General features: G+C 37.5%; 2 protein-coding genes across 7 annotated transcripts; both read right to left on the minus strand.

Moving 5' to 3' along the window:
• Positions 1 to 415: 415 nt before the first annotated feature.
• On the minus strand, positions 416 to 56,089 carry SCFD1 (sec1 family domain containing 1). Of its 2 annotated transcripts, none has more exons than XM_082316740.1 (25): positions 56,031 to 56,089; positions 51,515 to 51,585; positions 50,555 to 50,643; positions 49,459 to 49,549; positions 48,546 to 48,668; positions 47,292 to 47,379; positions 43,120 to 43,209; positions 41,900 to 41,955; positions 40,811 to 40,896; positions 38,906 to 39,005; positions 35,359 to 35,498; positions 34,858 to 34,948; positions 34,433 to 34,506; positions 32,263 to 32,344; positions 25,057 to 25,153; positions 21,124 to 21,194; positions 20,154 to 20,233; positions 19,516 to 19,578; positions 18,399 to 18,474; positions 16,151 to 16,204; positions 11,403 to 11,455; positions 8,640 to 8,673; positions 7,322 to 7,387; positions 3,111 to 3,179; positions 416 to 2,143 (listed from the first exon to the last, which is right to left on the minus strand). In XM_082316740.1, exons 1-25 carry the CDS (start codon positions 56,059 to 56,061, stop codon positions 2,120 to 2,122), a joined length of 1,899 nt encoding a protein of 632 aa, XP_082172866.1. In that variant the 5' UTR covers positions 56,062 to 56,089; the 3' UTR covers positions 416 to 2,119. The 2 variants fall into 2 exon arrangements, with proteins under 2 accessions (XP_082172866.1, XP_082172867.1); XM_082316741.1 differs by lacking the exon at positions 56,031 to 56,089 and adding an exon at positions 51,099 to 51,201 and having other exon boundaries at positions 51,515 to 51,570.
• Positions 56,090 to 56,956: 867 nt separating this feature from the next.
• G2E3 (G2/M-phase specific E3 ubiquitin protein ligase) lies at positions 56,957 to 80,888 on the minus strand. Of its 5 annotated transcripts, XM_082318510.1 has the most exons (17): positions 80,739 to 80,888; positions 79,178 to 79,307; positions 77,739 to 77,794; positions 76,600 to 76,697; positions 74,449 to 74,550; positions 73,740 to 73,864; positions 71,826 to 71,991; positions 71,005 to 71,111; positions 69,827 to 69,943; positions 68,329 to 68,459; positions 68,099 to 68,231; positions 67,279 to 67,404; positions 65,838 to 66,148; positions 64,955 to 65,136; positions 64,616 to 64,788; positions 62,148 to 62,347; positions 56,957 to 61,496 (listed from the first exon to the last, which is right to left on the minus strand). In XM_082318510.1, the coding sequence occupies exons 3-17, from the start codon at positions 77,773 to 77,775 to the stop codon at positions 61,264 to 61,266; spliced, it is 2,241 nt and encodes a 746-aa protein (XP_082174636.1). In that variant the 5' UTR covers positions 77,776 to 77,794; positions 79,178 to 79,307; positions 80,739 to 80,888; the 3' UTR covers positions 56,957 to 61,263. The 5 variants fall into 5 exon arrangements, with proteins under 5 accessions (XP_082174636.1, XP_082174638.1, XP_082174635.1 ...); XM_082318512.1 differs by lacking the exon at positions 79,178 to 79,307 and having other exon boundaries at positions 68,335 to 68,459; XM_082318509.1 differs by lacking the exon at positions 79,178 to 79,307.
• Positions 80,889 to 144,179: the final 63,291 nt, after the last annotated feature.

A 144,179-nucleotide genomic window follows, 5' to 3' on the forward strand; every position in this document is an offset into this window, starting at 1 on the left:
AACAAAAAACATAACTCAGGTTGCGTCAGAAGGGAAGAAGCATGATGAGCACACTGTTACAGAGATAGAGCGGTAAATCTGAGATTTTCATGGTAACAGAGAGCTTTAGGACTACTAATACAACAAAACCAGAAAACTAGTTTAGAGAGGATAGAGAAGAATGTTTGAAGTACTAAAATTACATTTATTCATTTTTTTAAAAACGGAAAACTCGAATTGACCAGCGCGCGCTCACGCAACGGACCTATACAGCCAGCTCTAAAGCTGGGCACAAAGGAACCTGTCTCCAGAGGCAGTGTAAAGCCTGCCAATTCAGTTTTTGAACACAGCCACCAAAGTAATTTCTGCTATCTTTACACAGTTTACTGAAGCAGCAAATTCTGTAAGCTGTGATTGAGGAATGCTGCTGGTTTAAGTGAGCAGGGTCCGTTGTATCATGGGCTGTGACAAGATCTGGACAAAAAGCAGTCGTCAGGTTTTTCAGAGGCTGGTTGTCAGACGCAAGGTTAAAACTCATGGCATAGGAAGCACAGCTTTCTTGGGGATGGAGTATTTCAGGCTCCTGGAAGGAACTCCCACAGGAAGCAATAAACACCTTAAATGTCATTTTCTTTTCCAAATGCACTTTGACCTTGTTTTTAGTAACAAATATAGTATATATAGGGAATTAGAAGAACAAACTGCATTTCACACGGTGAGTCCTTGCTGACTGAAGTATGGGAGAGTGCTCACATACAACAACTGTAATTAACACCACAATAAATATAGTTATTGACTTGGCAAAGTTAGTTAGAAGTTTATAGTAGTAGTGTGGAGTAGCTTACAACACTCAGCTGAGATAATTAAATAACATTATTAGTTTTTCATAACATGGTCTAGATTATGCATATTTTTACTGTGGTACTTTTAAGGAATAGATCAATTCCATTTCTTGTATGTTCTGAAAAAAAATCTAGCTGGGGGACAAGTGTTGCCTTTAGAGCAAAATTAACGTTCAACATTGAAGAACAGTACAAAAACACTGCTGAAAAATTTACAGTAAGCCAGTAATTCTTACAATCTCAGTTTGTTAATAAACCCACAACAAGCGTTTTCACTTTCTGAGGATGTTAGGCCTCATTCTGAAGACATATTATTGCTTCATCAGTAGCAGTGCTGTCTCCAGAGGGGACATTTCTAGAGGCAGAGACCTACATCTATAAAGAACTTTTTTGTTACCTTCTCTAATTCCCATACGCACTCTCCAGAGCTATCATTACTGGCAAAACTTAATTATGTCTTGAGATTCTTTAAACTACTAAACTGCCCCTACCTAATGCAATTGTTAAAAACTGTATTTTAAATATGTGCTTATAGAACAGTTAAGAGCTGTTCCGTGAGTATGACTTGGTTTCTTCCCAAACATAACAGTCAAAGCAGTTCCAATAAAAAGTGCAGAAGAAAATTATTAAAGATTTCACAGTTTTACAGTTTGAAACTGTGACTGTGTAGGCAAGCAATTTTCTCTTAACCTGAAGAGAAAAGCTCAATTACTGTATCAGAAGCTTGTACGGAAGGTGTCTTCAAGTACACCTTTGGACCATTAAGCAAAGACTGCACAAATCTAAGTACAAGTATAATGACTTTGGTAAAATAAAAGGGTAAGAACTAGAGGCAGTAGTTCTCTTACACTAAGGCTGTTTGTTTGTGGTCCTAAAAGGCAGTTTTGTCCTTTTCAGTTTTGTTAAAAAAAGATAGTCTGGCTTTCAAGAAGAACACATCTCCTAAAGACAGACTTGACCTTTTCTTCAAGCTGTTGCTTTGTTTACTGTAACAGAAGCTATAAAAGAACTTGAAACCGCTATGCTGTTCAGCCAGCTCTGTCATCTACCATAGCTAATACTGCATTTAGAAGGTAATAATGGGAAACTGACCCCCACCAAAAATATAGCAGGTTTTAAGGTTTATTTCCGAAATGTTGATATACACCGTATTAATTACAGATTTTTTTTAAAAGTTATCATGTTAATGAAATGGGTTTAAGTTTTAATATAATGACAAAATTATAGATATGAAGATATCTGAATGTTGTAACAATTCTCTGTTGTCGTGTTGCCATCCAGGTAATGGTGTTTCAGTCTTATTTCTGGCCAAGTTGGGACAGCTAAACATGAAGAGACAGAAAACCATTAGGTTGCTAATCTTATGCTTTCAGTCAAACTAACATCCAGTTCATACAGTAAATATTTCTGTCCTATAAGCTTTGTTTGTCTCTTACAACCCAAAGTCTGCTGGTAACAGAATATTGAATGCATACCCTCACAGGAGAGGACCTGAGCTTGAGATCTTGAGATCTGAATAACCCTCAGAGGCAGAAGGTGCAGCGTACCCATCAACTCAACAAAGAAGTTAATTAAGCTGACTGAAGAGTTATAAGCTGATAAGCACCATTTGTCTCCTTCAAGTGCAACAAGAATTAATTTAGTTTTTTAAAATGTAGTTTTGAATAACAATTTATACTCATTTTAGTAGGAAGTAAAACCAGAGGTGGTGACAGCTACTGAAGGGCTGCTATTTGCTAACCACCATGAATAATATTTTATGCGCATTTGTACTGGAATAAGGCATAGAGAAGTAATGATGACAACGTTTTTAACAGCACTAAAAGCTTGATTTTAGTATAGGTATGGAAAACATCTAGCTCCCACTAGGCCAGTATTTATAAATAGCAAAACTTAGTACAAAGTTTAAAGATCACAGTTGAATAGCAGTTTTTAAGTTGTAAAAGTTGCTAAAATAGCCTGGAAAGACACTCTATTTGTGAAAGTATCAAGAACTGAGTCATTTTTTTTCATTAGGATTTATGTTAAGGCAATTATTATGAACTTGTTCACCTGCACTACCTGTGAACTCACATTGACAATATGGGCCTTCAAAAGTTAATTAAAAATAATGACTCCAAACCCCCATTTCAATCAAGTGAAAATAGATAACAAGAACGTGTATTAATCTTTCACAAATTAGTTTGTTTTTTTTTTTTGTAAAAAATCCATGGAGAAATATAAAGGTAAATAAGTCAACACACAGTTACAGAAGTAATAAATATTACAGAGGTTATCAAAGGTACCCACCTGTTTTATAAACTGTGTAGCATTAAAAAGTTCACTGCAGCCATAGAGGACATGTTTGCCTTGTTTACCCTAAAAAAAGAAAAGACAGGAAGAAATCGAGTGTTTAACAGAGCAGCAGAAGTGGCTGAAACTAATTGTACACCAAAAAAAAAAAAAATCTTGATGATGTTGGAGTCTTATATTTTCGCTGGAAAAAGGAGAGTTGTTCTACCAGAGGAAAAACACCTGTAATTAAATTGAATTAGAAAATGAGAGACCAGAGGCAGAAAGAAAGTGGATAAAACAGGGCATTTTACGCATTTAACCTCACTAGAAGGCTACGTTCTCTGACGTATCTATGAATGGCTTGGGGAAGCTAACAACCTTACTTGAGTAAACCCTACCCCCTAAAATAACTGGGCACTGTGCTAAGACTAGTGACAACAGATTTACTGTTTCTGTTGTGTTAGAGCCTGAAAACTTCAATCTGTAATTCATTTCCATATAACGATGATGTTAAAAACAGCACTTTTTTTGTAAAGGGAGTCTGAAACAAGACGTTGATTTCCATCGGATGCATAATAAACCTAGTTTGCAGTTTGACAGTATGCGCTGGATAGTAAGGCTACCAAAGTGCTATGTTAGCGTTCTGGAAGTGAAAATCAGTTTAAATAATACATAGTTTCAGACTGAGTTTATTTATTTCCAGTGTTGGGCTAATAATCCCATGATTCCTCAAAGTTCAAGCACAGGCTTGAGAAATCTGGTTCACTGTTAAATTATTTTGCATTTTCCCATATAAGTTAGGTAAAACAAACTTACTAAAAACCAAAATAGGAACATAAGCCTTGACAAAATGATTTTGTTGCATATATATTACCAATTGTGCTGTTTAAGCAGAAAGTAGCAGAAGCAGATTCTAACAGTCCTTAGCTGGTGGTCACACGCTAGCTGGGGAGATGGTAATCCTGGTTCAAGTCCTCATCTTTATTAATTTTGAGTGGTTTGTGGTAATAAGCTATTCTTGTCACTGAGCAGGATCTTGAGCTTGCATCTTCCCACGTTTCAGGCCAGTTTTTTTTTAATCTTGATGCCAGAACAGGTCTGGTTTTGATCTAAACTGGTATTTTGACAGATTCTACTTTCAGTAGTATGACTGAATAGCATTTGTTTCTGCCTAGTACCAAAAAAAATTTAAACTATACAAATAATTGTGAAATGGGAGCGTTGCTCTAAAATACATTAATGTACACTTCCAGTCTGTCATATATATTCTTCTAAAAGTGTAATTTTTAAAATGTGTATGCTTTTATTTAAAGTTAATTACTTAGTCCATTCAAACAAAGAGCTATGTCTCCAAATAATCATTGGAGCCAAGTCAAAACTGCTTAACATCTAAAAAAAAAAAATAACCTCAGTACTCTTCAAGTCCAGTATTTTTTAATGACTGAGAAACTATGCTGGATTTAAATGTCTTGTGATAAATGGTAACTTCTATCACAGGTAGATTGGAACAGATTATCAAGCAGGACCTTTCTAACCATCTACAAAAGGAAAATAAAGGACATGCTAAATTCTTTTGTACAAAACAGTATGCTAGTCTCCTTTTGGAGGCTCCCTACGGCTTGCAATTTTGAAGACACGTTTTCAGCATGTTGAACTGAACTTGGCCCATATATTTAAGGCACAATCTGCCTTACTGACATTATAAATATTTGCTTTTTGATGATGTGAGATAGTCCGTTCTAGCACAGAACTGCAAATAATTGGATTTGAGGGTTCCTCTTAATTCTACAAAAACCCCAGAATGTCAAAGCTGAATGAACATTGCTTCCTGTTTTAGAAAGTTTTAAAATACTTTCTTTGTGCTTTCAGAGGCAAACTGGCAAAATAGATAGTGCTTAGAAAAATAAAGCAGTGAATAAAATCTTTGTGGTATCTGCTTGCAAGAACAGAGCTGTTGATTCCTCTCTTTTTTTATTCTGGAGGAAGACTGATTGAATATTAGAATAATTAATAAGCTACATCTGTTGAAACAACAGATGCTGGAAGCGTACCACATGGAAAAGCAAATTTTATTGGTTAAGTCTGTAAGAGTCACCTGGGAGAGGCTGACAAGTCTCTGGGGGGTGGGAGGTGGAATGAAGGCTTTCATTAACCTTTCTTGTTTTTTTCAAGGGCAAATGGCTAAGTGGAATAGAGGTGAGTCTTCCCCCTTGGGAGGTCATCTCCCACTGATCAAGTACGCAGTCTGATCGGAGAAACATCCAGCACCCTTCAGCTGTGACAAGTGATGATGAAGAAACCTCTGTCCGTGGGTTCCAGAAAGACTATGTCCAACTTCTGACTCTCCGTAAGATCTAACATTACCACTCCTGTAGTCTTCAGTTTCTTCTGTCCTCTCCATCTCTCTACAAAATGACCTCCTGTTTGCCCTCTTATTCCTCAGAAACTTCAGCTTCCTGCCACTTTGTATGAAGTGCTGTGTGTTTAACTTGTCGTCACACAAATGCGCTCTATATACACATCTACATATATGCATACACAGTAAACCTCAGATCTGTCAGTATGCAGCTACGTATCAGGGAAGTGTATTAGCCTCTAGGGAATTCAGAGTTTTCTTTTAGTAGGCATAACATTACACATCACAAATACACATGTTGCTGGGCATCTTTTGAATTGATATGGCGCCTGAAGTGCCTTTGGGTAAACTAAGGAGCAAGCCAAAAGTCTGACAATGCACTCTGCTACAGGCAGATGCCCCACTGAATGCTACAATTAGTTATTAAGAATAGTGGTAAATGCTAAGCTGAGCCTAAATAATTTCTTTAACTTACATTCCTCTTCCTCTCCTTTCCCCTATCCAGACCAGCTCTGTTCCAAAATGGCTGCCTGTTAGGGGGGGACAACTCAGCACACACTTTATGTTCTTTATGACTTTTTTTTTATGACTTTTTGTTTTTATGACTTTTTTATGTTCTTTTATGACTTTATGTTCTTCAAGATTTACCTAGACATAAAACTCGCACGTGCTTGTTTTGTGGAAGAAGTGTTTTTCAGTGACTAATGCTCCATATTTATTCTTTTGTGTGAAAAGCCTCAATCCAGTCCACCACAGGACAGGACAATCATACCATGAACAAGGTTAAGATCAGGAAGGAAGAATGATACGCTGCTGCTCTTAAATAATTTACTACCTACTTCAAAATTTTATCAAAGTTCCTTTTGTATTTTTTTTATTCCTGGAAAGTGCTTGAATCCCACCCCTGCCCCCCAAGAACTGTAATGACGTAGTTACTTTTCTCCATCCACTGATTTTTGGTATGCGTGTGTTCTGCTAGGGGGCCAGCTGGAACCAGAGAAATTAAATCTGTTACACCAGCATTACATAGTTGGTTCCATATTTTCTTCTTTGTGCATATGACACCTCTTATGATTTCTACACAGAATCAAATGACGAAGCATATCAAGAATGAGCTTCCATTAACTCATTAGCAAAAACTTCTAAATGTGGGTAAATAATAAATGCTTAGATAGTGATGCCAATCTGATCTTTGCTTTGACAGATAGCGCAGTATTTGCATTATGTTGGCTTCTGAAACAACAGACATTATGCTCAAGTAAGATAGTTGTAAAATAAGATACTGTTATCTGTAGGCCTTGTTTTGAACAGACTTCATATTGCTAAGTTGCATATGAAAAAGCACTGTAGTATCTCTTTTGCGAGACGGATGAAGACTAGAGAATTCTGAGCAGTTCCTTACTTTCAAGGCTATGATATGCTACAGCTGCTTTATTTAATGAAATATATATTTATATAATGAAAACTAGTAACAGGACTTCAAAACAGTATGAACAGCCAAACTGACAGTATTTGATATATCAAATATATATCAGCAGAGAAACAGGTTAATTCAGTTAGCTACATCTGCTGACAGGTTTCAACCACATTAGGGTGTATGATGACAAAACAAAGCGGAATGCAGCTTATTTACTCAATTCAAAAGTGCAACATGAGCAGAACATAACAGTAACTCTTTGTTGGTCTGAATTAATAATCCACATTTTCTACTGATTTCTTACATACTTTTTTCCCCAGACTCTGTATATAATAAGAATATTAAGGCTAATTTCATAGACTTAATCTTTCAAATACTAAATGTTACAGAAAACCTGCTAAAACTGGTTTCTATCAGTAAGTTATAGACTACAACCGACAGAAGTGCACATACCTTTATGTAGTCAATAAGATTTTGATATTCAATATAGTTGCCTCCTCCAACTACAAACACTATCGCCTAAAAGGCAACACACACATAATCAGAGTATGCATTCAAATTCTTAACATTTCAGTAGTAAAACATATACCAAATTATTAAACCTACAGCAAAAATCATCCTAATCACACTGCAGTCTAAAAAGAACTGGATACAGAACCACCAGCTTCCTACCTGAAAGAACAGAAGTTTTAGTAGGATGCAGAATAGCAAGCTGAGAGCTTTTAACACGTCACTATCTTCTTCACTATCTTAGTAGAACTACTTGAAACATGCAGTTTCAACATGCTACTTTTTTGTGTGGAGATGTCGCCAGTGTCCATAGGAACAGTTAAAATATCGCCATGGATGGTTAAGAATTAATAAAATACTTCTGGTATAAAGGAATACGCTTTTTCATTATTCTTCCTCCTCCCACTTACTACCGGTAATAATCTATAATATTACTGGTAAAGGCCGTCAGTATTTTCTGGGCTATGTTTAAAAGAGAACAAATAATGAATCGAAAAAGGAGACTGTGTAGTTGCATCATCTTTGTTAACATTCACTATCCAAAATTGTTTGACCACACTATGTGAATTTTATAGAGACTTTATGTTACTACTGATGTTTTTGCTATGACCATCTGCTGGCCATATATATGACACCACATGGTATTTCCTTTGTTCAGGAGGATAATTAGGACATTTCAAGAGAAACCCGAGACATCTGTATATTGCCAAGGCAAAGATTTTGCTTATGAAACTTTGTAGTAAGACCAGATCAGTAAAACTTTTACTATTTGCAAATATTTATGTTGAAAAATACTGAAAGTTACTGGCATTTGTATAAAATGACAACATTTGTTGTTTTGCTTTTTTCCTTTAATTGCAGAGGCTGTTTAAAATACTGTCACTTAAATCAGTGGTCAACACTGCTGTTTAAGGCTGGACAAAGGATTAAATCTAGAGAGCAACCTAAAGATCTGGTATAAAAATGGGGGTTTTGAATTGCTGAGTACCCAGTTATGATATTAGTAAATCCCTGTAATTGCCTCCAGAAGAATTTTCTATTTTTTTTTTCTCCAGTATTAGTTAATGCTTACTTAGTCCTTTGAAGATGAAAAGACTTCTTCAAGAAACAGCTAATTATAATTAATACTAGATATAATTAGTCTAAGTGGTTTCTGCAAACAAGACCTCTCATTTTCTTAATCATGATCAGCAAAAATGACTGGTACTTCAGGATTTTTTTTAACACATGAGCACTGAAAAATAATTTCTACGTGACTTACCTCCTGGAATGGATTTTTGTTTCTTGGAACCGAGCTATAAAAAGAAATACAAACAAACTACAAATTAAATTTTATTAGACATTAATATAAATATGCAAAATAAATATCATGTACACATCATGTTATGGAATACTGTATAATACTAGACAAAGATATAAAATGGAATAATAATTGCCTTTCTGCATTCATTCTCTGAGTATTTTATTTAAATCATTTGTTATGGAAAATCATTCATTCTACAGGACTGAATACATGAGTAAACAGGAGTTTTAAGTCATCAGTTTTAAGGCTGCTGTTTGAATCATAGGCTTTATGACAACACTTCTTTTAGAGCTTAAAAGCTCTAACTATAGTGCTGCTAGCTAGGAGCAAATACAATGAGTAAACAATGTCATCAGCATTAGCACAGTTCATGACACTTACAGATCCTGCCTACTGGAATCTTACCTAGGTAAGCCAGTCAGTTTGCAGTGCCTGCGTATGTACTTATTGATGCTTCAAAATCTCAAAAACTGCTATAGGCAGCAGGTATGTGTCACAGCAACAACGTTAGGATTAAAATGATCTAAGGAGGAAGAGGTAAGCTACAGTTTAGGTGGTACAGACTCTTCCTCTCCATTTGAATACACAGCCCTGGCCCCAGGGAGGGAGGTAGCAGGGAGAAACCTCTCTGCACCTTCAGGAGGAAGGGAGAAAGCAAAGAGAAAGCCCTGAAGGCTCAGCCTACTCTCCTGCCCTTTGCTCACGCACAACCGCTACCTTCCTGCCCTGTACTGGCCTGCAGCCCCAGGCTGTCAAATGCACCGTATGTTCTAACACAGATTAAAAACATTGCATTTTTCCCTTCAACTTATCTTTTCCCTTATTTCAAGAAGTTTTCTCTGAGTGACCAACAACAATTGACTCAACGCAGGTTCCAGTGTATCAGAAAAACAGGTTTTAAGAGGGAATGGCTTGCTCTAATATGTTGTTTTGAGAATGGCTTGCTCTAATATGTTGTTTTGATCTGTCACGAATACTACAGACTCCCCGTAAGTAGAACTGTTAGCCCAATTCTCTTGTCGTTTGAATATGATATGCCAAATCCACATATATTTTGTGTCATCCTTTCAGAGGGCAAGGCCTGTTTATACTTGACGTATGCTTTACACAGGATATAAAGATACTGTTTTGCTAAGACTGAATTACAGTAATGCAGTTCCTACTCTAGTTAAAAAATAATAGGTAGAAATGCCAGTATTTCTTAAAGCAGGAATCGGTTAGAAAAAAAAAATAGTCACTTCTTAATATCCTTCCATTAATTATACTATTTGATATTGTTACTTTAAACTAGCGATATTTTGTCAAGCCAGCTAACCTTTAGTTGTTTACCGTCTACATAAATATTTGAAGGGAGAATTAGACAACCCCCTGTATGGCTATACTAGAGTTTTGTTGTCATGCTCAAGTATGACTTAAGGAATATAACTTGAGTTTATGTAAGAAACCCAAACAAATCCCAGACCAGAAATTAAAAGTTCTTCCCTATGATGACTATTATAGCTACACAGAATGGCACATTTATGAACTGCTGTAAATGCGTATCTTTACATTGTTTAAAGCAACGTAAGAACTACATGGGGAGGGTAAAAATGCACATTTACATGAGAAAAACCCTTTGGCTTTAATAAAACAAATCTTTGCACTTTTGCACAAAATCCTTCAAAAATGATATAAAGGCATATCAAAACAATGAAAGCTGCAATTAAAATGAAACATAAAATACTGGCAGTTTTCTTCTTTGAGGCTTTCAAAATCTGCTTATCTTTGAAATTATATAGTCTGTAATTATATACTTTCCAGTAAAACATATATATATATTCTCTGAAATTTGTTTCCTATTACTACTTATGCTGTCAGAAATATACTTTCCATGTTTCAAGAATAGAGGAAGCAGGGACAGATTTTAATGCAAATAACTAAAACGAAGTCTGGACCTACTTTATCCATATTTGTCCTGTAATAAACCCCTGCAATTAAATGAGTGGATTGTTTTCCCACGGGTTCTATGAAAATTATTTTTAGAAGGTATGTTAAAATTAAGTATCGTCTCTGTTTCTAGGATATTAGAGGTGAGATTATCAGCCACAGTTATTGGTCAAAAACATAAAGCAAAAGATATAAATTTATAAGCTTCTAGTATAATTCCTCTTCCTCTATTATTGGCAAAATAAACTATATCCAACTCACCCTTCATATGCACATGAATAAAAAATGTGCACCTGCCTATACAAGAGCAAATGCAGTCAATTTTTAATGATTTTTTGTTTTCAAAGTTATTAACAAATCACTAAAGAAGGGTTGTACTTAAGTTAAAATTTTAACCGTTTAAAAAGTGATAAAGAAATTTTGGTGCACTATCTGGTGACTTTTTAATTTAACAGTGAAAAACTACGAAGTTTCAAAGAAACCAAGCAGTACAACTATAAAGAATTCTAACATTTATTATTGCTAAATATTAGTACACATTCCTGTGACTGAACAGATTACATGTTAGCAGCATGTTCAGTCACTGGAACGAAAGATTTTTTTTTTTGCAGTCTTACAAGAATTTATCTGGTTGACCGACGTTCCCGTTGTGAACTCCTTCAACACCAACTGTCTTGACTTAGAATTAATGATTAAAATCAATTACTTGTAGTCAGCAAGTAAAACAAAACAGATTTCTTAAGTTAGCCTTTTCACAGGGTACAAGGAAAGAAGCAAAACTTAGAGTAAACTCACCTGTCACTGCCTCGTAGCATCTTGGGGTCAAAATACCGGTAGTCATCTGTTTCCTATTAAAAAGTATGTTTTCATCTCAAAAGATTGGAATTTTGGCTTATGAATTTCTGCTTGTATCTATTACATTAAACATCATTCAAACCAACATCATTTCCCATTTAGCAGTCACATCATGCAAAATTAATTGTGGTGTCCACTAATATTTATAGTATTTGTACATAACTGAACCAGTATAGAATAAACAACAGCGAGAGCTATGAAGGGTGCTATTGAGCTTTTTGTTTCTGGTTCATCTAAAATTGACTATTACACACTTTCCAAAAAATACACTGGTTGCATAATAAATCCCAACAGAAAGGCAGTATGCAGAAAGAAAAATCAAGGTGTTACCAGCTTTAGATGGTTTTACACGGTTAGTTATAAATGCTAAAATTTTCCAGGTTACAGAGATCTGCTATTGATTTAATATTGTTAAACAAAACACTTCTGTGGCAATGAATGCTAAATACAAGATAGATCAAAATCTGCTACCGTTATGTAACTCACCCTTTTCATTTCATGATTTATGACTACTATTAAACCAAAATTAAGCTCTTGAAGAAGAAATGAGTTCCACAAGAACTTGAAAAGTCTGTCTAACTATACAAAAAAAATTTTTCTTCACAGAAAACACTGAGGCACTTCCAATATTTTTATTGGCAACGAGCAGGATTTTTGCCAATTATTAGGGATGAAAAACAAAACTTCTTAGTAACTCCTTCTGACAACTATTTGGCTTGCTTCTGTTTCTACACTACATTTTCATCCAGGTACTGTGAAGTTTAGTTTGTGGATAAACTGCATGCAGTTGATTTCATCTGGGTGCTTACATGCAAGATCTCTGTGTTTTGATGATTCTGTAGAGCAGAAATAATTCTTCTTGAGTAGTAGACAGATTATCTGGGGAACTTATTAGAGCTCACAAAGCATAACTATCTCTAATACTACAAAATACTTAGTATACATGTGGTGGTTACACGCACAGGAAATAAATCTATTTTATATTAAGGACCTTCATGTAATTACATAAAATAAGTCTCTTATCCTCAAGTTTGGCTTTAAAAAAAAATTAATTTAGATCTAATTTCACACTTAACCTCTGTAAAATGCTTTTATATGCTCCACTGGGAATTTCAACTGCATTTGTAAAGTCTGTCAGCATTCATGATTTTGGCAGCCTCATACATAAAGGTGGTATAGTGACTTTGAAGTAAGGAGAGAGCTGGGAATGGATAGATAGTGCTAGACTAAAACTGAGAGGTATTTGAGAAACCTTTAACTCAGATAAAGAGCTGCAGCTTCCCTGCTTGTTAGAATGAATCATAGATTAGTGCCAGAACTAAAATCAGAGTTAAAAAAAAAACATTACAAACATTTCCTCTGGAATGTATTACTGCTGTGGTTTTTTGCTGTGGGCTTGTGTAAATAGACACACAAAAAGTGGTAAAGTAATAGAAATGTGATAAGCTAGGGTATTTTTTTTTGTTGTTTAAATACACCATTCCTGCTGAAATCAGTTTTGAGGGTGCAGGGAAAGAAACCCTACTAGATTTTACTTGCTTAAAGAAATAGCTAGTCTTGCTAGGAAAAATAACTGAATAGCAGTTTCCTTACACACAACTGAATTTGTGACTTCCCCAAGCAATTAATGAATAAAATTCATACTTTTGAAATTATAAACTTAATTTTCAAGATTTCAAATTAAAATGGAAAAAGACCCGTGCAAATATCCTTGACTTTCAGTCTGTATTTGCTTTTCTGCAGAAGCTAACATGACTAGTCTGGACTAAGGAAATCCCCCATTTTTAGAATTTTTCGTTGTAATGCATGAAAGGTAATCATACAGTATATCCTAAGCCTGAAAGATACCATATTTAATGAAAGGGATGATATTAACCAAAATACAGTTCCATTCATATATATCACAAATAAGATTTATCTACCTCTTAAGTCAATACAAATGTACATACTGTATTGACAGAGGCTAAACCCCTTTGGGACTTTGTCATAAAAATATTAAAGGTTTATTTGTCAAAGATTGTCCTCACTCAAGAATCAAACCATTCTGTGGAAGATACTTAAAAGAACCTCCACAATTCTATAGTAAGTGGTGGTCAATTTCATATCTATGGGTTAAAATTTGTGTATACTTGACAATATGATTTTTTTTTTTGTGTTAGGAAGAGAAGATTTAAGGTTTTAATCAATCTCTATTCAGGGATACCAAAACAAAGCAACTATGTTATTAGATTTATGAACAGAATATTCCTTTATGAAAACATAATCTCAAAAGCAATTGCTTAAAAATCTTCTTCAACCAATGGATGTCACTATTAAAAAAAAAACAAGTAATGGATTACTTTAAGGTCCTCAATGAATGTTTCTGAATAAATGTTTCACGAAAAAGTGCAAGTATAGTTAAAGAATCTAGACAAATTTAAAAAATTACAGGATGGTATTATTGCCCATAAGAACTATTCTATCTGTTCCTGCTTCTGAAAAACTTGGAAAACAGAGGTGTAGGACTCCTTTGTCCTTCCTGGTAGCTCTCCTTGTGAGACAAAAGCAGCAGCAGGGACAAGTAACACACAAAGTGATTTACAGACAATCCCACAGGGTTTTGCACAGTATAGCACTCTGAACAGGTTTAAAATTTCAACTGACGATAATATTTGCGAATGTTGGTGGTACAAGTTGTACATTTAATATATTTACTTTATGGTTGCATTTTATATTTAGAAAATAATTTATTTACAATCATTGTAATAATTGTTTGACTTCTCAAGAATCTGTTTTAATTTTGCATTACAACTTTTATCTGTATGTATGTTTCATACACTGATCACTGTGGTTAGTAAGATTCAATGAACTATAAAGGATATTTGTTTCTGTGTTGTAAAAAAAATAAACTTTTTACTTTTTTTCCCTCCCTTTGTATTTTGCCTGCAGTGTAATAACTTCCTATTCTGGGGAACCAAAAAGGACCTCAAACATCACAAGATGAAGAGAGGCCACAGTGGTGTATTTCTACACATTGTCCTCTTCCAGATACAATTTCACTTCTGTTGATGGTATAGCAAGTCTGAACATATTCCACAATGACTCTCTGGCTTGCTTCTGTCAGCTGAAACTCACTCAAAAAGTTGCCGTCCATTTTCCTGCAGGTTAGGAGAGTCATTCTTTAGGGCTTGCCTGGTCTCCTGTGACTTGAAAAGCAGGACTCCCTGTTTTGGGCCATGAATTCCAGTCTCTGACATGGCAGCGAAACATGAAGCTGCTGTCTGACAGAACTGGCTCAATCTCTGCTTTTTCAAGTCAGAAGATCAATGTTTTCTCCAAATTATCAAAGCGATCGTGGCTGTTTTCTACTAAGTGAAATGTGACACTATCAAGTCAGCAAAAAAACCCCATATGACTTGTGAACTTTTTCGAATCAATTCCTAAACTTGTAGGCTGAGGAAGCTAGTGTTTATTTTAAAAAAATTGTTTCATTTTTCACCTACTTGTAAGTTATCTGTAGTTTTTAATTTCCACTTGCTGTATTAAGTGTTCTGAGTGACCTCTACTGGTTGACTAGATAAAATTAGCCCCGTACATCTTTTCCAAGTCTTGCAAAGAGGGACAACAATCCACTGCCACTGAAAATAGTGTCAATTTCTTTTGTTTGTTAAGAAAAAGCAAACTTTTTGCTAAAAATCGTGACATATATTATCTATGAAGTACAGTTTAAGAAAAGACAGGATTACTTGCATGTTGATCGTTTTTTGTATTTTACCATTTTTTATCTCCCTTTACATATAGTTAATACCTGGAGGTGAAAGTGGACTAAGAAGAATGTTTTAAATGTACTAACCAGTGTGAGATATTACAATTGTATCTCTCTGACGCTGATGTCATTGAAACAGAAGACTGATACAATGTGGTAAACTTATTGAAGCTTTCTAAATGACTTTTCACAGGTGATTTTTCCAGAACAAGTTTGTGCACAGGATGGTCCTATGTAAGAGTTCTGAAGAAATGAGATACACAGCAAGAAAAAAAGACTGACTATACATTACGTATAAAAAGATTTAGGGCCATTTTTAGCTGTGAATTTTAGCAAATGTCTTGACTATCTAGCTAACATTTAAGTGTTTCAAAAGTTTGTAACTTATGTAAGCCCGAATAAATTTTCACAGAAACAAGGGGAAAAGAGGACTTTTCTGACACAAAACCAACTCTGCTTGCGAAGCGGAAGACTGCATGAGCACTGAAATATTTTCCTCTAAACAGCAAAGCTCTAAAGAAGCGGGAAACAAAATTTTCTCTAACATACCTCTCTGTAACTACTTCTGAAATTGCGCTCTTAAAACAAACAAACAAACAAACAAAAAATGGCCTTGATGCAAAGAGAATTTCAGCCTACAGTTTAACTTTTAGAAATTTAGGATCAACAGAAACTCAGTATGGCACAAGAGTAATAGAAGCTCAGAATAGAAAAAAACCTCAAAAACACTAGTTCCAATGAGACACAATAAATTGTCATTGTTTAGAAACCATTTTTATGCAAAAAAATCTTAGTAGTTATGAAAATGGTTCTATTCTTGAGATACTTCATGATTAGATTTAACTGCATTATCATGAAGAAAAACAGCGATGGCATATTACATATCACAGCCTCAAGATTTCATTTGTTCCACCTCTTTCCATATGAAGGCAGTTATACTCACAGGGTTTGACTTCATCTCCATAAGGTTGTCCAATATACGTGTGACTGGTAGATTCTGTAAAACATAATGTGAAATTAATGGAATGCTGAAATACTTACTAAGAATTATTCACAGGCACACTATTATTTATGGAATAGTTTACAAAGCATTTGAAATACTACTTTAAACAGTTTTCCTCCTATATTTTGTAAAGGTTGAGCATTTTTATCATCACCTAAATTACCTTTCTGTACAGAAAATGCAAACATCTGAGGAGCATCTAGCTAGAGGATGAATAGAAAGTGCAAAAAAAGCGTTGAACAAAGGAACAGAGTTGTATTTAGGTATTACCAAATAGATGCAGACATGTGATGATGTATGAATTCTTATTAAAAAAAAAAAAAACTTTGCATTTTAAGGAAAGAATTTTAAAATTGAAGATGAGAATTAAGGGTGTGATTCTAAAAAAGAACTAATGTTGTCAAAGAAATGGGTAAAAAAAGCAATCCTGGCAACAAACGTTTGCATGAACTGGAAAGGAATAAACTGAGGTAAGATTCAAGATGACTTTTCCTTATTTAGGATGGGAAATGTTAGCTTGGATAAAAGATGTGAACTATTAAACAGCCAAACCACTTTAGTTGTAATAAACTGAGGGGGAGTTTACATAGCAACAGAACTGGAAATGTGTCTTGTTGACAGAACATATCAAAAAAGGACATTCCAAAGGATAATCTACAAATAACACTGAAAAATGCCTAGTAAAAAACCAATGTAAATCCTCAAATGAGAAAAAAAAAAGTTAACTTTAATAGAAAAACCACAGACCTACATCAGGCTTAAAAATATGAGGAAGAACAGCATTTTATTTGGCTACCCCAAAACACCTGGTGAACGAATTAAAAGCCAGAAAAAAAAAAATCCTGAAAATATTGGCATTGTGGCTTCTTACTCACTCAGAACCCAAACCAAAGCAAGCCATTTTGTCACGAATACTACTACCTTTTTAAAGCAACACATGTTAAAAGAAATGACAATATGTTTAATACAAGAAGAATAGGAAGTCTCATTTAGAATACAATTATTATCTATTGTTACAAGTAACAGTTTAGATCTCTCTATAAAATACACATACGGGCAAGCTGCATATTTAAAAATAGTTTCCTCAACTGTATTTCATGACATACCACTGATTTGTAACTGTGCAATGCAACTTATCACATCTAGTCATAGTGAAATTCCTGCAGAATTTCATTGACTACCCTACAAAAGCCACAGAAACAATTTTTTAAAACTTTTATGTGATAACTGATACTTTTCATGCATAAATTATGTGTATAACAGAATGAATAAACAATGGCTATGATTAGAATAACTATGTCAAAAAGATACACATTTAATTAGAGATGAGATTTCATTTTATTTAGTTCTGATATGCTGTATTTCTAAATTAAATTCTGGTTCTTCCACTAAGAATGATAATATGATGAATGATCTTTTTCTTAGAAATTTTGATGTAAAAATATTACAGAATTAAGATTTTTAACTGTAAATATTTACTTATTGCCATCTGATGAAAGTGCATATTGGAAAAAACAATGTGTCCTCTACAGGGAAGCAGGTTTGTGGGAACCACAATTCAAAATTTCAGCTACAACAAGTTACACAACCAGTGTCTTTTTTTTGTTTTGTTTTGTTTTGCAGAGTGTACATTGAAATTTTCATGCTAGTTATGCTCAGAAATATTTTCTAAAGTTAAGTGAATATTAGGTGGTAGCCATGTCATTATAAACACACTTTGATTTTCAAGCACATTTGAAGACTATGGTTGCTGTACATACTTATGTGGGAAAACTGGGAATACTTGAATTGTAACTGAACAGAGAAAGAACACTTTCAGCCATTCAGTCACTCTGGAATACATGCATTTAATACACGCTGTTCTAAGTAAAGACACGGAGGGGGTTTTTTGTTTATGAAGGTCTAGCCTATTTTGAGTATTCCATATAATACCGAAATCAGTCTTAATCACATGTACTGGAATCTAGTTCCTCACAAATGGAGGTATTCAAAGAAAATTTGAACATTATTCATTACTTGTCTAAAAACTGGAAGCTACAATATCATAGATCTATCCACCAGCAGAGGCTGATGCTTTTTTTTTACTGTCCAACTAATTTTACTAAGACAGAGGTACTGAAAGTTGTTTTTCTAAATGTTCACAATGTTCACGTGATAGACTTTTTTTTTAATTTGTTTTTAAACTTACTTGTTGCTTCAGTACCAAGTTCTTCACTCCTTCCATCACAAACTGTGATCCTGTATTCATAACACGTGAAAACAGACTGAAAAACAAAATAAAGATGATACGTAAGACCTTCTTTTTTTAATTTGCATTCTTAAGCTTTATGCTGACATCCAATTCCTATTAAAGTTGATGGGACTTAAGTACCAAGTCATTCAATCTGTCATGAAATATATTCTTCAAACCACACGGCAACCAAGTGTATGGGAATAGACCTATAATCTAGTGGTTAGATCCTCACCTATCATTAGGAGTCTTGAGTTCTAGTCTTTAATCCATTGAATAGTTTATTTTATAACTTCAGCAGCGCAAGGATTTGAGTGCTCCTTTCAAGTGGGTGTCCTAATCACCAGAGTTAACAGAGATGGTCAGTGTCTCCAACCAAACAGTAATTATTCCAAGTGAGACAGCACTGGAATTCTCTCTAACCATACTGCGCCACAGTTTCCTTATGACAGTGACAGTGCATTCCTGAAAGTAAAGTTGGTAATGGGGATTCAAATCCTCTCAAGCATGGAAAGACCCAAGTCCCATATCCTGTATCGTGTATGGGATATATGTACCCTTAGCACAGTCATGATCTCTTTGTTTCATGTCTTGAAATAAGTAACTACACCTTTCAACAAGCAGACACCGAGTCCAGGACATCCTAATGAAAAAGCGGTGTGTTCTTGCACCCCTGACAGTCTCCAAGCCCTGGAGAGAACCAGTTTTGAATACACAGGGCTGTTCTTACCTTCTGCCACTGATTAAATAAGGCTCAAAATGATGGCTGTCATAGATCCATTTCCTGGTGCCAAATTCTTCTCCTATGAGAGCCTGTACATTTAACGTGCAGGTGCAGATATCACTATATTAAGTTACTTTGTTGATTTAGTCACAGATCGCTTTATTTTCCTGTGTGTAAGTCCTATGCATTGTTAAGGGGAGATGAGTGCTTGTAATTGTCTGTAACTTAAAACTTTTTACAAATACAGAAATGTTTTATTCTGGGCCTTGTACAGCACTAATCACGCTTTCAGTACCACTAAAATAAACTGAAAGAACTCAAAGGCTTACAGAAAATTCATCAAAAGCATACCCCAAAGGTTTAGGCGTAGTGTTTCCATAGCTGGTTGGAGCTGAAGCCATCTTAGTGAAAGCCCTGTGAAAGCAGGGATAGAAATGAAATGCTTATCTCATGGCACATACTGCTGTAGAATGTTCCCCTCTGGTCATTTGAAAGTGAAACAACTTCTGCTTCTCAAACTCTTTTAGGAAGTAACTATTTACTACATGCCTCTCTCTGGTCTATAGTTACAATAGTTAAGGAACGGAAAGGAATTAGATTTTATACTTAAAAGACAAAGACTTTATTTTGATACCATGTAAAACTAGAATAACTGATAGGCAGCATGGCCCTTTGGTATGAACCAAAAAAACTTGGAGTCTGAACTGGCACAACTTTTCATTTAATTCAGTAAGTTGTTTCTGTCTTGGATCATTAAGTACACTACTATGTGTCATGCTCAATAGTGTTCTGGCATTACTGGACTTTAGTTTTAAAATAAGATTTGCATGTATTACCAAAATAATGACAGCAAAAAATTACGCCAGAATGAACATTTAAGGATAATTTATGATGTATGAGAAGCAACACATAATTCTTTGATAACAATGGTGAATTCTGTAAAATTACCTAGTTATAGCCTCACGTAGGAGAAAAAAGAAATTACTTACTTCCATTGTTTTATGTAGCTCAAAGGAGCAAGATTACAGCCTGCATCCATCAACGCTTTTTTATACTGCTCCAAATCAATCTGAAATTATGGAGAATTGCAAAAGGTTGAAACTACTCTTAAGTCTCTTTATGTGGAAAGCAGCGTAAGGTCATAGCATTAGCCAAAGTTAAAAACTAATAATAAGTCTTAATCCCATCTCCTACCAAGTATGAAAATATAACTTAAAATGCAATTTGCTGCGAGCAGCTCTCATTAAACTTAACAGTATTTGTGGAATTAAATCCTGTGCACTTTCATATATGGGAACAGTCTTTTGTATCAGCATCTTTAAAAAAACTGACAGAATATTGGTTTCTGTAAAACATCAGAACAGCAAGTAATAAAAAATGAAGAGTTAATATACATTTATAAGAATACTTTCTCTTTGCCTAACCCAACATATTTTTTCTAACACATAATATTTCTACAGTACAATAAAAATCTTCCTTGAAATTAATCACCGGAAGTTCAAAAGAAATATTAAGAAATTGTTTCCTGAATTATTCAGATATTGGCACAAGAAGCATTTCTCCATTATTCACCTACTGGTCAACTGACCCCATTATTTTTGAATATACAAGGACAGAGGGAAGAGAGTCATATTAACACTTTGTTTTATCTACTTCTATTGAGCAGTGGAGCAGAATAATAGAAAGCAGGCCAAGATGTGTCTTGCGGTAACACTGAACTAAGTATTTCAAAAGATAATCTTCCTTCTTAGTAGTCATTCATATCCTTCAAAATCGTAGCTAAAGCTTTGCGAGCAGATTCCCTGATAATACTACAAAGTTCATTTAAAGCTTTAATATTTCCTGGGCATTTCATACTTCACTTCAAAGGAAAGCAGAAATACCTATTTAGTGCTGAAGTGTTACAGAAAAATCTGTGTGGTACAATTTGGTGTTGGAAGCTGTAAAGAACACACATACCTCTGAAGGTGCCTGAGCTGAGCTTATGTAATAGATAAGAAATAATCGCATTTTGTCTTCTGGAGTTCCCGCTGCAGTGAAAAAAAATTAAAATTAAATTTGTAACTATGCTGCTATGTTAGTTGCTCTTCAGTAATAATATATATGTACATTCAGACCTTTAGTTATGACAATAATTGTTATCTATAACCATTGCCTTGTTCAGTGTCTAAAATGGTAGAAAGACATTTAGCAATTTTATTAAAAGTTGGGTTAGACAGGCTCACTGTTTCTGAAAGTTCACTTCCCCCTTTTGCTCGTAGTGAATATTATTCTTCAGATAACATACTAAGTTATGTAGTGGCATTATGTCTCATTTTATGTGGGGATTGCAAGGATTAGCAGGGAGTAGATCCATGAAAGAGGAGACTAAAGAAAAATCATAAAAGTAAAAGCTACAGCACATCATTTTTTTTAGCTCTACAATTTGTTTATGCAGCTCTATGGTTGACTGTACTGAAACATGTGACAGCTGCAAAAGCATTTACGTGAACTTTTGGTCAGGAAAAAGCCCCTGAACTTCCAGCTTGTCTTCAGGAAGGATTTCACCTCCTGAATCATCTTTTGTCACACCACTCATTGGAGAAAAACACCACTACAAATTCTTGGGTAGCACTGTCAACAGCAATCAAAATTCATCTCTGCCAGATCAAAACGATGATATTGGCCATCCTTGTGTTACTTAGACTATAACCTACTACAATCAGAGTTTGAACACCATCTACTTTTTTCTAGAAGAGAATCAATATTAGTAAAGACCACAGTTTCAAAAGAAGACTTCAGAAGTACAACTTCTCAAAACAAATATTTCAAATTCATAATCCAACATTTCATTAAAAAAGCTTGATAGCTTTAGATAGCATATATTTTATAAAAATGCACTTTCTTGTATGTGTGGGTAAGAAAAATTTTTTTTTCCTGGTCCCCGCCCCCCCCAATGTGGATCATATCAGCAGGGGATCATCCAACCTAATTTGCAACTTTTGTTTATAAGTGAGCATATATTTAGTTTGGCAGAAGTTAAGAGTAGGCACTATTATAACGAACATTTATGACTTGGTACAATTTTCTTCTGGGAAATAAGTTTTATTAACCTTTACCAAATACCAGTAAGCCAGAAGATCAAGAACTGAAGAAACTTTGTATTATCTGAACCAAAACCAGCTTTCAAGGTAGACATCCATTTGGGGTCCACTTGGGTAAAAAAGGCACTTAAACATTCTAAATATACAGTGTAACTGACTTTAGTTTGTGTAACTGACTTGGAAACTTGGTTTCCAGCTTCCCAGTTTATAGCTTTGTTTCAGTACTTTGCTGATCACTAAGTTTCAGTTTCAACTGGAATCCTCTGGCACTTGATAGCATTTCCCTCGCTAGGCCTACTTACCACGTCTACAAAACTCCTAGGTTTGTGCTCACAGGAGTGTAAGTGGTCTCATTTACACATGAGAGTAAGTAATATTTCATCGTACCGAAAGATAATAAATTAAAAAAAAAAAAATCTGTGATTGTATTGTGTACACTTTACTAAATCTTAGGAAAACCACTTTGTTCGGCAAAAGTGCTTTACTCTTGACATACTACTGATGTAAATCATAGCTGTGATGAACAGCTATAAGGCTCAGGTCAGTTGCCTGTAAAATGTTCAGTATTTTTTTCTAGGCTGCAGTCTGTGACATCATGGAGAGGGGGGGAGTGCTAAATGTTCTGAAGAAAACTTAACTTGCTAAACCCTAGAACAGAACAATTTTATTTTCCACTCAAAACCCAGCAGGCAGTTGCTGGTAGGGTTTAGGGCTACTGATTAACTACTAGAGCAAAGCAAAACCAGTGACTCCAGTTTTATCGCTACTCCAGGATATAATAATAGCCACTGAACTGGGAGGCAGCTAATACCCTTCAGTGGTATAATAGTAGAAGATAGGAAGAAACACGAGGCTCAAGTTGTTAAGTGGTCAAGTCTAAGTCCTTGTGTGAAGAGTTCTGCAGATATCATTGTCCACAAGACAACTATCCCACAGAGAAAGCAAACAAGTAGTTCACCACTGAACGTGTTGGAAGACTTGATGCATTATTCCTTCAAAATACATGTTTTCTGTTGGTATCTCACAGTGAATCACACAACAGGAACCTGGCCAGTTTTACAAGATAGCACGTCTGGAAATAATCCCTGTGATATAACTTAAATCCTTTTGTTATATAAACTTATCTTAAACCTAGACAACACACATGAAATGCTAACGTGGTACTGTGAACACCTGGACACTTAACTTACGAAGGAAAACTCTAGCTTGGAAATCTAATCTTTCTCTTATGTAAAACCCAGGAACTTTGTTAATAGGAATGTTGATATGATACATTGAACTTGAAAAACAATTTTATATATATACTGCAATCTAAAAACACATAGAAAATGTGGATTCAGGTAAAAAGTAATTGATCCAGTAGGAAATACTAACAAGCATAATAGTTTCTGTTTTCATATCTAAGTATCAGCTGTTCATGCAAACATAAAAGCTGAAATCAAAATAGTACCTGAACAGTTAATTCTGAACATGGAAAAGGACTACTTTGTATTGATGCTTAATAAAAGTACGGATTATACATATTCTTATTAGCCTCATATTAACAATGAATGTCTGTACTGAATTACAGACTGACGCCTGACATTAGATTTTCTGAATGTCTGTTAGTTTCTAAACTTGATCCAATATGACATCTAAAATTTTAGCTCAGACTTCTACCAACCATGTACATTTTTTCTACTGCCTTTTGATTCTATAGCACAGACACTAATAAAAGATTTTTTTAAAAAGTCAGCAGGATTTATATATACTCTTTCCATAAATATGAATCATTATACAAATTCCAAGCATATGTATGTCCAGTATGTAGCTACAAGACTACACACATAAGCATGCAGTAACAAAATATTTTCTTAAAGAGCACACTGGGAAAAGAGCAGGAACCCATGGTCTTTAAATGCTTGAGATTTGCCAATACACTTGCCAATATGCAGACAGGCCCGTGGTCATAACTTAAGTTTTACAGTCTTGCTCTGCAGGTTATTTTGTTCCAGCCAACTGGTATCAGATCATACTGAAATCTGTCAGAGGGTTGTGACATACCTCAGGTTGTGAGAGGGTGAAACCAGAGTTGATGCTATGATACTATGGAAAGCTGAGAACCCATTCTAGTCTCGACCTTTTACAGAAAGACCCCTAGTGACTCCTGCTAATAGAAAATTGGAGTATCACCCGGTGTGTAAAGCTTTGTTATGCATGAACCATATATGAAACAGAAGCTGGGGGGCACTGCTCTTAGATGATGAAAACAGACACGCCACAGCTGGGTCAAGGCATGCAAAACTTTAGGTGAGTCTCTCCGTGAACTGGCCAACGTACATCTCGCTTCCCATCCATCATCACCTTCTCCCATCCATCTTTTTCCTCACACAAGCAAGAGCTACCACCATTACAAGCCCTTAACGTAACCAAATTCTATGAAATGCCCTTTTTCATTCTGTTTGTAAGGTATGCGTGTGTTATAAAACATGCAGTAGGAAGAATCCTTATTGTTCAGACCACACAATTCCATGCCATACTAATAAATACTACACTAATAAAAACAAAAGTTAAAATATTTTGACCTTCAGAAACAAGGAGTTAGGAAAGGATTTTAGTGGAGCTGCAAAAGTTGCCAATATTTCGGACATTACTCAACCAAAATACTAAACTCTCTAGACCACTACTAAAAATCCAAAAAAGCTGCTTTCCTTACAAGTCTTGCACTGCTTGCACATAAGCTCTTTACCAAACCTGAAGTCGCAGCAGGTACAGATTTTGTTGTATATCTTAACAAATTTTATACCAAGTTCAGATTTAAAGTACTCACCATCTGGGTCAGAAATCATGTCCAGAAGAGATTTATCCAGAGCGGATTTGCTCATTATTTTTTCCTCATATTCAAAATACACATCCAGCTTTCGACTCTGTTTAAGAGTAAGTGTTAGGGTTAACATCTTAACACTGTGAAAGAATATTTATTTCCTTTTTAAAAAGGTATATAGTTTTAGCTATCAAGAATGTTTTTAAAAAATATTTTTAAATAAATTATCAGTAAAAATAACTGGTGCTTGCATTATAATATGCTTTTATTAACTCTCAGAAAATTGATGCTTATGTAATTCTCATACGAAAAGTAAAAATGCAAGTTAAGCAAGGGACGTTTGACATGCAAATATTAAACTGGAAGAAGAGCTTTGTTTTTAACTATGGTTTTGCCATAGCTGAAAGCTACATGACATCATACGTAGTGTTATGCTGCAATAGGAAAAAACAATGCTCAAGTGAGTATTATGCCATATAATTGCATTGCAATACATCTGCACGAACAGCCAAGCTTTGTACTTTGCGACCATCATATCGTGAACTACAACCTAAAGATAGAAAAATGCATTCAAAACCTTATTTAAAAAACTTCTGTTACATCACAGATCATTAGGAGCGTTTGAACATTAAAATGTAGCATCACAACAAACATTACAACTACTCCGCTTACAAAACCTTAATACCTGGTAACTAACTAAATCCTGGTGTTTGGACACATTCAGTGGCTCAAAGAGGAGACCGGCAGAGCGGATCTCCACCTCGTTGCCTTGAAAGTGTTTCAGCTCCACATCATACCCATTGGGAGAATGACATGGTATTGCCAGAGTGAGGCAGGAGTCACCAGGGGTCTTCTTGGGTTAAGAAATTCAGGAAATTGTGCCTGATGGTGCTGACGCATGCAAGGCTGCTATGGCACCTTCTAACCCAGCGCAGCGGCTGTTGTAATGACAGCAACATAAAAACTTTACAAGTCTGGTTTTCACGTTTTTGAATTCTGCTAAAATTATTCCTGATATAACAAATAAGGAAATGGAATTTTAAAGAAACAGTTATTTCACCCCCCCACCCCAAAAAAAGGAAAAAAAAAACCAAGAAAAAAAGGTACTTCTCTAGCCTAAGGATGTTAGGATGTTTCACCTTCTGAATATTGTAAGTTCATCAAAGAAGAGTTGGAGATTACAATACAAAATAAGACATAAGTCACAAGAATATTTTAATATTGAAAGCCTTTAGCAATCAGCTTATGATGCTGGTAGCTATATAATGCTTCTACTTCTCATTCACCATCTACTGAATTCATTGAGAAGAGCAGTTACTTGCAGAACAGCAACTTAATTTAAAGCCTTTGTGGAAGCTTGTAATTACAGCTTATAAAGTAAATTACCAGGAAGAGTGCTCAAAAAATGACCCCTAGCTACTTTTACGGGCAGAAGGATGTCTTCTGTTGTTTGTCATAGTGACTATGAGTACATATAAAGTGTATGAAGTGACAGAAAAACCAAAAAGAGGTAGGGCTTCTTTCAAGCTGTATTTACCTTGAACTCATGTTAGAAGAGCAGTCACAGCCAAATTTTGGTAGTTACGCTACTGTAAAACCCTGGATTAATCCTGCATTTAGCCAAAGTTAAAGTGATTATCAGTGGTTATGTTGCACTAGTTTCAAGTCTGAATAGAACTGAACTACCAGCCTTTTTCCAAGTCCTTACTTCAGATGCAATTTGGTATCCGGCACAGCAGACACGTTCTGTGACTTCAATTCTACAGCATCTTGGAGACTATCTGCGTTATAGTTTCCTTAACTCTCTCTAGAGAGATAAAACAATTGCAAAGAAACTACTACAATTTTTCTAGTCTTTCCATTATATTCACTTGCTTTTTGTGTTTTAACTACATTTGTATCTCCTTACATGGAGCTAAATTCAATGTGTTTAAGTTTAAAATATTTTTCCCAGACAAAAGGCATCCAACAAACAAAGGATTGTCTTGAAATGTGGAAACTTAATCTTATTAAGGTAAATATATTATTGTTGAATTTGGCAATGTCCATATTATCTTAGCTGGTGATCTGTTTAAGACAAATATATTTGGGATGGCATGTAAAAATGTACAACATAAAAAAAAAAGATTCACTAATTCACTGTATTTGTTTACAGATCAACTTCTAAATAAAATTATGTAATGCAAACATGAGATACTTTCAATTGTAAGAACAGATTTACAGTTGTTAACTTACTTGGAGCACAAACTAGGTAAAATTCTTCTCAACCATGTGCAATTTTATGACTGTTTGACTAAGACTGCTGAACAAAACAGACTAACCACAGCAAAGAAAACCCACTTGTTGCATATATTTGCTGTACTTTGAGCCTAAACTGAACATTAATGGTACATGTACACTCACTCTTGTACAAAATTTTGGACAATTACTTTTGAAGTGTGAACTTAGCACTCTCTGGGGAAAAAAAACCCAAACTGAAAATCCTAAAATTTCAGGTCCTTTATTTCTATCCACAATCAGAGGGAAGCAGCAACATAAAATTTACGAGACTTTTTTGATGCGACAAAAGCACGAACTAAAGCGATGGATCAATATGGTGAGTCTATTCAGCTGCTTCTTCACTAGATAACTAGAAGGTTATTAGCAAAGATGCTAATTAGGGCAATATTTTTCTCGTACTGGTTCGCTAGGAATTAGATGGACCCCTAATCAAATTTCATATGGATTACTGAATAGCCTTAAACACTACTAGTTACCTTTTGACAGATTTCGCAGATATGCCACAGCAATGAGACAGTTACTTCCCGAACAGCCAACTTGTCTAAGAAGTGCTGATAAGAAGCAGATGTCCCATTTAATTTAAGTAACTGCAATTTTGCTCACTCAATGGCAAACTCACAGACATGTCAAGAGGAAAAGCTGGGGAATAGGAGCTAAACAATCCTGTAGATTCAATAAAAACGACAGCAGAGAAGAGGTTCTTACGGGTGCCAAACTGGCAGTCGAGGTGAAGAAAAATAATAATAAAAAACAACAATAAAATCAAGACGCATTTACATTTACAGTTATTCCCTTTCTGCCTCCTGCTCTTGATTTCCTACTATGATGCCTTGTTCCACACCAATCTCATTCAGGAGACCTTTCTGACTGCCACTTCAGGGACAGGATCTGTACTGCAGTTAAAGCACTACACTTCAGCTTGCTGTCTTTTTTTTTTTTTCTTTTAATATATTTGTGAAAGCTTTCCATTTACCATCTTTAGAAACAGGCTGTTTGTAAGCCAAAACTTATTTTAGGGAAAATTACTGAAGCGCATGGGAATCTCTACCTGAGCACTGTACTCCAGAATGAACACAAAATTTCTTCTTTTTTAAGCAGAGAAGTGGAAGCAGGACCCATTGAAATCTCTTAGAGGGTCATTTTTGTAATGACTTGTAGAAGGCTCTCCTATCCTCTTTACGGTACAAAGGTTCTTCCTTTTAGCAAGAGAGAGAACATGCAGAAGAAAAGAAATTTTCTACGAAATTCCTGGGAGGCATTTCTCAAAGAAAACAACCAGAAATAACAGCCCCTAGAATGAGTGAGGTTGGTCAGGTAATTACAGTGTTGCTCCTATCAAGGGGAAGAGAAACTCTGGGAGAAGGCTGAAAGTGGCAGCTACAGCCAGTTCCCTTTGACTGAACTGCACAGAATGATGCTGGAAAGGTCACTGTAACTGAACTCAGAAAAAAAGCTGTTGTTTACTGGAGAGTTACTCAATTATCAGTTCTGAACTACAGAAAAACACCCTGGACCACTGTGACTTATGTATTTCACAAACACATATTGTTTCTGTTCACATGGTAAGCCAAAAATGTAACCTCATTTAAAACAGAGTAGTTAGAACAGTAGAATTCCTTTACAAAATATGAATTTGATAATTTGAAAGGCTATTGACAATCCCAATAATGGAGTCATTCAAAGTATCAGGCCTTGAGATCAAGCAAAATCAGAGATACATGATAAGAAAATTACGTAGGAATTAAAAAAAAACCCTAAACCGAACAAGTGTAAGTCATCTAAGACAGATAATAATTCACATAAAAATCTGCCACTTAAATTCATATGTATAGAATTCTAGCAAGATGTTATCTAATCTACCCCCTCTCCAATTAATCATTGTAGAAAAGTGTACATGTATACCTTTTTACATGCCACAATTTAACATACCTCAGTAATCCTAGTACTTGTATTAGAATGACATGCAAAGATAAGCATTACTTGAAGCTCTAAAGCAGCTAGAAAGATAGCCGTAATTCTAGTCCTAAATCTGTTATCTGTTGGGTACAGTCTTTCAGTCATCAACTTCTTCAGAGAAAAAACAACCAATGCAAAACAAGGATGCATTTATTGTAAGCACAGACAATAACTACTTGACGGTTCCCTTTGTGCAAAAAGTGATGCATTCTTTCCATTATTTTACTAAACACTTAGATATGCCAGAAAACTGCCAGGACCCCTGAGTATGTGATTAATTTCTGGTTTCCTCTTGCTGTGTCTTAGAAAATGATCCAAGACAACGTGGAAAGCAGCTGTAAACTGAACACTAAAATATGACCATGAGAAAAATTAAATTCACTTAGTGTATCTAAAGCAGGTCTTCTAGCATTCTTTGCACTGATTCTCATATATGTAACAAAGAAAAATGCTCAAATACTTAATGTAGTAAAAAAACATAACTGACAATGCAAACAGTCTATTTTAAAGCATGAATGTGCTTCCAGATTTCTTTAAAAGTGAAAATATAGTAGCCTGAAGAAGAGCATGGTGCCTCACTAGCTCCTCATGGCTGACCACTTGCCAAAAAAAATTCTCTCTTATCCTAATATGGTTTAATTATTTAACTGTATATAAAACCTATTAACCACAGCCTCAAGATGCCATCAAAATTTCTTTTAAAAGTACCGGCTGAGATATTGCCCTTTTTTAGAGTATTTTTGAGGAATCCATTAGCTAGCATATCATCCTTCATGTTAAAATTCCACACCTCAAGATAGAAAGACACTTTTTTTTATAACACTGGAGAGTGAAAAGAGGGGAGAAAATGGACAGGACAAAGCAGTTGGAAGAAACTTTACATTCATTCAGTGAAAAGGCTTTAGCGTAGGTAAATTCCAACAGAAAAAAAACATGTGCTTCTGCGTTAGTTTGAGCTTAAGATAGTTTCCTAAATATCGGGAGATGAAGGAAGTTATTCTTTCCAAATCAAAAGAAAAGAAGATACAGATGCCCATATCATCAATATATTGAAGAAACTGCATGCCCATTTATCTCACAATCTTCTTTGACAGCTATACAGTAAGACGGTAAGGAGCCTGAGCACTTCGCAATACCAGAATTAAGACTCATTTATGGAGAAATGGATGACCACTCCCTGGGAACTCTCTAATAGCAGGGTCCCTGTCAGAGGAGAGAGCCAAAGTGCTAGTAGAGTGCTACAGCAGAGAGACCCTAAGGTAATTCCTTCCACCTCTAGGTAACAGAAAAGTGTGTCACTATCACCTAACGGCAAACGAACAAGCGCATCTGACTCCGGTCCATTCCCAAGAGGACACTGACGATCAAAACTGATGTTACTGCCATTTCACGTTCTGCTCTGAAACCTGGCCTCCATCCAACAAATAATATACAAAATACTACTGGTGTAGGCCTGCCATTACCATCTCGGTATCTTTCTTAGAAAAGTGAATTTACAGACAAGGCATCAAATAAAATATTGACATTGTCAGCTTCTATTTTTTTTTTCAATGGTATTAATGTACTGCTTTTAAATTGCCAGATATGAAAATTGACATGCCTAATACTGCAAAAGCACATAAACTAGCCCCTACAGTAATGAGCCAAACATAGAGACACACTTACATCTCTTCCCCAATTTTATAAATATGTAAAATTAATTTATTCATTAAAATTCAGAAGTAAGCCTTTGTTCATTTATAGGACTTAGTTTAAAAAAATTCAGTAGCAGTAATAACTGAGGACAGATCTTATGCACTTTATAAATGTTAGTTAGCTTCAAAACGCATCGCCTTCCATGAATTATTAACAGCACGGGGTAAAATTTTCTAACTATTGATTTTCAGTGAGACTTGGTGCTTGAATCACTTTCAAAAACAGAATTTCAGTGTTTCTGAGAGCCTCATCTATAATTTCTGTTCTTGTACTGTGAAAACAGATCCATCTTCCAAGTTATCCTAGTAGTAACCATGGTCTTTACTTGATACTGAAACCATCTCCAAGTTCTCTGATACAAGAGCAGCAGACTTAAACAGAGAAGAGGACAAGCATCCTTCTGAAGTGCTTAAATTATGCACAAGACGTCTAACACAGACTCTGCTTGAAAGACCAGTTTAGTAACTTCCATCATTATTGCCACACCTCTGGGTATCATTTTCATTGGTGAACAGTAAACAGTACCCTTCTGATAAACACATACAGAACAGCTAATTGCTTATGACTGAAGTCATGACTTGCCATGACACATCCCTAAAGTAAACTAAACACTTCCACCACAAACTTATTTTAGAAAGACTTCAACCTACAATTGGCCCTCCAAGTCATGGGGGTTGGGCAGGAGGCCAACTACCTCCTCCCGGAAAAAAAATAAAAAGTAGCAGAAACGACAAGCATCAATTTTCTGAGATGGAGAAAATCAGTAATGAAGTGAGGAGGAGGAGATGGAACTGGATCGGTCATGTCCTGAGGAAAAAACCCAACAGAAGACTGCGCTGTGGCCCTTGGACTCCAGAGCACGCAGCCGCAGACCGATCGAAGTGGAAGAACGATGTTCGCGCCCTGTGTGCCTCCTGGCACTGAGAGAATTCAGATTCAGATTCAACCTACAATAAAGGTTGCGGCCATCAGAAAAAAAACCCAAGAGAGTATACTAGTAAATCCTGATACGAAAAAAATGGATATGTTTACTTCGCTTTCCATGCAGTGGAAAAATTCAAACAGTCAATTTCAAACAATTCAACAATTTCAAACAATTCAACAATTTCAAAATTCATTCCCTCTCACCCTTCAACACTAAGTAATGTTCTACAGTGATTTCTGTAAAAGGTAGTGCAATTGAGAAGGCTCACTTTCTTATCTTACTTCACTGGCTCAAATATATTTCTCCAGGTAAGGAGCACTACTGATAGAAAACTGAAGTTGGAGAGGAAATCATACCTTTATATGCTCCAAAACGGCTGTTGCAACATTTGTATGAAGATCAATGAGCCTCTTCTTTTCCAGAAGTTCTGGAAGAGAGCTGAAGAGATTAAATACAAACTAACCTGCTGAATTGCACAGTTAGTTGAATTGTGTATTGTATACAGTCGGTACAAAAAAAAATGATAGAATCATAGACATTCTGGGTTTTAAAGATGATTAAAATCTAAAATGATAGAATACAGTAGGATTGGAAATAAAAAATTAAAAAGTATAGATGCAATGATTCTTGTAACAGAAGGACGTTACCCATATGTAATGTAGTAAAACAGGTTTTTACCTTGACTAGGAAAAAATATACATAATGTGGGTAATTTAGTATTCCTATTGAAAGCCTGTGGTCAACAACAGATATATGCCCTGCTTACGTAAACAAATAATCTACTAGAATTATGGCTTATATAATCAACATTTAGTTCATGTCTGATACATATAAATGTGTCAATATCTGCCAAATAATATCATCTGCCAAATAATATCAAATAATGTCAAAAAATTATTAAATACTATTAAATAATAATAATAATATCTGTCAAATAAACACAGAACCTCTGGATGTCCTGGAATTTGCCACAGGTGCTTCTGCATAGAACACAATTCTCTATGCAGGATTCATGACTGAAATCTTTTATCGTGTGAAATGGGAAACTGAATGGTTAAGTTTACTTCGTAGAAAGTATGTTACTTAAGATGTTGTGATCTGCATGATTTTCACTGCTGGCACTTAGGCATCACATGTATAGAAGCCTGCTCAGGGTCTATACACTTTCACATCCAAAAGCACCCTGGACAGACAGTGTCTTGCTCAGTTTAATAATAAGTGGATGAGAAGGCACTTAATGACATTGACTGCATGTCCCGAAGAACCATGAAGTTAAGTAACCATACTTTCTTTCCTCCTTTAATAGATTATAAAATCTATGTCACCTATAATGATTAGCCATTAATGTCCTTATAGCTGGAAGATGATTAGTATTGCCTTTGTAAAGGACTGCATTTAAAAAAAGAAAGAAAAAAAAAAGAAGACAGGACATCCTCTATGTTAGAACCTCTAGTTTTTAATTACTAATAGATATTCCAAAGTTTTCTAGAAATTGTAAAGCCTAAGACAACTCTGAAGAGTATCTTCTTCCTGCTAGCAGATGATGGACAACAAAACAGCAAAGCCTAGTCTAATTCTTCCAGCAGAAACATGCCTAAATGGAAGATCTTAATGGTATTTGGACTTCTTAGCATAATCCTCAAGATTAGAGTCGAAACATTGCGATAGGAGAGTTTACTGTGTTTACACTTTTCTGAAGGGGGACAAGATTTTCCTAAATAATGCCAGATTACAGAAAACAGTCTTATAGATTACAGTCATATAGAGGCTAACCGAACAGTAAAACTTCCTGATGAAGCTCTAGTGATATGATTTTTTTTTTTTTTTTTTGCTATCAGGACACTGGGCATACCACCCCATCTATCCGCAGAATAATTATCATTCCTTCTTCCTTCTGATTGGGGTCTTAGCGAAAGGCAGCAAACTGAACATCTCCCTTCTTCAAGGCATCAGTGGAATGAAAAACAGATTTACAATGAGGAACAAGTCTAAATCTCAGACTTGCAGTGTCATCCATGGTGGCTAGGTCTCCAAAAGCAGGAGAGTAAATTTCCCATGCAGAGGTCTTAATGACTACAATCTTGCCTACAGATGTTACAGGAAGTACGTTAATCAAAATATAATCAATTACACACTGTGCAAAGCAAGCAGATGCTTCAGGAAGCAAATTTCACTAACAATTTTTCAGGGAAGGAATGCAGAGGTAGGTAGTTGGGTTTTTCTGGTGGAAGAGTGTAAGCAAATCTGTGATGCACTTAGATTATTCTGCCTTGCTGAGGAAACACTCCAAAGCCAGGTGTAGAGGGCTCACACACACACACATGCTGTGGAAGTTACATGTGCAAGTACTTGTCTAGGACATTGGATTCAACTTTACCAGAATTATAAAGCATTTAAACTCTACTATTGAGCCGAATAGCCTACTTTTACAGCTGTTTATTTCAAAGGATATTAAAAGTGAAATGACAGAAAGAATTAGAAATGGTTCCCAATTAATTAAACAATAATGTGTTATTGATTACTTACCTGACAGCTGAAGTTAGCTTAGCTGTATTATCAGAAAGCATACTTATTGCCCCTTCATCCTCCCCTTCTATACCCTGGGTTTTGGGGAAGGGTTTGGAAAGAGGAACAAAAATAGTCATAATAAATACAAAGATCACACATGCAAATACAGTCAGTACATTCAGAACCTATTTTCTCATAATGGTATTAGTGTCTGGATGCATTTTACAGTTATTATGGAAATTATATCCATGTAACGCCAATAAACGCAAGAAATTGAACCTTCTCATGAAATATGGTACTTCCAGTCCGACTTTTAAGATTGTATTATGCCTGAAATTCAGCATGCGCTGATAATTTTTGTGGGGTGCATGACAGAGTGGGCTAAGTACCTCTACAAGTCCTATTGTGCTTTACATAAAGCACATATAGGTGATAAAACTTACCATGATACTTTTAAGTCGTTTGACTTCATCTTCTTGAGCTCTGTAGGATTCCAGTTCTTGCTGAACAGACTCAGCTACCTCTGGAAAAGGACTAATGCAATACTCTGCATTAGGCTCAGTTAAATGAACAAACTGAAACACTAGAACCAGACAGGTTGCAAACGTTGAAAACGTTTTCAGAAATATCAATACACAAATCATGCAGCAGTATCAAATCAGGTAAAATAATGACATCTTACTGCAGGTTTACTTAAACTTTCTCAGATATATTCACTGCTTTCAATATTTTACATAATTTTGATTTTTGTGGTGTGTAACAAAAAGCTAATATATAATTAATATTGACAATGAATATTGACAATGATTATTCCTTAAAAAAAAAAAAACAAACTGCAAAAATATTTTTAAAGAAGCTTAAAAATAGAACTACCATAATATGAAGAATATTTAGAATTTATATCTTGACTAAATTAATATAAACTCTGTACATATGCAGCTTACCTGCCCTTATGCTTTTGCCAGAATTTATCAGATGCAGTTAAATCATAGGACTTCTTATTCTTTTTCTTAGGTCTAGCACCTGCTGGAGAACTTTCCATTCCTGTTGATTCTTCCAAGTTAACTCTATTCAAATGGAAATCCTAAAAAAAGAGGAATCTTATGTAAATATTTGACAGTTATTAATTATTTAATCGGTCTTTTATACTCAACCAATTACCTTCTAAAATAGTTTCTGAAAAAAAATATTAACACAGCTATTTATTAGAATTTCATAAGAGGGCAGGAAACAGTTTACTAACTAACTAGATAACAAAAACAGCAATGCAGGAACTCCAAAATTACTCACACTTATTAAAAAACCACCAAACAAAGCAACAAATGTTAAGCAAAAACATCTGATTGTCTCACATGCAAGCAATCTTCTGCCACTGAATTCTGAACACTGTTTTCTGTACGGAAAATAAATTATTTAGCAATAACTGAGCTCTAACAACTGACCAAAACTTTAAAGTAACAGAAGTTTCTGTGTTGCAGACAAAAAATGTTTCTAAGGCTTAATTCCACTTACACAACTACAGCAAATGTATCGAAGCTGTAAAGAAGCTCATGTTATCAGCAACAGGAATATCCACTGCGAGGACTACTTAGCTACACCTTCACAGCTCTTTCCCTATTTTTTTAAACACTACTGAAATAGCGAGTGCATGATAAAGCAACAGTTTGAAACAAAGCTGCTATTTCTCCATATAGCTTTTCTTCTTCCACAGATGCATGAACCTAGAAACTACATCTTTTTGCTAGATGACACAATATAATGTGTCAGCACACTGCTCCCTATATGTCTTATGGTTCTTTCCCCCATGACTTTTGCCAAGGACAGCTCTGTATTTTCTGCAGCATACATATTCCCTCTGGTTTTCAACAAAGATTAACAAGTACTGCACTTGCTGACTTTATTCTAACCCTTTCCAAGAACATATAGAATTTCAAAGGTGGTCTTTGCTTGGCAAATAATGATAAAGAGAATCAAATTTTCAATGATACAGAATCTGCCACGAATCTTTTAGAATAGATATTTTTTCCAGAAATAAAACTCCACTTTATTATGTTCATTACAGTATACAGAACTAGATCACTATAAGTGAAATTGTCAAATAAAAATTTAAAATGTTTCTTGTTATCCCTTGGCAGAGTTCGCACTTAAAATGAAATACTACAAATGATCCAGGCCAGAATAGAAACAAAATGAAGTAGCTACTCAAAGGAAGCACATGCAGTCAATGAACACAAACATCATCTTACAAGATGTGTTTAATGTTTCAGCAAAAAAAAGAGTATTTTTCAAGTATGTATGTTCTTATACATATAAAAACTTAAAGGGGAAAAAAGAAATCATTTGACTACAAACTCAGCTGTAAATTTTATGTTTTGGCTCAATTTAACTCACCAGTGACCTGGGTTTCCAAGTTAGTTTTGGCATTCACAAGGAGTTTTACCAAAATTATTCTTATTGATTAGTGTTCTAAGTGTCCTTTCACCTCCCCATTTTGCCTTTATGAGGCTTTCTATCCATGCCTCCCATTTTTCTGTATCCATTCCTGAAAGGTTTTTTATTCAAAAATGGGAATCTCTTCATACAAGCCTGCTTATGTGTAGAAACACCACCATTATAATCTAAATGAATGCAGCACACAATTTTGTGGCTGGGTTACCGTTTAATTCAACACCCCACAGAATTTCATGGACTACTGTAACTGAGAGCTTAAATGAAAAACAAATTACTTGAAAGCACAATTTACATAATCATCACCTTGGTAACACTTTCATAGTTACAATTTATGGCCTTTTAAAAGGCTACTGCATTTATTTCATGAAATATTATGCTCAGTATGTGAAGAACCTGACATGTTTGCCTTCAAGGTTAATAACTTGACTGGTTCTGAAATTGAACTTTTGCCCTTGACATGGAATCACAGGCCACTTGGTTACAAGTTCACTAGACAAATTCATAATCCTATCAACTCAGTCAAAAATTAGATGCAACATGCAATGTTTAACAAGTTGTTCCAGAGAAACTACTGAAGCCTGATGCAGTACAGATAAATATCCAACGATCCTCAAATCACTCATCTAGTGTTACCCTAATACCCCTCCGTATTTGTAGCAGTAGTTGTCCTCAGCTTCCGCTACATCTTTGATCCCTCTGCATCTTGATGCACCAAAGTCCTACCCCAACACATGCCTGAGGCCACCCAACCTCACCTTCCCTACCTAGCAGCTGAGTAGGAGGCAAGTACATGGAGCTTTGCATGGATTTACTATCTAGTAAGTGAGCATTTGCTGATTAAATGGTTGGCAGGTAGCAAGCCAAAATAGGTGCAGACCTTGTGCAATAGCATTTACAACTATAAAAATTATAATTTGGGTTTCCACCCTCTACTCTTTCATTTATTTTCAAAAGAAACCTGTAGAAATTCAGTACTTCTATTTGCAAGTCTCTGGCCCGTTCAACAGTTACTGGAGAAAACACAGTGCAAACCGTGGTTTTTTTTCATATATGCCTTTCCTAAAGAAACCAGGCCAAAAATGGTTTATTTGTAAAAAGCACCCTTAAGTTTACAAGGAAGGGACTTTTCATAAGGAATGAATTACATAGAACAGAATTTTAAAGTGTCCTAAAACATCCCATTAGTGCTAAAATATTTTCATCGTAGCAATGCAAGTTTCTGGACAACACTGTATGTATGACTATACAGTTCACAACTTTGTATACAAACACGTATGGGCATGCGCATATTTTACATATTCCTCTAACAGTCTCAGTAATAAAACCAAAATATTTCTCAAAGCTAGATATTGATATTATTTGCATGACTAACTCTACAGTATAAAAAAGCCTCCAGATAGTAATTATCCTTACTCATATTATCTTTTATTATTTACTCAGTAACTATATGCGAAATGCGTAAATGTTAGCTAAATAGTATTTGCTTTCATTCAAGTACATTTGTACTACCGGTTCTATAAAATAAACTTGAGGAAATAAAAGTGGTTTACGGCTATCTGAATTTCCAAGAAATTATTAAAAAATCTATTTTAGATTCTTCACTGTATCCTCCACTTGGTATCTCTATATTGAACACCTACGACACCTTGTGGAGAAAACCAGAAATAGGTATTTTTAGAAATTCAAACTAATACTAAAATCAGCTTAAAAACTCATTAAAAGCATTTATTTTTCAAAATTGAATTGCACTTAATAGAGTTTGGAGTTTACATAACATAAAAGATCATGAACTACTAAAGAAAAGCTAGGATTGCTGAATTACCTACCTTTTGATAATATCAAGATTTCAACTTTTTAACCATTTTCTAAGTTATTGCTAAATGAACCTTCTAGAGAAAATCTTCCAAGTTGTTTTTTACTAAACAACTTCCAAATAAAACAGACAAAACATAATTTGGATTAAGAGAGAATCTGGTATTAAGTTTAATAACAAACTGAGTGAAAAAATAGTTTGGGTAACAAAATCAGATTTATTCTTACCAGAACATCATGCACTAAAGCTTGGTATGTCCAAGTATGATGTAGAGGAGTTGCTAAGTCTATGTTTCTGTCAACAAGGACTAATAGGGGCCTTTGGAAGCTGAAAAGACGACACTGCATTAGTACTTCTTTAAACATGTTTAGAACACCCCAGTAACATCCTGAGTGATATCAGCCACCTTCTATATCATATTTCAAGTTAAAAGCCAGATTGCCTACTGCAGAGTTCCTCCAGCCTTCCCCAAAGCATCTGGGGCTGGTCACTGCCAGAAATACCATGAATCACTGTCTTAGTAATGATAAAAATATTATTTTATTTTGTACTAAGTGAAATTACCAATGCATAAATATTGAGCAGAAGTAAAAACACCGAACAGCAACTATCCTTTTAGGTATTAACTAATATCTTTTTGTGGGGACACACATTTGAGTTCCAAACAACTGTCTAAGTGGGTAATATTTGACCTTAATCCCCATTATGAATCTCAAATATAAAATCTCTCTCTCAAGGGTTTTTAATTTCATTTTTCTCTTTGCTTGCATATGAAGTCCATAAGGAAACAATTACGAACTTCTGAGATGCACTGTGGTAATTCCATCAATACTCAATTTTGTGGAAGAAGAATACAGACATGCCTAAATGTCTTGGGTTATGGCTACATGAAAAATTTAGAGCGAAGACAGGAAGGCTGTGAACTGACAGAACATTACTGCAACCACTTCCCTTATTAACCCTATAGTACACATGATGGCTAAATTACAGTGTGTTTGAACAGAGTAAAAGCATGTTAACTCCATGCTCTGGATTTCCTTGCAGTAAGTATTTTCATGTAGATATATAATCTCAAGAGCTTTAGTCACCTGATTCTGAAAACCACACTAAAGATCTGAAGCCGTTTAACTGGTTAAAGGTTCCCATGTTTCCCTTTCCTTGCATTTTGATTTTCTGAGGGTTATGATGCTATACTATCAGGAAAATAATCCACCCCTCTGAAGGAAATAACAGTGGTTACAATTCAGTTCCCATGAAAATCAAGGAAGTGGTATTTCACACCTATTCTCTCTCTTAATACCTTTCAATCTCATTCCATTTTGCCACCCTTGATATTTTTTGTGACTTTTATCCAAGTCCTGCTCTTAATTTGAGATAAAAATATGATGACTATTTTATATCCAGTTAGGAGATCATCTTCAGCTACAGTCTTCCCAAAACATCTCCTCACCTTTTCCTGTACAGTGTAAACTCCTGTAATACGCTTTCCTAAGGCAGCCTGTGGTGTATTCAACTACCTGGAGGCAATACCTGGAGGTATACATGGGAGGCAAGCATCCACAATGTCTTTTCTCACCCCTCCTTCCTCTCAAAGGATTCCAATGGTCATGACTTAACAGTCCTTAACTATCTAATTATCCAAGTGGCAGTCCTTAAGCAGTCCTCCTCTGGTAGATATGGGAATCAGCTGAGAAACACCTGCTTTTGACATAACTACAACTGATAACAGTACTCACAACTGAGAAAATGGGTATTTCTTTCTTTTTAACGGACTAAAGGATGCTAACAGATATGTTCAGATATCCAGCTGCATATTGTGGTCCTGTAAACCCAGTGTATTTGCAGGACCTTCGTTCTTAGTGAGTTTAGAGGTTGAACAAAATTATGTGGTTCGTTAAATAATTTTTGTCTCACTGTCCTAGGACTGCACACTTATTAGCTATGGAAGTTTTCAAACCAGTTATGCTAGGAGACTGGAAAACACCCTTAAGAGTATATAAATTCTTTTAATACAGAATTTGAACCAAATTCTTGTAAATACAGTTTTCAGTACAGTGGTGACCTAGCCTAATGAGGTATTTCAGACAACTGAAATATGAAAAATAAAAACATAGTTATTACTAACACCATACCTGAACTGGCCAGCTCCAAGTGTGTCACCCGTAAAAAGACTGTTTCTGGCATCTCTTAGATTCTCTCTGAGCTTCTTATCTAATTTCTGAAGGGGGGGGAAAACAAAACAGCTTTTAACAAACCAATGGCTTCCTAACCTCTTTATATGATCAACATTTAAAGATTTATTGTGCTGTTTTTATAGTTCATAAATGTCTTAGCTGCAGGAAGTCCACTACATCCACTGCACACAGGAGGGAAAGAAATCTCTTCCTTCTATTCTCTCCCTCCAGCATTTATATCTATATCCGGGACTACACAGAAGATGTTTCCTTTATGTCCACTAATCTCCTCCCAGGCAATTAGCACCCTCTCCCTTAAACATGTGGATAGCAAATACCAGTAGGAAGCACCAAGAGGGAATGACAGCAGAAGCAGCAAATCGGGCTGTCAGACACTGCCACACTAAGTGTTTCATAAAAATGAGATTACCCTCGATGAATGCATGCACACTGAACGCTTAGGTTTAAAAAGTATTAAGGCTACACTGACAAAGAAAGATGTGAGGAAGGTGGAAGAAATGAAGCACAGTGACTCCTAATTAAGATGAAGACAGTGCTGTAGAGATTTTTAATTGTGATTTAGTTTGGTGATTTCATCCCTACTTGATGCTCAAGTCCAATGTCAGTTTAGTTTGATATAGTAAAAATGTCTTGTACTTAGGGGTTTTCCCAGTAAGATTGATAAAAATTTCTTACTAAGACACACAGAAAAACCCAGGCCAGCCAGCCACTTTTTAAACTGTGTACATATAGCTTAATGGTTGTAATTATAATGCCTGTCAGAAAATCTTGATAAACTCTAGATTAGGAATGATTATTCATGTTTAAGTTTCTCATCAGCTGATTCCATAATACTACAATTTCTACAGATGAGTTCCATGGAACTGAAATCAGAAAGGAAAACTGGTGTATCTCCTTTCCAGTTTTATTTCCTTCATAAGGAAACAGATACAATGACACTAGATCTCTGCCTAGTATTGAGAAAAGTAAACAAACTGTTAGGAAAGTTTTAAAACAATGATACTTGTTTAGAAAATAGTTTCTTACCACTGCCACCATTTCAGCTGCAGTTCCTCTTGAGCATCTGATTATAGGAATAGCTCCTAATAAAAGATATATTGACTTCTACTTGCATTATAATTTTCAGATTATAAGTTAGTGTACTTTTCATAAATTTTCAGTAACATTCTGAGATGAAATTTTTCAAGTGGACAATACGAACTTATATTAAATTTGTCTCTTGCAGTCTCTATGAAACAAAAAATACTATATAGAAATATTAAATAAAGTTTTACAAAAGTTAGCGAATACCTCATACAGGAATTTATGAGAAGTACAGTGTACACTAGAAAGATAAGCTAACGTACTGTGGAAGGGACAAACTATCTCATATAGAAACACTAAAACTTAGTTTCAAAAGGCTAGAAGTCCCTTGAAAACAGTCATAGTAAGTACTATTACACCACCACCACAATGTATCAGTTACAGCTCACTGCAGGGTAATGTTATTTTCAAAAACACATTTTCCATTGGCTTTCAGGTTTCAAAATCTTTAGCTACGGTTTCTCACTTATCTCTATAAATATCAAAAATTCCAATACCATAGAGTTTAAGTGACCGAGTAAAAGAGATTTAATTTGTATCATGCTAACACTTGAAAGAACTCAATAGGTCCGAGTCTTGAACAGACTTCCCCACAGTGATCCCCAGCTCCCCTTGTAGGAATGCTATCTCAGACTGACTGATTTCACTAAGAACTTAGATTAAATTTCATCACCATGAAAAATGTATGAGCAAACCATCAAGAAAACTCACAATAAAATAAGTAAATTTAATATATCTCCCTACTCCTTGAATTATTTCCATTAGATCTTCGCAGGGTTTGTGTGAGGTTTTTTTTTTCTTCTTTTTCTGTGGGTTTTTTTTTAAGAGCTACAAATCCAAACTCAAAGCACTATTAATCTTCATTGCAAACTAGGATTTTGTAAAATCAGTGAATCCAAACCTTTGCATTTCAGTATTCTTCTCCCATTGATACTGAAAACCAAGACTCAACTCCCATGTAGGACACCTTTTATTGCCTTTTGCAGTGATGTATAGCAATTTGAGCAAGATCATTAACCCATTCTGTGAACTATTAAGATTTCTGTCACACATCTAATTCTGCCTTTAATTTCTAAATCACTAAACATCTAAGTATCTAATTGAATATGGACCTCTTCTAAAAGGAAAACAGATGGAAAATATGCTAGAATTTGAAAACTTACCAAGTGTAACAAAAAAACAGAAGAGACTATCAACAATAGTGTCCATTATCGTTTCCATTTCTGTGTCCGTTATATCTGGTCGGTTAATGGCTGCAATGGTGTGGAAAAGAGTTAAGAATAGGGTTAAAGAAGTTTATGCCACTTTAATACTGAGAAAGCAATCCTCTTCTTACCTAACGGCTGTTAATAGCCAACAGCTTTTGTTGCAGAAGAGATCAAATCGTGAAATGACCCTCTTAGCACATCCATTAGTTTCATCCCTTTTTTTTTTTCTTTTTTTTTGAGCAAAAAATTGGGAGAACTTAATTCTTGCTCACTGTATAAGGTCAAACACTACACAATCTTTTCCAATTATCTCTGACAATGCATACTGTAACTTCTGGATTGTGTTAGAATTGCATTATTAAAAACCTCCTAGAAAACCAGTTACGGAACAGAAATGGCCGTCCACTTGGAAATAATTTTTCAGATATAAAATCCTCAAGAATTACTTGTGTAATTTAAAGAGAATTACAGTATGCAGTTATCTATATTTAAAGATTCTAAATCCCACCTCTTGTAATGGAGATTCCTTTTCTTTTTTCCTTTTTTTTTTTTTTTTTAATAAATTTACTGTCAGTCTCTAGGTTAGGGATAATTCCCAAATTCTAAAGCATTTCACGCTACAGATAGAAAGATTTCCCTCACATATTTACGTCTGAACAAGAGACATGTAGCAACATTTCTATTAAACAATTAACATTGACAAGAACATAATAGCCAAAAGGAAACATCAAACCTAATCTTATCACAGGTCTCAAGTCAAGCACTACCTCAGGACTCATGCCATAAATCCCATCCTCCTTTGTTTTCTTTTACCTTTAAAAATTTCTCACGTAATTACCTGCCTTACACTCTTTCTTCAAAAATGAACTTCAAAGCTCTGAACATTAATAAGCTGTCCATCCCAAATTTATGCATGGCCAGCCATAATAATTCTCTAACTTTAAAGGTGCTTTTTTTCCCCTGCTTTTGTCCTCTAAGAACTTTAGAGAGATGGATTATATTAGCAATTTCTATCAGCAGCTATACTTAGTAAGTCAAACTTTTTACTAGGCTGCTCGGACAACAGCAGCAACTGAAGTGCCCCCCCTCAGCATTTTTTTTATTCTGAGTTCACGTTTCTGAAATATCAGCACCAAGAAAGGCAGACTGTTCCCAATACCTGTATTTTTCTGTAACGACAAAGCTTTGAAATTAACGGAGGCTATAACTCTGTAGTTATCTCCAACTAATGGTCTCCCAGTTTACAGGGAGGAAATAACCTTATTTTTACTCCCTCGCTATTATTATGTTTAAGGTACTCATTTATGATGTTCCAGCAATCTGCATACTGCCAGTGCCTTCTAGTTTGGTGTAACATGCACATTTTATGAGCAGATTCCTTTTTTTGTACCATAGCAATCAACACAAATATTCAATATTACTGCTCCTTAGGTCAACCTTTGAGAAAGTCCATTAATAATCTTTCAGTGAAATGTTCTATCATGTTTTCTATATATTCCTCTCTCTCCACTGTAACAAGCTTATTGGGGATGCATCTATTAGAGAAAAGTAAGCTTAGGTCTCCAACATTTTCCTGTTTTACAAAATTGATCCAAATTTGGTAAATAAGCATTCAAATAGCATCAAACAGGATGCCAGGAACATTGACTTTATGCCAATATTACCCATTTACTCCTACACAGTCACAGAAAAACAGAACCAAAGTGAGCCCGAGGGATTATCTAGTCACTCCTCTTGCTCAAAGATGAGTTAAACTTACGTTATTTCTGTGTCTAAACCAATTTCCAAAGCCTCTCAGTCATGAAAATGCCATAATGTTTATGGATAATCTATTCTAATATTTCACTATCTTTAATGTTAGAAAGTGCTCCTAATATCTGACCAGAAACTTTTTTGTTGCAATTTAAGCTCATCACTTCTTGTCCATTACTACATGGACAGAGAGAATGTGTTCTCTCCTTTCTGGCTGTGAAAGCCCTTCACATAACTGAAGAATGTTATCATGCTTATTTGTCCTGACATTACCTCTCTGTAAACACAGTCATACAGCCAGGAAATGAGGAAACTGAAAATCAACCTTTCTTGTTATATTTGTTCTTCATTCATCCATTCAGCTACATGCATGGCCACACATGGCAATGCTGCTGCAAGAACAGCAGCCGTCTTTCATCACCGTCAGATTTACAGTGACTTATGTAAATTATGAAACGATATACAAACTGGCAGGTTCCTGCTAGAGTTGCTCTCCAAAGGCAAAAAAGACCGCTTCTTCTTCACCCCTGCACTCCTACTGCCTGCCTGTGTCAGATTTAGAACTCGCAGAGTGAGATGGATCGGCTCAGTGCACTAATGGAAAACTAATCACTCTCTCTGGGAGATTAGATTTCTGTTCGATCGGCTTTTGGAAACAGCCCATTTCTACATTGGTTTAAACATAGCAGGAAACCATGTGTTGTGTGGCAAATTTTAGCAGCCCAAGAGAGGAAAACAAACCACACAGAAACTGACAGGTGCAAAACATTTTCAGTAATTTTAATCCAAATTCCTCCTTAGCTAGCAGGAATCTTATGAGAGCTGGTCAAGTACCTTTACATACACACAAACACATCACAAAATAATTATTGCTAAAACTCTTAACAGCGGGTTTTAGTAAAAAAAAAATACCTGCTTTTCAAACAAAAATACCCTTCATTCTGACAATGGAATCAATCCCCAGTGTGAGACAGAACTCAGTATTATGGACCCAGTTTTAAAGAAAGGTACTGACTTTGGAAACTGGGCAAGAGAGGAGAAAAATCTCACTGCTAAATGTTAGGCATATGGAGCTTTCTCATCTCCACCTGGTCACTAGCAAGTATTCTGTGCATCCAAATGAATCAGGAATTAACTGTGTGACACTGTGTGTAGACACTGTGACTACACTAAAGTAATGAGGAGCTGCTGCTAAAAAAGGGCTATCTTCCCTCTGACTTACACGTCTGCTGCTTCCCTTGCACTGGATTTCTAGATCACACAAATGAGCTGGTATTTTCTATGGAATGAGTCAACTGAACAAACACTCTGCAGCTCCAAGATTACTGGTTCTGATGTAAAAGGAGGAGATGATGAGGGAAACTACACCAGGGGCAGCAAGACAACCCACCCTGTAATAGCTAGCCATTTGAGTAAGAGGGGCAGGAGAGGCAGAGTGATAGTTCTCCTCTTACTTTGATTTAGCATATTGAATGGGTCAGGGGAGCACAAAAATGAGATCAAAGGAGGGAAGAAAACCATGTGGACAATTATGTAAACTAGTATATATGTTGACTTGAGCTGCCATAGCACCATAGTCGTAGAGGTAACTGACCTAAGGCAGACACTTGGTTTTCCTACCAGGTTCCAAAACAGGTCCAACAGAAGTCCCAAAAACAGAAAAAAAGAGTTCCATGAGGCTGACTTCACTTGCAACTCTGAGACTTTATGAAGAAGCGGGCATGCTTGGCTCACACGCTTGCAGAAGCAACTAGCATTTCTTATTTTCTAGAATGCCCTTTCCCAGATTCTTCCCTGTGCTACTCCAGCCCCTGATCCTAACCATCTCCCCTTGTATGCCCCCACATATTTTCATGTCTTGAATAAGAAAAGCAGGTACTGACTGGTCACTGTCTAGAAGATACAAAAAACTCTATCAGTTAAAGTCATCTTTCTTGCTTTGCATTCCTTACAGTAACTTTCCAACTGGCCATTCACACAGAAACAAAATACTTAATTCCTTAAGAACTGCAGAAGGGATCATGACTAAATAGTGGTGCCTAAACACAGCAGCCACCCACAGTGTCCATCTACAGGCGTAAACAAGATGCAATTTTTCCCGTATTATTCCATGTGCAAAAAGCCCTACTATCCATATATGTATATACTGCAGTTTCGCTTTACTAAATTTGTTATTTAAAAACACATAATTATTTTTCAATATTACAATAGCCGTGTAGTAAAGATGCTGAAATTAATATCTAAGAACTGCTTCCTTCATGACTTTAAACTACACATCTAACATTATCCTGAATTCTGAGCAGATCAAAGCAAAATAAAATCATTGCTTGGTATTAGCTACAACTTTTTTTTTTATATACACAAACTTTACTTACCTCGATAGGAAACAAGTTCTTTGTTTTGGTTACACAATACGAACATGTCATCTTCTAAAGTAATAAAATTAAGATATTGATCAAACACCTAGAAAGCAAGGAATAATGGTCAGAACAGTCCAGAATGAAGCATAAAAAAAACTATCTGTGATTTATTGCGTCTTCTTTTTGAACCTTTTACAGAACTACCTATTAGAAGAAATAAATGCAAGATATAATGTATAAATTAAAAAGCCTGTGTAAGGATTGAGTGACAACACAAAATGTTAGAGCACCTGAAAAGTGCTAAAAGAAAACAGTCCAAGTATTTCTGTGGACAAATTTTTAGTAGCCAATCATCACTGAAAAAACACATATGAAAGACATTATAATACTATGAGTTTATTTTTCATTAATATTAAGGACTACAACATATACAGTGCTGAGCTCTCAGGCAGGAGAGAGGAAAGAGGGCAATATCTACACCATGAGAGATCATAACAGACGAATTTTAATTTTTCTTTAATATACCTGTACATTCAGGAAAAAATTACACCTCTCTATAGCAAAAATTGTTAACGGTACATCGTAACAGAAAAATAGATTTAGGAAACTTAGTTCACAGTGCTACACCAATTTACTCCTGCTGAAGACCTAAGGCTTAAACACTACTAGTAGTTTTCATTTCACGTCACAACAGTTTCTTTCTCCCACGCCAGTAGTAGTCCCTAACAGGAGTGAGAAAAAGTGAATGTATTTAAGGATATATAAAAATAATTAGTGAATAATTTGCAGGTTTTGGTACAGGCATTCAACAAAAATAAGAGGGTACATACCTGACACCTGTCTTTAAATCATAAAGCTACAGGAGTGTATTGAATAACAGAATGACAACTGCACTCATACTGCACTTTTTGTGTATTTATGAGCTAAAACCCCCACCCCATTATATATGCACTGGACGCACTCATTGAGCTGATGAGATCAGGAATACTCTGAAACTACTGTATTTCCCCTCTTATCATGTAGCACAAAGGTCTTGCAGAACTTGGACTTTTGACTAAGCCGTAGTACTAAGCTGCATTACTGAGATGACCTCAGATTCCCTTTTTTCCCTCCAGTAAATCTATGCCTGACACTGAATCTAGCTAAACATTTATTTTATTCATGATTGAGTCAGAAAAGCTGTGTATGGCACCGAAGTGGCCATGTAAGAATGCAATAACACCTGTAATGGTAGTATCTTTAACATTAGAGACTGGGGGATTTTCTTACCTTAGCCACTTGAGTTACTGCATTAGCACCTATGGCAGCATTTGCAATATCTTCCAGTTTACTTCTTGAAATAGCAGAAATAAAGTTTAAATAATAAGATTCGTAAAGCTGGTTTCGAAGATCCTAAAAGGAAGGAAAACCACAACCTTTTTCCTGAATAAGTACTAATACATTTCTGACTAATTAAAAAACATTCTTACTTTTACTATGTGATGTTCCAATTATCCACAGTCAAACTAAATTTTTGGAAGTGCTTAGCTGTCTTCATACAGCCCTGTATGCAGTGTTTTGACTACATAACTAGATATAACTAACCTAACACAGAACTGCAAAAACCAGGAAATGAAATTTAAGCTATCAGGTAGCAACTGCTACTCCACACCTTACCGCTGACCAAAAGTACCTTTTGCTCTTCTTCCTTCCTTTGGTGAAGATGTCAACCTTCCATCAATTCCTCCCAGACAATGTGAAAAACTGAGGTTAGCCTAGTCCAACGCCCCCAGCTCAAAGCAGAGTCAAACAGAGCAGGTGGCTCAGGATTGTGTCCAGCTGAGTCTGTCCCAGCATTCGGCCACCCTCATTAAAATAGCTTTTTCTTATGTTTGAATGGAATTGCCTATATTTTGATTTGTGCCCACTGCCTCTTGTCTTTTCACTCCCAAAACTCTCTCTCCAAAACACAGAAGATGTATTTACCCTTCTACTTTCTGGGAAATTGAAGTTTTGCATGTAAAAATTTTGGGTAATACTTTTATGACAAATATGGGCTAATATATAAAAAATGTAAGCAAAGGTGTTCAGACACGCACAAGAACTAGATCTAGAACAATCACACTCTGGTGAGTGCAGGATTACTTCACACAGTCTACCTCTGTCACTTCCACTCCTCTGAAACATTAAGCATGCAAGTTACCTGGCACATTCTGTCAATATTTTCTTCTGTTGGCATTACAAAGTAAACAGCTGGAACATCTGGAATAGCATCGCGATCTGAATGCAAAAGCCTGCAAGGAAGAAAAAATACATCTCTAATAGAGTTCCTCCTCTGATTTTTATAAAATTATAAAAGTTAAAGAAATTATTTATTTATACAGACACATTTAATTTCCTACAATTTCTCCCTATACTTAGCTAGATTTCAGCAAAAATAAAACATGAAAAAATAGCAAAATCACATTTGTATAATTTTTGGCTGAATATATTAATAGAGGTCTCCGAAGTTCATTCAAAGCTTGAGAAAAGGCTTTGCAAATCTTCAAAAATAGATTAATCTGTTCAAAGGAAGGTAAAACACTGCATCCACAAAGTTCATATACCAATTATTAATTGTTGCCATGATAACAAAAATCCTGCATATCTCATACTATTAAACTTACCTTTCCTGCTCATTAAAACGAAGACAGGCAAGGTGCTTGCTTACACGTTTCTCTCACATTTCTGCTGATATGTCAACATGTTAAACTGTGTTTCCATTTCTAGCCTTCACTTAGTAAAAGTTAATAAACTTTTGAAAAAGACAAATGTATCTTCAAAGATCCTCCATGGCTATAACCACAGCTAAGGAATGACAATGAACTAAATAAACGTAATCCAGAGAAAGAAAAATGGGAAATCTCTTAAAATAATACTTAAAGATTCCGTATCTTTGACAAGAGACAATTAAAAACTGTGTGCAAAGAGACAAGCAGAGAATATGCACCGTCTCATGAAACAGTTTGTGCCAAAATAACTTTAAGATATATGAATACAGAGGGAATTGTACAGACAGATTCCCCAAAACACCTATTGGATAATTCTTATTTTTGAGCAGGGGCCTCCTCTAAGAAATCCTACTGGAATGACCTTTCCACTCCCTGATTCTGAATACCACCTGAGTTTAGAAACAAGTCAGGGCATAATCTTTATTTTAGTAGTTACTCATCAAATTATTTTTAATGTTTTGTTTATAATTTTGGGGGAATATTAAAGTTCTTTTTAGCAAAAAGAAAAATCCCGATTTTTTTACTTACAGATGCAAAGTGATGCCCATATCTCTCAGCTCTTTCACTGACAGCAAGGGTGAGATTATATCTTGGCCAAATCTGTCATAAATGAGAACCTGAAATAGATACACATCTTTTTACAAAGTGGTGTAAAAAGTGCATACAGTAGAATACAGGATACAGTACATACAGGAATTCAGGTTTAAGGAACTACTGTCCTAACCTGAAAAGTGCTAAATATTTACCAATTTATAATACATCATTAATTTGTCGTGGGCTTCCATTTCTGCTTACTAATACATAAAAAAAAAGAATGAAAAGAAACTCAGTGATAAAGGGAAGTAAATTCATCACTTCCACCTCCAGAAAAGCGTCAGTTAAACAGGAATCCGCTGTCATAAATTTGTTATTCTAAGCGCAGAATTTCTCTGACTGTATTTGGGAGGAAACAAAAGGAGAAGCAGAGAGGGAAAAAAAGGAACTAGCAAAAAAAAAAAAAAAAGACAACAGAATGGATGAAGAGACAGAATATATGCTTTGTAGTAGCAAAAACTTCTCACAAATTACTTACTTTTTAAAGCTAATAAAGGTAGCTTGAGCTCAGTTGTCCTAAACTTAAGGCTATCAATAGTTCTTCCCTTTCTATGGGCTTCTTTCTGAGTCTGTGAGTTCACCTGTAAGGTATCATGTAAGTTTCTGCCAACAGGTATCAATGAAACCCAAGTATATTCCAGAAATGTCCTCCTCAGTTCCTCATTAAAATATTGCCTAAAGAACGAGTCATTAGGTCTTCAAGCAGCCAATATCTCAAATATATGTTTTTCTAAGTAATTCTGGTATTCAATTCTGTATATTCATAATGCACAGGAAAAAATATTTTGTACAAGTGAAGAACATAGAGAAGATACTTGAGTTAGTTAAAATTTGAATATCTGAACTTTTTTGAACACTATAAAATTCTGCTATTCCTGTTCAAATAGTTCTTACCTTCCATACTGGTTCTCCTGTGCTGTTTTTAACAGGAGGAACATTGAAGTTCAGCATACGTTTCAAAGCCACTGGAAAATAAAGCAGAATAATGCTTTACTCTCTTTACATTTCAACAATAGAGATTAAACACATTACCAGGATTTTATTATATGTTTCATTTGAGAGGAAAACCATCATAAAATACAAATGCAACAAGTCACATTTGCACTATTTTTTATGCAGCTTTGACTGACAAGTGGCACACATCTGCTAGAATTTATGGGCTCCGGAAGACACTGCAAAAGGAAAAGAAGCAACTCCCAAAACATGGAGAAAGAATCTCTCTCCTTAGTTATACGGGCTATATTCTGCCAGTTTGCCTTAAAAATAATTCCAGTATCTTCCTGAAGGTGCATTCTGTACAGTAGGAACTAGTTTGCTTTATTCCCCTGATCTGCTTTTCCCACCCTACAGGAACAACAGTATACACACAAGCAAAAAAATACCTTTTCACCTAACTAAAACTGATACGCATTTTGAAACATTTTGAGAACTCATAGCAAGAAACTGCTGCTTTAAGCGGTACAAAAATACCCCTAATTTGCAGCAGGAAAACACTTTGAAACAGGAATAAGCATTCATTTAACTTCCCATTCAACACAGAAACCAAAGCAGATTCCTTCACCTACCTCTAACTTATAAATCTATTAAGTAAGGAGTCCTTCCTCATTTATCTGATTAAACAATACACTATGTGCTCTTCTCCCATCTTTGACTAGAAGCAAAAGACTATTTGCATCAGTATAAGTTAATGGCTATTCTCTTCAAACTCATAAACAAAATCATCACAAAGCTTTACAAAGAGGAAAAACTTTCAGAAATCAGGGCAATGTACACCTATTTGCTCATAAATGGAGAGCAGCAGAAATGGTTAACTTCAAACTCTTTGGCTGAATGAGGCTTGTAAGTGTACTCAGTGCAGTTCCCCTGGGGTTTACAGTATCACAGGACAACTCAGGCTGGAAAGGACATCAGGAGATCTCCAGTCCAACCTCCTGCTCAAGCAGGGTCAGCTGTGAGGCCAGGCCACGCTGCTCAGGGATTTATCCAGTCAAGCTTTGAAAACCTTCAGGGATGGAGATGGCACAACCACTCTGCGCAACCTGTGGCAGTGACTGCCCTTGTGGTGAAAAAGCTCCTCCTTATATCCAGTTTTAATATCTCGTTTCAATTTATGCCTGTTGTTCCTCACCCTCCTGCCATATAGCACCCCAAGGAGCCTGGCTCCATCTTCTCAGTGCCATCCTCATTAGGTACTGGGGCACTGCTGTTAGCCCCCCCCCTTGAAGCCGCCTTTTCTCCAGGCTGAACAAGCCCCAGTCCTGCAGCCTCACCTCACAGGGCAAGCGCTCCAGCCCCTGACCATCTTGGTAGTCGTTTGCTGAACTCCCTTCAACTGACAAACACCTTTCCTGTACTGGTAGCCACAAACTGGACACGGTATGTAGATGTGGTCTCCTGGGGCTGAGTAGGGGGGGATCATCACTCCCCTCGATCTACTGGCTGTGCTCCTGTGGATATGGCTCAGGACGCTGCTAGGTGGGGGCACGCTGTGAGCTGATGTTCAGCTCGCTGTCCACCAAGAACCCTAATGGGCTTTTCAGCGGAGCTGCTCTCCAGTCTGCCAGTCCCCTGTGCTGTCGCCTGTACGTTGCAAGGGGTTCTTCCTTTCCAGGTGCAGGAATTTACATTCATTGTTGTTGAATGTCATAAGGTTCCTGTTGGCCCATTCCTCTTGCCCATCTAGGTCCCTGTGAGTGGCAGCTCTGCCCTAGAGTGTATTAACCGATTCCCCTAGTGTGCTGTGACCTGGACGCTTAATGAGAATGCACTGTGACACTTCCTCCAGGTCACTGACAGAGATTTTAAACAGGACAGGTCACAGGATAGACCCATGAGGTGCTCCAGTTGTTACCAGCCTCCAGGTATAGCGTGTCTGATTAATCATAACCACAATCACAACCACAACCCTCTGAGCCTGACCATCCAACCATTTTTTTACTCATCTAGTTGTCCGTCCCTCCAGCCCATAACACCCTAACTTGGATACAAGAATACAACGTCAAAAACCTTGCTGAAGTCAAGGTAAATGACATACTCTGCTCTCCTGTTGCCTACAAATCCAGTCATTTTATCACTGAAGGCAATCAGGCTGGTCAGGTATGATTTACCATACGTAAATCCATGCTTGCCTTCTCCTTCACATGGTGAGAAATATTTTCCAAGAGGATTCACTCCATGATTGACTCCACAGTGACACAAAGGCCTGGGAGGCCTTTGCTGGTGAAGACCGAGGCAAAGGCGGCATTGGGTACCTCAGCCTTATCTGTGTCCATCACCACTAAATGACCGGCTCCATCCTTTTTCCTTATTCATATTTTCACTACTAATGTTGCAGCAGAAGCTCTTCTCATTGCTCTTGACATCTGCTGCAAGTCTCAACTCCAGCTGAACTTTGGCTTTCCTAACACCATCCATCCATGCCCAGGCAATGTTTCTAAAGTCCTCCTTCACAGTCTGTCTGTCTCCTCCTACTGTGTGCTGCCTTTTCAAATCACCTTACCAGCAGTGAAACTTGACCATGGGAGGAAGCAAGCTAGGAGTCAGTGCTGGGTCTCCCTGGAATCCACCCCTCCACTTGCTCAATGTTTTTTCTTTTTTTCTTTTTAACACCATGGAGCAGTCCTGCAAACTGATTACAGACTGCCCCTGGAGCCTTTGCTCCCTCACTGCCAGTGACACTTTCCACACATTTCAGTTATACGAGCAATGTTGCATAAAGTTGCATGGTTACGTATTTTGGTACTACTGGATCTGAAGCAGCTGCTTTGTAGAGTTTACCCTTTACATTAAAACTTGACATAAGCTCTCTACTGAGGAAGACAGCAATCAGACTAGTGCTGTGTTGTGACAATCACGACAAACATTTGGCAAGTCTCTGGTTTTTTTTTTTTTGTATTTATATTGCCATTTCATTTACATTTAGGCTGAATACACTCTGGGGCAAGGATCATTTTTTTTTTTTGTGCTTGCACAATTATATGCTTTGACTGGTTATGAACCAGGATAAAGGTCACAACAGATGGTGAATGTAGATGGTAATACAAACACTAAATGATAAATCTTTTCCTTTTTCTGAGTATCTTTTAATTGTTCCATCTACTTCCTTGCAAATGACCTCCCCAATGGAAGACAACATGGGTTCAGTGGTAAACGTTGACTGAAATAATCAAGTAACCAGGTGAAGCACAACAAAAAAGAATAAAGCTGTACGGAATAAAGGCACAAAGACAGGGGGCTTTATCGGCAAGGTAGCAAAGAGAAGTAAAGGATTGCAAAGGAACATCAAATAGCACTCTTAATGGTAGATGGCCACAGGAATGAGATTACAGAAAGCAGACTTCTGGTACAAAAAGAAGATGGGCAACAGAAGTAAATCTTTAAGGTCCACACACAAATTTGGACTGAAATTTTCAGGCAGATTATTTTAGACATTTCATGTTAAATAAATGCACCCAGAATCCTCTACACCACCAGAAAGACACTGAAATTGTCAAGGAGAAGGTGACAAGATTACAGCTCAAACTGCTGACAAAAACTTTGGCAAGCAAGGGAAGTAGAGGACTACAGAGTCGACCTGCTCTGCGCTTTAGGAGTATGTTCAAACGGGTGGCTCAAGGCTCCACAAAGTAGCATCAAGACAGAGAAGAGTCAGTTATGAACTTGTAGTAATGTGCAAGGAGGGGCTGAATAACTAACCCTTTGCACACAGAAAACCTCCTGCATAATTAGTTGTGGGTGTTAATCTCGTCTTCTCAGTTTCTTGACGGTCCGTACACGCTCCGAGGCCCCCGCATTGTCTTAACTGGAGCATCACAACAGAAGCCTTATTTTTGCACCATTGAACGACACCTCCTTGCCACGGGCAGAAAGGAAGCTGAAGCGGCGGGAGAGCACAACCCGCTCCCCAGGGCCGCGGGAGAGGGGCACCGCTCACGGCCGGGCCCGCGCAAGCCCCTCCCCGGGGGCGATTTCCACACCACGGCGGCACCTGCGGCCACGGCCCTTGGGCCTGGGCCCGCCGCCGCCCGGGCAGGGCGCATCCACGGCCCCGTGCCCCACAGCGGGGCCGGACCCCCTCGGCAACAGCTGCGGCCGGAGGCCCCCGGAGCCCCGCTCCGCCGGGCCCGCCGCTGCAGAGGCAGCTGAGCGGCGCTCCAGCGGCCGCCGGGGTACGAGAAGAGACAAGGCCGCCGTCCCGTTGCCGGGAGACCCAAGCCGGGCGAGAGGGCGCGAACCCCCCGGCGGAGGCGAGGCGGCGCGGAGACGCCCACATCCCGCCCCGGGGCCCCGCCGGGGGTGGCAGGCGGGAGCCCCCGGCCGCAGCGTGCGGCTGGCCTTGCTCCCTCCCTCCCCGAGCCCCGGGAAGGGGAGCTGCCGCGCCGGGCGACGGAGCCCGCGGGACGCCGCTTACCTGTCTGCTTCTCCCGGATGCCGGCCGCCATTTTCTTGCCCCGCCAGCCCGGCCGCGGCGCCCCGCCCACTGCCGCGTACGCAGCCGCCGGCCGACGTGGCGGCCCCTACGGCGGCGGGAGGCGGGCGCCGGCCGCCCCCGCTCCGCCCCTGCCCGGGCGCCGCCAGGTGCGGTGCCGCCGCCGCCTGGTCGGTCTGGTCGGCCCTCGGCGGCAGCGGCGGCACAGCTCTCCGCTCTCCTCGCCCCGGCAGGCCGCAGCACGGGGGAGGTGGTGCCTCCCGCCCGGAGGCAGCCCCCGGCAGGCCTAGAACCAGCCCCCGTTCTTGGGGGAGCTGTAATTAAGAGATTGCATCTTACGGTTTAAAATTGGGACCTGTGCTTCTCCCCAGGTGAGAACAAGAACAGGATGAGAGCTTTCAGACAGTAAGGGTGGCAAAGAGCACCACCCTTTTTCCCGAGCAAAAAGTCGCATGAACAGTTTTTGCTCTGCTCCAACTGGATTTTCAAGCAGAGATAACTGAAACAAGCCCTGGAAAACAGCTTAAGTGCAACCAGGGCAGCTCCGAGGCGCTTAGATTAAGGACTGACGTTTCAAAAACAAGCAGCTAGCTACAAATAAAGCAATCAAGTTTTAGTGAGTTATTGAAAAGGAAAATCCGTGATGTTTGCTTGTCTCTGGCTCAGGTAGCCTATACCAACAAGCAGCCCTCCTTCGGTTCTCCATTCCTTTACACCGTGCCCTTGGAGACATCCTGCAGCGGCAGGAGCCGCTGGGCTGGATCCAAAGGCAGCTGGGTAAACGTGCTACAGAGCGTAGGTACACAAATGAAACTACAGAAAATAGTGATGGCACTTCTACAGCTAAAACCTATTAAATCACCAAAATAAAAACACTGAAGAAAGTTACATATTTATTCCAACAGAAGTTTAACCCTTTATTGCACTTTGAACATATACATGACAGTTATTTCCCACAATTACTGAGTATTTCAACACTGATGCTACACCTGTCAAGTATAACGTTGCTTGAAAAGGCAACATTTCAGGCACTGATCCTGCAGTTCAAGTTAGAGCTAAACGTATTTACAAAATCATACTTTCTTGCACAACAGTCTAATTACCATAAGTTTAAAAAGAACATAGTTTATGCAATACAAAATCAGAGGGCTGCATCGTTTTTATACAAACATTAATATTTTGACAATGATTTTCTGTATACATATGATTTGACATTTCAGAAGTCTTTGCATTTTAATTTTTCTTTTATCCAACTAGCAATTCCATTCCTTAAGAAACAGTAAAGCTTGAGCTTTAAAATGCTTTACCATATAATACAGAATCAAGATAAACTTTAAAAGCATATTTTGTAGCCTCCAGAGTTGCGTTTCCTTCTATTTGAATGACAATTTTTTGATACTGTTTTCAAAATGCACATGCAGAATGTGAGTGTGAATTAACGACTAGTCCTCTGCTCTACATTTTAAATATACCTCTCAAAACCCTCAAGTCTTCCAATCCCAAGACTGAACATCTTGATGAAAAAAGTCAGAGCTGCAGCACACAATGATTTAGGCCTTAAGTATAAACTGATATTAAGTTCTTCTCCTTTTGACTGTATTTCACTCATAAGCCAGTTAAAAACGCTAACAGCTTTTTCTAGTAAGCATCCTTTGCATGGGTGAAAGCAAGTCACAGAAATTTCTTATCTCTTGGTTTTTCAAACATAACTTAAGTTTTTTTTTAAATTGTATGCGCTTTATTAAGGAGACCATACTAAAACCACTAATACTGATCTATTATTGTTTATAAGAAAATGATCACTCTAGGAAATAAATAACTTACTTGATGTGCTAATTCCAGATGGAAGCTTAGGGTTTGATGCAGAAACTGCAGAGTGAAGTTCTTTGGCCAAACACAGTCAAAGAGGACTGCAATAGTTCTCTTCTGGCCCTGACAAATCTTATAAAAGATGTAACTTCTATAAAAATATACTTAATACACAACAGCTAATGCATAGGCAATTATTCTCCTTGTGTTACAGAAATACTGAAAGTAAGCAACTTCCCTAATTTCCAGGTGTGCCCCAGATTAAAGTTTTTGTAAAATGAAAACTTCCTGATAATATTGCACTTCAGTGACCTGCTATAGCAATTGAAAACCTGATGGTCATTATAGGTATGGAAATTGCTCCTACGGTTTCCAGACAAGAGAGACCTTTCTGTGTTTTGATGGATTGGAAGTCAGCTTATTCAATGGAAGTTTAATGAACAGTTTGAGTAAATTTAATATTGGTCTATATAAATAAATGCTGGAAATGAGCAGAAGAGAGGAAGTTCATCTCCATAGTAGCATTTAGGAATACAACTTGAATATATCGAGGATTATATTAGAATGTCCAGATAGAGCTGATCAAACTGACAAGAAGGAAAAGATAACTTGTCCTGAATGTGTACTTCAGTATTAGAAAAGGGGAACAAGTTCTGCTTAAGAAAAATCTTTTAAAGCAATATTAGAGACTAGAGGGTTTTATGAATTCCATGTTTTGATATAGCATTGTATAGCAGATAAAGTTAACTTAAGATTTCTCTTACAGCTGACAAATAGGTTAGTTCTTCCTTTATATAAAACCTATCAACTGCTGAATTCAAAACTAATAAGCAATAGAAGGTCTGAACACTATTTTTATCTCAGGTTTTCTCTTTTTTTTTTTGAAGCCTTATATTCACATTACCTTATTATTTCTTTCTCCATTGAAGGTTTTAAAATGCAGTTTATTTAGTTCCAAGTCCTAAACCATTTCCCTTGCCATTGCAGGTACCAAAAGTCCAAGAATTGTCCTTTAAAATTATCCACACTCTGCCTACTACTTCTATAAGTTCTGTACTTCACATACAGAAAAATAACATAATATTACAGAAGATATTTATCTCTAACTAGGCAAGAAAAAGGAATACTGCACTGGGTACGCCACTCGATTTTAAAGTATAATACTCTATCTGCAGGAGACTCATTGCTATATCTTAAAAATATGAACATGCATCATGAACTATTATGCAAATATTTTTGCAACAAACCACCTTCCTTATAATGGTAATAGACCATTCTGAAGGGTAAGAATATAAAGAAGTTATTGGCAGTATGACATTCAAAAGTTATGCAAAGACGGCAAACATGGAGAAAAAAAAATCAGAAGAGAATGAGAAAATGCTTAGTATATAAACAAGTCGAATTACATTCTCCAAGAGCTCATGCAAAAGGGGACTTTAATATGCTTTTCGTTCAGAATCAGGAAAACACCAGTAGCCCTTTATTAATTTCAAATATTCTTAAATTTCTAAAGACAGCACTTTGATGAGATTAGATTGTTTTAGCTATTTGAAAGTAGTGAGAAATGCCTGATCTAAGCTTTGCAATAATTTACTTACGAGACTTTGAAATAAAAAAAAAAAAAAAAAAAGAAAGTGGCGTGCATGCTTTTGTTACCCAGTGATGGAAATAGGTCTGTATAAAAAGAAAGATTAGCACCTCTCCCAAGCAAGAAAGAAAGAGAAGCTGTTTAAGAAAGATTTCTAAATACCTGCATATTGTTAAATGAACTATATCATTTAAATACCCATCTGCCTCCTTGTCTTTAACCCTTTATAGCATGGTTTCAAATTTAGTGAGCCTTGACTGCCACTTCCACAGTTCTTGAGTTGCAGTACACTGCTACGTAATTAGCATTTAGTAACACAATTTGTTAATTAGAGGAATACTTGCAACAAACCATAAACCAGAACCTGAAACCAGATTAGTTTGGATTTTTTTTTTCAGAAGCACCTATCCATTTATAATTTACTGTGGATGTACTTTCTTGCCAAGGCATTCAAAAGTAAAGCAATTCTGCTTGTATTTTCAATTAAAAACAAGTTATAGTAATAAAAAAAGTATGTGATTACTTTTCAGTATTTTGAAGAATGTGTATATATATATAGATATATACAGATATATATCCATGTACATCTGTAGCACAACCTATGTTTGGGACATGGTATAGGTGGTCAAACTGACAGGGGGGAAATAGTAATTTCAAGAGCCCTGCATACATTTAAAAAAATCTGTACTTAAATGTCCTTTTAGTTTCATAGTTTTAGTATTAGTAAGTATTAAAGTGTGACCATGGAGGAATTTCACTACTTATCTTTTATGGCTTAATGGTATATATACAAATACTGCAGAATTGAAATATATTTTATACAGTTGAAGCTGCTCAGAATGCACCTCCAATTGAACAGGAAGAGTTTAGACGAAAAGCTGTAAAAGTGTCAGGCACTGACAAACTTAATGTAGACTGCCTTTAGTTTAACAAATAGTTTTAGTGCATATCCCTGCGAGAATACTGACTTCCATGGAAGATGAAGTAACATGTTCTAATGAGCAACAAATTCTTATACTTTCATACTCAACATTAAGTCTCTTATATTTAATTTTGAAAGATGACTTATTGTTGCATATTCAAGATTTACTTCTGGTTTTTACAATTTTGGCTATATGTATAATTAAAAACTAATGTATAACAGTAGAATGCAGAAATGTGTGCAAATGTCAAAGATTTTGTTTAACAACAGAAACTCAAGTTCAACCAGGTTTTGTTCTTGCGCTTTACTATCTTCCCTAGGTTTTCTCCAGATCTTAATTATATTTTAATGCACTAACCACAACGACCTTAAAACTCCCAAGTGTCTTAACTTTCATAGGCTTGTATGAATCATCAATATAAAAACAATTACTGAAAAAAATATACATGGAACAACTGAAGATCTGCACCACAGTTTTACTTGACACAAAGCTCTACAGCAGTTATCTTCAAAATGTACCCGATTTGACTTTGATAGGTAAGTTCCTGAAGTATGTAAAACAATCAACATACTTACCTGTGGGAAACAGCTACAATGTTACAGAGCTTGGTAACATTTCATACCTGTCTACAGCAAAAGTAGACATTTAAAGTACTTCTGCAAGAGATTGCTGACTCTTAAAGCCAACTTCAAACAGCAAGGTGATTCAACAGATAAAGTGGATTTTCATTTGAAAATTGTTTTCCATCTTACAAGATTACTACTTTTAGCATATCTTTGGCAGAAAAGTGGGAAAAGGCTGAGAGCACGCTGTCCAAAAATACAGTAGCAATTTGCAAGCAGACGTTCCTGCAGAATATCGAAGTCTCCAACATCCAGTTTAGTAGCAAAAATATTTATTCTCTTTCAACTCTAAGTGTGTTTCTGATGGTGAACTCCATTTTCTTTTTAAACTGCTCATATGTCTTTGTTATAGGGAGCTCTAAGCAATTAAGGAGTCTGTTTCCAATGGGATACCTTATATGCAAAAATTTAATCGTAGGTTCAGGATCAAAACCAACGGGCGGTATGGAATAAGAGCCTGTTACGAAGAGCAGAATATCCTCCAATGTCACTACAGACTCACCACCTAAAAAAACAGGATTAGGTTGTATCATTTATTGCCTATTACCCATAAACCATTATCCTGCATGTTGTGTTAGAGGAAAAAAACCCTGAAATCAGGAAACCCCAGATCAATATGCTGAATGAATACGCAGTTATATGGCCAAATAAGAAAAAACTTAGCAAGAAAAATGCACTTGGTTTAGTTCTGAAAAGTTTTAAGTGAATAGAAAAATAAACTCTTCTGCAATAAGAGACCACTGTTTTCTATCTTTTTTTTGAGACAACCACTATCTAGTAAGCATAAGTTCACAGCAAAACTGAAGAGAGGGGGTTAAAGGATTTTTCTGAACCACTCAGGGGTTTTTTGGGTTTGTGGGGTTTTCTTTGTTTGTTTTTAAACCTCACAGGAGTTCTAGCACCAATCTTTCAGATATTTACTCCTCTCAAGTTTCATTGTAATTGGGCAACAGTTTCAGAAATTATAATTAGTAAGGAAGGGGGGCACAAAGGAACAATTAGGAACTGATAGTGACCTCAAAACCTTCATTTATTTACTCCAGTGAACTCTGCAAACCAAACCCCGTATTTACACCAGCAGCTAAATAACCTGAACAGGGAAGGGGGGAAAGAAAAAAAAAAAAAAAAAAATAAAAAAACCCAACCAATTACTTACTTTCCACATCTTGCAAATAACCCATCCAAAAATCAGCACCTTCAACTTTATTTACATCTGATGAGGAATGGATTGTGAAGAGATCACAAATAGTTTCTGCTGAAAGTCTTTCAGGTTTGTGGCACAAAATACTAGAGAACACATCCGGATGCGTTTGCATTTTCTCTAGCACGCCAAGAGTTTTCAAACCTTGCCTAAAACTAGGAGGGGGAAGGAAAAAAAAAAAAAAAAAGCACGCATGCATCAGAAAGCCAGTAGGTAACTAATTGTACTCTGCATTTTATAAAGCTGTAAGACTGGACATAATAAAATTTCCCCATCTGCAGTCTCTAAGTCTTGTCAATAAACTGTACATATTAGTCCCATTTTATTTTAATGCTGGAAAATGCATTTAATCCTCATTTTAACAATCTAAGTGTTTCTGTGGAGCTTTTTGGGCAGATGAAAGAAATACCAGTGATATGCAGAAATTAACTTTATTTCGTGGTACTTGACTGTATGAACATGGTTTACTTTTAATCTTTATGGAAGAACATACTGAATTTTTCTTACAAATATCCCTTTAGAAGACACAGTTTAAATTCCTTGTCCCTAGGCAAAATGAGGTGTCTTAAAAGATAGCCTTCACTTGGTTTCTGCCATCTGCATGCGTTTACATACTATTATTTCTCCCTGTGGCAAATGCCAATAGCAGTATCCTGGGCTGCACTAGGAATCGTGGTGCCAGCAGGTCAAGCGAGTCACACTTGGAGTGCTGTGTCCAGTTCTGGGCTCCCCAGTACAAGAGAGACATGGACATACTGGAGAGAGCCACTAGGGTGACTAAGGGACTGGAGCTTAACCATATGAGGACAGGCTGAGAGAGCTGGGACTGTTCAGCCTGGAGAAGAGAAGGCTCAGGTGGAATGTCAATGTGTAGAAGTATCTGAAGGGAGTGTGCGAAGAAGTTGGAGCCAGGCTTTTTTCAGTGGTGCCCACTGACAGGACAAGAGGCAATGGGCACAAACTGAAACACAGGAGGTTCTGTCTGAATGTCAGGAAACACTTTTTTGCTGCAAGGGTGACGGAGCACTGGCACAGGTTGCCCTGAGAGGTTGTGGAGTCTCCATCCATGGAGATGTTCAAAAGCTGTCTGGAAATGGTCCTGGGCAACTGGTTCTAGGTGGCCTGGCTCGAGCAGGGAGTGATGGACAAGATGATTTCCAGAAGTCTCTTCCAACCCACACACCAATCTGATTCTGTGATTTAACTAAATCTATATATTTTTTAAAAACAGCTCTGCAGGTTGAAAAAATTTCACTAGTTACTGGGTAAGAACATTTCAAGCAACTGGCTTTACAGTTTAACCACCATGTGAAATCAGAACTAAAATTTTACTTGTTTACTCATTATTTCTTAGATATTGATAGGCTGAATCAGTAAAATCAGGAATAAACATGTTGAAAGTGTACAGTCAGTGGTGTACAACATTAGCAGCTAAAGTGACTAACTATTTATTCTCAGTCCTCAATGTTGACAAGCAAATTCTTGCTCTACTCACTTTTGCACATTTTAAGCCCATCTCCAAAAATGCACAAAACCACATTTCCCATAAACAGGCTAATTATTACCTTTCACTCTTTAACTGACTAGTTTTAAAATATGATATAGCTTGGTCAAATACGCCACAGAGGGCCTTGACTGAAAGACTAATTACTCTCAACTTTGCTAAAAAACCACTCACATTCAAAATCACTTTTTTCATAGCTCTTGGAGATTCAGTTGATTCAAATTTGTCAAAGATAACACCATAAATGTGCTAAGTATAAATCCAACTATACTTGTTGGAAAAATTAGCATCCAATGCCTTTTTACTGAGCAGATGAAGAATGCAAATTGGAAGTAGGGTCAGAGACCAATCGAAAAATAGTCAACGGCTGAAACTTTCCCAGCTATTTGAAGTCATCACTACCTCATGAAAACAGCAGTGCAATTCTTACATTCTAAGTAGGCCAACTTACACTTGTGGACATTATTGCTCTCCTAATGGCACACACAAATTCCCTAATTAGAACTCTGGAAAACTCATTTGAATTCTAAACATATGTTTAACACTTCTGAAATTTAAAGATTCTAAATTCAAGCAATTCTGAATTAAAAACGAACATAAGCTAGAGAAATTTTGTAGTGCAAAGGTCTTTGTCATGCTATAGTTTACAACTGTGAATCTGCCCTCTTCATAAGGTTGAAAAAGGAATGTAACCAAGGAGAAGTGGAATGAAGCAGATATGTAGAGAAATAATTTCAGTCTTTCAGTTTAACTGACTAGTTAACAGTTGCTACTTAATCCACTGAAAATTACAGTACATTTCATTGGTTTAAATGGAGAATAAGTAATAACATGTGAAAGTTAGTTTTCACAACCTATTATTTAGTATTTCAGTGAGGGAAAAAAATCCAGGAAGTTTGAAAACTCAAACAGAACAAACCTTTCTAAGGGTGAAATAGTTCTCTTGATTACGTGATGGATCAATATGTCATTCACCAGCATATCCTTATCACACAAAGCTGTTATAGGTCTTAAACATCCAGCAGCAGCAAGGAATTCGTAACAGTCGTGTATTGTAGACTGTAGGCTGGACAGACTATTTGCATATTTTATCTGTATCAGAAGATAAAAATTAGGAATTTGTTTACTACATGCGTATGTGTGTATATATATATAAAAAAAATTAAGCTTTTTAATTTGACCTCAAATTATATTCAATACGCCCTTCTTTATCTCTAGTCTTGAACAAGAATTTGGCAATAAGTTTAGTTTTATTTACCATTTTTATTCTTTGTGCTACATCAACATCAGCAACATCTTCCAAAGCTGGCTTCACATTCTCTGGACCATAGACAAGACAATTGAACAGTGTTTTGGAAAAGAAACCAGGAGATGGGCCACCGTGAACCAGAGAAACTGCAATCATTTTACCAGCTTCAAAATAAAGATTCTCTTTTACAGCTGCAAATAAAAAAAAATATTTACTATATATGCATAAAACTATTCTCAATTTTTTTGGATATCCTATATATGCATAAAACTATCCTCATTTTTTTATAGAAAATCTCACAATGTGCTTCCTTCTTACTTTAGGAGATGCAACAAATTAGGTTTGCTGCTAGTTGAAACAATAAGACCGATATTTTTTACATAGGAGTACCATATTCTTTTACTACAACTCTTCAGCCTCTATCAAGGTTTAAGAGGAGATGTAACTTCCTCTGCCACTTTGTACCCAATGCACATTTAATTCTGAAGCATAAGAACTCAAAGAAGCTAACTTTGGGTCTTTAGGGAGCATGCTACCAGAGATAATGTTCTAGAAATTTGAGGAAAGAAAATAAGTAACAGAGAAAGTGAGTCAGGAAGAAAGAAATTCACTTGTAGAGAACAAAGGCATTAATTAAAAAGTTCCAAGTCTAATTATATGCTGTATTTTTTCCTTCGTTGTCATCAACTTTTCCAATTAAACCAAATTTTTTTTGTTATTACAAATCCAAACCCCACCCCCCTTTACAATTGAAAAGCAAAAAAACAATTCAAAAAACAATTTCTATCCATCAGGACTATAATTGTGATCTGACAATCATACTGGCTGAAGATTTAAAAACCTTTCAAGTTACATAGTTCTTAATGTATTTTTGAACAAAGCATTTAATTACCTTGAAAATCAAGGGACAAGTTCTTTGCAGAAGAGCCCTCAAACAACGATGAATTCTGAAGGTGAAGCATTAATAATTGGAAGAAACGGTGTTTTGATGCAGCAGAAGTATCTGTCTTTGATCTATTTTTGCAGTTTGTGAACTTTATTTCAATAGTGTTTGTAGGACTGAAGTTGCGCTGTCTAAATCCTTTCAAAGCACTATTCCAGATATTTTCTGCATTGATGTTAAGCCTTGTAGTTTTTGTATTAACTTGTAGCTTTAACTCCTTCAGTATATTAGAAGCTTCCGTTCGTTGCTTTCTTAAATGCCTACGAGAAAATTGCATGTATTTTCATATTGCATCTATTATTCATAATTAGCAACAGTTTACAGGAAGCATCCTAAAATCTATTAAGAAAAACACCTCTTTAAACACTTTGGTACATGTAGGTATTGCCTAAATTATATCAGTAAAGTATTTGGTGTAGATGCTTCAAATTTTAACTCTGTAGTGGCAAATTTTAAAGTACCTCTAAGAACTAGAAAAAAGGAAGTAGAAATAATGACCTTGGCATAAAATGAATAGTTATTTTCTTAATTCAGTTACACCAACATAGTACCAAACAATTCTCACACCATCATTTTACATTTGAACAATGTGAAACAAGTGAGAAATTGAAGAGCTTACCATGTTTGTGTTAAAGAGATGTTTCGCAACCAAGTTAGAATACACTGTCAACTATCACTAATATTTAATCTTTGTCACTATAATCAAAAATACTTTTGAGCAGGGAGAAATGTTGCAGTTATCATTTAAAAAAAATAAGATACCAATCTAAATAAGATCCCTTCTTTGTTTTCTAACTTGCAACCACAAGTATTTCAAATACCCTACCTACTAGAAGTAACAAATTCTTTCATGAGAATTTTTAGCATATATTAGAGGTATAATTCATAAATTAAGTACTCGCAACAAGACAAAGAATTTTGTATCCTTAAACTGAATATTCTATATTAAAACATGTTATTTTACCACTCATTTTAGCATAATCATGAACTATTCTTATGGTACAAATGCAAAAAAAACATGGGAAATTCAGGACATGTCTAATTTGAAGAAAGTCATTAGGATTCTTTTTGTTCCCCCTCTTCTAAAGAATTCAGTAAGGACAAATATGTGTTTCTGGGTTTTGATCCCTTTACTACATAACCTAAAAATTCTCAGTATCATTCTTTTCCCCTCACTCCCCTCTAGCATTTAGAAACAGCAGAAGCTGTAACTTATCAAGTTATGACTTCAGCTCTTCAGTGTACTCATTCCATTTTTCCAGTGACTATATATATATACACACATATATATAGCCACTATATACACACCCACACCCATTTTCTGTAGGAAATACGGTATAAAGCCATTTGCTAGATTACTCTTCAACGTAAGAAAAATAGAAGAAAATACTTTTTCCTCAGGGACCCCTTCCTGTTCGACATCAGTGGAGATAAGGACATCGTCACTCTGTTGGATGCTGGAAGTTCTAGGTGTGAGCAGGGTGACAAGCTGTTCTGGCACATTATCTTTGGTGATCTACAAGCCAAAACAGTATTTTAAAAGGAGATACAATTGAAGAATGCATAAACATTTCTTATTTGAAGGTAGCAATATAATTCCCCCCCTATTTCAGTTCTAAATCTCATTTTTATGTTCATTTACATAAGGTCCATTAGAGCCTGAACTACGATTTAAAAAAATAATAATTCATTATTTTCTTATGTGGTGGGTTTAGGATCCGTTTTCAGTTGCATCCCAAACACGAGATGGAAGTCCTGACTGATACAATAAGTAAAAACTAAAAATACTAATTTCTACAGACTTGAAAAATCTTTATTACAGCAGAGGAAAACATTATTTATATAAACATCTCTAAGCTAGATTTCTAGCACACTCAACATAGAAAAAATACTGATAAGCAACCTTAGCTTTAAGTTTCGCTATTGGTACATTCAAAGTTACCTCTAAATTGTTAAGATTACTTTTACAAGGATCTAATTTTATCAAAGTAAAAACTTGTTTACATGCCTCTGAATGTGAATAACTATAGGAAATTTACAGAGTTCACAGCTTACTCCGAAAACTTCCATCACTAAACTTTACTCCAAGTTTCTTAAATTTGCAATTTAGTGTAATAAGTTTCTCCTACAGAATAAGCCATCACCTCCTCATGTTTAAATACTATTTTACATTATAATAAGTTTTTGCTTGAAAACAGAAAATTACACACTGGAGAACAAAACTGCGTTGAGATCCGGGTGACTGCCGAGGGCACTTTGGAGATGGCTCTTCCAGCAAACAAGTTGTCCCATCTGTCTTTTCACAGATAGCCAAAGAACGCTTCTTCTGTTTGCTATAGTTCCCTGTATGATTAAATTATATTCATTTAGTGAGTTTGCTAGCTGTAACATACATAGTATTAAAATTTATCATTTTAAGAAGTCACTGTCACATCCATACCTTTACCTGATTTTGCAAAGATACTTCTGCATTCCATGCACTCCCAGTTTTGCTCCCATGACTTCATAGATGAACAGGCCAAATGAGTTCCACGGGAACCACAACACTGACAACGCTTTATTTCCCATTTACTAAAATTAAAAACTTATGTATTTAGAATTAGACAGAAGAATGAGGCTAGTTAAAACAAAGAATATTAAACAGTAAGTCTAATCCGGACACTAAACTAACAAAGCATAATTTTATCAATCTGGAAGGACTGTATATAATGAAGGGGAACTTTCTTCAGACAAGATGTACTCACAACTCCTGGCTGCAACAAGAAAAAAAAAAAAGCTACCCATGTTCCAGCACCTTGTATTGAAAGAGGCTATAAGTTAGTGTGCTCCCCTGCCTGGAAGTCAATAGCGTACAGCCAATATTTTCTCCTCATGTTGCTAGCCAACAACATCCTCTGTATTTTATGGGTATCCACCATTCAGCTTTTCCAAATGGTAAATTTTTTCAAGGAGCATATCTGATTATTCTTACACATTCTGAATAAGACTCTTCATTAATGGCAGTGTTTAAGTATGTTAGGTTTTTGTCTAGATTTCTTCAATTTTGCTTAAACACACAATGGAACAATGTGACTAATATTAGTTCAAATACTGGAAACCTATGGTACAACTCTTAAAGGCGAAGTAAATCCTGAGGTGCACACATACCACAAATGAACCAAGCAATGTTTGGTCAAATCTGTACAAAGCAAAGTTAATGTCTACAGGGAGTAACCTACCACAGTACTACAGAAACAAGTCTTCAAAGTAGAGGCTCTGAGAGCTTTGAGTATACTCATACCAATGGAAGAAATACATTTCAGAAGCACACAAATAAAACAAGAAAGAATGTAGAAAATGAACTTGTTAATAAAAAATTAAGCAAGTGGTAGAGCAGAATAAAGCCTTTTACAAGATCACTCAAGCCTCTCGTTAAGCTATCAGCAATATTCTAGCTGCCATTTGAATGCAGAGTGATAGCTCACAGCTAGATTGATTTTGCACAGCTAGTTAATTACAGCTAGTTAATTTCAGCTAATCTAGTATTTTAATTAATTTCTTGTAAAGGTATTAAGTATTCTAACAATTATTAAAATGTTGAGTTAAGCTTTGAATCAAAGATACACAACATTAGTTTAGGGACGCGCTATTCTACATGTTATGTGGATGTACAAATTCTACTTCAGCTCTGTATCAAATGAGAACAAGGACAAGATAACTGATAATAGATTGGTTTGGGTTTCTTGGCTTTTATAACCTGATTAGAGAAAATTAGTATTCAAGTATTATGATTATAGGGAATAAAACAAGGTTTTTTTTTTTTTTTTTTGGACACAGTGTCTTGGCTTGACATTAAAACCCGATGCTGAAAAGTATTAAAGCATTTTAAAAAAACCCAAACAAACCACAGCGAAGAACTATTCCATCCTAGGTTATACCTTCCTGCAAAAGCATCATACCTATCAGGTTCATTATAGTCTCTTCCTTTCTTGCAGAGACATCTTTTAATGTCACAGTGTTGATAACATTGCAGTAGGTCTTGATATGCATTCTCTTCAAGTTCCCATGATGCATCCCTATAAACAAGGCAGAAGATCTGTTATTACAACTGTATTTCCAATCGTTTAAATGGGTTACTCTGCCTTTGGAAAAGATGTATGTAATAACCACATGAAGATATTTCAATTATGTAACATTCTAGGCAACAACTAGACATCTGAGAGGAGGAAGAAAAAAGTCTAGGAACAAAAGTAATACTATAAAAGACACAGACAGACTTTTTCTTGTGTGCAGTTACTTTGATTAAAGTATTTATTTTTTGCATGACCTCAGTGCATGTTTGCTCTGTTTCATGTTATTCTGCTTTCTCTCTCACAGCAGACATGGATATTTGTGTTGGCAGTCTACTCAAGTTACCATTGAAAATGGTCTCATGAAAAGTAACTCAGAATTTTCCAGGCCAGTACAGCAAAGTTCATCAAGTATTTTGACTCTTCTTCCACTCCAAAATCTTGAGCTTCTGTCTCCAGAGGGAATTAATGGTAGTCTCTGAAGAGACTCATAGTTATTAAGGAATAATACTTCTAACAAAGGAACATCATTCTGATCACTTTCTGTCTTATTTTGAGCCCCATGAAATGGTGGAAATGTATGAAAAACAGCTCAGAATTTTAGAAGCAGTTGTTATACTAAACATATCCTTAGCAATCCCTTGGGAGAAGATGGAAGCTGTATGGCTGAGTAATCAGTTGATTATAATACTGTCTGGACAGAAATTCAGATAATTTAAAAACCTGGGCACAGAAAATACACTTCTCAGCAACCTCTATGTTAGTGTGAAATTATTGTATTTAAGAAGTGTGTTGATCTTTTAAATAGGTCCCTGGTTGAATCATGGGCATTAAAAATGACTTTTCAGAGCTGCTTGCATTTGAGATGACTACTCTGGCCTTTGACAATTTTTGTGCATAACTAAAAGGAAACGGGCTACTCCTTACCAAACCAAACAATTCTACCATTGAAGGTAGAACTGAGGTTTCACATATTAATAGATGCAGTTCTAAAGAATAAATAAAAAATGGTTTTAACACCCTACCAAAATTTTTATAGAAGAGTCATTATTTACAAAATTACTTACTTTTCTGGAATGTGTATGCCCATTCTCAACATTTCTTTCTGAAATTTGTCCTTGTTATTACATACTGTGCACCTAAAGAAAAATATCCCAGCACTCAAAGCTTGATACTGTGTCAAGAAAAAAAAAACACAACAAAAAACCAAACCAATTATTGAATTACTACCATCCTTAGGATGCCAATAAATAATGCCTTAATATCTATTACCATTACATTCATGGATACTGTCCTGACATGGATGTTAACGCTGACATCAATCATAATGTCACTTGACATTGAAGCAAATGGCGAGCATTTTCTCTTCCTTTAAAGGACAAGAGCTCACATGCTAGAATCAGGTTCATAAACTAAAGCACAATCCGTTTCAGTCAACCTCTCCAGATCTAGAATGAGTTAACAAAAAGAACCTTATAACTTTTTCCCACTCTGGACTTAGGCAAACAGAACTGATGATGGATAAAAGACATTTTTAGCATTTAGATTCTGCACATAATGACTTGCAAGATGGCAACTACCTAGGTTGGTCTTCAGTTCCTAAAGCAACTAAAGGCATGAAGCGTATCACACATGCAGAAACGTTGTGGGTGTGTGGCTGTGTGCACAGAATTAATAGCATGAAAAAAAAGAATCCTCCTTATAAGACGTCTCCAAATCACAATTTTAGCATTGTCCTTCAAACCTAGTATATCTCCATACCTACTGCCTACATTAACCCTAAGCAATTTCACACAATTTTAAGCAACTGTTCCATTATTTTTAAACACAACAGAAATGTGATCTCCATGAATGCAAAGAGAAAAAAGAAAGGTAGAACCTGTGTTACCTGCAAGCATTCTCGATGAAACCAAGCATTTTTACAGCAAGGGCTTTTCAATACGGTGTACACTGGAAGCTGTTCAACCAAATCCAGGCATATGGTACACTGCGAAGTTCCTCTAGATTCTTGATCTGGAAACTTTTGAACTGGTTTATGTTCCCAACAGTAAGATCTAAAAATAATAATTTAAGGTTCCCTTATCAAAACAATGTTTTAAGAACCTTCGTCATAAAATTTGAAGATAGCTAAATGAATTCCCTATTATATGTTTTTCATGAATAAATGCTGTGCAACAAGCTAAAAAGGAAGACACATACTGGTTTTGGCTGGGATAGAGTTAATTTTATTCAGAGTAGCTTGTATGGTGCTGTGTTTTGCATTTGTGATCAAAACAGTGTTGATAACACAGGGATGCTTCAGTTATCGCTGAGCAGCGCTTACACAACATCAAGGTCTTTTCTGCTTCTCACCCCACCCCACCAGTGAGGAGGCTGGGGGTGCACAAGAAGCTCGGAGGGGACACAGCTGGGACAGCTGACCCCAACTGACCAAAGGGCTATTCCATACCATGATGTTAAGCTCAGCAATGAAACTGAGGGACAAAGGAGGAAGGGGAGATGTTCAGAGTTACAGCATTTGTCTTCTCAAGTAACTGTTACACATGATGAAGCCCTGCTTTCCTGGAAATATCTGAGTATCTGTCTGCTGATGGGAAGTAGTAAATGAATTCCTTATTTTGCTTTGCTTGCACATGCAGCTGTTGCTTTACCTATTAAACTGTCTTTATCTCAACCCACGAGTTTTCTCACTTTTACCCTTCCGATTCTCTCCCCATCCTGCTGGGGGTAGTGAGCAAGCATCTGTGTGGTGCTCTGCTGCCTATCAGGGTTAAACCACAACACACATGTAAACAAATCATGTATCTAACAGAGCAAGTCAATAGAACAACATTAAGGAAGAACAGTGTTGCTAACTGAAGCTTTGTAAATTACAGAGATCATACACCCCCTTTCTCTCAAAACTTATTTTCATCCAAATAATGCGTTTCCTGTCCTCAGAATCGCAAATTCTTCCTATATTTCAATGTTACATGACATTAAAGGCGCAATTTTGAGTTTGCAGATTGATTCTGCAGAGTCTAGGTAGCGCGATGAATTTTGTAATTTAGCACACTTTCAAAGAAATAAGACAGCCAAGAAATGCAGCTCTAGAAGAAACCTTTCTGAAAATGCATTATTTTTACATGTGCTTGACTTAATACAAGTCATTTATTTAAGAAGTTAAAGTGCCTGCCAGACTTCAATCCACCCACCCTACAAACTCAGCTTACAGTAGGCAGAATAAAGCCATTATCAAATGCACACAGGAGTATTTTGACTACAGCCAAGATGCTGGACAGATAATAGTAAAAGAAAATAAAATTTTTTTTAGACATTTGATATTAAACTCATTTCTCCTGCAGTCCGTCTCTAATAAGCAGATCTAGAAGCCTTGTGCTTTGAAACACAACGGCATAGCATACAGTGTGTTTTGACTGCTGAGAAAGATAGCCAGACAAGTGATTGCCATTTCAACAAAGGCACAGGAGGCAGACAAACAAAAAAAATCAAACCCAACTATTTTGCAGTTTATTTCAGAGTTTAGGACTTAATGCTCAATTTTATAAACAATTGAACTACTTGTAGAAGCATTAAATTATATCTTTAAAGGTGTTGAGAATTTAGTTTATAAGTACTAGGTATGCAATATAACTGCTTGGCCTTTGTATTTTCCACAAATCAGATATTTTTTTTCCTTAGATAACCCAGGTGTCATTTATAATTAACACCCTATCCAATGACAACCCATGAAAAAACAAATCACCTCCTGTATAAATATAATGAATTGAAAATGAGAAAGCAACAAAATCCCAGAACTTACCTGAAGTCTTCCATGAACTGGAAAATACATTCCTTTTGTATCCCACAAGGAAAATGGTAACTTCGTTTGCATTTGGGAGCTACACATCCAATTGAAGCACCCTTTTTCTTACAGATATTACATTTCTAGGAATAATTTGTTTTAGAAATAACAGAATATTAACATGTAAAGTCCAAGTAAAATTGCAGGAATTAAAGCAATAGAAAAATTATAAAGTGTGCAAGAAAGGATATCGGCCAATAGATTGTAACTGTGACAAGACTATTGTGTTTTAGCTTTATTTCAAAGAGTAAAGATATATAGTTATTTCACAGGCTTTGATTATGTATTGTTTTATATGGATGTTGTCTTGTGACATGTAAGCCAAAATACAAGTTATTTTACCAGTATCTATAGTTTAGTTGCATCTAGAAAATTATATAATGTCAGCTTGAGGCTCAGCATAATGTCATGAGTTATTATGCATGTGTAATTTGCTCTTATTTATCTGCAACATACCGAGGAAATAAAAATATTAGCAAACTTCTGGAGGTTTTATAGTCCCTTGTGGCTTCCACAAACCCAATATACTTGTTACTTAAATGTAAAATTCAGATGCTTGAAAGGGCTCAGTACACTGCCCGTTGAAGAAAGAAAAGAAGATAAAACAAACCCCGCAGGCGATACTAAGCGCACTTAAAAGTTGCTTTACCAAAGACTTCATTCTTACCAGTTTTGCAGCTCTATTTACTTCTTTTCTAATATCCATGATTAAGAATCCATCTACACCTTCATCTTCTTCCCCTCTCTGCCAAATGCCACTTGACATCAACTATGAAAACAAATTATTTTAAAACATACACCTCCCTAAAGATTTAAAATTACCTACACTGCATTTGTCAAGTAAGAGAGAAGTTTAGTCTAACAAAGCTCGTGTGCAAACATTTTAATGATTAAAAAACTGATCCAAAACATCTATGTATTTGTCTAATATGACACAACAGGGAATAGTAACTAGTAACATGAAAATAAATATTTTATAACATCAAAATCTTACATAACACTATAGAGCCCAAGATGGTGTATTGTACCTTCCTTTTTGAATTATATGGACTACTCAGATAATTGTCAAACAATTACTTTCAGCATCTAAAGCTTCCGAGAAAGTAAAATTAAATTAGTTTAGTTAATGTGAATGACAACTGTGCTGTGGAGATAATGAAGCACAGTAGGAAGTATCTCTACTGAAGTGCAACCTAAGAGGAGAAGTAATTCACTTTAGAGGAGAATTAAATAAAAACAGAATCAAGTAACTAGGCAAGTCAGAAGAGCCTGATGATAATTTAGATTAAAGTTACTTAGTAAGGCACATCACAAACTTCAAATAACTAAATAGTTTCACAACTTGATGCCTCCTATATTCTTTACAATCTCATTTTATAGTTCTCATTTTATAATTTCAACACAGCACCATTTTCTAACTACAGAGTTTTATCAATATTTTAGTCAAATAAATCTAAAATTTTATACCAAAACCAATTAAGTATATATTTTTTCCAAATGTGAGACATTTGGCAAAGAAAAATGAAACTGCACCACTAACTGGCCTCTTTCTGGAAGAACTCTTTTCTTATTTAATATTCACTATATTTAAGTAAAATCATGGGGTTTTGTTTGTTTGTTTTAAAAAGAAGCAGGGACCAGAACCTAAAACATGACTGTAGGAAGCTCATCACAGTAAAATATCTTATAAATCATAAGGCTCAGTGTTGCAAGCATGCCCTTTCCTAGCTGTTCTGGAAAGGACTTTTTCCTGTCATTTCATGTGGCCTTACGTACGAGACAAAATTTTCATGAACAGACCTAAATTTCCTTCCAGATGCTTAGAATTTAAGAAAAAAAAAAATCCTATCTTTATGTAACTTTAGAAAACCTCCACTCTACCTAGTCTTCAAAGGATTCAATATCCAACCTATTAAGCCACCTGTAATCAACACAATCCTTAAAGAACTGGTTGAGAAAAAAAACAACCAAACAAAACCCCCAAATTGTTCCTGATATTCTGTAGACTGTTTTTGTAAACTTGGGAAAAAAAATTTCAAACTGTATTTATTAACAAACAAAACACCTCTTTTTTTTTTTTAAGTAGTCATATTATTTTAAAGACCTGCAAAAATTTAAGAGTTCAAAAGGTAGTTTAAGTATACCTTTAAGAATATGAATCTTGGAAAATGTCAAGTGTGATAACAAAAGATACTCAACTATAGTTTATATCCACAACTTTGTTCAAATTTTAAGCTTTTACTAAATAGTGACACTATAGCTGTATATGATCAATACGGTATATATTACTAAACTGAAAGGTAGGACTATTTCTTAAGTACTACAATGTCCTATGTAATGTCAGAGAATAACTCACAGCCAAACGAGAACTAGTGAGAAATGAGAAAAAGAAGACAACTTTTCTCTACTTTTTCCACAAGGGGTGGAATTTTCACATTCCAAGTTTTGAAACTACCCTTCTCTTATAGAAGCAAATATGTAGGTGCAATCTGTTCCCTTTCTCTAAACATGTACCTTCATTGCTATGACAGGTTGGGAGAATTAATTAAGTAATTCATTTAAATGGATCATGAACAGAATTTAGCTTTGAATAAAGGCTTGTTGGGATTTGTTTCATCTGCTGCACCTGACAAGTACAAGCCTTCAAGGAGACAAGTTAAAGCTGACTGTTCAAGCTTTACAACAACAAAACTGTTAAAACAACTGTTTGGACAAGGTTATTACTATTTAACTATTTTGATACTGTTTAACTATTTTACTACTTTATTTTTTTTTTTGTTACAATAGACAAGCTCCAAGATCAATACCACATACTCACCAAACAGTAATAATGAACAGTGAGATTGTATTCCACATAGGTCCTTTTTTCTCCATACTTTTCAGGGCAGTCATCTGTCCGTCCACAGAGAACACAGACTAAAATACAGAATCATGTTTATAATCACAGTGAATGTACTGGAATTACTACAGATCAGCTGTAGAGCTGTAACTTTCATCTCTCTTAATCACATGCATATTGAAGTAGATTACTGGATAAAGGACAGTAGATACCCCTCTCTCCTTAATGTTGAATTCCAAAGTAAATACAGAAGAGGGTACTATTTGTTCCATCTCTAGTTCCTAAAAAGAAAATACTTCACCAGTTCTACCTGCCTGCTGATTCAGGAGAGGGCTATCACATAAGCTAAATTCACAAGCTGATTGTGCTCCCAACTGAAATGTTCCTCCCAAAACACCCAATTATCAAATGGCCAACAATGTCCAGATGCATGTGAAATATGTCATCTAATTGTTTTTATTATTGTACATAAAGACATTACCATAGTAGAATCCATGAAGCAACTTAACTGTTTCTTTGTATACCTATGTGATAACCTTTGTGAAAAGCATATGAATGGTATCCTGATCATATCAAGTCGTATGCTACCAATGCTTTTAAAACATATGCTAGTTTCAAAACATTCAAGGATTTGAGACATCGCAGTCAAGTAAAACCTGGAGGATTTCCCCATTTCTGCAGTTCCTAGCCCACTAATGTACTTCCGCAGCCATTTAATAGCTTCCCTTCAATTCTCAATAGATATATCAGATACATTTTCAATATTCTAACATCAAGAGCAGTCATAGTAGCGACAAAAATAGAGGTACTGATTCAGCCTATGAAAATCTTGAATGATACATCTCAAACACAGCTGTGCGTGATTTGGCAGCTGAATTCCCAAGGTTACTTTCTTAAAACATCTGTAGAAAAGACTATTTTTAAATATTCCAATTACAGCAAACAAATCCAAGGAAGTTTACATGCTATTTCTTGTTCATTCCCTGAGACAAATGATTCCAATGCAATTTGATTACTGAAAATCCACCTGTTCTTTGAGCAAAAGTAAAGCAAGTTATAATTGGTATTACATATGCAGATTGAAGATTCTATAACTATTTAATAAAAACCTTACTTACATGGACTTTGAATGTCAAAATTATTGTTTTTACTCATCCTGAGTTCTTCTGGCTGTCTGTCATGAAAAAGAAATGAGATGTTAAATACATCTAGTGCATTAAGAATGACCATTATATACCACTTTTACATTTTATTTTAAATTGGAAAAAAAAATATCTCAAACTCACTAAAGTAGAAATGGGATCAAGAACAAAAGAATATTATAATTCAAACATTATTGTGAGAGATAGGGGTTCAGAAAGCAGGATGCAAATGTTCAGAAAAAAATATTCCCAGACCAATGAAACATGTAGCAACTTTTAACTATTTTCCCAAACTATCAAACAAGATATTTCATTTTCAAAAGAGAAAAAAAAGCCCAATGCAACAGCTAGTTATGTATAGACTTAATTGTACAGAAGAGTTTGTAGTTATTTTAAACAGCAAAAATAATGATCCAAGGGCAACCAAGGAAGTGGCAGCGACTCCTACTCAAATAAAGATTGTATTAACATGAGGAACTTGGAAGAAAAAAATAGCTAGGTAGGATAGTGATGAAACTATGAAGATAGTCTCCATTGTTTGGAGAAAATGCAGGATCCTGGCCTAGTCAAAGAAGTCCTGATCTAAGACCAAAAAAAAAAAAAAAAAAAAAAAAAAGTGAGGAATCCAAAACAGGGACATGCATACAGGGGAATTTACATTATTTAGAACTATGTATTTTACATTCTGAAGTGGAGAGTAATTTATTTAGAAACATTGACCTAATCCACATTTCTTTGAAACATCACACACCCCTAAAAATTAGATCCCCAAGATATATTAACATGGATATACCGGGAGCTGGCCTTTACTGTGTGCCACACCACGCATCCTAGCCCACCTTGGAAAAAAAAAAAAAAAAAATAGACGTTTCTTCACAGCAGCAGTAAGATGATTATGTTTTCTCTAGTGCAAAGTAAAACCCTTTTAGGAACATATCTATAGATCTTTGACTTGCCTTCTCTTAGGAAGTTGACGAAAGCTTTACATAAGTTTTGCAATCACGGGTGATTGCCTGCAGATCCATGCTGGACCTCACAGGTAGGTGGACAACTTCACACACACCGAAGTGAGCAGGGAGGCAGCCAGTAACAAATCCAATGTCCAAACCAGAAGCCTGATAGACTCCGAGCTATCTGGGTTTTGGTATTCACAGCTTAGATGACTGCCAGGTACAGGCTTCAGGAACAAACCTCAGGCTAATCCAAACTATTGCAAATAAACTACTGCAGACATTTGACTGTAATTTTAGAAAAGGAGTTGTATTAAGAAAAAAAAAAAAAAAAAAGGGCAGGTAGAAGTCCCAGGCATAAGACAACTGCTCTACGCCATTGCACTTTCTTAGAGAACCGGAGTAGTTGTACACAAAAGACCTTTGCCACAAAACGGTCTAAAAGGAAATCAAACACAAACTAACCAATGCCGCAACCAAATTAGGTCGAGAGGCTCTTAAGAACACACACTGCACTCTGCGCACACTGCATCTCCAGTCAGATGAAATAATTGGTTTCAGGTTCCAGTTTTTCCAGAAACACACTTCCCTCTTTCTAAATTACAAAAAATAAATACACTTACTTAATCAGGTACAGGGAGAGCAAAAGACAAGCACCCAGCCCACACACATTGCCTTCTCTTCGGGATTTACCAAGAATGGTCACTGTCAGTTTCACAGTCCCGAGTCTACTAGGGTAATACAGCAAAGAAGCAATCTATATATAACACCACAAGACCAGATTTTCACCTCAGTGTGTTGTTGTAAAATGCCCTACCAGGTGGAGAACGCACCTATGTGGCTGGAAACAAGAAAAGCACCTCCTACCTTTCCCTGCCTCCAGCAAAACAGAAAAAAAATCACTACACCGCCCCCCGCCCCCCCCAATTCCTTCTACTTTTCTCAAACTCTTTCAAGGAAATGAACCCGGAGTTCAAATTTGCAAGTTAAAAGATATGCGAGAACAACCATCGAGGCTCCATGCATAGGTCCTACAGGGCTTTCTACAGGAACAAAGCAATTCCGTATCCGTCTATTTGCAAGACAGAAACGCATTATCACCCAGTGTTTACAAAAACCTTAGTGTAAATAGAATGTACCTACTTTGCGTAAACAGGCTAAATAAATCCTCAGAATGAATATTTAGGTTTTGCTAAGTTCTATAACTCTTTACTGCTCCGGAACATAAGGTGTTTTTAAGAGTTTTTTAACTAGAGGATGGGAAAAGAAAAAGCAAAAAGCAACCCCAAGAGGCAGGGTTTCAGGTACACGTTTTGCCTAGCGTACGAACAAAGGAACCCTCCCAGATCCCATCCGTTCATGCTGCGTGTCCTGAATTTACATGCGGCAGGGTCTCCAGTTCATCTCGCGGTTTATAACACGACGCCGTGTCCCGACAGAAACCCACCCCGCAGCAACCACCACCCGGGCGGCAGCGGCACAGCTCCCGCCACGCCGAGGAGCCCCAGCTGGTTAAGGTTCGGGTGGCCGCTTACTGTCCGAGTCCCACGCGGGTTCGACCACCAAACCCGACCGGCGTCTCTTTAAAAGGCACAGCGGCCGCGGCAGGTGGTGTGGGAAGAGCCACCCGGCGAGCCCCCCTCCCCGCGGCCGCACGGGGCGAGTCTCCTCGGGACGCTGCTCGCCTCCCGCTGTTTTTCCTCCCAGAAGCGTGATAGGAAGAGAGGGAAGGTCTCCTCTCAGATTAGTTATTCCGCCATCTCCTGCCCCCAGACAAGCGTCGGGAGCCAGGCACCGCTCGCCCCTCAGAGCAGGGGCCGGGAAGCTGTTGCCCGTCGCTCCCCTCGCGGAGAAGCAGGGGGCTCCCCTGCCGCGGCGGTTTAAACTGTCCCTTCAGCGGCTCAACGCCCCACCCGCCTCTCCTCGCCCCTTCTAAGGCGGCACTCGCCTCCTTACCCCAGGCGCAGCCAACCCCGAGGCCAGAGGCAGCAGGGCAAAGCCTCAGCCCACTTAAGGCGTTACTCACCCCGGAGGCAGCCCCGCCGACAACGCGCTCCGCCGGCCGCCCCGACGTCGGGCCGCCCGCGCTAACTGACAGACAATTCAAACCCCAACATCCGCCGCCGTTCCGGAAGCGGGAAGCCAGCCCCCCGCTCCGCCCACCGCCGCGCCCGCCATCCGTTCCATCGGCGCTCGGCCAACTTCGCCGGGCACGCCGGCTCAGCGGGAGCGATCCTGGAGATCGGTACTTGACTGGAGGGGCCGGCGGCCGCGGCCGCCCCGGCGCTCCGGCGGCAGCTCGGCGGCCCGCCCCGGGGCGGCGCTGTGTCGCCGGGCTCTGCCGGCGGCAGCCGCCAGGGGCCGGGGGGCGGCGGCGGGGCGCGGAGGCAGCGCTGCCGGCGCTGGTGTTTGAGGGGCCGGCCTGGCTTCGGGGGGCGCGGGCCCAGGGGCGCCGCCGCGCGGAAGCAAGACGCCGCGAAGGGCTGTGGCCGGGGGCAAGGTGTCGGCAGCCTGGCCTGTCGTCGTCAGGGACCGCAGTCCTGGCGAGCTGCGGGGCCTCCACAAACTGCTTACCCTCAGCCCTTGCAAACTCCGTAATACCAGGCGGTCTCTTCCAGGCGGCCTCTTTTGGCCTACTTACCCAAGGAAACAAGAAGTTTTTTTTCTGAGAAATCCACTTTGTTTGTTTTTAAATTGCTATTTTTTGCAGCTTGTTCTCAGGGGGCCTAAGCTATCGTACTGTAAGGCCGCAGTGCGGACCTGTTGTTCCCATAGCTGATGGGAAACCTGCTTGGACACAATGACGTTTGCTACAGTGGAATGGAGTTTCTCAGCTAAAGCTCTGTATTTGATGTTTACGCTTTACGCTGATGTTTTGCCATCCGAATGCTGCTGTAATGGTGGACTGCATCAAAAGGAAACTCAGTCCGGTGGGCTTTGGGACTTAGGCGAGCTCTCCTTCCCCATCCACTATGGCTGGGCTGTTGCAGTCCCTTGGCCTGCGGTCCAGCCGGTGGGGGTGCTGAGCAGGTGTCCCCAGTACAACACCATCCACCCACCCACCAGAGAGTGTCGGTAGCAGATCTCCCACCTCACCCCCCCTACCCAGGCGGGTCTCTCCAATACCTTGACTGCCAGACCAGGAGTCTCTGCAGCACCTGACACCCAGACCCAAGCTCCCTCCAGTAGCTAGGGCCCAGACCTCTTACCCCGTTCACTAGCTAACCTGGTTTGAAGTTCACTGGCAGCACACACAGACAGAACGCAGAGCTTACGCAGACACGTGGTTTGGACTTGGTTAGGCAAGTGTGCTGGCCAGCAGCTTGTTTTCACACAACTGGCCCCTGTTGTCCCATTGCCTTTCTTTTCCTGTGCTTGTTTGTCCTCAATGTGCCTTCATCCCACTCTTTCCCCATCTTTGGCCTTTCCCCTAAAAATCCCGTAGCACCTTTTGCACAATCATACAAATGCCCTAAATTATCCCATAATGAGTTTGTTCTTTCCTGCAAGACTTGTGATGATCTTCCTCCCCCCTCATCAGTTAGAAAGTTCCAGTTGAATCTCCTCAAGACTTTGAGTAGTTCCTTCAATGGCCCATCAGTGGCCTGAGATTTCTGGTCTTTGGTATTGTCTCCATTATCTCCTGGGTCTGTCTGTCTGGGGCTTAATTATTTGTCCTGTCTGTTGTCCAAGTCATGTATGTTAAACAGGTGTTAAACAGATATCCTCAGAAAAAAAAGATTATTCCACATATCCTTACAGTATGTGCTTCTGAAAAAGAAGGCGGCCATCTCTGGATGTGAAACAGGGCAAAAGGCAGAGATAGACAATTATAGGTAATTATTGGTTTGCTAAAAAAAAAAAAAAAAAAAAAAAAAAAGTGATTTTTAACAAATTCCATTGGGTTTCCTAAATGTGCCTCAGTATGGTGGATGTCCCATTTTATCCAAGAACAGAGCACCTACCTGCTATATGAAAAATCCATAATAGATTCCATCCTCCTACGTGGATTTGAATCTACATTTTCAAGAGCTGTAGAGTATCATTGTTGTCCGTACCCTCTCTGGCTTGCTGACTATTCTGATATATAAAAGGAAGTGTCAATGGGAATGATGAGCCTCAATGTTGTCTTTTGAGAGTCAGGGGTTAAATCCCAGTCTGCCACATTCTGGATAATGTAATGGTCCACTGAATAAAGAATAAAGAAGGATGTTATTATTTTACTACCTCCATCTATTGTAATATATACCATTATTTCCTTTGCTGTATGCTGATAATTTCCAAATACAGAATACTCCATTTTGGGTCAGCTGATATGTTCTGTTAGGGTTTTTCTAAATTATTATTATCAGTGAGAAAAAGCCTGAACATTTTTGTTTTCTTTCAGTCTTTATCAGTCATTCAGGTAGCCCTACCCAGAAGGGAGAAAAAGCTCTAAAGGAAGAATTAACATTTGAATGTATCTGTGTGTTCTGCTGTTTTTTATGGATTTTTTTTAATGAGACAGCCTCAAACATTTTTTTATATTTGTGTAACACTCTGACAAGCAATAGCATCCTCCTCTAAACATCTGAAGTATGGTAGGCTGTCTAGAACCGCAAATCATATATGGAGATGTTCAGTCATGGCATAGCTTGTTAAGTTTTTAGGACCTAACTATGATGGCAGCGTTTTATACTCAATTTTCACGGTTAGATATTAATAAAATTAAAAGAATAACTGATCAGACCCTTATTCTTTAATTGTTTTTAGGAGAAAGGTGGCCAGCTTACCTTATTATTATTATTTTTTTTTAATCATGGGCTCTCTTGGTTCCTTTGTTTTCACACAACCCTTTGAAAAGTACTAGCTCAGTATTTACCACAAAACACAAGGTTTTTTCCCCTAGTTTTCCTCTGTTATATTTTCTGGTCCTTCTTTAAATGTTTTGATCTGAAACCACTTCTGACTGTTCTCGGTGTCTTTTGAAGTCAAACATACCACCTCTTGACAGCGGGAATTTCCTCACAAAACAGCAATTTCAGGCCTCCTGGTACTGGGTTGCTCAGATAATAAGCAGGTATGTGAGCAGCAGTGGTTAGGGGTGATATTTCTCCTGCTGTGAGACGGTGTGGCTTCACCCCACAGAGCTCCTCTGCTGCCTGCGTTGCTGTGTTCATTCTGGGTCAGGAGCTTAATGTGTCTATATAAATGCAATACCACTCTGTTCCACTCCTTGGCCTTTCAGACAGGACATAAGCTAAATTGCTTATAATTTTTCCTTCCCGAGCTAAAAGTTTAAATGGTGCTTCTCTTTTGATGTGTCTGAACACGGTGATCCACAATCAGCACTCTGCCGAGGGCAAGGCAATTGCATTGGGTAGATGAACCCTGGGGGAACAACTGTGATATTGAGGTGAAAGTGATTACACACATTGCATCTGTTACCCTTCCTGAAGGTGGGGAAAGCACTGAAAATTACCTTTCTACATGTGATGACCAGTTGTAGTTTATGTATCTGTGGTTTTTTTACTTGCTTGTTTATTGAGATTTTACGCTTATTAAAAAACTTAGAAAGTTTTTCCTTTTTCATCCTGTAAATGAGAGTCAGTAAAACTTCCACTTATCATCTCCCAATCCAAATGAACAAACCCTAGCCTGTAGGTCTAAATGTGGTGTTTTGCTTGAATAGTTTATGATTTGTTTTATGTTTGAAAGTTATATTTAAATGTCAGTTAATACTTGCCTTGCAGAAAGCATTTTGTAGAGTCATTAATTGCAGATTGTGGGTGATGCTGATGATACTTCATGAAGTATTTGATTAGGATGCAAACAATGTCACAGATGAGTGGTTAGGCCGCTTAAAGAATCACCGTCAAAGACATTTGCAAATAGTGATTTTAATAGAAATCTATAAAAGTGTGATTCAACAGAGTTCGATGGCAAGGTTCACTCTATAACTTATTAAATGAATGGAATATATATATAAAGGAGAAAAGAAAAACGGAAATAGCTAGCAGCAGTTTAAGGTTTGTTTGCAGCAAGGAGAAAATCACAAGAATTTAGCAATAACTAATCATTAATTAATCTAGCATCTACAAAGTGATTAAATGAGGTCTACTACAATATTTGTATCGATACACATACACACGCAATGGGCCTAGTAATTTGTCGTGACTTTAGTGAAATACTCACAATATGCATATATAAAGGTACCTAGTAAAAATTCCCCTTGAGTTCCGTGAAATACTCAGTCAAATGATTGTCTCAACGGGCGAAGGTCAAGGCTCAAGGAGTGAAAAGCGCTGGAGATCAGCCCAGGTCCTGTTTTCAGGCCTCTGTATGCAGACTTAAAGTTGGCAGCTGTGAGAGGCGTCCCACTTGGAGGGAGATGCTGGTGCAGCCCGCTGCGGTCCAGGAGAGCGCAAAGGGTCTCACTTGGTACCGCTGCTTATAGGGTCACGAGATGATTGACTTTAGGCATAAGTACATTTCCATTCGACTTTCACAGCCCGTGCTGGAAATTACTGAAGTTCTCAAAAATTCCAGTGATGCTGGTACGGATCCTCCCGAGTTACAGCCCAGATAAGATAGGCCCCAAGGAGGTAATTGATACAGGCAAAAAATATGTTCCAAGGTTGTCAGGGCTGCCTCCCTGGTACAGACAGTGCTGCTCCCACCTTAGCCATGTAAGGGTTTCTGATACGGTCAAGGGATGCCTAACTGTCAAACTCGTTACACAAAGGCCAAGTGTTGACGGGAGTTACTGAGATTGCAAAGCAGCTTCGCTTCCCATGCTCTGCCAGGTGCACAAGAAGAAGAGCGGGGGTGGGTGCACCACCACAACCAACCAGCCACACTATCTTCAAAGGATAAGATGCATCCTGTTTTCTAAAGGACAGGAGAACACTGCCAGGTCTTATATGGCTTATTCAGCACTCTGAACTAATTTTTGTAAACAAAAATGCTTTTGTTTTAGAGACTTCTAAAAATTCCAAAAGAAAATGGTATCATTTTTGTACAGTAGGTAGCTTTAAGGACAATGGGTAGCTGGGAAAATGTTTCGGTATTCTACTGCTACTCAGTTCTTTGAAGGTCAAAGTCTTTCTGTATTTCTGATATCTTTAAAACAGTTTAAGGTTTCTTGAGATGTTCATTTGAGCATACAAATATTTTACATAATTTGGGAGATAGGTAGCTGCTTATGAAATTCCTAACCCACCTCAGGCAAGAATCTTATCTGTAAAGGTTAAGTAGAATATAAAACATTTTCCTTGAGCATTTAAATAAAAGACTTATTTTAAGGGTAGGCAGGGGTTGTTCCTTTAAGGGCTGGTATTTTCTGTGTAGTTTACTGTGGAAATCTTAACATTTTTATAAATAAGCAGAAGTAAGCAAACTTAACTGAAATCTGTTGAACCAAAGTACTTCAGTCAGATAGACTGTAGTCAGCTTACTTACTGAGTAATAACTGAGCAAGTCCATGTCAGCGCAGAATGAAACAGGTTACCAAGAAGACTCAGATGAGGGAGCAGTCAGTGGATGCAGAAACAGAAATTTCTCAAGCATCTTGAAATCGACCGAAAGTGTACATCTGGTGACGGCTTTTTTATTTGAAAAAGGTTTCTGTCTGTTCCCTCCTTAGCATGTTACTTCTGCTAAAAGCTCTTGGAGAACCCTACCGGAGAGGTAATAAGTACTAGTTTTTCTTTCTTAATAAAATAGGACTTGTTATTGTTTTGCTGATCTTTAATGAGGATGTCAGAAGGAGCCTCAGATTTGGGAAACGACGGGAACATCCCTGAACTGTCATTGAGGGTTGACCTTCATTTAGAGTTGACTGTAAATTCCATTCACCTAGTATCCAGTCAATCATATTTTCTTTTCCTTTGATACCGATGCTCTGAACATCATTCACGACTAAGATGGATAATACGGTCATAATTTTCATAGATACAGGCACAAAGCTTCACACACCAAAAAAGAAGCTGCTCTGACAAAAGTAAGTATTTTTTTTAATACATGTTTTTTAAAGACCTTTGGGTTTAACTGTGGCAATTAAGATGCTAATTTTGGCTTCTCAGACAATGGTAGATCATCCTTCAGTGCACCCTGCAAACCCTTTGTTTTCATCAGACCCAGACAAGACAGAAACACAGCTCCACTACCATGTGAAAGCAGCGGTGTACCCTGAGGGAGTACATAATTGTCCTGTGCTGCACAAATGCCTTTGAATTACATATGAATGAAGATCCCAGCTCCAAGATCCAGAACACCTGTTGCAATTTTGTTGGTTCGTAACACTAAATCTCTTTTCAAAAGATTTAGATGCTAATATAGGAATTTCACCATGAAAGATTAGTTCTGGAGTCTGACAAAAGCCGAAGAAAAATGGTGATGGCCTCAGTGAACTCTCTGCTGACTGTACTTCACCTAAGTAAAAAGCAGGAAGGTATCAGGGGGTTACAGTATCTGCATTTTGTTTGCGGCAATAAAGAGTCTGGGAGGGAAGGGCCTATGCAGTGCTCTTGTGAAGTTTGTGGATAGATGTAAGGAAAATACCAGATGAGCTAACACCTGCCAAGGAAGCATTATTCACTGGTGACAAATGAGCATGAGCCTTAACCTTTGTATTTGTTACCGATGATTTCTTTTGTATTTACAGAGAAAGGAAATTTGATCTTAAACCTCTTTATTATTTCCTCTCAAGCACTGAGATGAGGTTGAATTCTCAGCTCTGAACTGGGTAGACAACCTGAAATCGTGCTTGTTTTAATGATTATGATATGTTCTGCACCTGAATTCAGCTATGCTACCCTTACGTAAACTTTCTGTGCTTAATTTACTATCTTCCCATTCTACTGAGGAAGACCTTCTTTGGAGAACACAAATAAGTTTGGTTGAGATGTCTCATAAGTGTTATCTCATTGCAGAAATTTAGAGGTGAAACTCACTATCACAATCCATGATTATCCAGACTTCTCACATTCTGCAAATTGCCCAAGATCTGAAAATTGGCTAGACAAAAGGTAAAAAATAGCAGGAGATTATTTAGTTCCTTGAATACATTCTTTTATTGGATCACTATCAAGGGAGTACAGCCTTTATTCTTTTCAAATATGCAAATAGTTACAAATAAAGAGTTTATTATAAAATTGATAGTTTTTAAACTAGAGGCAGGGAAAATTATTCCTATTAAAACATCTGTTCTTCTGTTTAGGCATTTTTCCTTTTTCTAAGGTATGAGTGTAATAGGAGAAGAAGATTCTAGTATACAGCTATAAGACCATAGTATTAGAACTGTGCACTGGGGACCAGCTCTGGCATATAATTTAAAAGGAAAATAGAAAAGTGCCAGTACCTGGCACTAGTCTTTTTAATATGATAATGAAGCTGTGTTTCTTACAACTCTGTTTGCTGCATCACTTACCATGAAAAATATAGTACTGTATTTGTTTCAAGTTCTGCGTTTATTGTGTTGATCTACGTCTTATTTATGAACAGTCAGAAGAGAAGTGAACTCTTACTCATATCAAACTACTCATACGAAATTATTAGTTAGATGCTGTAGAGGATGTAATGTATCCTAAATGACTGATCTCTTGCTAGGCTGCAGTTGGGTCATATATGAAGACCTGAAGTCATCCTGCATCTCCATCACTTGAAAATTGGAAAAGAACTTTTCCTCTGTTTTTTCTTTTGCTACCGAGGCACTCTCAGTTGTCTAGAGCATTATTTAAAGATGCTGTATTCATCCACAGGTGTTGACAAGGACAGCGTGTAGAATGCTACTTTGTCCTGGAAGCAGTGTACTGAACACATGTAATGTCTTGGGAGAATGAGTGCTAGTAGCTAAGAATTGCTTCAATCCAGTGAATTTTTATTAGTACTCTTGTCAAAGGAAGATAGGTTTGAGTGGGAGAGGGCTTGGCTGTACAAATTCTGTGAATGAACTGTGGTTGATTAAAACCAGCAGAGGGTAAGTGAGCTTCTTTATTGACATGTACTATTTATACTGCTTTTGGAAGAGCACTCTGTTTGCCAAGTTTACTAGCTCAAAATAATCTTTGGGTAATTTCACCAGTGAATGCTTTCAACATTCAAATTTTAGCTCTGAAAGCAGAGTTCACTATAGTGCTAATCCTTCGCTCAGTGGCCTAGGTGTTATGGCAGACTATGACTGACAAGGTGGTGATAGTCAGATCAAGCTAGAGTTGAACCCCAATCATCCTGCTTATTGAATGGTGTTTATTTATATCAGTAATTGATATTTTTCTCATATCTGTGGACCAGTTCACAATTTATTGATAGCTTTCCAAATTTTTAATTGGGAAGTGTTACATATTTGACTTTACATAGAAGAGAATAGTATTCGGGACATTTTTGTTGCCCTGTCACGGAAACTCTGGAGGTGAATACTGGGCCTCATTCCTCAGGTCCAGCATATTGCTTGAACAGTATTGTTGTAAAAATAGAAATAAAAATTAACCTTGTTTGACGTCCACACTCCCCCAAAGCCCCAAACCTTCACAATATTAAAATCACTCTCATCTCTAGTTCCTTTGATTCTGATCACTATGGACTTCATTTTCCTTTCGTTGACCCTGAATAAACATGCGGCAGCCTGGTGCATACTGCTTTCCAAGCCTCTCAAAAACTTCACAAGCAGACTTACATTTTAGTTGTTATATAAACAAGAATATCCAAAATGACTTCATCTGGATTAAATGCTTTTGAAAAATGACAGTTACTGCCCTGGGGGCTTGACATCATTTTTTTTCTATAGAACAAGGTACATCACTGGGGAGTGGCAGTATAAATGTCTTCATGCCGTGCTGCCACTTTGATTCAGTTGTACACTAGTGGGCACTGCGTAAGCAGATCTGGTTCTAAAGTCTAATGAGTTTTATATCGTCTCAGCAGACTGCAAACGTGCTTGCTTGTAATGGCTAAGGTGGTGGCTGCAATGATATGGGTCCTTCCTCTAAGTTATAACATGAAAAAATACCATTTCATTTCTTATGTCATCACGGAGTGCCAGTCACCACCAGTTTGCCGTTGATCTGAGCCAAAAACAGCCAAGGAGAAAGACTCCGCCTCCCTCGGCCTGGTTCTCTGTGGGGGAGCCCTGAGCCGAGTGGCTGGGGAGGCTCAGGTTCTTTTCTACATTCTGGCACTGGCCAAAATTGTCTCATTTCCTCCTGTCTCAGCTTCTCAAGCTGAGATACGTGCACTTTCCCAAGTGTAAGAAAAATGACGTTAGCTTTCTTTGCAAGACATTTTGAGCACCATTCTTGGAAGAGAGATGGGCATTACTACCAATTGATTTTCCTAAGATTAAAATATAAATGCTTAAGCCTAGGTTTTGAAACTGATTTACTTCAATACTATAAAAAGTCTGAAAGCATTTCATATATCAATCAAGTGGATTGCTGTTGTTATCTGTTGTTGTTTCTTGAAGTGTAACCAATTAGCGTCAAAGCTTGGAATAGAGTTCCCTACTGAAGCACAGTTGCAAGTGAAAATTACAGAAAACTACCACTAGATGGAGTCAATGATTTTCTAAATTATTCTTCATTGCTTTGGGTATAATAGAGTTGCAAAATGATTATGATCACCGAGTTGATAAGTGGAATATGATAATTTAAGTAGCTCACCTGTATCTTGTTATAATTACATTATCTGTTCTTTAAGCTTTACAATTCTATGATTTTTCACCTCATCTAAAAATATTTTTTACAATTTGATTCTGAATAACAATATTCTAATAGAATTCTTTATCAGACTTACAACATCCTGTATCAATGCTCACATTCCCTGTTCAGGTCTCTAAGTTGTTCTTATGATTCTCCTGTTGTTTCAAAGGGTAAGTTCAATTCCAGTGGTTTCATCCTTTTTATTAATTATAAATTGATAAATAGAGTGAATTGCCATAGTTATAATTTTTACTTCATGTTTAAATAAAAATACTGTTATGCACTGTTCTGAAAAGCAACTTGGAAATCATCAACAATCGTGAAATCCCAGTTGTCAGAAGTAGGCTGTGCTAAATTTACCAGCACAAAGATTCTTCTGTTAGGATCTGCAGGCTTCACCTTAGACCAGGATTATTTTCATTTCAAGTGTCATCCAAGTGAAATTGTAATCGTTTTTTTCATTACTTAGAATAGTCTAGCTTCCTTATCTGAAGATAGCTAGCCAGCCAAAAATTTCATTCATTTTTATTCCATAAAATATAACTTGTTTTCACCAAGGCGTTGTCCAGATGTGCCAGCTTTCTTCCCATGGGCCATTACTAACGTGTCACTTGTGAAGTTGTGCAGAATATACAGCCATTCTCAACTTCTTCATTTTCTGAGATTTTTGCCCTGCAGGCAGACCTATTGTGGTTGTCTTTTGTACAAAACAAAAAAGGGAGAAAAGATTTCTCTCCAACAACATTGCTCTTCTTGGACTACAAGTACCAGGCAGATTTTTAGTAATTTGTTGAAGCAAACCACTTCATTTCTGGCAAAACAAGCACGTGGCAGTACTTAAAAGGAACTCTTTCACTATTTAGTGAATATAATCACTAGTTCAGGACTCTTTTACCAGTGCTGGATCTTTTCTAACACAGCTCTTTTACCTTATTTTGTTTCTTCTGTTAATAACAAGAAAAAAAGCAATAAAAAGAAAAATCTCATCTTACACTTAATGTTTCTCTTACTAGGCAAATCAGTTAATGCTTTCAGGATATTACTTTTACCCAGCTGCTTAGAATATTCATTTATACTAATAAAGGAATTATTAATGATATTGAAAATAGAAGATAACAATTTTGGATATGTATACTACGTAGTGAAAAAAACCACACAAACAGAAAGATATATATTATTTAAATGCTATAGAAAAAACAATGACAAAAGTATAACTTAAAAATCTATTGTTGGCTGTAACTATACAAAATTATAACTATTTAAAGAAAGCAGATGACTTGCATCTTATTTTTAATTGTCCTAATCAAAAAGTGATACTGAAAAGAAATGAAGAAATTTATGTGAATCCCTTACTCACTTGCTTTTCGTCATCTTCTGTTTAGTTAAAAACATAAACAAAAGTGATGACGAAGAAAAGAAAAACAGACTTTTTTGAGCCAAAAGCCTGTGCTTTGTTGTAGATCTAAAATCTGAGCCCTCTTGTTCCTGTATAATATTACTGTAGAACTCAAACAGTCATACTCGAGCCTGTCTATGGGTAGCTTTTTCTATTCAGGTTGCTGAAAGCCAGTCCGAGAATTTATCTACATTCTGCTAGTTATTTTTGTTCGAGTATTGTCCAAAGCACAATTATTTTGTGGACTAAACTCATGTTCTTTTAATCAGCTACTGCTGCAGGGCCATAGGTTTAAAAATACACAGTACAATTACTTTCATACATAATGATGTAGCTAAGAATTTAATAGTTTGTGGTGTCTTTTCACATCTAAACAAGTAAATGGGTTTATGCAACAATTGTGTTGAATAAAGGTCACATGCTAACAAATGAAATGGAACACATTAGAATAAGCAATTTATATATAAGCTTAATTTTGTAAAGTTTACAAAGATTATTTTTAAACCATTTGTAGGCTCAGAGTCAGCTATATTGTGTATCTGATGATATAGTCATCTCTTGCCATAGTTTGTTTCACTATCCAATTAATTTCAGAATTATACCGTATGGATTTGATGTGTTGCCTTATGCATTCATAGCTGTTATCAAGAACTTTAATGGCTTACTAACCCCCACCTATGAATAAAGCTTTTTCCTTTGTAAAACTGGAAGGATGTGGCAGAATAGAAGCAAGAAGAGTTTTTACACCTCCTCTTGTCAGTCTGAATGATTCACTAGTCATGGTAGGCTGTATGCTCTGTATCAATACAATTAAATAATCAGTACCTGTAAGTTAAATCACTTCTCACACCCACTAGTGAAAATATGACAATAAAGCTATTCCCATTATAGTTTTCTTTTTTCATTGAAAGTAATTACGTATAGTTTAGAGACTACAGCTACAAGTCATAAAAAGACACCTAAAACTTTTTCTCTGTAGGTAATAAACTAAACAGAAGAAAAGATACATTTCTGTAGAAGTACAGTATGTAATTTTTGCAGGGATAAGACACTGAGATATTGTAAAGTATCTTTTTTTTATTTAATTGTAGGCCCTGTAAATGCCATTAGGATCCTAGACAAACAGTATTTTTGACTTGAGAATTAACTGTATGATGCAGTAGTTATAAAATGAACATATAAAACATTTTTTTTTTAAAGTGAAGCATTGGTTTAACACTTAAACTCCTTCAGTAGGAAGAAGTTGTTTATTCTTACTATGAGTTCCATGGCTAGATCTTCTAATAACATGCATTGGCTCTTGACAGCTGAAAAGCTCTGCTAATTCCATATAAAACCTGTGGTCCCTATATTATATTTCCATTAGAATCACAGGTGGGAACGAAAGATTTTTGCTATCTGTGCACAGGGTTCTTTATCTAAAATGAAGTTGTTACCAATGTGGTAGCTATAGTATAAAAAATATCATTATGATTAATAAGAATTAGTATCTCTGGACTTGTGACTTTCTTAATCTACTCTGAACTATATCGGGACACCACGGAAAGTCCAACTCACTGTCTTTTTAATTTGATTTTAACAGTGCCTTAAAGAAATAGTAAGAAAAAAAAAAGGTTAATCTCTACAGGTTTATGTTCTACAATGATTTGTGCTTTAGAGGTCAACAGGCCAACCTTTGGCTCTCTGCATCTTAGAAATGCAGATAAAAGGTAACTCCTACCTTTTGTTGTGTTTGAGTAATGAGTACTTAACTAATGTAGCTGAGTTCTTTTTGGCACCATCAACACCAGCTTACAAAACAAAGCATTTCAGGGAAGCTCTAGGTATGAAATTTAGATGTTCAATCTAGACAGATAGTACAATCAAGCATTAGTATTTTGAGACTGCATGTAGCATTCAACATGCATGAAAGGAGATTATATATATATATTATACGTTGTCTTTTGGTAACAGGTGGTCATTTTAATGGAGGGAGGATAATGAAAACTTAGAAGTGATGCAACTGGCCATCAATGAAGAAAGGCTAGAAGAGGAAGCATCTCAAAGCATTTTTTTGCAGGAAGGTTTCATTTTGCCTTGTAAACTCTTGTATATACCTCTGTCACCCTGGAACTCTACCTTTTTACTATGAGAAAAGATTTTAAGTCTTCTTTGGGGAAAGAATTCAATTTTGGCCTTTTAGACTTTCTGTCCTTTTGCCAGATTGAGAAGGAGCATAAATGTCTAATTAAAAGGCACATGAGTTTCTGTCTCAATAAGAATTCATATTGATGTTTCTCAAGCAGGGAAAGTATTGTATGAAGAAGTTACAGGGCAGAGCAAGAAATTTTGAGGAATACATCTTGACAGACTCATTTTGTTGGCTTGCAGTGAAATGGACTGCAGACTTTATGTCCTGAAGTTCGAAGAGAAACTTAATTTGGCATTTATCCATGAAATTTAAACAAGTTACCTTTATTTTATAGTATAATGCAATGCAATTTTAGAATGCACAACGTATCTTCACTATTGATAGTCATAGGAAGGGGGGGTGGCCACACTGGAGGCTTTTGGGACAGACAGCGTTATTAGTATTGATACATTATGTGAGATGTACTTAGACTGCAGGAAGCTTTTTTTTTGACTGGACACCTAAGGCAACAGAAAAGTTAGTGCTGATATTAAAACTGGAACATTTATTACAGAGTTCACAGCTAATCTTAAATGAATAGGCAGAGTTAACATATCTGATAGATTACTGTGTGAGGATGGCTGCAAACTAGCCAGATAATGCAGCGTTGGTTACTCCAAGACTGCAAAATGCCCCGCTGCCCTGCCTCCTCACATTTTCTGAAACACAATTCTGTTACGTGTCTTTTAGCAAAGTCTATGAGCCAACTAGCCTGCATCCATAATGCCTTCTGAGACTCTTGTAAGGGCCAAGCCATGCATATAAACCCTGAAGGTCTTCAGCATGCCCTCGAGCCCTTCCTAAGCCCTTAAGGGCCTCCTGTGACATACCATGCAAATACAGGTATGCTGAAGTGGCCTTTGTTCTTCTATAAACATATGTATAGTGTTGTTCTGTAGTAGAGGTCAGTGCAGGGATGGTAGAAAGGAATGGACAAGAAGGAGAATGCTGAGAATTTCTGTTCATGTCTATCACAAAAGATATCTGGTGGTATTTCAGAGTTCTCTCTGCTGAGTTTCTCACCTGTGCTTCCAGGCTGGCAGGGAGATTCACAGGAGTTTTATGTCATCTGCTGTTCACTGACCACACTAATTGGGATAAAAGGTCTTGTGATGAGCGGACTCATGAGAAAGTGAGGGATGGCCTAGGATGCCACAAAAGGCTATTCCCACAGCTGAAAGCTGCTTCTGACTTTTTCTTCTCTTTTTGTGTGTGTGTGGAGAAAAGTGCTTTTCCCAAAATTGATACTGATGGCTAGGCTACCCTTTGACACACCCTGGGAGAAGGCAGGAAAAAGATCTGCTCAGTTCATCAGCTATTACCTTGCAGAGTAGCTTAACAGGTACGAATCGTACTTGAAACGTGCTCAATTAACCCTGACTAATAAAGTCTGTTGTGATTGGGTAGGGGTGTTAGACATGAGAGATTGTTAAAACAGGTTATTTAGGAATGCTGGCAAGATTTGCTGGAGCGGAGGCAGGGGGGGCATGCTGCCTTCGGAAGCCACAGGCTGGAGGAGGGTATGAGTTGCAGCTACGGTGATCCATTCAGGCCGTGCACGTGAAAGTTCGGCAGGCCCACTTCCAGGCCTGAGCGTCCATTTTTCTTTCATTTGTGACAACATTGCTTTCTGCACTGATGTGGTGCAGCCCCCAGCAGGTGTGTTACAGCTGTGGCAGCACAGGTAGTCCAGGGAACCAGCCCTAAAAACACAAATCAGGCAAGATAATGGACTGTAATTAGTGAATTTTGAGAATGCGATGTTACAAGCTGGGCAAATGGCAGCGGGTACCTGTTTCCTGTATGTGGGCAGATCTCTGTAACGTCCCATTTCCTGGAGTGGCTTAAATTGAACTTTGGTCTTGGGACAGTTTTTTAAACATTTGTCGTGATTTTTCCAGTATTAGGTGTGAGCCACATTTACATCAGTACGTGACTCATATCAATAATTAGATCCTTACTCACACAGCTTAGTGAGCGCTCTGCTTATAATATTTAAGTCAACTCTTTCCTTTCTGAGACAGACAAAGTACTGTGAATAATTCTGCTATGCAATTTGTGATGCTCTTGTGTAGGTCTTTGAAGTAATTCTTCCGATTTATTTATATATCAGGTATTTCTCCTGATGCTTGCCAAAGCTCAAGGTATGTCCTTATATGTTTGAGCCATATTTTGTATGTCTCTTTGCCTTTTGTTTATCCAACAGTTAATATAAGCAGAAGGATACAAATTAAGTTTTTAGCTGGAGTGCTGACTGATTAGTTTTCCAAGAGAAAGACATCAATGGTATTATATATGGTTTTAAGATGCACAGCACTGGTGATATTTATGAACACATGGTAGGTGTGCCTAAATGAGTATGTTTGTGTGCATGTAAAGTGGCATTTTATTGAAGAATCTGAGTGGGTTGTCATGGAGATTAAAAGCTTTGAAATGCTATTCATTGGTATTAGTTGTGTTTGCTGGGCATAAGGATATTTGTTCTGCTACTTTGAAACTTTCATTGTAAAAACAGTAACACTTTTACCTGTATTGCAAACGCTATTCTAGCAGGCTAAGTAAATAAAGATCTGATGAGCACATTCAACTTCAGGAAAATAAACTGTGATCTATTTTTGATCAACACTACAATTTTCATTTCGAAGCCATTAAGATGCTTATCCTTTCACTGCATAGTGTTTCAGGCTATGTATAAGGTGGCAGAAAACTGTCAACTTCCCCAAACCTTCCTACCCTCTACCAAGAAAAAAAAGAAAGTTCTGGTCACTGGTAAATGAGAAGATTTTCTTTAGATGGAAATGATATAGAAATCAAAAGCATCAAATATGTTTTGCTAGCCTTTGCTTTCACAGTATTATATACATTTTCAGCTTTCTTTGTATAAAAAGCTAGGAAATTTCTCGTGCTTTTTCCTTAAGTAATTAGAATAAAAACTTATAGACAAGTTTACCTTTGAAGAGCGTTTTTTTCTGCATGAGATCATTGATGTGTTGCAGTTAGTATGGTTGTTTTTTTAACCAATAAATCAATGAAAATGCTGCAACAAATGCTGCATACGTACACAACATCACACACACGCTGAATGAGTAATACAGTTTTCATAACAGACTTGAAGTGATGATCATTAACTAGAATTATATATATTTATATTTAAACTGACACTACAGAATTCTTTTGAGTCTTGACAGATATGTGGAATATTTAAATGGAGTAATTATAGTTACCAGACCTCCTGGGATTAACCTGCTGGAAAGAAAGTGACATTTTGCAAAGAGAAAAATGAATTTATAATGTGGAAAAAAGCTAAAAATGAGGTTATGGTGTGCCTGTTTATAACCATTCAGGAGGAAAATATGTTTACATGGAGTCACTAATATGCTGTAGCGATATACTTCACTTACACTTAATTATAGAGGGGCTTTGAATATAATTTATTGGGTTCTATGTTTCCTGGAATAGAATAAGCTGAAAGGAAACTTATCAGTTATTTTATTTTTGGTGCATTCGTATTTAGGAGTTGATTCTGTGCTATTTATAGTTTCATCAGGAATAAGTCTGCTAAATTCAACATGCTCTATGCCAATACAGAAAAAATGCATCCAAAAGAGAACAATACCAACCTCTCCCTCTGTGGCACAAACTACTTTTGCATAAATCACACCTTTTCGCTTATAAGAGGGACCTATTCTCTCAGGCATACTCAGATTTTCAATTAGAGTACTTTCTTCAATGACAAACACCGCCTGCTGAGCTCTCCGGAACTGGATTTGAATAGAATCACAGAATCACCACATAATTTCATAGAATCATAGAATTGTTTAGGTTGGAAAAGACCTTTAAGATCATCAAGTACAACCGTTAACCTAGCGCTGCCAAGTCCACCACTAAATCATGTTCCTAAGCACCACATCTACACCACATCTACACCACATCTTTTAAATACCTCCAGGGATGGGGACTCAACCACTTCCCTGGGCAGCCTGTTCCAATGCCTGACTGCCCTTTCAGTGAAGAAATTTTTCCTAGTATCCAATCTAAGCCTCCCCTGGCGCAACTTGAGGCCATTTCCTCTTGTCCTATCACTCTTCTCTTGGGAGAAGAGACCGACCCCCACCTCGCTACAGTCTCCTTTCGGGTAGTTGTAGAGAGCAATAAGGTCTCCCCTGAGCCTCCTTTTCTCCAGGCTAAACAACCCCAGTTCCCTCAGCTGCTCCTCATAAGACTTGTGCTCTAGACCCTTCACCAGCTTCACTGCGCTGCTTTGAACATGCACCAGCACCTCAATGTCCTTCTTGTAGTGAGGGGCCCAAAACTGAACACAGAATATTTGAGGTGCAATAATAATAATAATTTAGGTTGGAAGAAACCTTTTGAGGTCGTCTGGACCCCCTCAAAGCAAGACCAACTTAAACAGGTTACTCAGTACCTTGCCTGATGGAGTTTTGAGTGGTGGTGATGCCACAACTTCTCTGGAAAACCTGTTCCACTGTTTGACTATGGTGAAAATATTTTTCCTAACATCTAATTGGAATTTCCTATATTGCAATTTGTGTCCACCACCTCTCATCCTATCGTTGTGCACCCAGGAAGGAGTTTGGCTCTGTTCTTCCATACCCTCCTAGCAGGTAGTTGAAGACACCAATAAGATCAATAAGATCTCCCCTTTGCTTATTCTTCTTAAGACTGAATGAACCCACTGCTTTCAGCCCCTTCTTGTACACCGTGTGGCCGGTGGCTGGCTGGTACAGACAGCCAGTGTCCGTGGAGATTGCGGTTGATTGCTAAGAGCAGAACTAGAAAAATTCAGGATTAAGTGGAAAGAGGTTGTTTCAGAAGAAGGAAGTGACTAAGTAGGAGAGAGATCAGCTGTTCCTTTAGGGACTTGTGAAGACCCTAATGTCAAGCGTATGTCTAATACAAGAGAATGCCATCCATGAGCTTGCCAGGAAAATTAAGCCATAAGAACCTATGAAATTACAATTTAAGAGAAACATTACATTCATGGGTATTGAAGTGACCTTAACTCATGATCTACCCATGTACTATGACATTATCTACAGCATAAATAAAAGTGAGGCATGGTGTATGACAACTATATCTTCCTACATTATAGCATTTTCATTTCATCACAACTTTTACATTAAATACAATAAATATAATGTGTTTTTTATTAATTTAACATAATTATCATGTTTTCTCACCATCCTTCAGTCAGTCAGGACACCATAAGTAATTTTCTTCTCCTAAGTGCTCCAGGCTAATCAATTGATAACACATGACTAAGATGAGGGGAAGCTCACACATGACCCTCCTTCTCTTTCTGTTACATGCCATTTAGCAGCTAAAACCTGAAGTTACTACCATTGCTTTTATGGCTATTAGTTAACTTTAACTGCTATTACTAGGAAAAAACCTGCTGTCACTAGTCTCTTTTTAGTAGCAAAAATTTCTCCTGTTTTTCCCACAGCAGAGTCATTCAGCCTTTACTGAAAGCTGCACTTGCCCAGAAATAGTACCTGCTGCTATGCTCTTTGGTCTCTTTCTCCCCTTGTCCAGGCAGCAAAAGAGGATTTCAAAAAATATATCTACACTATAAATTGCTGCAATGAACCATGCAACTTCTTAATTAAATATAAGCATCTTTGCAAAACATTTGGCCAAGTATTTCTTTAAGGTAATCACATGCAATTCCAATTACAGAATGATTACCCCTTCCTTGAGAAGTAACCATGGTAAATGAAGAGTAAATAAAGGAAAAAAACCCAAACATGCAAAGTCCCCTTTAAAATATTACTATCTTCTGTCTTCATCAGAGTAGTGTCAGCACCTTGTAGTTGTGCATTAAGCTAAGTGTATAGTGAGTGGTTCATTCTCTTTCTTAGCTTCTCCTCAGGGGGAGAATTAAATGTACACTCATACATCCTGTTTTGGTGGAGTTTTATTTTTTAATTTTTTAGAGGATTTATGCAGAAGATGCCTTAACTGTAGAAAGTTGTCAGAATGAAGGACTCAGGGGACAGAGAATTACAGAGCAGAACATTATTACGTATCCTAGTAACTATTCTTTTAATCCTGTCTCAGCCTATACAACCACAAAGGGGCAGAAGGAGGAATAAAGGCCCATTTCCCTTATTTCCCGAATCTGCATGGGATTCTACAAAGCAAGGCAAGCATTGAAATGCTTAACTGTTGGGAGCTCTGCTGGACAGTGGGATCTTCTTGGGTGTGTGGAGGAAGGTAGGTAACGTCATCCCACTCGCAAGCTGTCCTAGGGGATTTCTTTTCAGGAGCTACACACAGTAGAGTCAAGCCGTTTTGGAAGAGGGTCTGCAACATAGATCTTTGCTGTTCAGGGAGAATCTACTACCTACCAAACAAGAGGTGACAGCTTTGTTTCTGAGTTCCTCTTGTTTGGGGCCACTTTGCACAGATATTAATTCTGCATTGGAGATGAGAAGCTGGGCAAGCATGGGAGTCAAAGCGTTGAAGGCTGCATATAGTTCTGCAAAATGTCTGACTGCCCAGCACCTGTATATTAAAGAAGAAGTTTTAATAAGATTTCTGTCTTTTTCTGCATTCTGCCTTTTTCTGCGTTTTTGTCTTTTGGATTGTCACTGTGAAGGAAAGGTAACATTGTAGCAAAACTAAGTCAAGTCTTTAGATGAAACTTAATAGATGTCTCCTTTTCCCCACTTTATTCTTTCATGTTTTGCTGAATTTGGGGAGAATAAAAAGACAAGGAAGAGAAGGAAATATTTGCCTAATATGAAAGAGAGAGTTACAAAATGAGCATTCAACTTGAAGAGAATGTCAGGGAACAACAGTACCTTATACTGCACTCTGAAAAATTGTAAAAAGTACAAAGGTTCGTAACATATTGTAAAGAAAATTCTTTAGAAATTGCTCTGTTATCTTGGAGGTAACAGACACACCATATGCTGTGTCTGGCAGTTGCTATGGCAACTACTTTTAAAATTTAAGCATGGGGAAACTATTGCCTAAAATCTCCATGACTTGGGGCCAAATCTTGCATGATGCTGAGCACCAAGGGAGAGTAAAAAAAGACATAAAGGTAATCTTAAAATATCTTTCTTGTTAGCTTTTGAAATTTTATCTTGAAATACTTCTTATTTGTTTCGGGAGATTGCAAGCCCTGGACTCCTGAGAACATTGAAAACGGGATGAATAGGATGAATGCAATATCTTAAATTTAATATTGTGCAAACTAGTTGCAATGAAAAATAGGAAAAATTTATTTGTTCATAGAGGTGTTTCACATAAAAATTATGGTATTTATCTGAATGTCATCTTTTTGTCACTGTTTTATGTGCTTGGAAGTTCTTGCCTAGCAGTCAAAGAATAGTAAAATTCTTGAAGGAAATAGATGGGAAAGTAATGCATCTTAATAATCTGCCAGTACTTATTAAAAATCAGCATATGCAGATTTGTTTCTGTGGAAAAGTAGTTTCAAGCTTTGAATCATGTTTGCACTATCCCACCAGCAGCCTGCATAATACACTTCTGAGGCAAAAGAGGCTTAAAATATCAAATAAGGATGCTTCTAAGGAAAAATCAGTGCGAATAAAATCAAGAAGATTTTGTTCACCTAAAAAGGTCTATTAGACCATGGTACAATGAATGCTGTATAAACAAGTTCAGCACCTCGGTAACTGGATTTCTGTGATCAAGCTGCGTCATAAGTTCTGTCTTGCCCACATGCCTTCTACAGTGCCTCCTAGAGGAGTCTGCAAAGGTGGGACATAATTTAGCCAGAACACAATAGTCCTCTACTGTAGCTCTTACCAAAACTGCCCATACAAATTGCACAATGTGGCCAGGGGTCATTCAGTAATGGTCTGATCCAAAGTCACTGAAATTGGTGGGATTCTCTCTATGGACATCCCCAGGCTTTGTTTGAGGCACTGCCCATGCTGCTAACCTTATATTGATACATAACAGATTAATGGCTCATGCTTTGAGCACACATTATGTAACGCTGGCTTTTTAAAAGTAAATATTTTTTTAAAAATTGTATTAAAAAATCTTAAATTATATAAAATCCTTGAAAGAAAGTTTAATTGGTCTCAAGGGTATTTATCTCATGCTGTTAGGTCACACTGGGGTGAGAACTTTCTATAAGTTCCCCCTCCAAAATAATGTATCCTGAGAGCTATTATCCTGTGATTCTGGCTCTCATAAGCTGACACAAAATTGCCAGTGCTATTATTCACCAGAGAAAGAGTTTCAACTTCAAACCTAGTGTAGGCACTAGTCCACTCAGGGCTCTTGAAATGAATTAAATTATTTACATTGTAAAGAAAAAATATATGCTTTAAATGCACCCTGTTCAACTACACGGATCATTATTCTGTCTTCCTCACTTTGTCTGCTACTCATTAATGAAGGCACCTTAATTTAACTTCTTGGAAAATTCTTTGATGGACAGCAGCAATAGAAAAGATTAGACAGACTTGCAAGTAATGTAACATTGACTAGATTATGAAAATGGCAAATACATTCCTTATCTGAGAAATTATTAATATGTAGGGATCTGAAATGAGTAGCAGAGGTTGGAAGAAAGTGAGGAAAAGGCCTTCTTTTTTGGCTACCAATCCCGTTTAAGTTTTGGGCAGGGAACTGTAAAAGGATCAGGACTATACTGAAGGAGATTGCATTTAGTCTGGCAGAACCAGCTGTTAAAATCACATCTGGTTTCTGGACCTACTATTAAAAAGGGTTTTAGCATGTTTTGTTCTCTGCTGCTGCTTCCTCTCTGGGGAAATGGTGACCAGCTCCTTCTCCTCTCTTCCCTGTCCACCCAGGTTTGGACCTGAAAGTCACTGCCACGTCTGTGAGAAAGACAATCCTTGCTGACTGCTTGTTCCTGTCCCTGTCCTCTGGCTCTATCCCTGTACTGGCTGGCCTTCCAGAAACGTCTAATATTTGCTTGGCGGCCCATTTCTGAAGGGGATATACATGATTTCGCCACAGATCTGACAATTCTGGATGCCACGTCAAGGTATTTGCTTGCAAAAGCCGACCTGCTGCTGAGTATACATTAAGGCACTGATGTTCACAGTATATAGCTGATAGCTGGTGGAAATGAAATAATCTGTATTGACACACTTGGAAGTTTCACATCTTTTTCCACTTAACATGCTAATGTGATAATTGCTAGACTGATGATTTTTCCAGTGACACGTCTCCTTTTGTCAATATTTAGACCTGTGTATAGAAAGCTTATCTATCACACCTAGCTAATTTTCACTTAATTTAAAAATAAATGGAACATGTTAGTTTGCAGGGTTAGCAGAACAAAAAGAGGTTTTTATAAACATTTTTCTTGAAACATTCTTTGAAAGATAGGAAAAGATAATGACAAAAAGGATACAAAATCTGGCTCAAATGAAGCTAGATTCCATGAAACAGTCAATTATTTTAACACTTAAATAAAACTAATTGAACATTGAAGTTGAGACTTCATTTTGCTTACCATTTAATGCAAATGAAAACAAAACACAATGCCAAATAAAAATAGCAACAAATACCCAATAAAATCACTTAGTAGCACACTCCGGGAGACAGACAAATTTTTAGCCGAAGTGATTCTGTGTCTCACTGGACATTTGTTCATAGGGTTTAAATATTGAATCCCAGGGTTTTATTATCCAAACAATTCATTCAGCTAGGCTTCTATCGTAGTGTGTGTTTGCTGTGCATGCAATGACTTTCACTATTGGTGATTAGGTAAGAATTTGCCAGTGAAGGAACATAGGCAGTAGTATTTTGACTATGTCAAAAGATCTGGAAAACTGTATTAGCCTTAGTTTTCTTTAGCTTTGGTCCTGTTTGCAGGACTGATCCTCAGGAATGAGTGTGACCAGACTGATCTGCAATAATAGCTGTCATGACCATGGAATGAATCACTTAACCATTACTTTGAAAGGTTGAAGTCACAACATTTCTTCTACATACAATTCTCATTCTTGCAGTAGTTCTGTTTTCACACCAGTGTCTTGCAACTGTGTTCTACCTATTGGGGTGGAAGGTTTATTCTCTTATCTTTAATAGCAGCACTTCTGTCGAGAGGAATTGTGTTCACCTACTTAAAGCTCTTATTCTGTAACACTTCTTAAGTAGTTTTGCTTTATTGTGGTAAACACTGATATTCCAGTCACATGATGGAGAATTCATTTATGGTCAGCTTTTACTTAGTCTGAATGGTTATGAGATCGTACATGTAATACAGATGTTTCACAGGGTTTTCAGTATTATACCTATGATATATCATAACTTTTGGATGTCAGTTAGTTAGTTAATGTTTTTTTTTTTCCTCACCTTTTTCTTCACATAATGAAAACCCACCTTTGGGTTTTGTGTTTGGAAACTTTTGTCTCATAATCTGAAGGATGGCTAGTATTCTAGAAATATGCCACTGTGAATTTGCAACATGCGCCTATACATAAAAGAGGCATAATTCATACTTTTTCCCACCAAGTCATCGTCATTCCTAATCCTTCTTTAATGTCAATTTGTTTCTAATATCACAAATATGTAATCTGAAAAAAACTTTTGTTTTATACATTTTTATGAGATCCAAGAAAGAATCTTCTTCTGCATGACCATAGTCATCACGACAGCTTTGTGTTCCCGTTACATGCTTATTAATACACTTCTGCTTTTCTTTGCATTGTGTGGTGCAACTTGTGCTGAAACGTGGAAACCGACTGCTTTCACTGCGTGTCTGATGATACACTGCTTCTTTGCTAAAAATCTCTGAAATTGTTTCCATGGGTCTCGGGAGCAAATCTGGTCTTTGCCATTTGACTATATTCATATTCTGTTTTAATGCCCATTTATTAATTTTTATTTAACAGACATTATTTCACATGTTATCTCTCAGTAGATGGTTTTAATTTATCCTTCAGATAGTTGTAGTTGCTTATGAAATTTCTCAAATAGCTTGCCTTTGATCAGATATCAGGGATTCTGTATGCAGCTTTTACTGGTTTTTCAGCTCCATGTACTTCACCATTATTGTGCAGGCCTTTAAAATCAGAAATGTGAGTAAGTGGAAAGAAAATGTGCTTTTGCAATCAATAGCCTTGTTAGAAATATTCTGAATTATTCTGTCTTGCAAGCCTTGCAAAGGACTTTGCAAGTCTCATTCTGCTGAAAGTTTATGTCGTAGCTTTGTATAACCTGCAAACGCAGCTGAATATCTGGTTTCCTGAGCAGTAGTGCTTTTTTCCACAAAAATTTGGAAACATTGCCTTCATTTCTTTCAGTTCTCAGGTTCCTATCCAGACTAAGAGATTGAATGGCTTATTTTTTCCAGAAAAAAAGAAAATTCACCCAATCCCGTAAATTAGAAGTGTCAGAACATTTGCAGAATGCCAGTCACTTGAAAAGGTCAGGATTACAATAGGTTTGTACCCCTTCACGTGACAGTACTCAGAAACTGCTGGAGCAATACAACTAAACTGCAGCCCATGGATCCAACATTGTCCTCTTTCAGATTTTATCATGGTCTTGTGATATGTGGTGCATTTCTGTATGTTTCAGCTGCTAAAATTATTTGAATAGAGGGGAATCTGAGGATTTGTTTTAATGAAAATATAAATTCCTAGGCTTCATGTTTCTCAAAAAAATTTAACATATGGTTTAGATTTTCACAAGAGTTTTAAAAATGAAAAGTGAATAAAATTCTAAAATGTATTATTAAACGCGTATTTTTAAATTCTTGTAATTTTGGTCCCAAAGCAAAGGACAGGGAGTGTTTTATGATGCTTAAATGCTTGTGGTTGATAATGTTGTGAACCAGGGCACGATTTTGCCAAATCCATGCCATTTTTGGAACTACCAAATTTCTGAATGTGTTTGTTCCTCTGTAGGTGTGTTTGCACAGAAGGGGAACATTAGGACTCTGGTAGGGAAATACATAAAACCAGCAGAGACTAGCTTTGCCTTAAGACTAGACAGTGTTACAATCACCCTCCACAGCTTTGGGAAACAAGAGTCTTGGTTTTGCATTTAAATCTGTTTGGCAATATGCACTGTGTCTCCCAGCCACTTGGCTATTTGTAGAATTTGCTGTATTCAGGGGGTTTGAAATACTTTAAAACAAATTGAGCTGAATGGGGATCTTAAACTATTTCCTGATTGGTGTGTCTTCTAGCCCCTAATGTGCCTTTCTAGGTCTTAGTTATTTCCTTTTCATAAAAAAATAATTGCTCTTAAAAATGTCTGGTTGGATTTCTTTTGTAAAGAGAGCCGAACTGAGGAGCTCTAGGCAGATTAACTGGACTGCTTCGTTTAGTAGGCTCTCTGAGCTTTGAAGAATGCTTCAAAAGTATGGAATAAAGCTCTTTTTCTTCCTATTTTTACATGGGCTAACAACTTCCCAGTCTTTTAATTTGCTGTCCTGTTGCATTAGAGTTCATTATCTTTGTGTTACAGTTTAGTAATTCTGTCTGAGTTTCTATCCTTTCTCTCTTCTGAGTCCCTGCTGAAACTGGCAATACAAGTAACACAGCAGAAGCTTGTATACAGACAGAAGATATAATGAGAATAGCACTTCTCGTGGGAATTAAATGCTGCATCACAGGGTTTCATTTGCAAATATCTGCAATGGAAAAGCATGTTTAAAAGTGCATTCAGATTCACTGTTTGGAGTCTCTTCTCTTCTGTACTATGCCTGCACTGTTCACATTATAAAACAAGGGATGCAGTTTGAGGTTGGTTGAGGGTTAGATATGTAAATTTGGAGGAAACAAAGTCAGAACATGGTTTTAAGGTACAGTAAATACAAAAATGACTTTAAACCTACAACAGAAGCACAAAGCAATTTGCAAATATTGGTTGATAATATCTTTACTTTACAAATGGCAAATTCAAAAAATAAAGACTTCAAGTGACTTATCCAATGCTGTTTGGCCAGATGGTGGTAAAATACAGGTCTTCAAATCTCAGTTCCCATCTGCTGACTTCTCGGGGAGGTTATCACATTGGCGTTGAACACAGAGGTTATGTTCTGAGTGGAAAAACTGACCAGTCTTGGACCAGTCCAGAAGAAGTCTTTTACAACATAATAAAAGGTATGGAGAATGGATATGGGTAGTTCACACATGGAACTGCTAATTCAGTGAAATAGCTAGCTATTGTCGTAACTACATGTAGTTACAGTTACTAACTGGAAAAAAAAAGGGATATACTGTGTGGAAAAAATTATAGTGGCTCTTGTATGAGATTTGTTCCCTTTGGCCTTCAAAGGATCTTCCATCAACTCCTTTGCTTTTTTAATATGAAACTTGGGAAAAGCTTAAAATGTCAGTGTAGGTATTTTTTCTTTTAATGACAAAGAATGCAAAACTTCCAGAAAGGTAATCTTGACTTTCAAAGAGATCTTGTCAGTTCTGTTGATGTCAGTATCAAAAGAAGTTAATAATTACCTGAAGAAAACACATTTCTCTTAGTTACTTTCTTTCTCATACAAAATTTCTCAGGTTAATCACAGCAGCAGATCTGCAGGGGTATGTACCGTGCACCTTCACTTTTGCAGCACATTGTCTAAATGCTACCAAGATTCATACAGGCAATTATAGCATTATACGTTCTCTGGCATGACTAAACTTATGTTTGATAGGCTGCAAAGAGAAAAACCTAGTAGTTATCTTAAACGTATATTTCTCGTACAGTATAATTATACCAAAGGAGTGGGTTGCCTTTTTGCTATCTATAGATCACATGTTTGGCCATGTTGTGTATCATTTAAAGGGGACTGTAGCAGATGTTGAAGGTGAACAGGTAACTTATGGAAAATTGTGGGTGAATTTCACTTCTGTATGATTAGTGTTTATTCGAGACAAAAAACCCTCAACATTATTATTAAATGTCATGAGTTCTTCAGCCAGAACGGGCTCTGTTCTGTGGAGTATTGGTCCTGGTTTTGATCTGTACACCACTTCTAAAAGAATGTTAACTTGTGAAGCCACTGGAGGACATCCTGATGAGAGTTTAATTTCTAACTGAATTGCCATCAAGGTCAGTTCTGAAAGTCGTCTAGATGATGAAAGAAATAAAAATACCTTACTGCAAACGAAGCAGTGATTATTCTTTCTTCTCTATAAGGAATAAAAGAAATTCTAATACAGTAGCGCTCTTCGGATTCTCTTTAAAATTTCCTTCAGAATGCAATAGGATAATCCTGTCTCCAACTTCCTTTGGTTGGGATTGTGCAGGATGATTCAGACAATGACATCTTCAATTCTGCTCAACAGGAATTATCAGCAGAATAGTGCACAGCAACATTTATTCATTTATTTATTATGTTCCATTTTACAGAATTTTTCAAGGTCTTATAGCTTAAAAAGGCATGTCTTTTGCCCATTATGTTTCTTTCAAAGCTGCATCCGTGAAAAGTAAAAGGAGCTTGGAAATGCTAGAAATTCAAAATTTCTCACATACTAATTTGCTCTCCTTTGGATTTTTCATAAAGACAAATCAGGCAGCACATTTCTGTGCCTTAGTTTCCTCAGCTGGAGAAGGAGGGGAAAAAAAAGAAGCTGTGCTAACTCCCACATATATTGGGAGGATAAATGCATTTGATAGGCTTGAATGGAAAGCTTTACATGAGGATATTTACAATAACCAATGCTTTATTTTGTCTGGCCTCTCATCAAAAGAAACACAGGGTTAATTCTGGGAGCTAATTCTTGGAGCTATGCTGTTGTATAAATCTAACCTTGGTATTATTCAGTGCTATGTTCTAAAAAACACCACAGGTTTTTTCTCTCTCTCTGTCTTTTTTTTTTTTTTTTCCCAAATAGTACTGCACCATAATTACAATTGCTGTAGAGGCAGGAGCTAAGCAATTAAATTCCCCATAGGTGTCGCATGTAATTGTTCCTAGCGAATCAGAAGATTAAACATGGCAACAATGCACAGCACAAGATAGCCTAAACTCAGTTTTTCCTGCAGAACTGCAAATAGTAGCAAATCAAAAGACTGTTCTCCTTAATTACCACTGTATGAGGCATCAAGCTAAAAGCAGGCTCACTCTGTAATGTTTTCTATACAACTACAGTATGTACATACAATGCAAGCCTTTATGCACCACCTAATAGACAATATTATACACACAATTATTGCTAACTTTCATTTTACAGGGAGAAATCACTGGTGAGCCTAGGACATTGGCCTCTCAGCTTCCTCAGCAAGCAATGTGTTGACTAAACTAAGGGAACAGTTTTACTTCCTGAAGCCAGTAGAGACTATTTATACTTAAACACATTTCTTCACAACTTACAGCATGTTGTATTAGGTGAGAGTTTGTGAGCTGGATGGGCTGCAATCTCTGTGAGGTTTGCAAGCTGGAGCTTGTGGAGCACTTCACTGAGTTTACACATTTTCTCTCTCTCTTTATTCTGAAATCAGCTACCCTGCTGATCAGAAGTCCATTTGGGACTTGAACTCAAGTCATCAAGAGTCAAAGAGCTGAAACAATAAAAACAATGCGGGGTTTGGGGAAGAAATTGTCATTCTTGTACATTAACGTAACACGTAGTGGTCTGATCAATATTTTTTTTTGTTGTTCTGAGCCAAAATAAGTATTGGTGCAAGCTGAAATATCTGTCATTATCCTCCCTACCGCTTTTTGCCAGGATTTTATATAGTTTCGCGTCATTATTTCTTTAATCAGCTTTTCAAGTGCTGTAAGGCAGCAAGCTATCCCAGTAATGAGTTTCTTCCTATTGTAGGTTAACTGCTTGTTGAGATTTCCATTCAGTTGGAGAAACCATCTTGCTCTCTGACATGTTTTTACTGATTATCAGGGTTACTGGATACACTGTGCACTGAATTTTAATTGGCATCAAGCTATATATTTTTAGTGAGAAAAATGGGAAGTGCTTTTCATGAAATCCTTGGGAATTCAAGTGCTGTCTTTGAGGAGAAACTGATTCATCAGATTTACTGATTCACACATCAGAAGCAGATTATAAATCAACCTTCTCATTTATGAAATGTTCACCTGAGGCATAAACAAAAGAAAGGAAATTGTGAAAATCCTTATTTAAACATACAATTATTCATGTTGTTATAGCAAGTATTATTTTAATTACCATACAAGGTCACCAGCTGGCAAGTGGATTTTAACTTCCAGCATATTAACCTGTTTTTATCTATGAATTGAAATAACTCATTTGTACTAAAAAATAACTCCAAACAGTTGCATTTTATAAGGGTTTCTTTTAGCAATATTAGTACACCAAATAACAGTTATCTTTTTTTTTTTTACATTAATAAAATGCAATACTGGAGAAACAAAAGTGGGAAAAATTAATTTGTCAGTAAATTGCCTGAAAGATGGAAAGTGAAATAAGCCTAGGTAAGCAGATTTGCACTATTTTTAATACTGGTAACCAGAGAGATGCACAGTTTCAAATTTTGTAACAAGGGAGTCAGCAAGAAATACACTTGAGTGCATCAAACGGTTGTTAATTATGGCACAATAGACAATCTCATCCACCTAGGAAGCCTAGGCGCTATCTTGCCAGCCCATAGTTATGAAATCCATTACTCATCTTCTTGAAAAGACAGAAAATATTGTGTATTCCCTCAAATCATCACAGTCCAGCCAGCTGGGGGGAAAAAAATGAACTCTCTAAAGCAGCTTGTAATTCCATGTATTTGCCACCAGTTAATTAAAAGGTAACATCCGTAATCCATATTTTCATTAGTTAAAGGCAGGTAAAAGGATAAAGAGAATCATTAAGGAAAAGAGAATCATTAAGAAATACTGTAGCCAAGGTAACACCATGTTTTTGTGGAAATGAGACACACACCTTTTGAGACCATTTTATTAAGTGATGATTACTCTGCACAAAACAAAAATCTTCATTATATATATTAGCAAAGAAGTTGCATCTATATTTATTCCTTTAGAAACATTTTAAACACTGCAGAATGAACCAGCCTAAAGATGAAATGCAATGTAGATTTTTTTCTGATTTACATGAGGTGATAAGCCACTGTTAAGCTACAAATAACGGAAAGAGAGGAAACGAAAAATACACTAATGAACATGTTGCAATGAAACTCTCTCAATGACTCTCTCAATGCCTGAGTCTATTTTCCTTCAAACATGGCCTGATTTGTACTTGTTTGCACAGTTATTAATAGTTTAATTTTATTAGTTCACTGCAGAAAAACCTGATTTACATCTTGTGCAATTAAGTGATGAGTCAGACTCAATCACATACTAATCTCGATTACTTGAATGTAACATTGAAGGTGACCTCAATATGTTTTTGACATTGAACTTACAAAAAGCATTCTGAAAAACAAAATTTTGTATTGTCTCTCAAGAAAAGTAGACCCCAAAAGCCAGAACTTCACTGCCTCTTTCAAAATTGATGGCGCGACTAAATTCTGATTCCAGTGGCACCATAATTAATGAACTTCTGGTAAATTTTAGAAATGTAGCCTGTAGCCATCTGGTGAAAAAGGTAATCTTGCAAATACAAAAAGAATATTTTAGGATGGGAAATAGTCTAACTTGTGTGCTGAATAGCTATGTGGGAATTTGCTGCAGTAATTACCCTCCTATCATTAGTGACAAGTAATTGCTATAGCAACCCCACTGCCACCTGTCTCACACACACTCTTTCTCTCTTTCAAACTCTCTCTCTCTCTCTCTCTCCCCCTCTCCCTCTCTCTCACTACATATTCATAGTATTGAAACAAAAGCAGAAAAGCCAGTAGCTTAATGTCATTTATTGAATCACTGTTTTTTCTAATCAACAAAAAATAACCTCTTCCTCCCCTGCCAACTCCTCATAAATATTTATTAAAAATAAAATGTTTGTGTTGTAGAAAATAGTGCTGTTCAACCAAAGTATCTCTATTCAACACTAATTCTCTGAGGGAGAGAAAAGAGAATTCTCACAGCTTGATTTCTTTTTTTACTTTATTGCATACACTGGGCCTGAGACTGATTTCACAGATATGGATGTGAATTCTAACAAAGGCAACCATCTAACATATGTAAAACTGGTTTGAAATTCACAACCAGGGCAGCTGAGATTCGTTCTCTTTCATTTAGACACATGTAAAACCACCATGTTTTCTGCAGCTTTCTGTCAGCACCAGGTATTGCTTTATCGCATACAAGCACTTACAATTTGTAGACAATATTTTTATCTTGTTGGCAGTGGGTGGGGACTGAAGAACAGGCTGGCTATCAAGGTTTCACTGTGGCATCGTCTAACCCCAGTTCTAGTCTTCTATTTTGTTACTGCTCCTGACAATATCAGCAGAACCCGGCTTGGAAATCTTAAAATAATCCACAAGAATAACTATAATAATAGTTGCTTTGTATTTGAAAGTAACAGAAATTTGCTGTTCCCTATGATTAGGCTGTGAAAGGAGAGAACTGTTGCTGAGCCTTTTCTTCTGCAGCTTACGAAATGCCAGCCTTGCACCCACAGTTACAAATATTCTTCATAATGTGATGATCCTGCTACATCAGCATAGGACATAAAATTTGCTAACAGCTTTGTCACCACTAGATGTCATCAAAATACCAATAAACAGAGTTTAGACGTACAAATTTAAAAACACTAGCTCTCTCTAACCCTATCACTCAGCATGTTCTAATGTGAAGATGAAATAAAACAGCATTCTAAATATGAAAGAACAGTAAGGAAATGCAGGAACAGCATGCCTTGACATAAGCCATTTGTGTCCCACATGCTTATTCCACCTCTTTTGATCAAAAGAGACCATTCATATTTAGTTCTTAATATACGTATTTTTTTCCTAAATAAGACACAGATTTTCTCATTTTGCTCGCTCCATCTAAAAATAACTCTGTCCTACAGTTCTTCATGCTGCTGAGGAAGAGAAGGGAGATGTCTAATGAAGTACAATGGTATTAAATTTTTTCAGATAAACAAATCAAATGCAATATTATTGCAGATAAAAGCTTGGATGCAAAAAATAAATCCATGTAATATTTTTATGGAAATGAACCCTACTGTTTTCGTTGTTTTGTTGAATAAAAACTTGATTAAAAAAATTCAAATCAACTGGGTAGTAGTTTTAATCTTAAAACGACCTTACAGACTTTTTAATAAGGGCACTAAAAGCTATGTGCCTCCTTAAATCCACCGAACAACTCACTGCATCTGCTAGCAATCTGAATGTTTTATCTATTTGGTTTAGAAACTAACAGGAAAAAAACCTGCTTCCGATCAACTCACCATTTAGTGTGGAATGGTTGGCTGGTCATGTGAAGCATGGGTAGACTTCAGCTTTCAAGAAGGAAATCCATGTACTGTCCCTTATACTATTTGTCTCATCTATTTCTGATTAAATTATTCATTCTTTTTCTGATGTTCTATCTCAAGACAATATGGCCTGTCAAAATACAGGGTTTGCAAGCAGAAAGTAGTATTCATTTCCCAGACATGTGTAGTCCTTCTGTGCTAAATCTTTAAGCAGTATACATTAATCTGAGAGATTTGTTGGTAAATTATGTCCTATATTTTGTCACTCATATGTCTTGAATTGTTCCAGATATCTGAGGATTAAAGAGCCACATATATTGTTAATGGGAAATTTCTGCCTCTTAAACCTGGGAATATTTAAAGACAAATTAACAACAACGAAAAAGAAAACTCTGCAAACATGTAAACCATGAAAGGCGGTCTCAAAAACTTCATAGTAAGAACTGTCTAGTAGCTTATGATGAAGAGAATACAAACAGTTTTTTTAAATGTTCATCAGAAATAATACTGTGCTATGAACAAGCCACAGGAGATAGCATGCTACTAGTGCTCTCTTCACAAGCATCAGGGATGCAGTCAGTGCCCAATACCATGGCATACTAAGAGCTTGTAACTCTGCTCTACTATACGTAGAGACTGTTTAGCTTTTTACAGAAAATACCTGTCTTCTTATGGATTCAGATCCCTATTTTGAGACCTTCAGAAAAAAGAATTCCAGAGATTTCCCTGAAGCTTACTCTTAGAAATGAACAATTCACTCCATTATTTCTGTGCTCAGACAACCAAATAAATTAATTTTACTTTCAGAAATGAAGAGGCATTTGTACAATTTACCTCCTGAACATCAATGTGCAAGTAAAGACAAAAACCTGTGACAGTGAGTATTAAAATCCAGTAACTGCTCAAGACTCAAGTGTTCAATAGCACATGAACTTCTTATTTCTGTCCCTTAAAGTTAAGAGCCTGATCTCTTCCAGATCCCATCCATGTAACTCCTCCCAGAAGAGGAGGCAGAGCTTCCTGGGGGCTGTTCTAGGAGATCATACTCTTGTAGCTTGGTTGATGCTTGCAAGAAAAACCACAACAGTGCCTTCATATTTGCTGACGGAAATAGTATGCGCAGCTCTTAAGTCCATGGGCAGAAAGGCTGGTTATTTCTCTAATGTAATAGAAATAACAGAAGAAAATATCCAGTTCACACCTGACTGTGGGTTCTGCAAACCTAGGGATCATTCTATTAAAGTCAAAGCCCATTAGCAGTGTGTAAACAACATCTTAGACACTGACTGTTCATGTTGAATATATTTTTAAATGTTTTCAGTTCTCATTCAAGGCAGAAATGTCAACACTTTTGCCAGACAGTAAAGGGCAGACATTAAAGGGTGCTACAATCTTGAGGCTGCCATCTGGTATCTTTGAGTGCCAGTCCTGATGGAAAGGAGAGGTGATACTTAAGAAGGATGACAACGGAGAGGCAGTGGGAGGGATTGAAGCGGGGGAGGCTTTGTCAGGAATTTCTGTTGCTCTTTCACATTGACTTTTCACTAAAATCTTGCACATAAATGATTTTTTTTTTGTTCTGGAGATGAAAACTGCTGACCTCTCAAAATCTGCTTGGTATCTTATGAAATCTCAGTGCCTTATACATGTGATTCAAATACAAATAAAGGATTGATGGCATTTATAACGTCTTCTACAGAAGGCATATTGATGGGGATTCATGAGTCACAAACAAATTGCACATGTGAAAGCAAACTGTATTGGAACACATTGCACTTCCCTCCAGAGGCTGTTTTAGGAAGATAAATACTACGGCTTAATCAGTATGGGGGTGTCATGGTTTAACCCCGGCCGGCAAGTAAGCACAACACAGCCGCTTGCTCACTACCCCCCAGTGGGATGGGGGAGAGAATCAGAAGGGTAAAAGTGAGAAAACTCTGGGTTGAGATAAAGACAGTTTAATATGGAAAGCAAAAGCCGCACAAGCAAGCAGAGCAAAACAAGGAATTCATTCACTATTTCCCATGGGCAGGCAGGTGTTCAGCCATCTCCAGAAAAGCAGGGCTCCATCACGCATAACGGTTACTTGGGAAGACAAATGCCATCAATCCGAACATCCCCCCTCTTCCTCCTTCTTCCCTCAGTTTCATTGCTGAGCTTACCATCATGGTATGGAATAGCCCTTTGGTCAGCTGGGATCAGCTGTCCCAGCTGTGTCCCCTCCCAGCTTCTTGTACACCCCCAGCCTCCTCGCTGGTGGGGTGGTGTGAGAAGCAGAAAAGGCCTTGGCTCTGTGTAGGTGCTGCTCAGCAATAACGAAAACATCCCTCTATTATCAACACTGTTTTCAGCACAAATCCAAAATATAGCCCCATACTAGCTCCTGTGAAGAAATTTAGCTCTACCCCAGCCAAAACCAGGACAGGAGGAAAACTGCATTTTAAATGGTAGTGGAACATGTTCTCTGACACAAATGGATGAGGAAAGTTCTTTTCCTTTTCCTCTGTTGCCAAAAAGAGGGAGAAGCACCACCATCCCAGTAGGATGGCAAATGTTTGAGAATCCAAGAGAATCAGATTGTGTTCTTTCCTCTTCACTGATCTTATGCTGAAAGGGAATTCCCAAGTCATTCCCAGGTAAGTAGGGATGAGGAAGTCAGAATCTATTTTATATTTTCTGTCAAAGACCAATGGTTTTATTTCCCTTTCTGACCAACCTCTTCTAACCTTAAAACATCAAATCTACATTTACATCCAGAGACTTTTGGTGAGATTCTAGATTTCTAGCTGTGATGGCAGATATTTGGAATCACTTCACCTGAAAATCAGTAATTATTTGTCACATAGGTATACCAAATATTTATTCAGCTAATGAAGGTGGATGGTTACCAAAAGGCTAATCACATTCCAGAAAGTCAGTGTGTATTTTGAACCTCTATTGTCCCTCATGATACGGTAGATCAAAATTCAGAATAAATTGTATTTCAGTAGACTGAGACACTTAACTGAATACTAGTGTATTTACACTTGTGTAGCTGAAAGTAAAGATAGCAAATATGAAAAGCATCAGACCAAGATGTTACTTCTATAATTCAGATAAACATGAGACTGGCTGGTGCTGCAAAATCAACCATTAAAGATCGAGGTTTCCATTCGGAAACATCACTCACAATGTGAGTTAAAATATCTCCCAAGATAGGTCATGTGGAAAATGATGCCAAAATAACTGGTAAGTCAGTAGCAATCTGCAGATTCTTTCTCCCTCCTTGCAGACTGATCATATTTTTAAAGTGAAAAACTGGGGTGTCGTGTTCAGGGGTTCTCAGGGAAACGTTCTGGCACAGGGAAAGGGAAGCTGGCCAGGAATTCAGGGGAGAAAAAAAAAAGGGGCACTCTTCATTTCACTTTCAGTGCTAAAATAGAAAACTGGGACACTTTGTAGTAAGGACAGATTGGGATAAATTTTTATCACTGTGTCACCTCTCCCCTATCTCCACTTTCAATTTCATTCATTCAAATCTAGCTCAAGTCTTGCCCTCTTATGTCAACATGCACACCATGAATTCTATACATGATTTATTTTGCTTTTTCTGCACTCAGTTTTCACAACGCAACTCAACCATTCTTAGCTCAGAATCTCCCATAATTTTCCAGTCATTAACCTAAGATCTCTAAGAGAACTTAAGCTCTCTCTTCAGAAATACTCCCCCGTTTCATGTTACAATTTCCTCTTCCTCCTTTTTGATAGTTTTGCACTCAGGACCAACACTTCGGTGCTAAAGCTTCCATTACCTGACACTTTGAGGCTCAGGGTCCTACTCTTCTCTCTTTCCTTTCCTACATTCCCTTCCAAGATCAAAGCTTTTCCTTTGTTTGAAAACTCATCTTCCTTTATTATAAAGTCCACACCTCACCATACCCCCACACCTCACACATGCATACCCCCTGTCCTGCACTACCTCTTACTGACTGAAAAGTCTGAGTATATAGCTATAAAGGCAATGATGAATTTTGTATGCAGGGAGGTTACCTGTGTTAGTTACAAACAGACTTTACTACCTCTTCATTCTCCCCAACCCTCTGAACTATTGCAATATCTTTCATAATATTTCATCAGAATCAATAATTCTCAGATCTATGGGAAGAAGAACATACACTTTGTTCCCAAATTTCAATATGTTCTTGAGCAAAAGATAGAAAGCAGTAACAAAAGAATTATCCTCCAGGAAACCTGCCTGCAGCAATAATGGTAGAGGAATGCCAAACAATTTCCCCAACAATAACTTGGAAAATATATTAGACTTTAAAAAGAAAGTAACTGGCCACCCATCACAGTAACAAGAATACTATCAATTTATAAGTGCTCATACATTATAAGTGCTCAAAAGTTTGATTTTCAGGAAGAACAGATCATATTCAACAAAAGTGCAGGAAACATTGATTCTCAGACCACAAACACCAGCTCTTCTACAATGCTGGAACAACCATGTGAAACATGGAAATTTACAACATGGAAAAGTTTAATGCTTTGGAATTAAATGGGGATAACATCCATTAAATTTAAGCATGCATTACATCTTTACAGGCTCAGCGCCTGAGTAGAAAATGCAGACTATACAGTTGAAATCTGTACAGTGGATGAAAAGCTGTAAAAACAGGGATTGAATTCAGTCAAAATCATTATGACTTTCATTCTATTCTATAAGTTTTTGATCTGCTGCTTCTATTATTTGATAGGGTTATCAGATTTGGAAGGCACTGTGTTTAATTTGCATACAATTTAAGAAAGTAGTTCTCCTAGAAGTAGGTTAGAGGTTGATGAAAACTGATGAATATTCATTCCTGCTGTGTTATAATGGTATAACCATTTAGCAGGGAGAACTTCTAGGCAATTCAAGAAGGAAATAAAGTGTAGGAATAAATATAAGCTAACTTGAATACAGGTGTGTTAGTATGGTGAGGTTGTGGAGTCTCTGTGGAGATAATCAACACCTGACTGGACATTGTCCTGAGCAACCTGCTCTAGTTCACTCTGCCTGAGCAAAGGGTGGGACTAATGACCTCCAGAGGTTCCTTCCAACCTCAGCCATTCTGTGATTATATGATCCTCTCAGGCTAATTTCTTCCACTAGCTAGAAATAGCCAAGTTTTCCTACTAAAACTGTTGTTGCAAAGTAGAATATACAGGATATATCCTGTTTATAAATATGATCTTGTTACCACCAGGAAATAAACTGTCAGTTCATTTAATTAATTAAAAAAATAAAAACACACCTCAGATGAAAGCTAGCTTGGAAGTAGCCCAGAGGTCAGAAACTGAAATCTTTGATGTAGCTTGATTATCTCTGTCTTCAGCATAGGTCCTTGTATGATGCTGTCTGTAAGTTTCTGAAAATGATTAAGACACTCCACATTTCCAGTGGGTGTAGGAACAGCAAAAACAAGCAAGAAAGTGAACTTCCTGGGTAATGCAATGGAAATAGCATCTCTATGCCCATCTGAAACTTCATTTAACCAGCTAAGGTTTACAGTCAGTCTAACAGTACAGTGCTAAATTCGTTCAGAGGCTAATTTGGCTTATTGCAAGTGAAAACAGTATTGCGAGCATTAATGTAATTTCTGAATTTGACACTGGCCACACTTTGGCGGCATATAGGTCATTTGAGTCTGGGCCTTATGTAAGCCACATCAAAACAACTAAAAATTCTGTATTAAAACCATAGGATTATTAAAAGTTCAAGAACTTGTAAAATAATTCTGCCAGTATTAAGGAAGTCTGTACAAGAAATTAAAGTTTTGAAACAAATTAAAATGATCACGTTTTCACTAATATTTAGCTAATTTGAAAGAGTTTGGGCCTGATTTTTCAGAGCATTTTAAATAACAAGCATAGATCCAACTCATTTCAGTCACAGCTGTGATCGCTTGGCACTTCTATGTATCTGCCAAGGATGACTCAAATAGGTACCCAGAAAATGTGGCCATTTTTAGCAGGCATTAGCAGCCATATGTGAAAATTTTGGTTTAAGTGTCTCGATTACCATCACATTAGAACTTTGTGGTAGATTCAGTTCTCACTGTGACAATTCAAATTCCTTATCATTCACTTACCATTTCCAGACATACTCTGCTCCTACAGACTTTCCTAGTTACATGATGGATGAACCAGTTTTCTTTTGGTCATTATTCTCCCTCACAGGTTATCCTTGATATGCTTCCAGAACATAATGTAGTCTATTCAATTAGGCAAAATGTGAAAAAAATCTTGCAAGAACAGATAAATAAGGACTACAGCCTAAAACATACGTGTGAAGGCTGAATTAACATTGATGAATCACCTTAATTCCTGGGTTTCCTAAGTTTTGAGTTTCTAATTTAGAAAATTAACATTCTTGCACTGCAATATGTACAATTTCTGATTTTTTGCCAGAAAACAAGTAGCAAAAATTAGCTGCATAGTAACCATGTTGCATCTTGTATATAATCACCAGCACAGAACTTTAGTAGTATATCAGGGCAAATAGCTGGTAAGTAGTAGGCTATTGTCTTTAAGCTGATGTTACATCATTTTCCTGGCATCCTTCACAGGTATTTTTCTCACAGCAGAAGAATTCTGGAGCAATTAAGTGAGAAATAGTATAGTTGTGTTAGCAGATTGCTTCCCTGCAGCTAATGAACCTGTGGTCTTAGCAGGTTTGTTAGAACGGATGCAGTTTGATGCTGACATGCCTAAATCACTTTTGGACTTGACCTAGTCTGTTTGAATTGGAATACATTGGACTGTATGGGCCTGTTGGCTGATGGGTAGAGTTGAAGGATGCCTAGTGCACATAGTGTCATGCACTACTGAGTTAAGCATGCCTAGTGTTCACAAATTATACTGCTCAATTCTAAAACCTTGTTACTAAGATCTAGTATGTGATATTCCTTAGTACAAGATGAACTGTAATATCTAAAAGTTCATAACTTGGCTGTATTCGGCTGGACAAAATTGAGGTTTCTGCTCCAAAGCATGGATAGGCCAAGAATTCCTTATGAAAGGCTTTTATGGGATTAGCAAATCTTTGAAAGATATTCAGCATCCAACACCTGACATGAGAATTTGAGTCCAGAGTTTGAAAATTTAGCAAATTTAAATGCAAGTCAAAATTGAATATTGAAATGGTAAAGTGTTAGACAACTTTAAGTCTAGACATTTTCTAAAATTAGTGTCTTTTATGCAAAGGAGCATGTGATATGATAATATAAAATTACTACCTTTTTGTTAGCCTATTCCTTATATGCTTTCAAACAAATTAAAAAACACAATGCAGCTTCTATGATCCTAGATTATTTCCTCCCCTATATCTTTAAAGATGTGTAAATTAGTTTTCATAAGGCCTCTTCTGATGGCAAATGGATGTTTGCTTCTGTTTTCTGTGGTGGAATGTATGTGACTAAATATTGTCAAGGACATATAAACTTGTATAAGTAACTTCAACATGATATTAAAGGCAAGATAACGCAGATACCTCTCAATGTTTCAGATGGAATAGACGCATATTCTCCATCGCAAAAACAATCATCTTCTGTGTTAGTAACCTCATTATTGTGACTTTCTCAAATGACGAGTAAACCAAAGACTGGAGAAGAAGTTTGGTATGGTTGTCTTTCATGATATTACTAATATTTTATAATATATGGCAGTGATGCATAACCTTTCATGTATGTTTACAAAGTAATGACATAATTGTTCATGCTTGCATGATAATTAAATGTGTTGATGTTTACAATTAGATGTAATAACATAAAGATGGTCTGAACATTTGCCAATGTATCCTCTATCTGGATCTTTTAAAAAATGATATACAGTAGCAACTAATTAGGTGACTAATCTTTACAGCAATTTACAAATGGTCCATACGATACACGCACAAGCAGACACACATACACGCACTTACATTCTTACCTATCTAAACATAATTAGGTGGATATAGCCAATACATTTTTAGTATAAGTACCTTACTTCAGTCTAAGGCATATTATCCTTACAGAACACCTGACTGGATTTAAATTGAAATACAATATATGTAATTGTGAAGTATTTTATAATAAAGTTTATATTATCTGACATTATGAAAAGAAATTTTTCTTAGTGCTGTGATCGGTATGTATATTCTAGACTAGTAGCACGTATCAATCAACTCCTGTAGAGGAATGACAAAAAGGGTCATTTATATGTCTGACATAGAATTTGCATAAGAATAGATGTTTTTTGTACTTTGATAAAGGTGTTTCTTGTTTGCTAAAACTGAAAACCTTGAATGATTTTTTCTTGCAGTGACATTATAAAGGACAAAAGGCTATAAGTATTGTCGCTTCAGAAAAATGTACAACACAATCTTTAACCATTGCAATTAACCACAATTTCCTTACAGAGAAAGGATAAATCATGGGCTATTTAAATATCCACAAATGAATACTAATATATTTGTCTTTTCAAACGTTCTTTGGGAAAGCTTCGTTTAAGTTTTACGTTTTCAAGGACTGGGGATGAATGTGGCCACTGTACATTTCTGAAGAAACAAACAGTTTATTAAAACTGACCTGTAGGAAACTTAAACACAGCAGGAACTTAATAACCTTTGTTCATTGCAGCTTTACAGAACCTAGAAAAGGGGACAGTGCATAAGTACTGCTTAACACACTTGATATGTTACAGTTGTAAAACTGTAACCACGAGCAGCTAATCTAATTTAAAAAAAAAATCAGAACTGATTATTAAGCTTCAAGGGAGCTGTGAACAAGTGTTAGTGATTGAAGAATATGTGGGACTTCCATTCAAACAGTCAAATTAAGTGATCAGCCCCTATTTAGGAGCCTTTTCAATATATTTTATACCCCAGGGAATCTAGATCCAACCAAGAGCCATGGTCTGTGGTTGTTCTGCCTACATTTGCAACAGCTTGAGGTATGCCATCTCACATGGCTTAGGGAAATTGCTGCCAGCATAAACCAAATAATTCCCTCCCTCTGGTCCTCAAGAATAGCTGGAAAGTGTAATCTCTCATTATCAAACCTTCTGCTTTATTCTGTCCTGCTGTAGCTCAGTGTCACTGGCCTTGTTCACAGTCATCTCATCTTTGTCACAGATACATTTTTTTAATGTGACAGAGCTGCATTTAGTAATCATGAGCTTGACAGATATGTATCTGTAAAAGAAAAAATATAGAGGGTAAATTTGGAAAGTTTTCATCAGTTTAATGCAAAAATGTATCCATTTTTGCCCATGTAGGTTCACACATTTCAGTTAAACAGATAAAGCCTTGATTATGACGTAACCTTATATATTCTCCATTTAAATAATAAAGATGGCACCCTACTTGAAGATTCCATGTATTCAGTGTTCATTCTCTCCATTCTAATAATTCCTTCAAACACATTCATTTCAATAGCTTCAAATTTGAACTGTAAAATCAAACTTTGTATTTTAGATTTGTCAGGAGCATTACTCTATTGCTTTCTTATATGTAGGTAAGTCTATCAGCGTAAACAGATTTCACTGTGGATAAATAAGTAAGTGCTCATTTGCCACTGTCATAAGCTAGCCCAAAGGTACAATCTTACCATTCATGCACTCAACCTATTGCATATTTTTCCTGCCAAGAACTTTCAGATATAATTACTTTACCTTGCTCAAATTACTTCACCTGACTAATTAGCAACAGGGATGCCCTGGTGCACTAGTCTCACAACACCCAAGCAACCTGAAAACATTAGGCTTCAGGTTTTTTCTCCGTCATAATCCTGTAATTCATCAATTTGTAGATGAGAATCTAGGTTATTCCTCTGGATTCACTGCAGACTGAGTTAGGAGGTATCTTGTGGACTACATGCAAAATAGTGTGGAATGATGGAGGTGAATGGTTTTTGTGAAGCTTCATAAGAATCGTATTAAGTAGAAAGGATGGACTGCTGAACTGAAAGCATGAAGCGACTCTACAGAAAATCTGAGAAACTTCTGAGGGATGCTGTATATTTATAAATGCCAAGTAATCTGCCCAGTTTATGGCTATCAGTACTGAATGATGATATTCAGTGCTGCATGTCCATTATTGCTCAAACTGACAAGGCAAGCCTTCAAACAGCTGTAAGCCTCGTCTTTTGTTGACTGCAAAAGCTCTCAAGCAGATCTCATTCTCTTCTGGTCTGTAGGAATATTCGTGTAATCAGTAGAAACAGGATCTTACTTTCTAAGTAGTAGGGGAAAAGGCAGAGAACATGCTGCAGCATCTTAAAACAGACTCATTAGAAAGGATAGAACCAAAGTGCTGTTACTGGAAAATCTGGGAAGAACATTGTGTTTGACATTTTATAGCAAATCAGAGGCAGAATCAAGACTGAAGTAAAAGTTTTCTGAGAGCATTTCTATATCCAAACTTTAACAATTCTACATAAGGCAAATTACACATATTTTGTCTGTTCTAGTAACTTTTCTCTAAAAAGTGGTTATTAGACATTAGAGCGTCATGTAAGTATAATGCATAATGATGAGAAAAACAGGAGGAAAAAAAAAGATATACCTGAATTTATATACCCCAAAATATATACTGAGAATTGCCCCAAAGGGCCACTACAAGAAGCTGGTCTCACTTACACAGACTCAGTGCTCTTCTCTTTGAATTGTGATACAACATTTTTCTGTAAGAAGATATCATACAGAGAAGAAACAGCAAAAGCTTTACAAACACAGTGTTATCAGATCCCTTGAACAAGGTGCTCTTTCCCAACCAGATTCTGGGACCTGATTTTTTTTGTCCCATCATGGCTAGCTTCCAACTCTAAGTCTTCTCAACAAGCTCCTTTAATAATAATTGGGGAAAAGCTTCTTTCTCTCTGTCTGATTTCCAATATGCCCCAGCTTATTTTCCTTAAAAGAATAAAAATCAGCACTGCGGCTAGGCACAGTTTAAGACGAGCAGGGAAAAAAGACTGGACCAGACTGTCTCCCACACTCCAATCATCGCACATTAACTCACTTATACTATGTATATCTGTTCTTTCTCCGGGTCAATGGCCACCTTGCCTTACACTCCCTAGCTTTTGGAATAATATTCAATTTACTGGATGATGGTTTTATATCCTCCAAGTTAATTTACTGGACTTATTCCACTCTTCACTAGTTTTACTGCAGGAAGAGATTAAGGCATGGGAATAGCTATATGATTGTCACAGGTTTATGTTGGGAATTCTTGAGAATACCAGCTATATTCATTCTTGGGAATTCAGTGACCCATCACTATCAAAATCCCATGTTCTCACTTTTTTTTTTTAAATTGCACACATGTAGACAAATATCATAAGGAACTGCCACCCATGTAGACAACATAATTAACACACTGTGCCCAGTATTGCATTTGCCAACCATCAGATTAACTAGTGCTGTTCAAACCTTTGCTATTATGTCAGTCATTTCAAAGCTGCTATTGCAGAAAGTTAGATATTTTATATCGAAAGTAATTTGACCAACACATTCACTTTCCTCAGCAACTGTGCAGAAATGTGTTGTGACATTTCATCAGTAACAAGACTTAGTTCAGTAGTAGCAGAAAAAGTGACAGACTCTGATTAACAAAGAAGACCATGCAAGTTATTTTAATATTGGGTTTCAGGTTACGCCTGATTAAACTGAAATTTGCTGGTCCCTATAGCCTTTGACTATGCATATATCCCTGGGTGGAGACACATATAATTCAGAAATGAAGTCTAAATTGTTCACCTCTTTTGTTCCAAAGTTTTTGCCTTGCCAAGAGGATCTTGGTTTTCATCCTGCAAAGAAGGAATAGTACTCTCAGTCTCCATTTTGTATTTGCACAGCTCAGTAGATGATCTGTACGGACCGCCAGACCACAAATCTGGCATAATATGTCACTATGACACTTGTAATATCATTACATGATGCAATATTTTGCAATGACACTTGCTACATTTCTCAGATGGCTACATTTCTCTCAGAGAAGTTTAAGGTCTATCATGAGCTAAATTTTGCAATATGAGAATGTGGTTTATGAACAATCAACACTGTAGACAACGGATTACATGGATGCTTGCAAACTCAGCTTTTGTATCCAGTTTTTCTACTTGAAGATATGTTTGATTTTATAGTTTTTAACATTTTTGGACTTACAGTTTTTGCATGTGTCTTTCAATGCAGGTGTTTTAAAGGAGAAGCTGAAGTGCTCAAAACCCCATCCAACCTTGGTTTAGCAGTGCCTACTTACACTGACATTGCTTTAGCTTTAAAATATACTGAAATTTAAATTAACCTATTTAGTCCTTGATGATTTTGTTAAAATGGCTCATTTCCATTAACAATAATAAAATAATTTTAAACTTTAAAAAAAAATCCCCTTGCATCTTTTTATTTCAGTTTTTGTTGTGAGCCTTATTTAAGGAGGAAGTGGGGTCAGTATTAAAAAAAGTCTCTTTATATTTTTCCTTTTAATTTTATCATCTAAGTGTTTATTATAAGCACCTCATCAGCTGTTAAGAACTCTTGAGTATTTCCTTTTGGAGAAGTGTAGAAGGTAAATAATGTCTAGAAGCAAATAAAGGAAACTGTTCAGTGTTTGAAGTGATTAAAATGGCATAAGCTAGGCCTTAGCTACAGAGGCCTGCTTGATATTGTGTAAAGGTGAGACATGAAATAAAAGAAAACAGGCATAGAAAACTCATCAAGAAGGAATTCTGATCGGAAGGTCAGCCAGCTTTGTTAGAGTCAGTGATGGAAGCAGAAAAGAAAGAGACACTGGTGCAAAAATGCTGAGGGATTTTTCAGAGGTTAAAAATAGCAGGAAGTTATCTGACTCTTACACCCATTGGGACTGAGGGTCATTTGTCACATGAGAAAGACAGGTGGGAGCACAAGGAGCTGCTTCACCCCTTGGGAAAAAACAATGTTACTGAGCATGCCGGTTATTCATTCAAAGCCAAGGAATGGAGAATTTCTTTTTCCAATCACCTATTTCAGCTATTGTAACTAGATTTTGGGGTAGGGAACATGGGTTTGGATGTTCAAACGATGTTGCTTCTCTTACTGAGATTGTAATTTCCTTATACAGAAATTTGAGTAGATGGCAACTTTTGTTTTACACTGTACCAGTCTTGTCACAGGTACTCAGTAAGTGATGGTTACTGATTTCAGTGACTATTATAACGTACATTTTATCCTCTTATCCAGTTTTATTACTATTTTTTAAATCAAGCAATATAAGCCTATTCCAGTTGGGTTCTGGTTTCCATAAAGACTAAATTACAATTTGCTTTTTATGCCACTAGTCAGTAATGACACTGTCCTAGGCAAATGATGAATAGCTATTTTGGCTTGGTTCTTAAAAATGCTGCTTTCATATTTCATAGTGAGCTGAACAGAGGAACTCTACAGGAATTGGACTGAAACTGGCATTTTCTACAAGCTCATTCTATACTCAGGGGAAAGTATTATCCCAACAACTATACTGTTACCGGCTCATTTCATTAAAGACATGTTTAAAGAGTTCATACTTGCGTTCCATCTTTCTCTTTTGCTTTGATGTATGATATGTGGGCTAAATTTACATAGAACTACACATGTATGCTTCTGAGTGTTTGCTAAACTATTTTTTTTCCTAAGCAAGTGATTTTTTTAACCTTTATTCCTACTATTTCATAGCACTTATTCTTTTCCATTACTATTTTTCTCCCTTGCATACTTGAATGACAGAAAGCTGCACCCACTATCACATGACCTAAATATTCACTTACAGCGAAATATTTTCAAAGTGGTGACCTTCCAGAGCAGGCTACAAATTTGATAGTAAAAGCCATTCTATTGATGCTTCTCTTTTCCTTTGTTCCTTTCTCCTAAGGAAAGTAGATTGGAAATACAGCAATTATTCTGCCTGGAAATTGAAAGGGATTTCTGAGCAACCTTGCACAATTGAGCTGGCACATGTAAAAACTGTTTCTGACTCACTGAGCTGGCATATACTGCTAAATCAGCATTGGCAGGGCTCCAGACAGCCTGTCACCAACACTGGGTATTGCAGTAAGTACCAGTTCTGAGTATTGTATCCAAATTGGTTTTATTGAGTTGTTTCGTTCAGGGCTGCAAGGTCTGGCTTAAGAAACTAAAGCCTTGGACTAAAAATAAAGAGACCACAGTGGAAGCAAAAGTATGTCAGCTGAGCTATGGTAACTGAGTATGCTATTAATAAAAAGACTTTGCTTAAATTCCTTTCAATGCCCATATTGTCTTACACAGACAGATTTTTAAATCTTTTACAAGGGTATCAATTAGTTTATCAATTATCTTTATGAAATAGTTCTGAAAATAAAAACATAGACCAAAACATACAAAGAATGATTATAAAGTGCAATACCCATGATTTTCTCAGCAATCTTTTTTTCTGGAAATAAATGTTTTGTTAATTTTTATTTGGGTACATAGGAGGGGATCCTTAAGGAACTGTTCTCTTTTATAGGCAACTAGGTAAATCTTGACATTATAGTCAATGAGTCAGTCAATTTCTCATTTCAGTTTAAACTATGTCATATTTTCTTTCCCTTTCTGCAGACTAGGGATAACCACAGAGACAGCAATCACAGTTCAGCTAATTGTGCAAATTTACTAATTATCTGCAGTAATTCAGCTGAACCTGGGCTGTATGCTTGGTATACAAAAAGTGGCACCCACTTTGGACAAAATTTGTCCCATTTGAACTTAGACACATAGTAAGGACCTTCCAACATACTTGATGGAAAATAATGGATAGGTGTCCAGTAAGGTTCATATATTAAATGTTGTTGACTTTAGAGAAAGAGAACATGGTAGAGGTAAAAATACCAGGAAATGGCACATTAGAATAATGGAGCCTGCGATCATGCATCCTGGATGCTAGAAAGCCTGTACAGCTCTAAAAAGTCCATAAGGTCTTCATTGCTCTTACTTTCTATGTTAACTGGATTAAAGGTAATCTCTGTCACCTGTGTTTCAATACCTTCTTTGATTGCATAATAGGCATACCCATAGGCTTTTGGAAAATACAAATGGACCATAAGAAATCATCTAATTTTCCCTCCTCTCGCAAAACAGAATGTACTGTATCTGAGTTACTCCTGATGTATCTTATGAAATCTGGTCCTAAAAGGCTTCAGCAATGGATTTAAAGATGGTCCAACACATTCCAAACAATTTGTTTGGTTGACATCTAAAGACTTTTTAATCATAGATGCCTACATTATCAGCTCTCCAGTTAGAGCAGAGACAATGTCAGCTTCTAATAATGTGCTGGGAAATCCTAGAGTGCTTGATTTTCCCTGTCGGCAGGTTCAGCACGTACTTCGAAATGGAATAAATCTTCTGTCATAGAATAACTAATTCACCTGGCTTGAGACTATGGTGAAATAAGTGTATTCATTTACAGAATAAAAACAAACAAAAAAGATAATACAGGTATTAAGACAATACATACAGAAATGAAAAGATGACTATACCTCTACCTAGTACTTAGTAAGTTCTAAAAGTTTTTCTCACCCTATTTCTATCTAGCTGTCAAGCTAAAACATACTTCATGGTTTCTGGCTGATGTACAACCCTGCATCTTCAAGCTGTATTAATGGAAAGGAATCTGTCAGTGGGGAGTCATACTTATTTTTATAGCAGATTATCTTTGAGAGCTATTCATATTCAAAATCCCCCTCCCTCCCACTCTTTCTGTTTTTCTTAATATTAACTCAGTGGTGAAAAGTTTCCTTTCATCACTCCATTGTCTTCCCTTTCCAGCTTTGAAAATGCCAAGGTCTTCTGGGCACGTTTAGATGCCATTATAACCTGCTGAAATACTCAGTGCTGCACAGATGTGAAGCACTAACAAATCAAAAAGGAAAATGCTCTTTCCTACCTCCTAAAGCAATGCTCAGTCATTGGTACCTTTATATTTATGAAGATAAATTGTACTTTACATTTCATGTAAATGTGTAAATTGACAATCAAACTTCTGCAAATGGGATTGATGCTTGCTTATGATTAAGAGTGTGTCACTTTATTGGTTTTTGATTAAGACCAGGTAATAAAAACTGACTTTGGGGTGATATTGAGCTTGGGGTGAACTAAGCCACCAAACCTGTCTTTAAGGTTCATGTAGCTAGTGGCGATTCCACAATCTGCTGAATCTATCTGCACCCATGTGTTACACTTTCTATTTACATGGTAGTTTGTAATGTCTAGTTTAAATTTTCTTTCCTGCAATTTTAGGCTATTCTTTCTCATCATATCCATCATAGGCCAGGTTAATAACATATTCCCTTCCTTGCTGCCTTCTCTCAGCCTTTTTTAGCTACTTTCTTCCAACCTGTAATCATATATCTTGTTTTCCAGATCTCTGTCCATTTTAGTTCCTCTTTTCTGGTCTCTGTCCAGATGTGCACAACTTTCTTTAAGTACCATTCTCCAAGACTGGATGGAGTTCTTCAGTTGATATCAAGCAGACCAGAAGGATAATTCAACATGCCTTGAACAACAAGGTATAAGACTTGCTCTTTCAGATCGTGTTCTACAGAGCTCCTCCCTCACCTGTTACTGCCTATGATGTGTCTGTATAATTGGTCATTGCTGCCTATATGTAAAACTTTGCCATTCGTTCATATTGAGCAGCAGCCTCTTTTCAGCATCACCTGCAAAGCTATGAAGAACTTTTTGAATGCAGTTATGGTTTCCATTATACTTGCAACTTCTCCTAAGTTGTGTCATCTTCAAACATGATGTCTGTTTTCTATGCTGTGATGCAAATCAATAACAAAAATACTGAACCAAACACAGGACACATCTTTGTGGAACCTGTATGGATGTATCATTCTAGTTAGATAATGTGGAAGGGGTTTTGGTTCACTTGGTAGTAACTCTGTCACTGTACCTTCATTTGCTTCTGAGGATGTTATGGTGGACAGTGCTAAAAGCCTTATGAGGTCAATATAAATTCCCTCTCTTGTTATATTTACATGCAAACAAGTTTACACATTTTTTCAGTGTTAGTATGGATATATTCAGTCACTATATTTTAACACACCAAAGTTACAGAATGTAAACAAATGCAACTCCTTCAGATGAATGAGCATTATTTTAGTTGAAAAATACAGTTAAAGTCAGATATATTTGTTGATACTAGAAATGTAGTCTTCTAAGACTTGTTCATGCAGCTTTTCCTGCAAACAAAAGGCTTCTCTGAAAAAATGAGTATATGAAAACCTGCATTGAAATCAACTTCAGTGCCTTAACAGTCCATAGATAACCAAAAGAGTAGGCCTCAAGGTTTTTGAAAGAAAATGATGAGTTTTTCAGTGGACTCCCCAGCTGTAGCCAGCTGGCTTTCTCTATGGCATCACTATTTTTTACACCTTCAGCTTATGAAGATGTGCATGCTGAAATCCTTTGAATCAATTGCTCTTCCTAGGACTGACTGACTTCAAGGAATTTGGTTATCAGGGCAGCAGCCTTTCAACACCTGCTGTAAGGAACCATCTTTGGTTGTCACTCTGACAAAGATGGTTTCTACCCTTAATGGTTGTGTAATATATTGTGTAGTGTGATTCATTGTAAGAGCTTTGCTAACCAATGATATGGCTAAATAATAACAAAAACTGAAATATTTGAATTGTTTTGAACAGATAGCTAAAGAACATCTTCCTATGTCTGTGCAAGAACACTAAGGATGATGATATATAACATGCTAAATACCTTTGCAAACCACTCTGCCCTGGATTAGCTTTATTCAGAACACAGACTGTGATTTTGCTTTGGAAATCTTTATAATTCCTATGACCTATACAGTTGAAAAAAACCACCAACCCACAGCTATATTTTTCCAAAAGCAGAACAAAGAGAAGAAATAACATACCTTTCACAAGGGACTTGGTATTATCTGAAACCCTATAATCCAAATCTCATTCTGTTTCTTCAATTGGTTGAGTGATTTCAGTAGGCGTGCCTGCAATCCAATCAATTTTAAAACAGCTGTAAAAATAGATTTCATTCACTGAAGGACATCCTACTCATGGATTAACATCAAAGTTAGTAAACATAAAAGGGAATGTGATGAATTACAAATATCCCGATAGTACCATACAACTTACCCCAAGATTGTGATTTGTCAGTGATATTTGGGATAAATGCTCCTTTGGAACCCACCACTATTGCTGAGGAATAATATATATCAAAATATCTTACTTTATCTAGCAGCAGAGAAAGGTTTCTCTGCCAAGGAGATCTTGTGAAACACTATAATAACTGGTTAACACTCATCTGGAAGTTTTAAAAGGCTGTTTACATAAATAAAATACCATAATCGTTTTAGACATACAGAATATGTTATAGCTGAGATCAGCTACGGTAGCCTTGCTAATACTCTGATCTTATGTGTGCTTTCTTGAGAACAAAGGATGTTTTTGTTAGAGCTAGTTCTCAGAATGTGAGATACATCTCTGAATGGTGACAGCAATCATTCATGGTGCCTTACTAAGAATACTGTTTCTGGTGACAATAAATTACATTTCTCTTCTTTAAAACACAGTAAATATGGAAGGGTTGAGAGTAGAAGAAGCCTAAGATGAAGCACCAGAAGAGAAACATTAAAATATTTTGCAGTGCATTTCCTCCTGTTTTTCAATAACAAAATATTAATATTACTCTGTGCGTTACAACAAACACACAAAAGGAACATCTAAACAGGAAAAAAAATTACCAAGCAGGAAAACCCAGCAAATTTCTTGCTCTCATGATTCCAAAGGCAGAGGGATCAGAAAAAGAAAGGATGCAATATAGTGGTGCAAAAATCAAGCTTGTGCTTAGCCATACTTCAGAAGAATATTCTGAGCTTTATTTAATAAAATACAGTCACACATATATTGTGAACCAGAAATTCCCTACACTTTCAGTCCAGTTCCTCTCTCTATAAATTGGCAGATACTTCAGGGGAAGTCACAAAGGGCTCCACAGTGAACATACCTGATATAATCTACCTAGAGGAAAATCTACCTTTTTCTTAACTTTCTATTTGCTGATTTATGTTCACTAGCATGAAAGTTTATATGACTTCCAAATCTGAAATTCATTAGGCATTAGTAGTATCTCATGGCAGTGTGATCGCTAGGTTGAATATCTATGGCATGTATTCTCTTCTTTCAGCTTGTTCTGTATATTTTACTCTTTCCTTCTTCACTCTAATAAAACTGCTGATCTTTCACATTACTCAAATTTGCCAAGCCATTTACATTTCCTCAGTAATGTTTTTTGAAACACTTTTCTATTACTGATGTAACCTTTTTTGAGATAAGATGGTCAGGACTGAAATCAATTTAATGGGAGAGCATACTACTAATTTATATACATTCAGTATTATTTCTTTCTTATTCTTTATTTACAACAAACTGTTTATTTTCATAGTCGACTTACATACAATGAAACCTCTGCAAACATGTGGTTCTATTTTAATGGAGGTATTGCAGACATTAATTTGTTCAGGATTTCTAAATGCTTCTTGTTTCCAGATCATCTCATTTTAATGCCCTGTGTCAAATGTTTGCTTCAGTCATGCTAGCAGACATCTAACCCCATTTTAATGTAATATCTGTGTTTTCCACTGATTTAATGTGATGATATTCAAATAGTTCCCTGCACTAGTTATTGAATGTTTAGTATCTGTGGAAATCTAGAAGCCTGTAGATTTTACTTTATCTCAGCAGGAGCAGATGTGAACTTATTTGAGAGACTAATAGGGAGTTGTGATACCCTTTAGCTCACCCTGTTATATGTTACATCCATTCAGATGGGGTCTGTGTCTTCTCTTAAACTATATACAAAATTGTTGTCTAAAAAAATCCTTCCATATATTTCATAAAAGTAATTGAAATGGAGAATCCTGAGTCCTTTCTAATACCTGGTATGCGTTACATGTGAAAGGTACCCTTCAGGAATAGCGTTGTCCTTGGTTGAGGGTTCTCTCCCACAATACTCTCTTGCATGCTTTTTTTAACATATGGCTTTACCATCCACAAAATCCCTGAGAATTTAATCTGAAAAGTTCATTTGCTATCATTCTGCTACTGATGATGACAAATGAGAGTCCTCCCTATTAATATTAATTAAAGTTCCAAACTGGTACAAAAATAAACAACAGCAGATTGAAATTGCAAGAATACGGAAACAAGGAAACCACATGAACACGATCGACAGATTTGATAGAATTGCCACAGAATTATCAGCAATGGCAAGGTGTAGTTTGGACATCTCTGTCCTAAATCCCCACTAGGTCTGGAAGGTCTATAACCTGCCAGCTGAAACTTCACTGGAACCAACACACCTTCTGTTTCCAACTCAGTTATACTGCATAACAGTCAACAAGAGTTTCACTTTGCAAGCAAATTACCTGGGACTACAGTGTTCTCTCCCGCTTCCTTATGCTAAATATGCACTAAGAGTTTACCTGTATTTACCCAAGTAAATATAAGAAAACTTCTGCTTCTATTTGTGACAGTAGGTAACAGTTTTAGGAATCATTTACTGCAGTGGATGCTGTTCTAATCACAGGCATTACCAGATATGAGGGGAGTTGTCCTTATATCTGCCACAAGGTAAGTTGCTGTTACTACACAAACCCAGACTGGAGGTGCAGCAACTTCTTGTCTGTGCTGTTTTGAGGATGATGTGTTTTGAGGATGTTTTGCCTGCTGAATCCTTTCTAATACAGTCTACCTGTAGAATGTGTTGTGCTATGCTAGTCTGCACACCCACAAAGGAGACAATGGCAGATGGGGGAGGTTTCTTTCAGGCCCATCACAGGATCCATCAGCCCATCAAAGGCCCATCTCCACTTGACCAGAGGAGCACAGGGGCACAAAAGCAGGTGAGGAATGCAAGGAAGGACTGAAAGGAAGGGACATCCTATCAGACCTGTTCCAGGAGAGCCTGAGCCCCATTGTCCAGGTGTGAAACCCATCAAGATGAGTCAATGCAGGACCACCTTTTGGACTGATGGGGGTTGCTGCCTAAGGGTATGGGATACATTGTAAGATGCAGGAAAAGAACAGGATTGCACAGGAATTACTATGGGATGTTTATGGGAGGAACTAAAGGCAGGAAAAGGGAGGAATTTAGATGATTTGGGGAGTGTGATAAATTTGTAAATGTTTGTTCATTGCTTAAATTGGGGAAGATTGCCGAGGGGGGCAAGGTTTCACAATAACCAGAGTGGAGACACGGGGATAGGCAAACAAACCATGTTAACTTCCTGATAAGTATAAGCTCGTGTAATCCTTTGAGGGACTCGGCCCACCACAAACATCCTGCTTCACGGCTCATGCTGTGTCTTAAGCCAGATAAGAAGGTATGCAGAAGTCAAAAGACCGAGGAAGATTACAGCCTTCCTCTTCGCGACCACCAGGAGACTCGAGACGACCCCCTAGCAACAGCCCACACATGCGCAAGACGGACCAGGATGTGCCAACGTGTCCCGGAACCCGCGGTCTATAAAAACAGGACTCGTTGTGAGAAGAGCGTGCGCCTAGGCGGAGGTGTGACTCCCCGGCCGCCCAGCGCTGTTTTGCTTGTGGCTGCTTACTTAATTCAATAAACTGCTTCTATTGTTTAATCAACTCTCTATTCCAATTAATTTAAGCGAGAGTAACTTATAACAAATTTGGTGCCGTGACTCGGATGAAGGCAATTGAATTGAAAAGCTCTCCGGGGGAGGCGCCCCGCCGAGTTCGGCGGCCCTTGTTGGGAGTTATTTTCTCTCAAGCCCTTCACCAACGAACCCTAAATTAGTCACAAGCAAATAAAGCCGGCAACCCCGTAATTTTTGTGCACGAAGACCGAATGAAGACTCAGGATTGAGTAAGTATAGGCCGGTGTTCCATTCGGTTGGGGTTGGGTATCCCGGAGCATAATGTGTGACACGTCTGCTAGGACGAAGCGAGTGCGGACCCCTCAGTAGTGCGGTTCCCACATCCCGCGAGGGACTGGGCCACGAAAAGGGGGAAGCGTGTGTGTGAGTGTGTGAAGGTGCTCCGGAAGATGGGACAGAAGAAAAGTAAGCCTTCTGGTTCCATGGGTGGGGCAGTTAGTGGTGGGGGCCTACCCCCCCATTCCCCCGGATAGTCCATTAGGATTGATGATTAAATATTGGGATGATTCCCCTTCTAGGCGGGGAAAGAGTAAAGTTAAAATGATTCACTACTGCATTGAGGTTTGGGGTAATAAACCTATAAAGGGAGATAGTGTTTTATGGCCCCCGTTTGGTTCATTTGAAGATTGGATCTGTCAGGCTCTAAACATCTATGTAAACTCGAAGGAGCCTTTCAGTTTAGAAGAAAGCGAGTACGCACATCTTTGGATAAAATCGGAAACAAGGACTTGCTTGTACCCGCTAAAAGAAAAAGGAGGGCGAGGGAGGAAGAAACGAGATCTAGAGGTCCCAACATCACCACCTCCCTATATGCCTCCCCCCATACCTACCGCCCCCGCCGAACCTCCGTCTTAGGAGGATTCGGATGATGAAACAAGCATGAGGAGGCCGGTGACTAGGAGTCAGACCAGAGCGCAGGGATTAAATCCTGAGGGAGGATTATATCCTCTGCAGGAAATAGCTATGGGGGGACCCCAACCAGGGATGGGATATGTAGCCGTCCCTATTAATTCTGGGGACGTAAGAGATTTTAAGAAGGAAATGGGGAGTTTATTAGAAGATCCATTGGGAGTAGCAGAGCGGGTGGACCAGTTTCTAGGTCCTAATATTTATACTTGGGAGGAGTTGCAGTCCATCTTAGGGATCCTGTTTACATCAGAGGAGAGAGGGATGATTAGACGGGCTGGCATGCGTATCTGGGACCAACAGCACCAACAGGGTCCAGTAGCAGATGTTAAGTGGCCAATGCAGCCGCCCAATTGGAATAACCAAGATCCTATTCATCGCGGCCACATGCAAGACCTAAGAACTATTATCATTCAGGGAATTAGGGAGTCGGTCCCCAGAGGGCGGAATATCAATAAGGCCTTTAATGAGCAACAAAGACTGACGAGACTCCGATGGAGTGGTTAGAGAGGCTGCGAAAGAGCCTGCAGCTGTATAGCGGTCTAGATCCAGGGACCCCGGTGGGGGAAGCCCTACTTAAGACCCAGTTTGTGGCCAAATCCTGGACCGATATTAGAAAAAAATTGGAAAAAATAGAAGATTGGCAAGATAAAGGTTTAGATGAACTCCTGAGGGAGGCGCAGAAGGTGTATGTTAGGAGAGAAGACGAAAAAGAAAGGAAACAAGTACGGATGATGGTGTCAGCTGTACGGGAAGGACAGAGAAGCAATGAACAAAGGAGGAAGCCTAGGAGGTTTGAGAGAGGAGAAGGAAGAGATGGACAGGGAAGAAGGGATGTGACCTGTTTTTATTGTAACAAAAAGGGTCACATGAAGAGAGAGTGCCGACAGTGAAAGGAGGATGAAAAGATGTTTAAAAATGAATAGGGGTGTCAGGGGCTCTATTTGCTGGGGACCCGAGGGAAAAATGAGCCCTTGATAAAATTAAAAGTGGGTCCTCAGCGTGAGGAATTGGAGTTCCTCATAGATACAGGGGCTGAAAGATCTACAGTCCAAACCTTGCCTTTAGGGTGCAAAGCCTCGACAGAAAAAGTACAAGTGATTGGGGCAAAAGGAGAACCATTTGGGGTCTCCGTTATAAAAGGAGTGTTTATAGAATCAGACTCTAAAGTGGGCGTCGGGTCTTTACTTTTGGTGCCCGAGGCCGAGTATAATTTGTTAGGTAGAGATTTGATAATAGAATTAGGCATAAGTTTAGAAGTGATAGACAAAAGGTTACAAATCAAATTATGTCCTCTCAGAATGGAGGACGAACAAAGTATAAATCCAGAAGTGTGGTACACCCCAGAAAGTGTGGGAAAATTGGATATCAAACCCTTTAAGGTAACTATAAACAACGCGGGTGTACCTACAAGAATTAAACAGTATCCCCTGTCCAAAGAGGGCAGAAGGGGATTGAAACCTGAAATTCAGAGGTTACTACAACAGGGGCTGTTAGAACCTTGCATGTCCCCTTTTAACACCCCGATATTACCAGTAAAGAAAAAGGATGGTAAATATCGATTAGTGCATGATCTAAGGGAGATCAATAAAAGAACTGTGACCCGATTCCCAGTAGTGGCAAATCCACATACTCTACTAAGTCAGTTGCGCCCGGATGACTAGTGGTATAGTGTGATAGACTTAAAGGACGCATTTTGGGCATGTCCTTTAGATGAAAACAGTAGAGATTATTTTGCCTTTGAATGGGAGGACCCTGATACCCATCGAAAACAGCAATTACGATGGTCTGTCCTACCTCAAGGATTTACAGAATCCCCAAATTTATTTGGACAGGCCCTGGAACAGATCCTGCAAAATTATGATAAAATACCGGGAGTGACGCTGGTACAGTATGTGGATGACCTGTTAATAGCTGGAAAAGATGAAAACACTGTAAGGCAGGCTAGCATTCAGCTGTTAAACTTTCTTAGTTTACAAGGATTAAAAGTATCAAAATCAAAATTGCAATTTGTAGAAAATGAGGTAAAATATTTGGGCCACTGATTAAGTAGGGGAACTAAGAGATTGGATCCAGAAAGGATTAGTGGTATACTAGCCCTAAGAGCCCCAACAACAAAAAGGCAGGTACGGCAATTATTAGGACTAACCGGGTATTGTAGACAGTGGATAGAAGATTACAGTGGAAAGGTTAAATTCCTCTATAATAAATTAAACAGAGAAGGATTACTTAAGTGGACAAAGGAAGACGAGGAGCAATTAGAGAAACTAAAAGAGGAGTTAATGCATCCTCCAGTATTAAGCTTCCCGGATTTGAAAAAGCCGTTCTTTTTGTTTGTAAATAGTACAGAGGGTGCTGCTTATGGAGTGCTTGCTCAAGAATGGGCAGGAAGCAAGAAGCCAGTTGCTTATTTATCCAAGCTACTTGATCCAGTTAGCAGGGGTTGGCCGAATTGTTTGCAAGTAGTAGTGGCAGCCGCTTTGCTAGTAGAAGCACAGAAAATTACCTTTGCGGGAGAGATTAAAGTGATATCCCCACATAATATACGGGGAGTCCTACAACAGAAAGCAGAAAAATGGATTACTGATGCTAGATCATTGAAATATGAAGGAATTTTAATCTCCTCCCCAAAATTGTCATTAGAAACAACTTCTCTGCAGAATCCTGCTCAGTTTCTCTACGGGGAACCAGATGAGCCTTTAACACATGATTGCCTCCGGAATATAGAGGAGCAAACAAAGTTAAGACCTGACTTAGAGGAAGTGGAGTTACCAACAGGGGAACAGATATATGTGGACGGTTCCTCACGAGTAGTGGAAGGGAAGCGAAAGTCAGGTTATGCCTTAGTAAATGGAAAGACCCTGGAAGTAATCGAGTCCGGACCTTTGAGTCCTAATTGGTCTGCTCAGGCTTGTGAGTTATACGCAATACTGCAGGCCTTAAAATTATTGAAAAATAAGAGTGGCACAATATATACAGATTCAAAATATGCTTTTGGGGTAGTACATACATTTGGTAAAATATGGGAAGAACGAGGACTTATTAATTCGCAAGGAAAGGGATTAATACACCAAGAGCTAATTACTCAAGTATTACAGGCCATAAGGGGGCCAAAAGAAATTGCTGTAGTACATGTAAAAGGACACCAGCGAGGCCTAACTCCTCAGATTAGGGGAAACAATTTGGCAGATCAAGAAGCAAAAAGGGCAGCACTAATGTGTATAAGGATCATAGAAAAACGAGAAGACTGCCCAGACTGTGGGAAGGACTTAAGGGAATTTCCATGCTATGACTGCTATAAGGACTTTGGTTGGGATGCAATCCAGTGTCGATGCCCAACCTACGGGGAGGAGGAGGAGAAGTATACACACTGCTACCTTCATGGGAGAATATATGCTTTGTATAGCTTCACAGTACAAGAAAAAGATAAAATGGTACAAATGGGTATAAAAGAAACTGATAAAGGGAAATGGATACTACCTGATGGGCGGGAAATACTCCCGAAGGCTGTAGCTCTGGGGGTGCTACGGAGGTTTCATGAGAACACGCACTGGGGAACTCAGGCATTGGTAGATCAATTTGCCACAAAATACATGTGTGTTGGAATTTATAATATAGCCAAGAGAATTGTGAATGACTGTATAACTTGCCGAAAGGTAAATGCTCAGCATATTAGGAAAAGGGTATTGGGAGGTCGAGAATTGGCCCACCAACCTTTTGCTAAGATCCAATTGGATTTCACAGAACTCCCAAAAACAGGCCGGTACAAATACATTCTTGTAATTGTAGACCACCTTACACATTTTGTTGAAGCATTTCCTACGGCAAGTGCCACAGCTCAGACCGTGGTAAAGATATTACTTGAAAATATAATCCCTAGGTATGGAATCATAGAAGCAATTGACTCAGATCGAGGCCCCCATTTCGTGTCCAAAGTATCTCGGGAAACCATGAAGGCTCTGAGAGTGAGTTGGGAATACCATACTCCGTGGCATCCCCAAAGCTCAGGGAAAGTAGAACGAATGAATGGTGAAATTAAAAAACAATTAACAAAACTCATGCTGGAAACTAAAGCTTCCTGGGTGAAATGCTTGCCGCTTGCGTTACTAAATATACGAACGCAGCCACGCACCGATGTGGGGCTCTCCCCTTTTGAGATGCTTTATGGAATGCCATACGACTTAGAGATGCCTCTTGAGCACCCTCAGCTACAAGATACACAATTACAGCCCTACCTGACACAACTAATGAACCATTGTAGAGAGTTACAAAAAAGGGGTTTAGTTGTTCAGCGTCCCCCATTAGATATAGGTATACACCAGGTACGGCCTGGGGATAAAGTGCTAATTAAAACATGGAAGGAAACCTCACTAACACCTCGGTGGCAAGGTCCCTATGTTGTTTTGCTTACCACAGAAACCGCTGTTCGGACTGCAGAGAGGGGGTGGACTCATGCCAGTCGTGTGAAAGGACTGATTCTGGGGAAGGAGTGGAAAGCAGTCTCGGGCCCTGACGACCTGAAGCTGACGCTTAAAAGGACTTGATAAGTATCACCCTCCCTGACCCGTGTATTGTAGTCAAAGAAAGGGACGGAGACCATAAAGGCCCCGAATAAGCCTCCCCTGAAGAACGCTGCTGCTGCCGAGAAGAATCGATACCTCGTAGTCCGCTGCAACCGGAATGACGAGTGAGGCAGAGGAGCACTAACGGTGGGGAGAAGATAAGGGGGCCAAGTAAAATGAGCTCCGGCCCTCTCCTACGGTATGTGGGAATTAGTATCATTATCATGGTCAGCTATGGTGTCATTCACGAACATCAACCCCATCAACCCTTTAGATGGAGCTTAATTAGATGGGAAGACCAACAAACTGTACAGCAAGTAATAACTGCAGGGGCCCCCAGTTTCCGCACTACCCCATGTGACCTTACAACTTGGTCCACGACATGGTGTCCGAATAACCAAACAGGATTATATTTTTGCCCGAGTTCTAACCCTGGGAAGGGGTATTGCAATTACCCAAACGAGTACTACTGTGCATATTGGGGTTGTGAGACTATTGCTACAGACTGGGAGCTTGGGGCGGGTCGCGATAAGTACCTGCAAGTAGGGTACGGGCCAAAGGGGTGCCAACGGTTAGGTAGCACTATACAACTAAGTTATAGGTCATCACCGAATTATGCAGGGACCTGTAAGGTATTATATCTAAATGTAACTAAGCCAGAAGATATCAGCTGGTTAATAGGAAAAATGTGGGGCGTGAGATTCTACTCAGAGGGAACTGATAAGGGAGGGCTTATACTAATAAAGAAGGAGGAACTGAAAACTCCTCAATCAGTGGGACCAAATGGAGCACTGTCAGAGGGGGTTCGGGAAGTCCCCAAGGTGACATAACCTGCAAAGAATCCTGGGGCAATATCTCCTAACAATTCAACAGAAGCAATTCCTACCGAAGCATTGCCTACCATGGCAAAGGAAGAAATGACCATTCCTGAAAATGGCATATGGAAGGTCATAAGTGCCAGTTATCAGGTATTAAATCAAACAAATCCTAACATTACTGAACGCTGCTGGCTGTGCGTTAGCATAAGACCCCTGTATTACGAGGCTATCGGGGACCTGGGAGACCCTGTCTACTCCAACGAAAGTAACCCCCAACAGTGTAATTGGGGACAGCCAATTGGGATAACACTGACCCAAGTGTCCGGGAGTGGCAGATGTGTGGGCACAGTTCCAAAAAGAAAGAGCAATTTATGTAACATTACAGAGAATAAAAGCCAGTCGGCCCAATGGTTAATACCTGCTAATAATACTAGATGGGTTTGTTCATTGCTAGGGGTTACACCATGTTTGTCATTAAGGCTTTTTAATGCCATGCATGATTTCTGTGTACAGGTAATAATTATGCCAAGGATTCTGTATCACACTGAGGAATATGTATATACACAACACACTGTAGCCGATTATCACCTAGAAAAGAGGGAGCCGATCACTGCAGTAACCCTAGCCACATTAATGCTCCTAGGGGTAGCAGGGGCAGGAACGGGAGTGGCTGCCTTGGTGAAACAGAGTCAGGAGTTCACCTCTCTACGTATCGCAGTGGATGAAGACCTGGCCAGAATTGAACAGTCTATTTCAGCTTTGGAAGAATCAATTAGATCTCTTTCGGAGGTAGTACTGCAAAATCGTAGGGGATTGGATTTAGTCTTCTTGCAGCAAGGGGGGCTTTGTGCAGCCCTTCGAGAAGAGTGTTGTGTATATGCTGACCACACTGGGGTAATAAGAGACACCATGACCAAGCTCCGGGAAGGTCTTGAAAAACGAAAAAGGGAAAATAAAGCCCGGCAGAATTGGTACGAATCCTGGTTTAATTATTCACCTTGGCTAACTACTCTACTGTCAACTATAGCAGGACCTCTATTGTTGTTAATAATAGCATTGACTTTTGGACCATGTATTTTTAATAGAATAATTGCAATTGTAAAAGGTCGTCTAGAAGCTGCACACCTGATGTTTGTACATGCTAAATACGAATCATTAGAGCAGGATGAAGACGTGGATGCACTGGTGCTAAGCCGACAGGCCCTCCAAGAATTCAATGAACAAAATAAGTAACCAAAAAGAAAAAGGAGGGATTGTGATAAATTTGTAAATGTTTGTTCATTGCTTAAATTGGGGAAGATTGCCGAGGGGGGCAAGGTTTCACAATAACCAGAGTGGAGACACGGGGATAGGCAAACAAACCATGTTAACTTCCTGATAAGTATAAGCTCGTGTAATCCTTTGAGGGACTCGGCCCACCGCAAACATCCTGCTTCACGGCTCATGCTGTGTCTTAAGCCAGATAAGAAGGTATGCAGAAGTCAAAAGACCGAGGAAGATTACAGCCTTCCTCTTCGCGACCACCAGGAGACTCGAGACGACCCCCTAGCAACAGCCCACACATGCGCAAGACGGACCAGGATGTGCCAACGTGTCCCGGAACCCGCGGTCTATAAAAACAGGACTCGTTGTGAGAAGAGCGTGCGCCTAGGCGGAGGTGTGACTCCCCGGCCGCCCAGCGCTGTTTTGCTTGTGGCTGCTTACTTAATTCAATAAACTGCTTCTATTGTTTAATCAACTCTCTATTCCAATTAATTTAAGCGAGAGTAACTTATAACAGGGAGGAACAAGTATGGGAAAAATAAAGGAATAAGGGGATAAAAAGGGTCTGTTACATGTAAATAGTTTAATGGTGGGTATGCTTGTGTGTCCATGCCTTGCGCCTGATCAGTGCAGTCTGTCCTATCTTCTTATTGAATTTCTTTCCAATCCTTTCTTGGGTGAGGGACTCTCTGTTCTCTGTGCATGTGTGTGTATGGGTGTCTGAGTGCACCAACTGGAGTCAGACTGTGGGCTGGAGGGTCCATGTGTCTGTGGTGCCAGTGACTGGAGCGTGTGCAGATACGTGAGTGAGTGTGTGAGCACTAGCAAAGATCAAAACGGACTAGCTAGTGAATGGATGAAGTGGCCAGGGAGCTGTGTCTGTGTCTGTGTCTGTGTCTGTGTGTGTCTAACAGTGAGACCATGGGAGGAGCTGACTGTTGGAGGGACCAGGGGAGTCCCAACTCTAGAGTCCCAGCTCTAGAGAAAGGCCAGAAAGACCGTGGGATCTGGGGGTCTGTAAAGGTGAGAGCTGCTGGTGTCTGTGTATCTCATGGAGTGTTGCTTACTGGGGGCTTCACTGCTCTCAGGCATTTGAATCCAGCTGCATTTCCCCTCGCAGAATGAACAAATGTTTTGGTGTGAAGTGTCATCACTGGTGGAGACTCTTCTCCTAAGGTATTCCACTGTGCCCTCTTCTGGCTTTCCCCCCAATCACAGACAATGAAAATTTCACTTAAGAAGTCACTTTATGTCTGTCCACTACAAAAAGCTGAAAAAATAAAATGGTCTGCATGAGTATAATTTCAAATCCCAGGTTAACGTAGAAAAAAATATTACAGGATATGTGCACAAGCATGCCTCTACCTCACAAATGGAAACCAGATGCAATTCTGCTGAAACTTAACATATAATAAAAGGACTTTACAGGCATATGTTATCAACTATATCCTATATATAATCTATAGTCACCTCATAATTCAGACAATGCATTTTTTCTTCGCAGCTGTTTCTACAAAGTTACAGTAGACTGAAGATCCAGTGAACTGTCAGTAGCGTGGCTGTTGCTTTGACAGACACTGAAGACCGTCATGTGTGAGGGTGATGATGGAAAAGCTAAACCTGTAGCCAATTACAGTATCACCTTTACATTCAAGGCTGTCTGCAAACAAATAGCCTTCCCTTTATGCACTCTG

The sequence above is a fragment of the Platalea leucorodia genome (genome assembly GCF_965183815.1).
Source record: "Platalea leucorodia genome assembly, chromosome: 7".
NCBI lineage: Eukaryota > Metazoa > Chordata > Aves > Pelecaniformes > Threskiornithidae > Platalea > Platalea leucorodia.

Coding starts and splice junctions, on each gene's coding strand:
- SCFD1 (XM_082316740.1), bottom strand. CDS start 56,061: ATGGCGGCCGGCATCCGGGAGAAGCAGACAG. Junction 25,154..32,262: donor CCGTTTTGGAGCATATAAAG/GTATGATTTCCT, acceptor ACTCTTAAACAG/AGTCGAAAGCTGGATGTGTA. Junction 19,579..20,153: donor AGCTACATAAAACAATGGAA/GTAAGTAATTTC, acceptor CTGCTTTCACAG/GGCTTTCACTAAGATGGCTT.
- G2E3 (XM_082318509.1), bottom strand. CDS start 77,775: ATGAGTAAAAACAATAATTTTGACATTCAAAGTCCAT. Junction 76,698..77,738: donor TTTTGACATTCAAAGTCCAT/GTAAGTAAGGTT, acceptor TCTGTATTTTAG/TCTGTGTTCTCTGTGGACGG. Junction 71,112..71,825: donor TTCATCGAGAATGCTTGCAG/GTAACACAGGTT, acceptor TTCTTGACACAG/TATCAAGCTTTGAGTGCTGG.